The sequence below is a fragment of the Pempheris klunzingeri genome, chromosome 6 (assembly GCF_042242105.1).
Source record: "Pempheris klunzingeri isolate RE-2024b chromosome 6, fPemKlu1.hap1, whole genome shotgun sequence".
Taxonomy (NCBI): Eukaryota; Metazoa; Chordata; class Actinopteri; order Acropomatiformes; family Pempheridae; genus Pempheris; species Pempheris klunzingeri.
The window spans coordinates 20,730,628-20,860,373 of NC_092017.1; the positions used below are offsets into that span (position 1 = coordinate 20,730,628).

The 129,746-nt window shown below is 41.2% G+C and overlaps 7 protein-coding genes across 12 annotated transcripts in view; 1 reads left to right on the forward strand and 6 right to left on the reverse strand.

The window, feature by feature from the left end:
- The window catches only part of LOC139202810 (nuclear receptor subfamily 2 group F member 6-like), a 10,945-nt gene extending 1,264 nt beyond the window's left edge, over nucleotides 1-9,681 (forward strand). Inside the window, exons 1-5 of the mRNA XM_070832394.1 lie at nucleotides 1-266; nucleotides 1,366-1,460; nucleotides 5,362-5,696; nucleotides 6,500-6,746; nucleotides 7,223-9,681. The exon at nucleotides 1-266 is cut by the window's left edge and continues 1,264 nt beyond it. Coding sequence (XP_070688495.1) covers nucleotides 1-266; nucleotides 1,366-1,460; nucleotides 5,362-5,696; nucleotides 6,500-6,746; nucleotides 7,223-7,497 — 1,218 coding nt within the window. The 3' untranslated portion in view covers nucleotides 7,498-9,681. The remainder of the gene's footprint in view (nucleotides 267-1,365; nucleotides 1,461-5,361; nucleotides 5,697-6,499; nucleotides 6,747-7,222) is intronic.
- A 1,148-nt stretch (nucleotides 9,682-10,829) lies between these two features.
- Nucleotides 10,830-30,798, reverse strand: LOC139202811 (occludin). Its single transcript, XM_070832395.1, has 9 exons — nucleotides 30,790-30,798; nucleotides 25,644-26,232; nucleotides 24,476-24,667; nucleotides 23,692-23,859; nucleotides 17,211-17,374; nucleotides 14,646-14,864; nucleotides 13,053-13,224; nucleotides 12,550-12,591; nucleotides 10,830-12,318 (listed from the first exon to the last, which is right to left on the reverse strand). The coding sequence occupies exons 2-9, from the start codon at nucleotides 26,211-26,213 to the stop codon at nucleotides 12,217-12,219; spliced, it is 1,629 nt and encodes a 542-aa protein (XP_070688496.1). The 5' UTR covers nucleotides 26,214-26,232; nucleotides 30,790-30,798; the 3' UTR covers nucleotides 10,830-12,216.
- Nucleotides 30,799-33,201: 2,403 nt separating this feature from the next.
- Nucleotides 33,202-40,136, reverse strand: mfsd12b (major facilitator superfamily domain containing 12b). Its single transcript, XM_070831599.1, has 9 exons — nucleotides 39,866-40,136; nucleotides 38,717-38,927; nucleotides 37,052-37,184; nucleotides 36,785-36,970; nucleotides 36,081-36,173; nucleotides 35,844-35,936; nucleotides 35,573-35,746; nucleotides 34,216-34,310; nucleotides 33,202-33,337 (listed from the first exon to the last, which is right to left on the reverse strand). The coding sequence occupies exons 1-9, from the start codon at nucleotides 40,134-40,136 to the stop codon at nucleotides 33,202-33,204; spliced, it is 1,392 nt and encodes a 463-aa protein (XP_070687700.1).
- A 1,557-nt stretch (nucleotides 40,137-41,693) lies between these two features.
- Nucleotides 41,694-78,776, reverse strand: csnk1g2b (casein kinase 1, gamma 2b). Of its 6 annotated transcripts, none has more exons than XM_070831595.1 (12): nucleotides 78,647-78,776; nucleotides 74,796-75,559; nucleotides 58,833-58,902; nucleotides 51,048-51,196; nucleotides 50,726-50,960; nucleotides 50,049-50,134; nucleotides 47,760-47,844; nucleotides 47,511-47,659; nucleotides 47,141-47,224; nucleotides 45,726-45,827; nucleotides 44,497-44,603; nucleotides 41,694-43,603 (listed from the first exon to the last, which is right to left on the reverse strand). In XM_070831595.1, the coding sequence occupies exons 2-12, from the start codon at nucleotides 75,021-75,023 to the stop codon at nucleotides 43,549-43,551; spliced, it is 1,350 nt and encodes a 449-aa protein (XP_070687696.1). In that variant the 5' UTR covers nucleotides 75,024-75,559; nucleotides 78,647-78,776; the 3' UTR covers nucleotides 41,694-43,548. The 6 variants fall into 6 exon arrangements, with proteins under 6 accessions (XP_070687696.1, XP_070687697.1, XP_070687694.1 ...); XM_070831596.1 differs by having other exon boundaries at nucleotides 47,511-47,656; nucleotides 74,796-75,603; XM_070831593.1 differs by having other exon boundaries at nucleotides 74,796-75,603.
- Nucleotides 78,777-80,570: 1,794 nt separating this feature from the next.
- dmbx2 (diencephalon/mesencephalon homeobox 2) lies at nucleotides 80,571-83,130 on the reverse strand. Its single transcript, XM_070832235.1, has 3 exons — nucleotides 82,965-83,130; nucleotides 81,353-81,528; nucleotides 80,571-81,062 (listed from the first exon to the last, which is right to left on the reverse strand). The coding sequence occupies exons 1-3, from the start codon at nucleotides 83,128-83,130 to the stop codon at nucleotides 80,571-80,573; spliced, it is 834 nt and encodes a 277-aa protein (XP_070688336.1).
- An 8,672-nt stretch (nucleotides 83,131-91,802) lies between these two features.
- rexo1 (REX1, RNA exonuclease 1 homolog) lies at nucleotides 91,803-106,516 on the reverse strand. The gene is made up of 16 exons (XM_070832481.1): nucleotides 106,212-106,516; nucleotides 103,227-105,097; nucleotides 102,993-103,094; nucleotides 100,555-100,765; nucleotides 100,285-100,433; nucleotides 100,006-100,143; nucleotides 99,761-99,884; nucleotides 99,456-99,581; nucleotides 98,427-98,567; nucleotides 98,196-98,309; nucleotides 97,693-97,766; nucleotides 96,928-97,038; nucleotides 96,656-96,771; nucleotides 96,399-96,537; nucleotides 95,145-95,265; nucleotides 91,803-92,976 (listed from the first exon to the last, which is right to left on the reverse strand). The coding sequence occupies exons 1-16, from the start codon at nucleotides 106,399-106,401 to the stop codon at nucleotides 92,888-92,890; spliced, it is 3,816 nt and encodes a 1,271-aa protein (XP_070688582.1). The 5' UTR covers nucleotides 106,402-106,516; the 3' UTR covers nucleotides 91,803-92,887.
- Nucleotides 106,517-110,609: 4,093 nt separating this feature from the next.
- mknk2b (MAPK interacting serine/threonine kinase 2b) lies at nucleotides 110,610-123,850 on the reverse strand. The gene is made up of 14 exons (XM_070831753.1): nucleotides 123,753-123,850; nucleotides 122,888-123,112; nucleotides 122,323-122,413; nucleotides 122,011-122,112; nucleotides 121,826-121,923; nucleotides 119,338-119,417; nucleotides 119,050-119,123; nucleotides 118,781-118,885; nucleotides 118,447-118,502; nucleotides 118,143-118,238; nucleotides 114,403-114,597; nucleotides 114,111-114,275; nucleotides 113,978-114,018; nucleotides 110,610-113,853 (listed from the first exon to the last, which is right to left on the reverse strand). Exons 2-14 carry the CDS (start codon nucleotides 122,936-122,938, stop codon nucleotides 113,580-113,582), a joined length of 1,428 nt encoding a protein of 475 aa, XP_070687854.1. The 5' UTR covers nucleotides 122,939-123,112; nucleotides 123,753-123,850; the 3' UTR covers nucleotides 110,610-113,579.
- Between the last annotated feature and the right edge of the window lie 5,896 nt (nucleotides 123,851-129,746).

Consider the following 129,746-nt stretch of genomic DNA (forward strand, 5'->3'; position numbering starts at 1 on the left):
GCCATGGTGAGCGGGGGATGGGGCAACCCGAACAGGGACACTAATGGACTGGGGGAGAAGGCTTACCTGAGGAGGGAGGAAGAGGAGGGCTCGCCTCAGGCTGGGAGCAGCGATGTGGACGTCGGGGACGAGGACAAGGCCTGCGTGGTGGACTGCGTGGTGTGCGGGGACAAGTCCAGTGGGAAGCACTACGGCGTGTTCACCTGCGAGGGCTGCAAGAGCTTCTTCAAGAGGAGCATCAGACGAAACCTCAACTACTCCTGCAGGTAAGGACTGCTGGGAGATTCAGACTGGTTTACATTCACATTTCTTCTCTTTTTGTTAAGACATCTTGTTGGACTCACACTAACTTTATGGTAATATTTTACTTTACATTTAATAATCAATATATGTCAGACTATAAGTGGTTGGAAGGTGATAGAAGCATTTATAAATGAATCTGTCAACAGTTATAACTCATCCTGTGGGTATAAATGCAGGATGGTGTATAACCAGATAATGAATGACAATATAGTTAAAAACAGTAATAATAAAAGAAGTGTTTTTACCGGAGAATTTATAACTGTTGACAAATACTTTACATTTATTTACATTACAAATGTCCTTATATCTGCGTTTAACAGCATTATAGTGTGTTATAAACCATCTGTTAAATATATGGAACTTATAACTGCTAAATGTGGGAAGGTTAAAGTGTTATCATCTTTCTTTAAAGCCATTATATTGTCATTCACATTCATGAAGGAGACTGCAGATTAGTCCATTTCTCGCTCCAGAATGATCTGTTCCAACCTTGGATAGGTCTCACAAACAGCCCTAGGAGAAAAAAAAAAAGAAATGAAAGCCCTGAAGGTCAGTCATGTGAGGATGGATTGCCTCAGAAGGTCAACATTCCCATTATTCTTCACCACAGGAACATAATGTTGCAACTCAATTCCCTGCTTTTACTAAGACTCCGCTCAGCTTCTGAATATGGTCATTTCTTCCACATAATAATGCACTAACTCTGAAAGGAAGGTGTCTTTTAAGTCAGTTTGTCATGTCTGGAGCTGAAAAGGCTTCTGTGTGAAACGCTGGCAGTGCTTGTCCTGCTGTAAAAGGCAACACAAGGGCGTGTAGGGCTGATGATTTACAAAGGTCACAGCCTTGATAGCTTTTCAGCCACGCCAGCTCACACAGTTCACTCATCATAGGAGTCAGTGGGAGGGAGAGAGAGAGAAAGGGGGGAGACAACAATGTAAAGACAAACTCCTCTTCATTATGGGAAACTCAGTGTTTACAGTTCTTTGAAGTATTTCTTGTTTACTGTCTAGAAATATCCGTGAACTTGACATATTGTTTTTTTGTGTTTTGTCTTTTGCGCAGATCAAATCGAGAATGCCAAATCGACCAGCATCACCGCAACCAGTGCCAATACTGTCGCCTGAAGAAATGTTTCCGCGTTGGAATGCGCAAAGAAGGTATCAAAGCTCTGTCATCCATGTGCACAGCAGGTCGATGGTGTTTACTTTAGGATTAGGAGACACATGAATGAGTTTTTCACTGCTAGAGGTGAAAAGTAGAAGACTGAACGGTGTTTTAATCTCTGAGGTTGTTGTTGGACTTTAAGGTTTCACAGAGGTGGAAGATCATTCATCTAAAGCTGCACTAACCTCTTTTTTTATACTAACAATGAATTAAATGTGTAATGTGAAGGGGTTGCTCATGGTGGCTATCCAACAGATTGATCACCTGACTCCGTGGTTCCTCTGAGCTCTGTGACCATTTTAGCATCTTTCAGCTCTGTTTCGGTTTTACGGCCCACAATTTTGTTTTAGTTCACTCTCATTTGTAATCTTTCCAGAAGCTCTGATAAAGCCACGACACACTGCTTGGCAAACACCACACATCTAGCTGGTGAACATAGTGGAGCATTTAGTAGTTAAAGAGCCAGATATTTCCCTCAGGAGCTGGTGGAGACCAAACTAGAGCTAAATAAGACAGTGAACATTGATTAGGGGACCAGAAATTTGACACTAAATTAATAGTAACGTTGCTGCCAACAAATTTGCAATATCTGCCTAACAGGTAGTAATATTGGATTTCAGTGTTAAGTTAATATAGAGACAGTTACAATGTACTCCTTTAAAGTGAAGAAGTATGATCAGCACATTGTATTTAAAGTCTCAAAAGTAAAAGTACTTATTTTTTAGAATGGCCCCTTCATGTATACTGTCATTTTTTTCAATGTTATAATTGGGCGAGGTGGAGCACATTACATTCATTTCTTATACTGTAAGATAGTTTTTATCATATTGTAAAATCATACACATCTTCAACGTAACTGTCGTCAAATAAAAGTAGTGGAGTGTGAAAAATTAATTTTTTTTTTTAAAAAAAGTACCCCGCATTTCCCCCTGAAATGAAGTGGAAGTATAAAGTAGCATAAAATGGAAGTCAAATAAAATACAATTACCTCAGAATTGTACTTAAGTACAGTAAATGTATCCAGTCACTTTCCGGCACTGACGTTTAAACTAATAACATCCTTTCGTTTACATACAGTTGCTGTGATTCATGTTCGACCTTCAGCAAAGCAAAACATTCACAAGCACAAATACTCAGAAACATACATACAAATACATAAATATCAGAAGCGGGTAATTCGCAGAGAAAAAGTCTCCTTCGACAGAAACAGACCCTGACATTTGCAGGTCCAAGCACAATATTTATACTGTCAACCAAAGCCTGTTTTCACCCTCGACTCCCTGCAGCTGCTGAGCTTCAGGATCGAGGAGGCAACTGGAGGCAACCCCATTTGATTGCATAACAGAACAAAAAAATAAATAAACACAACAGCAAGTTGGCAGGTTCATCTCCCGCTCCTTCAAAATCCACTAAAATGTCTGTGCCTCAATTGAAAACTATATATATCCATTTAATTACAGTTATGGGTTAGGGTTAATTTCTGTAAGGTTCATTAGTAGTAAGAGAGATTATTCCCATTTCCCCCAGCTTAATTATTTCTTTTACATTTCCTACCCTCATTATCACATTATAAACTATTTCAAATCCATTTGTAACTATATTCTAGTCGCCTATAACCTAACCGTCTGTGTATTTCAGTCTGTGTCAGTGGACACCGCGAGCTGTCCCATACATAACCTGCACTGAGGTGACAGAGTGCCAGAGGTTATATTGGGCCTGGTTATTAATGAACCATGCTGACTGTGGCCGTGACGCAGGTTGCACTGTTTCCACACTACCTGGAAAAGTCTCTTTTCACCTTTGACCCAGTCAGGGGAGCACACACTCACTGCCTAAGTGATATTTTGGCATTGGAGGTGTAACAATTTAAAACAGTTCATTAAAGTTCAGCGCAGGGAAGCAGTGTTAACCTCAGATAGAGCTCTCATTTCAGGACAGTGGTATTAGATTATAATCACTAGGGACTACAATAAAATAAAACAGTCAAGTATCACATCACTATCAGTATTTTATGGTTGTATTAAAAGGTTGGTGATAATAATTACAAGGAATTACAACTCTGTTAAAGGTTCACTCATGTATCTATTTAAACATCTACATTTTGGATAGAGCATGACACATACTGTGATTTGGACCGTTTTAGGATCTTTTAGCTCAATGTTTTGGATTGACGGGACACAACTACTCTCACAAGTCACGTTTGCAGAAGCATCAGGCAGCTGTTTTTGACCAAAAAAGCTCTGATAAACCCACTGCAGACTGCATGACAAACACTAAACAGCAGACAGGAAAGCAAGATGTGTCTCTCAGGAGATGGAGGAGGAAAAGAGACGACATCATACATTTATATTGTCACTGTCCCAAGAAAACGTTCCCACTTCTTAAGCTTCATAAATGATTTAAACCAAATGAATTATCTAAGCGGAACACAAGGTTTGCTTTTCGGAGACACACAGTTTTCACAGAACAGGACGAGATGTTCTTGAAGAGCTTGAATGATGATGAGGAAAAAAAAAATACTTTTTCATGTTACCGTAGAAATTTTATTTTATTTTCCACAACCTTCAAATCGCTATTCAGACTAAAAGCTAATATTCTTCTGGTTCAATGAGGGCTTGAATCAAAAGCTGAGAGAACCACAAAACACTCAAAGGAGAGAGGACTCTTGTTCCTCAGAGAGCACATAACCTCCACCAAGGCTGCACAATCTGCACTCTATATGAAACATTTCTTAAAAACGACAATACACCAGCACCCACACGATCCAGACGATTACTGAATAGCATTTATAACAATAATTTTAGTCCATTGAATGAAATAAATAATACAGGAGAAAAGTCTGGCAAGTACCATAAAATAAAAACAAACATATTTCCTATTTCACTTAATTGGCATTCTGCCCAACAGACTTTTCACACTTTTACTGGGGCTGGAAACTAAAAATATTTCTTGGTTCATTTAAAATGATCAGAAATTGGGGTGACACTGCCTCAGTCTACATCCGACCACTGCAGATACACTATCCTCAACCTGGATGAGTAATTAGTATAAATTAGTATAACATTATAGCATTAAATAAATAAATATAATATATTCATTATATAATGTTAATATATTCATAAAATATAATATAGTGGTGTTATTGCACCACTAGCAGGTTAAGAAATACTCAACCATCATTTATCAATTCTGTAGGTTTTAGTCCTTCATTAAATCCTTGAGCAAGAAAATGGTCTTTGGTGTTAAGTCTCTAATTCATTAATGCTAAGTAATAACTTTAAGTAATTTTTAATTTTCTGCAGCACGTCAAACATTTTTTAATGTCCAGCCTCCTCCAGACTGCTATTGGTCGGTTCAGTGACACTTAACAGCAATTAGTCTGTATGAGCGGTTGAATATGTTTCATCCAAAGGGACCCGCTACAGCTCAGGAACCACCTAGTCAAAGACAAACCTTTCTGATTTTAATCCCTGTTGGCCTGTTGACTGTACCAGTGAGCCACTCAGCACTTGGGTATTTTTATTTAAGCGGGGGCTGGGGGTATATAAAAACATGTAGCCTATATTTTGCGTTGATTGGACCCAACAGTGAAGCAGCTCAGCGGAGAAACTCCCAGTGGATTATGAATACATGCAGTGGCACCGCCAAGGCCTCATCTGGCCACTGCTATAAAAATGTCTCGGGGCTCCACTGGATACTCAAGCCATGTGTCATTCAAGCAGGTGCTGTGGTTCATGACAAATAACAAATCCTTTAACTGTAATCTGTGAAACCAAGTGCTCGACGATTTGTGCCACGGATTTGCAACGTGCCACAAATCGATCCACAAAAGGACGTCAAGAAACAGTCACTGCATTTGATTCACAATCTATTGCCTCTCTCGTTTCTCTGCAGCTGTCCAGCGAGGCCGAATCCCTCCATCTCACTCAGGTATCAGCCCCAACTCCCTGGCAGGTGGGGTTGGAGGTGCAGTGCCAGGTCACATCGGGGCGGACTACTTCAATGGGCAGCCGGTGTCAGAGCTCATCTCCCAGCTCCTTCGGGCCGAGCCGTACCCCAACAGCCGCTACGGGGCCCCATACAGCCAGGCACAGATGCAGGCATCTGCGAGCGGAGCCTCCGTTATGGGCATCGACAGCATTTGTGAGCTGGCTGCCCGGCTCCTCTTCAGCACCATTGAGTGGGCCAGAAACATCCCATATTTCCCAGAGCTGCCAGTCTCAGAGCAGGTCAGTCAAAACATACAGACAGTAGTCGGTGACTTCCTCTTTTGTTTTGTTTGATTCTCTTTTCCTTCCTTTCCAAATTCAGATGCTAATATTACAGGTTGAACAGCATTTCTCTTTTTAGTCTCAACCATAAACAAGACCTCTAATGTTTTACTCACTAATACTGACCTTCACAGATTAATGCAGCGTTTCCAAATCCTGGTCCTGGAGGCCACCTGTCCTGCATGTTTTAGATGTTTTCTTGCTCCAACACACCTGATTCAGATAAATGGGTTGTTACCAGGCTTCTGCAGAGCTTGATGAGAGAGTATTGATCATGTGAATCAGGTGTGTTAAAGCAGAAAATCACCTGAAACATGCAGAGCAGTGAGCAGTAGGAAACACTGCATTAGATGTTTTCCTGCCCCAACACATCTAATTCAAATGATCAGCTTGGTATTAAGCCTCTGATGGTGCCTGATAATGATCCAGAAATTTGAATGAGGCGTGTCAGGGCATGGAAACATCTAAAACATGGAGGGCGGTGGACCTCTGGGAAATACTGGATTAAACTATTTGCCCTGATGTGAGGTATCAAGAAAAGGATCTCCCAAGCAGTAGCAACCAACCACTGAATTTGCCTTCATCCGTTATCGCCCATGTCATTTTGTTTACATTTAGTTTAAAGGACACACAGACTATCTAATGTTACGATGTTATAAGTAACATTAATGCTTTTCCTTTTACTTCCTACTGCTGTGATAAAGCTCTGTAGGGACTCCCTACTCTGAGTGATCCTTTATTACTTTCTACTCACCCTACAGGTGGCGCTGCTGAGGCTGAGCTGGAGCGAGCTCTTCATCCTGAATGCGGCCCAGTCTGCTCTGCCCCTGCACATGGCTCCCCTGCTGGCAGCTGCCGGGTTCCACTCATCGCCCATGTCTGCTGAGCGTGTGGTGTCCTTCATGGACCAGGTCAGGGTTTTCCAGGACCAGGTGGACAAGCTGAACAGGCTGCAGGTGGACACAGCCGAATACAGCTGCCTCAAAGCCATTGCACTCTTTTCACCTGGTGGGTTTGACTTTTACAAGGTTGTCTGAGTGATGATTGCAGCTGTAACTGGATATCTTTGGTGTAAACTGATCCCATGTGTCTTAATAGAAAAGCAAAACAAAACTGTGTGTGTGAGATATTAGGCAGGTGTTTGTTAGGCCAGTGAGACAGTAAATCCCTTCCAGCTGCAGGGATCCTTTGATTCGGCTGAATGTGACCTCTGACCTTTTAGTAGGGGGACAATCAAAACAAGAGATTTTCCTTTAAAGGGATAGTTTGACATAAGTATCTTTAAGAATTAAATGACAGATGTCACAGCTGGCTTTGTACAAAGGACCGAGTAAAAAAAAAAGTTAAAAAAAATCCTCCTACCAGCACCTCTAAATCTCAATAATCAACACATTATATTTGGTTTGTTTAATTATGTAATAGTTTGTACAAAATCTAAAATGTAAGAAAGACTAGTGCTGATCTCGTATTTATTTGCTTTACAGATGCATGTGGTCTGACAGACCCAGCCCACGTGGAGTCCCTGCAGGAGAAGGCCCAGGTCGCCCTAACGGAGTATGAGAGGTTGCAGTACCCCAACCAGCCTCAGAGATTCGGCCGGTTACTGCTACGCCTCCCGGCTCTGCGCGCCGTGCCGGCCAACCTCATCTCCCAGCTCTTCTTCATGCGGCTGGTGGGGAAGACGCCCATCGAGACGCTGATCCGAGACATGCAGCTATCAGGGAGCTCCATCAGCTGGCCCTACGTGCCGGGACAGTGAGCAGCGCTGACCCCAGAGTGAGACGGACGGAGATCAGATTGGGAGACCTCACAAAGATTACACACAAATACAAACTGAATGTTGTGAATACAAACCAGGACCTCAGGCGTTTAAGGTCCTGCTTGTGAGTGTAGAGGTCAGCTTTTCCCACATTAGCTCTGTAAAGTTTGGTGGACGAAACACCAAAGCTGCTTTCAGGGAAACAAAAAATGTGTAATTGTCCTTTATATACTGTTTATGTTTGCAGCACTTGTCAGATCTGCGTTTTCCTACGTCTGATCTCTCTCTGTCTCATTCTGGACAAAAAAACAGGGCTTTAATTAAAATGCAGACTCTAACATGAGGCCACGTGCCTGTACTACCTCCTCCCATATCACCCCTAATGTGACTCAGTTTGAATCCAGGCTCTGTGTGTTGTGTCAGTCAGAATGAAGCCATAGCAGTGGCAGCTTCAGAGCTTTATATCATCGCAACAGGGACATGTTGTGCAGATCATGCCAAAGTTGTGTCTTGTTTGATATGTGGGATCAAATATCAGACTTTGTTACCAAATGTATTTGTGAAGAGTATCACCTTGCACAGCATTAAAACAAAGAAGAGACATGGGCATTGTATTTCTGTACTATATGAAGTACTGTATATACAAGACATATTTTGTATGTTATGTACTTCAACAGTTCAACATTTTGGGTAAAGCGTTTGCTTGCTGTGAGTTAGATGAGAAGATCGACTCCACTTACATTTGTTTGTGTGGTAAATATGGAGCTGAGACCAGCAGCTGGTTAGCTTAGCTTAGCATAAAGACTGGAGACAGGGGGAAACAGCTAGCCTGGCCCTGTCCAAAGGTAATAAGAATCCGCCTGGCAACACCTCTAAAGCTCACTAACATGTTGTATCTTCTGTTTAATATGTACAAAAGCTGAAGTGTAAAAACAAGTTTTATAGGAGTCATGTGCTGACGCTTCCACCAGTGGCAACAGCTCTCAGCCAAATGACCCAAATTTAACAGCAGACGGTTGCTTTTACACATCAGCTTTTGTGTGGATCCAGCAAATGAGATCTAACTTGTTGATTAGTAGGTTTTGGAGGTGATAGTAGGTGGATTTAGCCACCTTGGGACAGCGTCAGGCTAGCTGTTTCTTCCTGCTTCCAGTCTTTATGCTAAGCTAATCAAACCAGCTGCCAAGCTTCATATTTACTGCACTCTCAGAGAGAAAATGAATAATTATACTTCCCAAAATGTTGAGCTATTCCTTAAATATAGTATAATATACAATAACGCTGCAGTGGTGATGGACAGGAAGTGGAGGTGAATGTACTCAAACACACCCTGGCTCCTCAGACAGTCACATACCTGTCGAACATTATTACCTCATGTTTTATACATCAAAGACAAAGATTGTATATTCATGTGTTAAAGATAAATATAAAGGGATCAAGGTATATTTATCACAGAAACCATGAACAGTGATATACCCATGTTGACTTGCCTGTACACCAGACTTTGGCCAAAAGATATTTGAAAATGTTTAGAAATGTAATGCATGATGTAAAGAGGACTCCCAAAGTTTTACTGGACGCTACACTGAGTCAAGCAACCTTCGTGTTCCTGGTTCATCTCTGCAAGCTGGAGACTGTTTCCTTTGCTCTCATGAAGCTAGAGGTAGCTCAAGTTGACTTATTTTTCACACGTTTGTGGCCCCTTTTAAAAGCGGTGCGTCAATTTTCAGATAATTAGTGTGCTTATGCAAGGTACTCCACTGTGTTGTAACTGTTGTAAAGGTTATGGTGTTTGTTGGTACTGAGATAAAAGGTACTAGGCAGTCACATTCATGAGTGTTAATGCCATAAACTGCAGCTCAGTGTGATAGATGTTTTTCTTGCCAAATTAACTGAAGACAGTGTGGAGATGAACGTGTTTTTGGTATGAATTTTTCCATTATCTGTTATTATATCATAAAAAAGGTAACAATGGCCATGATTTCAGATGCTGTCAAACAACTTCATCAACAGCTCATCATGCTGTCCTTGAATCACTTTTGTTATTTGTTGGAATATAAACTATAGTGATTTGACTGTGTAGCTTTACTTTTAAAAGAAGCATGTTTCTATGACCATGCCAAACCTACAAATACAGAAGTTGTTCATATGACTGACTGGTTATTTTTGCATAACCTGGAATAAATCGATGCACATTCCCTCTGTGAGTATCTGAGAGAGTGAGACACTGCACACATCTGTAGTAAAACAGAGACACTTTGACTCTCCAACTGGAGCTGAAGTGATGAATCAGTTCTATTAGTTAATTAAGAGACAATTCAACAGTAATTCTGGTCATCAAGTAATTGTTTCATTTGCAAAAAATGGCAAATGTTTGCAGGCTCCAGCTGAATATGTTTGAGTTTTAGACTATTGATCAGACAAAACACGATATGTGAAGACGTTACCTTAGTCTGTATAGACTAGTTAATTGCAAAATATAATAAAAAATAATCATTAGTTGCAGCTCTATTCCTGATATTGAATGTACATCGGCATTTAACATAAAGCTTTGCACATTACGTCAAAATTAATTTATCTCAAATTCTCTTTTCTCAATTCCAAATTGCCATAAAAACATGTTACATCACATTCACCATCTGACCGTCCGTAGCACCGGACTGTCATAATTTCTTTCACGTTTTTACTCAGTAATCAAATTCCTGTTTCCTAAATTCTCAAAGAAGACTCCTTTTTAGCACAGAGTAACAAAGACTAATACTAATACAGCAAAACAGACTGAATGGAGAACAAATACAGGATAAGTATTTTGCAATATTTAGTCAAATAATGAAAGCAGTGACACAGTTCCAGACTATATTATAATTATAATCAGGTTATGTGTGTAGCTTTGTGTGTTCACACACTGGTAGGTTTGCAAAATAAAAAATATCTCTTTTTTTCAGTTTTCTGTTAGTGCTGTCTCATAATGCAATGCTTAGAGGACACAGAGGCAACACACATAGCATAGATGGTGGTGAAACAGCTACCAAAAAATAGTTTCATTGGTAGTGGAAATCCGAAATTGGACTGTGCTTGAGGTTATGTATCATGTTCATGGTATAAAATGAACTGCAAGAACTGTACACGTTTAGTTAGTTTGGAACTGAGACTCTGAGCTCTAGTAAAAGGTTTTCAAAGTACTTCACCAGAAGAGGGCAGCAGCAGCTCACACTGTGATTGGGTCGGCAGTCTGTCTGCTCTCCCTGCTGGACACTCGCTGCAGATGCACAGAGCTGCAGGTATCTCCACGTCACAAGGCTCAGCAAAACATAGTGAAAAAAAAGAATTTTTAGAGAATTAGAAATGTTTATTACTTATTGCATTCAATACTTTTAGACATCAATGCCTCATGGAAGTACACAGTTACAAAAAATGGTCTTATAATAGCATCAAAGAAAATAAATTCATACAAAAATAAATGGCTCGCAAATGGTTTGTAAAATGACAACAACGTTCTTCATAAAAATACAAATGCACGACAAATCAAAAGTGTGTCTAAAGAATTTCATAAAGTACTCTAGATCGAAACACTTTAGGTGGATTAATACAAAAATTACCACACATGGAATCAGCAGAAGATCATTTTCATTGGCAACGAATCAAACAAAATGATGAGTAGCTTATAGACAGTGACAGAAACAGTGTTTTCCAGTTTGTTGAGGAGCGTGCGTGACAAGAAATGTTTTTACTTTATCTGCATAGCTGAAGCACACTTTGAATGACCACTGATTAAAAACAAGCCACTATGGCTCCTTAGTATGTACAAATAACAGATAATGCCATCACAAATGCTGAATCTCATAAACAGATACTGTAAATTTGTTCTGGATACATGATAGGATTCATTACAAGTATATACAATACAACAATGGCACACATATCTCATCGGCCGTTTCCTCCCCTTTTTGGTCTCACTGCATCTGTGACAATCAGTATCAAAATCTCAGTTTAGACAAAAAGCCGGTACATAAATAAAATGCACACATGGTGCCAACATAGAGCGGTTAACTTGACCAGTGCTGAACTTAGTTACAAACACTGACGCATGAGATGAGAAAAGCATACCTAAAGTTCATTTGTGACAAAGATAACGCCGTGCCAAAGGTTAAGAGAAACTGTAGATTTGTTTGCGAAGAAACCCAGCAACCCGTCTCAGCCATTACTACGTTCTCTACAATACTGTTCCACCTCTTATCTGTGGAGATAAAACAAAGAAAAGTTTCCAATCTTTCGAGCAAACAGAGCTGCGGGAATGGAGCGCTGTGTTTTCTCAGGTGACTGAAGGCCAGGTGACTTTCAAACAACCTCTCTCCAGCCACACCCTCTGGCCCTCACGAGCGGCTGACCACTGCGAACAACGACCTTTGAAAAAAAAGATGGCAGTGTCTGATGGGGAAGTGGCTGCAGCTGAGCTTCCATTTTCTTCCATAAAAAGTAGTTTTTTTTAAACATAACTGATGAGAGTGAAAGAAGGAAAACACAAGTCAAGATCATTGTTATTAACATACAGTATGTTCCCTATGTGAGCGTGTGTGTCCAGTGTGTGTTGGTTCTGTACAGGTAACTTTGGTCTCAGCGTGCCACAGAGTCTTGGTAGTGTTTGGGAGTGTGTCTTGGCCTGTGTCTGTGAGCGTGTGCTGCGTAGACCACAGAGCTGAGTGTCGGCTCTCAGCGGACTCATGAGTGGTTCTTGTCGTAGTCCTTCACCATGCGTTTGATGTGGAACAGTTTGTGTCTCAGCCTGCGGCACTGTTTCTTCTTAGACTTGTAGTCCGGAGTCTACAGAGCAGAGGGAGAAAAATGAGTCGTTTAATACATATACGTGCATAAAACAGTAGACTGTGAAAGTGTTGGCTCCTGTGCTTTAAAAAAAACATAATAAAAGCTATGACAAACCGTCAAGAGGCAGCTACAGAATCTTTATATGAATAAAATACTTACTGTAGTATTTGTGATTAAGTCTTAATGGTGTTTGATTTATAAACCGTATCATCAGACATGTCTCCTCACCTGCTTCAGATCCTTCAGCTGATTATATTCCTCTGCTACAGCCTGTGGAAACACAAGGGAAAAACATATGTTATGTTCCAGTGTCCTTCACATACAAACTGTCTTTTCCTGAATAATTCTGTTTCTGTGTCTTAATGTGTCCATCTGGGTCTTTGTATCTATTCACTGCCATAAAGAATTGTGTCGGGTAGCAGGAGACACATAGCTGGAACATTTTTTAAGTCAGATATGTTGGATATCAGGTCACGGCACACCTGAGAATCTGATTGTGCAAATGCTAAAAGATATGGGTGCGAGTTGAACTCTTATTTTAATGATTTCCATTCTTCCTATTGTGCCCCATGTCAGCAGAATCCCCTTAAACCTTTCTTCTGTATTCACGTGTCTTATCTAATCATCTCCATCCACTGTTTGAGTTAGAATAGACGGGGATGATCTTCCTTATTCCATTCCTGATTTTCTTCCCTTACTGGGATGTTTGTCCCGCGAAGCCTTTCTCTCACCTGGTATTTGGCAGAGGTGTCATCCAGCGTGTCCAGCTGCCGGCTGAGTTTATTCAAATGATCATTAATGTCGTCCATCTCCGTACACAGGCGCTTGTATTCCTTAAGGTCAGCATCAAACTCCCTCTTATAGTCTTGGCGCTCAGCATCAGATGTTATCTCTGGGTATGCACTGGAGGAGGAGGAGGGGGTGAAGAAGATCAGCGTCAGAGATTAAAGAAATACAGCACACTTAAATACATTTTTTGAGCTGTAAACTAAATGATATGACTGTGCTGTAAAGAAACACATCACTGCTGGTGTTGATATCCACATTTCTTACTAAATATATAACAATCTGCATTTCATGGGTTGAGTGTGGCTCAACACACCATCTACTGTTTTAAATCAGCTTGAACCTTGCAAGGCCAATGCTGAGATCGATTAGTTGGGACCTGCCTAAGTCATGAAGTTTATACGTTGTTAACGCGCAACTCTGTGGAACCACGCTTATTTCTAAATATACACAGGTCAGTTTATGCTGTTCTGAGAACATCCACTAACCAGCCCTCTAAATAACGTGCTTGTTAAGTCACTACTCCCTACACTACAGAGCCATCAGTCACAGAAGTTCACAGAAGTACAGAGACGGAGACATCTCTGGAGAGAAAGCTGAGCTCTCTCTCCAGCTTTGGGCATGACTGGAGCTGGAGCCAAAGGCTCGAATTGATTCAGCACAAGACTATGATGTCGCTTCAGGGGATTCTGGAGGGGGAAAGTCCCCTATTTCAAAAGAGTCCTCTGTGGCATAGGTGCCTAATGATATGTCGCTTTTTCTGCCCTCCCAGCTCTTTACATCTCTTTCCCATTTTCTAGCATTTGCAGTGGGTGCATTTCCCCTCGGGGATTAATAAAGTATACTGATTGATTGATTTCAGCTCAGACTTGGAGGTGATGTTACACTTAAATCTGTATGATTCCCTACATCACTTGAGAACACCATACCACCTTCACCTTCAGGCTATCAGGTTCACTCCTGAACCACAGGAACACAGTGCACAGGCCAATGAGGTACACTGTAAGTGCTGATTTCAGTAATGGTGTGTTTGGCTTCATGTCTCCCTCTGGTATATTTGTTAAAGTCTGGGCCAATCGAACCGCGGCCCAATATAACGACTTTCTCATAAACTACATTGACTCCCATGTTTTGTACCTTTGGCCCAATTCTCTCACTGTGCCTGAGTTAAACCCATGTGAAGTGGCATGCCTCAGAGGATTAACTACTCTCCTGGACAGACTGAGGCATGCACTGACTGACTGTAGAGCTCTTTCCCCACTTTGCTGTTTTAACATCTTTTTATTTACTATTCTATAACTGCATATTTCTGTCTGAAAGCCACCTCCTAGCTGCATTTTCCTGTAAATCACTGACTTACAGTTATGTTTTTCATATATAAGTATTAAGGTCTGGTCCTGAGGGAGCGACAGTATTTAACTGTAATCTACGTTCTACGTTCTTTGGAAATAATTTTCCCTTTTTCCATTTCCATCTTTAATCCAGAGTGTATGAGCTGCATAGAGATACAATAGTTGTTGCGGAAGCTTGATTCTCACCTCTCCCACTCTTCTCCATCAAGTTCATTGCCTGTCTCTCCTCCTGTCGTGTATTCTGTCTCATACTGAGACTCATCCAGCTCAGGGTTGCGTCTGCGTCTCTTGCCCCTGTTGGCAGAGGGTTTCCGTCCCCCGCCGGTCTCCTCTGAAGGGCTGGAGCTGGTACGTCCGCCATGGGAGAACACTTCTGACGGCCGGCTGGTGGTCCTCTCTGAGTACCTGCAGGGCAACAACAAAATCTTCAAAACGTCTGTCATGACTGGCTTCCACTGGAGCCACCAGAAAACTTATCAAAAATAAAACTTTGATGAGGTTAAATAGGTGACTGGGAGCGGAATGTGTGTTTATGTTTGGCGTTCTGTGTCTCCCACTGTTTCTACTTATATCAATCTAACAAATATGATGAAATTGTTTGTTGCACTTTTCATATTGGTGAAAGTACAGTAAAAATTGATTTATGTATTGTAAATGGCTGTATTATTAATGCACAAACCCTGCTAAAAGTTAAATTTCCCTGAGAGAGACCTGATTAGTCGTCATAAATAATGCTGTATTTGCATCTTTACTACAAAGCTTCACTGCCTTTTTTCATCCCTGGGTCTTGCTTTAATTCATCCTCAAAGGCCCAACAATAATATAAGCAGCCTGTATACAGTCTGAGAGGCAAAAGCTGGGGCAAAAAAAAACAAAACAATTTCCCATCCTATGTGGAAATTACAAAACTACATTATATGAAACAAATTAAGCAAAAGGCAAAATTACACAACCAACATCGTGGCCCAGATAACACCAAGAACTAAAGGTGAATGTGAGACTGTCTGTGACCAAAGAAAACAAATATCTACTGACGTGGCGCAGACAGATGCCATATGGAGGAAATTAAACACTTGGAACCACTAATGGTTATTATCTCACAGCCTCCGGTTTGACTCTGTGCCATGAGGAGGGCTCACAGTGACCAGTAGGCAGGTACAGCTCTTTAATAACAGGAAGGAGGAATCATGCTCCATTTTGTAGGTTTGTAGGGATTTGTAGAGGAATCCAAATCCAGCGGTGCAGATATTACAGATTCTTACAAAAAAGGCTGCATTAGGTCAACAACAAAGAGTACAGAGCAGGTCTTCAGGCAAACATTCTTCTGCTTATGAAAATGCCATCTATGTTTACTTTGTGACAGAGGAAATCAGCAAAATAATAATATTCTGTACTTTGAACGGAGCCAAAATCCTTGCAGTGGCTACAAAAAATTTGATTATTTTGTTCTTGTGTCTGCGAGCATCAACAGTTTAAGTCCAAACTAATCAGGTCATTCAGAGGATATTTTTGACACAAGCTCAGCCTGTTTTTTCAGACGTACTGAGATCAGAGTTTGTAAAGCTTTTTATTCAAGCCCTTTTCAAGTATTTTCAAGGTACCTAAACCAGAAATTTCCAGACTTTTGAGTCCTTTATCATCACTTCTAAATTGCTACTACAGCTGCCATTGTGTGCAGAATTTCTTTATACCACAGAAATCAGTGTTTGTCAATTTGCTTTAGTCTACCTGCTGTTTATATTAACTTTGATTTGTTTTGATCAGGATTATTTAATGCTTGTTAGGGATTACATGAGGAATTCTGTAGATGATACACCAGATTATGTTGAAAATGAAGCACTTTTAACAGAGTATGTTCAAATTCAAGCCATTTCCAAACTTTGGAAAGTTGACAGTTAAAATCAAGCATTTGGCAAACTTTCAAGAGAATGTATGAACCCTGTAAGATGTTAAAAAACTGTAATGGCTGATGCACACCGTAGTCCAGAGGGCATTAATGCAAACAAAAACAAGGTGCTTAAGAATTTCTTGCTATGAAGAAAAGCAAACACATTTGTTCACAAACATCCTGGCTTTTCCCTTCCTCAGAGATTTCAATGAACATGAGAAAAAAACAAGGGAAAGTTAATCCCACAAGGGCTCAAAGGTCACACACACTCAGCTCGGTTTGTGGGTAGGGCAATATGTTTTGACAGGCTTTAAAGCAGAGCAGTGATGAGACATTGCTTGTGTGAGTCACGTGTTTAGAAGTTCATTGTTTGCGTGGAGTCTTATAAAGAGTGTATAAACTCAAATGTTGTAGTTATCTTTTTAAAAGACATTACTATCTAAAAAATTTAAGTAATTCTGCTAATGGACACACCTGTCCGATCACAGCTGAAATATTTCTTAAAAATAAAAAAAAATTACATTTTATCTTATTCTGGTCAGTCATATCTTGTTATACGCCAAACATAAATTAAAAAAATAATGATATTTTATATTATATTATTTTGTATGATTTATGTGGGACATAAATAAATCCACCCAAATGTGATTTGGGGGAACTGGCCAAGTCTGTTCATCCAAAAACTTTGTTCACATTTTCAAAAGAGCTCTTATAGCCATTTTTGTTTCACTCAGAAATATGTCACATTGCAGCAGGTGAAGACGCTCTAAATTTCACTGTGGCTTTAAGAAACATTAAATCAGTCTTCATCTGATTTGCATGTACAATAGAAAAGGGGGCTGAGAATACACATGGTCACCTACTCGTTGTTGTCGTAGGTGTCCTCATTATAGGAGCTGCTGTCCACCTTGGCTGGGGGGTAGGAGATGACACTGTTCGCTGAGGCGTTGAGCAGCCCGCCTCCCTTCTCTGACACCAGCAGGGTGGGGGCATCTTGAACGCTGCGGCTTTCCTCCACATTGTTCACCTACGGCAGGCAGGAAGAAACAGGAGGAACAGACTCAGCAAACACAAACAAACAACTAAAGCATTCACAAAGACCAGATTTCACTGCAGGCTCATTCTCTCACTGACATCCTGTTATTTCCTGTTATTTAGTCATTAGAGTATTTTTCTCCTCTTCGGTCTTAGGAGAAGAGAAAAGCCATCTCTTCACCATAGGCAAAAATGTAGCAATTAGTGCCAAGTTTGTGAGAGCAGTCAGGCATGTCTTTAGATGGCACAGTCCTACTCCTCGGTGAAATGAGGCTTATCTGCTTGATTCACCGTGCTTGAAAAGGTCAAGAGAACAAAAACACAAGATGACTAAAGGCTAATTGCAAAATAAACCGAACACTAACCATGAAAAAACCTTTGAGAGCATTAATGGTCTCTTGTTTACAGCACTTGATCAAGTTTTCACATATTTGAAGTCTGTTTCTAATAGCCTTATAAATAAAAAAAAAGGTTAGCCATAAAGCTATAATCTATACACAGAAAATATCACAATAGTTCCAGCTTTGCTTTAACTTCTTTCTCTTGTCTTATGTCTTCATGAACACCTGGAACGGATGTGCTCCTCCTTTCTTTCTAAACTGAAGGAAACAGTGTCTGTCATGTAAATAAATCCTTCTTAATCTGTATTTCCAAGTCTTTCCTGTGAGGTCACACAGCCTGTGTGAGGGAATTCCTCACAATGAAGGCCTCACGGGTGGTCACCTCTTCCCGCTGGGTCCAGTAAATTTATCAATCATTGCATGCCTTAAACACGACCTCCACACAAAGCAGGGAGTCTGAACTTTAAACGGGTCTCAACTCAATGATTCATTGTAGAAGTAAGTAAACTGGTTTTAAACTAAGATTAAATTCTAAGCACGCAAATGTCTGGGTATATAAAATAGCACTGGCAAAGGCTGCAGTGATTTTAATTTTAAAAAACATATGTCTAGAAAAATAACATAACTGTGCAGAGCAGGAGTAACATGCAGAACTAGAAGGCATTAATATTTACTGTACTTGTATTTCAGCACCAGTCCTTGAGAATTGACTATTTCCTAACTATATAAAACCCATACAAAACATCTACCTTCCTGCTGTCTTGGGTGGTACATTACTAAGCAATCTCCTAAATTCCTCACAGAGCAGGAGCAGGGCCTAACATCAGCCTAGCCCCCAAAAAACAATAATCATGGTGGGTGGGGCGCCTGGGTGGGGGAGAGTTGCCCTGCTTGCAGCTGCAGGAGAATCCCGTTTGAAGACTGCACTTCATGTAAGAATTCAAACAATGCCCTCTCACTGTGCAGCACAGAGGCCGCTGGGCAGTGAGCAGCATATGTAAGCACAGTAAGAACGTCAGAGAGTCGTGGAGGAGATGAAGTAGTGGATGTGGATGAGGACAGAATGCACTAAAAGAAAGAAAAGTTGAGCAGAGGCAAGGAGAGCCATGATGTAAAAGGCATAAAAAATTTGGTGTTGTTGGAGTGAAAATGCAAAAGACTGCAAAGACAACTATAGTCTCTAAGTCAAGCTGTAGCTAGAGCAGTTTAACTGGTTAAGTTTACCTAGAAGTTGTCTCTGAATGATAGCTTTGAAAAAAGGAATCCAGGAAATATTTTTGGTTAATTCTATTTAGATAACCAATATATGCATGAATTGATATTGAAAAGAAAAAAATCTGTTTAAATCTATTGGACTATAGACAAATTGCAGTTAGATATTTTTCCCCAAATCTTTCATCCCCACTCTACACTGTTCCTCTGTGAAGAGAGAAGAGTCAGTAATGCAAAACATTTTAGTTAATTAACATTAAAGTAGTAAACTCAGACCAGAGATACCACTTGGGAGGAAAGAATTACAAAACCTTTGTTGTCCAGAGTCTAGAAACATTTTGTTTCTCATATAATATCACTCTAAATTGTTAAAAGCACAGACGGTATTATATAAAAATGTTAGGCTATTGCTTCAAACCACATTCACTCTATTTGGATGTTTAATCCACCTGCCTGGGACGCTTCACTCTACATGTGTGCAGCACTTCAGTGTTTCCAGCACACAGACAGCCCTGCAGAAACCGACTGTGATGACCTCATGCAGCAGACACAATGCAGCCCCCTCCCACCGGGCCACATGAATGAGGCCAGTGTGTGAGGTCATCACACAGAGTATACCAGGCCTCCCCGAGCTCAGCAACAGAGATGGGTCCAATCTAAAACCGGCCACAGGCTTAGACTGTCACTGGCCTGTGTTTAAAGGAGCCAAACAAACTCAATGACTCATTTTTGTGGCACAGATGCAGTGTGCAGGTAGTGCAGCAGTGAAGGAAATAAATAAAGGGAAGGAAATAAATAACCTGCAGCGTGGAGCATTGGAACTATGAGGAAAATGAGGACAGGGCGTCTACCACACTAAGAGCCCCTGTTACAAAGATAAAATATGTATGTCAGCCATAGTACAATAGTACAGTTTGGCACATGATGTAAGCATATCTCTTACTTCGTATCTCTTTTTACAGATATGTCAAGAATTGTGAAATTTGTACACGTCAGCACTGTACCTACAATCAGTCCAATGACATAAGTGAGCACGGCTCCGCTGTCAGACAGTGGTGCTAGTCATAGCAGAGGAAAATGAGGACGCCAGTCTACCACACTAAGAATCCCTGTTTATTGAGGCTGTTACAAAGATAAATTATGTATGTTAGCCATAGTACAGTCGGCCAATAAGACTATACATACTATAATGCCACACTGACCTGCTTTTGTAGGAATAATGTCTCAAGCAGTAAATAGGAGTCAAATATGTCCCACAACCTACATACAAGTTTTAATCTTGAAGACTGAATGCAGAAAGATCTGATTGTAATGACATTAAATCATCAAGACATCTTTAACTCTTTATAGCAATATCTACATCAAGTATATCTAGAATTGTGAAACGTATACACTCCATTACTGTACCTACAATCAGTCCGATGATGTCAGTGAGCATGGCTCCATTATCAGACACTGGTGCTAGTCATAAGATTCACTCTGGGCTTGTCTCGTCTGTTCGGCTCTGCTTGTACACCTCCGTGTACATGATGCCATGTTCTAGGCAATGACAACAACCCTCAAAAACAAACAGCTCTATATAATCCAGTTTAACACCATGTCTGTTTAGTGCTCCTTTTGGTACTGTCCAGTCAGCGCGAGAGATAAATTGTTACTCAGAGCACTTGCTGCAGTCTGACTAATTCAATCAAACCACAGAGCTAAGCTAGGATGTCTGAGTCCCTAAAGAGTACAGATACATATGCTTAGGCATGGCTAGGGGAGTGTTGTAAGACTTATCAATGGCACTTAGCATAGGAATTAGAGGAATGAGCGGGGGGTTACACGGACAAATCAACTAGCAGTATTTAGTTTGGCTTACTAATTGCTTTCTTGCATACTTCAAGGATTTCTGCTTTCTGATTTCTTTCACTTGCAAATGGCACATATGTAGTGTATGTCATGTGTGTATGTGTATTGGTTTGTGTTCTTGATGACACTCGCTTGCATAATGTTTGAAAAAACATTGGATATTGTGGAGCATGCTTTATTACTTTGTGTAGAGAAAAGAAATATTCTATACACCCAGGGTTCATTTAGTTTTAAGATAAAAAAAAAAGCTGGGAAAAAAGCTTACAAAAGAGTGCATAGACATGCTGGTGTTTTAAACCTTGTTTACCAGAACTATTCTGTTAGTGCTGTTTATAGCCACAAAGACTTTTGTCTTCTGTTAGATTATATGAAACAGGCATCATTTGAAAAGTTGCTGGTCAATGATCAACTGATATCTCAGGTAACGGTCCCACATGACTGCTGTGATGTTGACATTTAAAAACCCGAAGGCAGGCTCTCTAGAAACCACCTGCCTGCTTACTATCTTCTCAGGTGGTTAATGATTACTCAGAGTGAAACCAGGTAGTAGACCATGAGCAAACACTGACTGACTGCTATCAGCCCTGACCCTGAACAAAGTGACTCAGTCAAAGGAAACACTGTTAAGGTAGTGTGATTGTTTCCCTGCTGGATCTTAGAAACTGATAAAGATCCATATAAGACGCTCCTTTTGGACTTTCAACTCATTAAGACAACCAATGAAAACATATAAGAGACTTAAACTGCTGAACAACACTGCAAAGTACATCTGGTTCTGTTGTGCAGCTGTCAAAAATAGCATAAGCATACAAACCGGCCTCGAGAATGTGCAAGTCTCAGCTCGGCTATTTACTGCATCTGCATCACCGCAACCACCTAACCTATCTTTATAACTGATGACTACCTTAGCAGGATGACTACCTCACTGATGACCTGCCTGCTTACCTTGTTTGGAAACTAATTTGACACGTACAGGTTTCCTAAACATTTTCACTCACATACATTTCCAAAGTTCTCTGTAGACTTTTCGGACCACATTTGGGATCTGAGCGCAAATAGCTAGATGTTTATCATGTAATTAAATGGTTTTAAAATCCAGCTGTTGACATGTATGTTACTAGACGTTATATTTTTTGTACTAGATTGTCAAGCCAGTCCTTCCAAAATTTGCATTTACCCACAATTGTGGCCGTTCAGTCCAGTCCAGTCCAACGTTGGACCACTGTCAAACATCTGTGTCTTTTAGCAATATGAACTGAAAAGTAGCTGAAAAAAATTGGATAATCAATCAATTTTCACAGCGTCTGTGAAGCCTTGTTTATTCACTGTGTCCATGGAAACGACGATGACCGCAGGCATACAGGAGTGGCTTCCTTATAAACAAATAACAGTTTGTTTACTTTTCTTCATCACTTCATCATCACTGCATAATGCTCAATGATTTTCAGACAAGCCTACTATTTGTGTATTTGTGATGTTTTGTGTTGTATGTATGCAATTCATACAAGTAACTGCTGCATTTTCTACTAACTAACCATCAAGAAGGCCCAGCAGCGACTGTGTTTTCTGAGGAGACTGAGGAGTTGAGTCTGAGTTTGGCATGCCAGCCAAGATTCTGTCTAACTTCCTGAGTAGCTCCATCACTGTGTGGTACGGGAACTGCACAGCTCAGGAGAGGAAGGCTCTCCAGCGGGTGATCAAGACAGCACAGCACATCTCTGGTGCTGCCTTCCCCACGCTGCAGGACACTTACCGGACCAGGGTCCTCATTAATGACGGATCACACCCCCAACACAGCCTCTTCACACTGCTGCCATCAGGCAAGCTCTACAGAAGTGTGAAAGGACGACTCGCCTTACGAAGAGTTTCTTTCCACAAGCCATCAGGCTTGTGAATGAATCCCACATACACTCACACTGAAACGGACTAACTAACTGAACATGCACTTTAAAATCCATACTGTTATCTTTCTGTTTACATGTAAAATGCACTTTATGTTCTGGCTGTAAACACTTCCACCAAAGTTTACATCACGCACAGTGCACTTTACGACCACTGCTGCTGCTGGCTCAGGTGTTGTATAGTTATAGTTTATCATACTCTGCTTACTTATATTTATTTATTCATTTAGACCCTTTTATTTTAAATTTTAGAATGTTACCTAGATTGTATTTGCTCGGTGATAGGGGTACCTGCAGAGTAAGAATTTCATTGTACAGTGTAACTGTCTGGTTTTCTGTGCATATGACAACAAACATCTTGAATCTTGAATCTAACTAACGAACTACTACTAACTACCAACTAATTTGGTTCTGAGCGTCTGGATCCGGTACATTTATGGGGCATAGGGCTGTTTTGCAGACTGTGACGTGCAGGCATACAGGAGGCTCTGCGCAGGAGTGTGTGTTAAGTCACATGCAAAACCTCTTGCCTTAGTTTCGATGACAGCTGGCTCAGGCAAGCCCTCTCTCACACAGAGGTAAACATTTTGGCTGCACTAAGTGCCATGAAAATGCTTGAATGATCAATTTATTTTTAGATATTCTGATTTTAATACTTTAGAAAACAGAACAAAGGCAATAGTCTGGAAATACAAATATTTTTCCTTAATTATTGAGACCTGGAAATGACCATGATCAGATTCTATACTTTCCAAACTACCTGCTTCAGTGCAGAAAAAACACCGTAGTTGATCATTGCACCATGTCACCAAATCCGTTGGTGAACATTGTGCTCCATCAATTTTCCGTAGGCTGGATTTAAACTCTCTGTGACCCCGTTCTTTTGACTGCAAGCTGTGTCTGCACAAACTCAGGGTCAGTTAGGGTCAAATGTGATTTTTCTTTGTAAATCCCATGTAAGTCCAGTCTTATTAAGCTGTGACTACCATCCTGTTGTCTCTTACCCATTCCTCTACGTCTCTGCCCTCTGAGGCCTTCCCGCCAACAAGAGGCTCCTCCCAGTAGATGTTCGGTTTCCCGTAGCGCCAGATCTTCCCTCTTGTTTTGTGTGCAAAGAAAGCCGCAACACTAAACGCAATGACAACCAGGAATCCGCACACCATGGCAATTCCCTAGAAAAGCAAGGACAAGAGAATAAAAATTGCAAAGTTGTCAAGGAGATAAGCAGTAAGATAGAGCTGGTTTATCCTGGTACAAAAAGTACACAATTACACACTTGACATCATTAGGAGAAATGCATATCACAATTTGTGGCTCCATGTACCCAAGAATACAACAAATGCTTCATGATAACAGGCGCCATTACAAAACAGAACAAAACTGATAATGAGAGGCTACAATATGCTTTCCGAGTCCAGATTTATCTCACTTTTCCCACATAACAGCTTTATACACAACTGTTGATGTATGACACTAACGTAAAACCAAAGCGTTTAAATTACATTAATTATACCTAATTTTTTTGATCTGTGGTCCTTCGAATCTTGCAGTCTGAATTGAAAATATATTTTGTGGTCTTCATTTCTCATCCAGCTCAAAATACCTTTCACAGAAACTATTACAGTTACTCATCTAGCCCAATCAATTTATCATGTTATAAATATTCAAATGAGGCCATTGCTAGACTACTACATCTGCCTGAAATTATCCTACAGAGGGTCTTAACCCTAACCAAACACTGAGTCTGCCCTTGACATCTACTAAATATCAACAGGAAAAGCTACAAACCTCCTGTGGGTCCACAAAGCAGTAGTGGTAGAGATACTGGTTGTACATGGGGAAGCCTCCCACTCCCCCCATCTGTGAGTAGCTGGTCTGGTAGAGGTTCTGGCACATCATAAGCATGGGGTTGTACATCATGCTGGAGGAGCCCTGGGCCATGGGGTTCACCCCGACTATATACACAATGCTGATGATGCCCTGGAAAAAAAAACACACAGCATTAGCACACAGTCTTACTGATATTAATTATTGTTGTGCTACTCACTATTCGATTTCGATTCGATTCGATTCGAATTCTGACTAAGATAACACTGTCGGTTCATGTAGCCGGTCATGTAGCCTGTATCTACACTGAATTTGAAAAAAAAATACTCTACTTCAATCAGAAATGGACATTTCTGGAATTATTTAAGAGCAGGAGAATAGAAAGCCCTGATGTAAAAATAAAAACCAAAGGGTTGAGATTTAATAAGAGAAAGTCCAGCCAATGTATATAAATGTCATTTTCTTGAGCTCTTTCTCTTTCCATACTGAATATCTTTACACTCTAAGGCTCCAGCAGGCTGGAATAAAATTAACACACTTGATCCCAGAAAGACTAGTGTCCTTTCATATTTGGATCTACAATATCATTACACTGTGTACTAAACACACTTGGACAAACGTGTGTGGACATGTGTTTTTAGTGGCTCAGTGAATACAGCACTGGGATCTGAACAGAGTTCAACTGAGTCCTGTTTCAGATTATACTTCTGGTATTCAGGGTTTTTCAAAAACATGCACATATAAATGCCATACATAACAGAGCTAGGCGTTTTCAGTGTTAGTTAGGATGTGGGAAGTGTGAGATGTTTCAGCTGGAAAATGCTAATGTAATGCTGCCGGTGTAAAGTACAAACCAAATTTCTCACACATAATTTTAAAACACCTACAATGTGGAGCCATATATGTGTAAGCCGATCTATTATTACTTTTATTATTTTACTTATTTAGTGAGTCTTCAGGCTGAATTTAAAGACACTTAAGTACCACTGTGATTTCTATAAAATGCTGCTCTTTTGTTCCTCTACAGAGAAATTTTGTGCTTCCAATGAATTAATCTCTACAAATGACAGAGATGTGGGAGAGCATGAACACAAAGAAGCCATGAGATGAAAATGTGAATGAGTCTTACCTCCAGGACTGCCATGATGATGCTGCCTATTAGGATGGCCAGAAAGAACTTCCTACTGCGGACGGTGTTGGATTTAGAGAAGCTGCTGATGAAGAAGGCAAGCGCCCCTATGAAGTTAATGGCTGCCATGGCAATCATGGCAGTTTTGGCTGAGTAAGGTGAGATGTAAGAGCCGTAGCTGCTGCCGTAGCCTCCGTAACCTCCGTAACCTCCATAGCCACCGTATCCTGAACCGTAGCTGCCACCGCCGTATCCACTGCCGTAGCCCATTCCCATTCCCATTCCCATTCCCATTCCATACTGCATGTCCCACATGAGAGTGGAAGCTACGCAGGCAAATATCGCCACACACAACACGATCACCGTGGCCATCATGGCCTTGATGATCCCTGGAGGCGACAGCCATTTGTAGAAGTGCTGCGGCTTCTCCTCGATGTAGTAAGATCCCGGCGGAGGTGGGTATGCGTTGTAATCGCTCTGAGGGGCGTTGAAGCTGCCTGGAGGGCCGAAGCCCTTGTTGGATGGCGGGCTGTAGACAGGTGGACTCTCGTACTGCTGCTTGTCAAACATTGCTAAAAGATGTCCGAAACTGTGAAGAAAAACAAAAAAATAGAAAGCTGAGAGAGCAAAGCGCACTGCAGAAAGGTGGAAAGAGTCCGCCTCTGTTTTTCAGCAGTACTGATATGAGTAATGCTCGGTGGAGATATGGGAAAGTTAGGCGTGACTGTCTTTGGTAATGAGGCTTAGTAACAGAACAGTGTAAATGTTTTACCATTTCCAAGGGAGTGTGACTTATGAGGGCACAGGCTCGGCTTGTTTGTGCAATTTTCTCCTGACTATAGGTTGAGTAAATTAGGTTAGGTCTCATATCATATCATGTCACTAGATCAGAACAGCTTTCTCTTCGTTAACAGAAAATAGAAATATTAGAGGAATGACCTTAGCTTTGAGGTCTCTGAACCAGCAAAGTCAGAATGAGTGTGGAGATGTCGGTACCAGGACAGGGAGTGCAGCCAAACAATACTTTCCTTTTTGCCTCTTCACAGGCTGTAGGAGTCTCTCCAGCCCCCACAATGTCCAGCCTGACTTTGAACATTTTACATCCCGCCCTCCAGCTACTTTTGGTTTTTTGTTTTCTTTTCTTTCTGCTACAAATCTAACAGAGAGATATCCAAGGCCACTGTGTATATGAGTTGACAATGCCCATTCTTCTACATAGAGATCTACAGGGAGTGGGCTGCCTACATGTTACGGTGAAAGGCATTTACGTTTTCCTTATTTGTCAACTCAAATCTCAGCCTGAAATGAAAACAATGCTGAGAGCAGTGTGCTTGTAACAGATTGTAACATATCATGTGTTGCTAAAGTGCATGACAATATATTCATTAATTCATTAATCCGAGGGGTGCAAGATATTATGACTTTTTTTTAATCTATTAATCTATTCTCTTTTGATTACAACATAAAATGTAAAAATAAAATAAAATAGTGAAAAATTTCCCCCATGTTCCCAGAGTTTGTTTTACTTTACTTGTTTTGTCAGATCAACGCACAAAGATATGAAGCTTTCAATATACAAAACTGCAAATTCTCACTTTTGAGAGGCAGGAGAACATTTGGGAATTTTGCTTGTTGCAGGTACATTTTCTGTCTATTGACTTGTCGATTCATCTGAGAGCAAAGTAGTTGGTTATTTAATGACGCAACTGTCACAAAATTAATCAGCAACTATTTTGATTTGATTCATTTTTTAAATATCAAAAATGACAAATATTCTCTGGTTCCAGCTTGTCAAACATGAGGGATTTGATGCTTTCTTTAATAAACTGAATATCCTTTAGTTTTTAACTGTAAGTTAAGCAAACCAAGTAATTTGAATATGTCACCTCCAGCTCTGGGTTATTGTTATGAGCATTTTTTTATACTGTGTACTGACATTTTATAGACAAACTGATTAATAAGACGACAATTCATATATTTTTAGCTCTAATTAATTATCAAAGGTTTCATTAGTACATTTCTGTGTTTTGCAGTGGCACCACACCACTGACTGTACATATATCTCCTGCTCAGGCACCTTGGTGGGATTGTGAGGGCGGTAACAGCCAAGATGTTGTGTGTCTCTGACCATTCAGAGACTCAGACATACAGACAGACAGAAAGACAGAGAGACAGACAAACAGAGAGACAGACAGACAGACTGGCACTGCCCACAGCTCACAGTCCCGGGTAATAACTCTCCCCTCTTTATGGGACTCTGGCACACACAGCAGAAGAGGTCTCGCCTCAGAGCCTCCATCCCAGACACCTTCCCATTATTCCCTCCCTCATTCCTACATATCCTTCATCCCCCCTCACAATTCCCCTGTCCCCCAACTCTCTCTTGTCTCCCTCCCTCCATAACTTCTTGCCTTTGTTTGAGGAGCAGGAGGGGCAAAAGTCAAGGCTGCTCGTCACGGGAACAGTGTTGCCATGGAGTTGGGGTAAAAAAAAAAAAAAAGAAGAAGAAGAAAAAAAGAAAATTGGGGCACTGTCCAGGGAGGATCAAACAAGGGCTCCTCTGTGCTGCTCCTGAGTGAGCGATGCAGGAGAAAGAGACAGACAGGCGGGGGGGAGACAGGTGGATGGGTATGCTGCGTGCAGCAGTGTCAGGTGTCCTGTGTTGTTGATCAGCAGGCTGTCGGTAAGCCAGTGGGTCTTACTTTATACTCCGCTGCTGTGTTTCAATATATTATGATAACTGGCAGGAAATAATCTGCAGCTCAGGCCATTTCTGAGCAGTGAAATTACACTGAGAGGGACCAAACAACTGTGAGTTCTGCCTCCCAAGGCTTCACAAACCTGTTAAATAGTCCCTTTTCTGCTTCATAACAAATGGAAAAGTAGAACATTTTGTGCCCAAACTGGGTTTTGCCAGTGTACAGAGGAATCAAAGGCTTTAAAATCTTCAAAATCTAAATCTTAAACTCCTCTAAACCTGTAGAAGAGCAAAATTTGAGCTGAAAACTTTGTATTATTCCTTAAGTATTAAACAAACTAGAGCTGCAATAATTGAAATCATTTGTCAGGAACAAAATGCCAAACATTTCCAGCTTCTCAAATGTAAGAAAAAACTTAATGAGCTGCTTGTTCTTTTGGCAACATTTTCATAAACAGAATATCTTTTGGTTTTGGACTGAATAAGTAGGACAAAACAAGGCATTTTGGCAGAAACTTGGGCTATTACAATGAGCATTTTCCACGATTTTTTGACAGTTCATTGCACAAGAAGCTCAATTATGCATAATTATTAATGGAAAAAACTCTTAGCTGAGGTCTTGCCCACTGAAAACACAAAGACTTATTAGGGACATTTACTCATTAAGGGGAAGACTTTCACTTATTATGCGGCAAATTCCTTTAACACAGTATAGAGAACTTTTACTCAAAGCATTTGCAGTAGCAGCAGAAGCATGGCGGCAATCGTAGCGGTAGCAGAAGTAGTAATAGTAGTAGTAGTCGTAGTAATACAGTGGTATTTGACTAAAACTGGCTCGTAAATCTCATTATAAGGCTGAGCAGAAAGCGCAGCCTTTGGACCACAGTCACAGGTCAGGTCAGACACCCACCAGCCGCAGCCTGAGCTCCACTACAACACAGAGACTCTATCATCTGCTGCTGATAAAGGAATTCCAGTCATACAGTCACATGTCTCACATCTGTCAAAAACAATTAGGCCCCTGCCCCATGTAGGCTGGGACCCACTGGCACACACACAGGAGTCAGCCAAGACTTCCTGCCCAAAATCACCCCACTGAAAAATCTCCTGTACCATAAAAAAAAAACTCAGTAAAACAGGCTGATGTGCACTCAGTTTTAGGTGCACTGATCTAATGCTAATGCACATTAATACAGAAACTGTTCACAGAGATGGTGATTCAACCTAATTGTCATTTAGGGGACTGTGGTGTTGTTGATGTTATAATATTGTAATACTGTGTCCATGCCAGTTCAATCTGTACCAATGAGGGTAGACTAAATATCTAAAACCGAACACAAACATGCCCAACAGTGTTTTGTTTGTACTTTAAAGTTTTTTTGTTAATTTGAAGCATTTTATGCATAATTTGTTACGAGTGAACTGTGTTTTATACTCCAGTGGTGCTCACTTACCATATTTGCTGTAAGGATCCATATTGGATGGAGCTGCAAGTATTTTGATGATTAATAGTTTTGAGCCAATTTTCAGGAAAAAAAAAAAAGTGAATATTTTCTGGTTTCTTTACCTCCCTGTGACAGCAAACTTTTAGTATCTTTAGGTTGTGGACAAAACAAAACATTTGAGGACGTCACCTTGTACTTTAGGAAAAAGAAATCAAAATTTTTCACGACTTTCTGACATTTTATGGTAAAAAAAACAAAACAACAACTAAGCGATTAATCGAAATGATCGACAGATCTGTGCTGGACTACATTAGTTTTATCCGGGTGTACTGAACAAGCTGGCAGCTAAGAGTAGTTAATAAATCATTACCAAGAACTTTACAACACAAAACCTCACAAAATTAGTCATTTTCCTTCCCAAAAAAGTGATTAAAGTACATATATGAGTTATATTTGGGGCATTGTATGTGCTTTAAATACTTTAGTTTCGATCAGTAGTAAAGTAAACAAACCTTTAACATCATCATCATCAAAAAAAAAAAAAAAAAACCTGCTGTGATTTTGTCAGTGGGGTTAACTTTCTGTTTACGTTATTGATCACTGTTTGGCTAATGTTCATGCTTGCAGCCACAATTAGCTTAAATCAACGAGCATTAAGCTAAAGTCTCCGTTATGGAGGTAGGTTTTACTGATTTTGTCAGATTTCTGGTGTAAATCGTTTGAACCCGATTCTTTTTATAATCAAAAACAAACCGTAGTTATCAATCAGTAATGTTTTTAGCTAACTGACTGTTCTGTTATTGAGAAACACGATGAGGGGTCCCACCTGTTGTTACCGTTAGTGCAAATATACCGTTATTACTGAAGCCCTTTTACCTTAAACACCAACTTAACTTTGAACAACTTGTTGAAACACATAAAATAAAGTTCAGTCTGGTGTAAAAACTCTAAATGCTGCTCTGAAAATCACCTTAAATCACCTCCTTCCTTCGTGTTGTCTTACCTGCGGACCGATGAAGGGGAATGAAAAGTGACCACCGTCGGTCTTTCTTCTTTCCTCTGGAAGTTTGGAGCAGTGGAGGATGAAAAAGAAACTACTGAATCCGTAGGAAGATGAGAAGTTTGTGTGTCGGCGTGGAGGTGGAGGTCTTTTCTTGGAGGATAACTTTAAAAAGCTTCTGTTCCAGGCACAGACGGACACCGCGGCTCCTTCTCACTCCGCTGCCTCTGAACAAGTGCTTTGTCCCGCCTGTGCGCGGTGATGAGGCCCGCCGGCCGCACTACACCGCCGGGCTTCTGCCGCCAGGGGTCGGGCTTTCTGCGGGTCACAGCTTCCGCCGGACAATATAGTGCTTCAAAGTAGCTGCAAACATTTTAACGGGGAAAACTGGGGGGGGAGTGATTACAGTTTTACACACACACACACACAAACAAAACAAGCATTATTATTATTCCTGTTAAAATGATCTGTCAATATTAAGAAAAGAGATTTATTGAACACATTTTACATTATTTTTCTTATGCTATGTATTGTAAATATCTGTATGTTTAATAGATAGATAGATAGATAGATAGATAGATAGATAGATAGATAGATAGATAGATAGATAGATAGATAGATAGATAGATAGATAGATGTTATGAAGTTCATCTTTAGACATTTTTATTCAGTTTAACCCATTTTCTAACCATTAGTTCCTTTGAGATCAATGATTGCTAAGGGAGACCTGGACAAGAAAGCAGTGCAGATATTACAGGGAAAACAAGAATAAGGAACACAGAACAAGGAAATATAGAACTTAAAAGATGTGCACTAAACTGTAGAAATGACTAAAATACCTACAGACATAGACAACTAGTTTATAGCCTGACAGACGGAGACGGAGCAGATGAAAGCTTTCTTTTCTGATTTGGTCCGTGCACTTGTAACAGACGACAAAAACACATGTAAAGTCAGATTTGATGGTAATACTAGAAAATGTTTTTCCTAAGATAAAATATTTAACTTGGTTGCTTCTCAGTGTTGATCTCTCATTTACAATAAATCCATGGCCTTTTCTTTTGTCCTCACTGGTCCCTACTTTTTGTTTCTCGCTCTCCTTTTGTTACAGTTAGTATTTCATCTGTCTCACAAGGCTGTTTCAATGTATACATTTAGTTGCATTACCCCAAAAGGGTTTACGTCCTTCTTTATAAGAGAAAATAGCTGATGTACATTATGATTTTCTTGCTAGATGCACTGGGCTGGGATTTCCTTTTCTTGATTTGAAAAAAATGAGACTGCACAATAAAGAGTGAACCATTTAAACACAACAAGAAATTGGCAACAATAGAGAAGGTGACAAATCAAAGCTTGAGAGTAATATACAAACTTTTGTCCTGGCTGCAGAGAACTAATCATCAAAAGAAAACAGGACTTACAAATGATGGTTGGAACTATTGGAATTTATTTTATAAAACTGATTTTTAATGAATTCAAATCACAGACATGTGTAGCTGACTGATTTATGGGTTTGCATGCAAAAATGAAAACATACAATATCTGAACATTATTAAATTATTTTAAATTTCAGAAGGATGCAAGATCATGGAGGAATCATTACAATGAAATCTTTATGTAAATCTTTGCTGTCTCTCTATTTTCCCTGTAGTGTGTAATAGTGGTTATTCTTCTCCAACAGTACATATGATAATGGTCAGGCACTGTATTACAGTTCCCACACACACAAACACACCCACATGTTCAAGAGGAGTCAAGTTCACCCAGTTCAGTTCTTTGGATCGGCACCGCCATCGCTGCCAGGTCAATGAAAACATCCGGCTTCATTCACAGCAGAACGCTGAGGCAGAGGTCGGATCACATCATATTTCAAACATGCGTCTCGTGTTTATCTGCATGAGACGTCTGTCAAGACTGTGAGTCATTCAGGCCGCAGTCTAAGAAGTGCTGAGTCCAGGGCAACAAAATCAAGTCCAGTCGCACCTTACTTATCACTTATAGTATCACCTATATGAAATATTATATTTTGCATTTACAAGTTCTGCCTTTCAATTTATTCTGGTCACAAACTTTTCCTGTGATGAGGAGCTTTTAATATAATTCCCCCCCCTCAGGAAAGCAGTGTAGTTACTGATTCATACACTAGATGGTAGCATGGCTTTCTGCTCTGCATCATTTCTCTTGTCCAACAGCAAAGGCTGTCCTCTCCAAAACTCAAAATGACAAAGTGTGCTCCGTATCCAGCTGACACAGTGGGGTCTAATAGTGGATTTAAGCAGAAAAAAGCTACATTCAAAATATCCCTGTCACTAACATAACACTGAAGGCTTCTGAGTCTCTGACATGATGTTGTGTTGCTCTGCGTGTGTCCACTGGTACAGTGACTACCAATGAGTGTAGTGTGGATTATGACCCCTAACTTTTCCGTATCCTGATTGGCCAGATCAGCACAGTGACCAGGCAAAGTCCTGCAGCCACGGCCACGCCGCCGGTTACTGTCGCCATGACGTCACGATAAAACCAAACACAGGCCGGACAGCAGGCCTCTGAGCTGTTGGAGAGCACATAAAAGAAAAAGGGAATCGCTTTTGTTCAGCTGTGACAGAAAAGCAGCAAACTTGTGATCTTTGGGAGGTGAAAGGTCAAGTGTGTGCAGTAAAGTAAAATCCTCTCACACAGACATGAGTTAAAGTATCAGGCCCCAATCAGACATAACGCACTTTAGCAGCCCGGGGCAGCTTTTTGTAACGGTTTTCACTGAGTGTGAAGCTTTTTGCTGCCGCTTTCTTTCAGACCCCCCCTACCCTGTCCACCGCACTCAGCCCCAAGTTCACTGGTTCTTATCGGCAGGTATTCGGTTTGAACCTTGAACCTTTCAGTGTGGAGCATGTCCCCCCCGCGCTTGAGTTTTCTCCCACAGTCCAAAGACATGTAGGTTTGGTTAATTAGTCACTCTAAATCAGCCGTAGTTGTGTGTGTGAGTGTGAATGTGAATGGTTATCTGTCGCTATGTGTCGGCTCTGTGATTGGCTGATAACCAGTCCAGGGTGTACCCCGCCTCTAGCTCAATGTCAGCTGGGATTGACTCCAACTTAGCCACCATATATATATATATATATTTATATGTGTGTGTGTGTGTGTGTGTGTGTGTATATACAGATAGATAGATAGATAGATAGATAGATAGATAGATAGATAGATAGATAGATAGATAGATAGATAGATAGATAGATAGATAGATAGATAGATAGACAGACAGACAAGTAGATATTGCAGAAAAGATTGGGAACAGCTGCCAGGCAGTAAAAAGCTCAACCACAAAACCCTTTCTGTTTTCACTTCTCTGTCTGTGTTCATCTTTTCAGTTTTTACCAAACTTTCCTTTTAATGGAGTGTAAAGGGCAGCTAATGTGTCACACAGAGGCTCACCTGCATGGTCGGATGCTCTGGATGAGGACGACCCCCACGCCGTTAGCCACCTTGTCTGTGAGGCTCATAGAGCCATAAACAAAGGCTCCACTTTGCTGCCAAACACGACAGAGATCAAAGATTATTACAGTCACTGCAGAGGAGCACAAAGGAACACGATTTATCTGAAACGCCTGCACAATTCTTCACAGCGTTCTTTTCTGTAAGACACACAATAGACTCTCTGTGAGCGTTTATCCAGCATTTTCATTCATCTTTTTTCAGAGTGTGAGTGAAGATACAGACAGACACGAGTAGAGCTGTGACAGCAGTAAAAGGTGCTGTGATACTAACACACTCTTTAATTTCACAGCTGAGAGCTTTCCCAAAGCAACTTCTAATATCACAGTGATCCGGTGGCATGAGAACGACCTGACTGGTTTGATAAACTTGGTTTGACAACTTGCAGTATAACTTTAATCGTGGTGCAGATCCTCAGTTTGCTCTGCTGTGACCAGACAACTGATTCAGCACTTAAATGTTTGTTTCTGCTTTGTGATGAGGTTTCTCTTGACCCCATTTGTGCTGAAAATTAAACACAAATTTCAGCTTTGATTCTGTTGAGAAATAAGAAAATAAGGATACAACCAACATCTGCATTATTCCCTGCACTGTACTACTGCAAATGTGATTATTGGTATTTGTTCTCTGAAAAGTTTTTCAAAGAGGAGTTTTGGCAGATTAGGAAACTACTGTGTTATTTCTGTCAACCCAGCCATGGCACCCCGCTGTTGAGCACACTGATTATTTATTCCCATAATTAACTAATTTAAGGCACATCACTGGCATTAGTCTATATTGCTTAATGTCAACAAATCCCATGAAAAGACCAAAACCAAGAATATCTTACTACTATTATTATCTACTGAAGATGCAAATCTTCAGGTCACAAATATATAGTTTCACTTTTAAAAAACACTCACTAATTTCCTAAAATAGGTGGGAATTGTAGTTTTGAGCAAACATCACTCAAGCTGGAGTAAATTGTGCATTTGTTGGGGACTATTTTCAGACATGGTTTAGTACACACGTGTTGCTGTAGTGTGAGTTTTTACAGTAGCAGGAAAATGAATTGACTCAAAATGAACTACGGTACGGTGTGTGTGTTCATTGTAATGTAGGAACCTGGATGGTATTGGAGGAGGAATAACAGAGGAATAAGATATAGCAGGTGTTAGATACATACACAATACTTGTTTTTTCATGGGATTTGATGATATCAAGAAAAATATAGAATACAACACGCTTCATCCTTCTGATTCCTCCATGCAGCAGCTCTCCCACAAGGCTGTAAACTGTCAGCTCCCCTGCACCTTACCGTCTGCTCCCCGATGAGTGTGGCTGTCATGGACAGAGACATAACCAGGATTGTAGCTGACCCGGCTCCCAGCAGCACTCCTGCTCCATAGATGCTCTCAGCTCCCATTTTTTCGTCCACAAACACCCAGGTGGCAAAGGCGAGCACCAACAACAGGCCGACCAAATAGGTAATCTGACAAGGGACAAATGCATCTCATGTTAATCGAAGACGTGAATTCATAACACAGTGTTGACAGAGTTGATAAAAACGTGTGTATGCAGAGACTCACACTGATTCCTACGAGTTTGCTGACTGGTTTCATGGCCAGAGAGCAAACAAAGCCGCTGACATACATCACCAGAGGAATGATGGCAATGAAGCTCTGAGGAGAGAGGAAGGAAATAAGTATTGAAATTGCAACGCAGACGTTTCTCAAACACAGGCGACAAAATTAGTTCTCCAAGTCACTGTATGAACACACACACACACACACACACACACACACACACACTGAGTGAGGCCTCACCTTTGGTAACATGAGTGAGTTGGTGAGGTAAACTGAGATGTAGGTCTGAGACAGGTTGACCATTAATCTGGTGCACATGTACAGAAACGCCACCTGACAAAATCAAGCAAAGGACAAAAGATTTAAAGGACCATTTCAGCGTTTTTGCACATTCTCGCGAAATCTTCAAATAACACAGTGTGTTGATGTTTGCGACACACTTGTAGATTTTGAATACTTTTTTTTTTTGCAGCACTCCAGGCAGCCATTGGTTTCCATTTATTTCTGTGCAATATGAAAATCAATTACTATCAATCACTGAGTAAACTCCGAATTAACAAGGGTTCTGTCCAGTCACAAAAACAAAGTGTTGTCTCACCCTTCCTGTAATCTGAAATATTGTTTTTTTGTGAAATGTCATTACATTTTCACAAATGTTGTGTTTTGACCCTCAGGGCTACCATACATAATATAGTTTTGATGCCTCACATTGTTGAGCATAAGCTTCTGAAACACATCGTTAATAACCCAAACAGGTTGCTACCCTGTGGTTTTTCACACCATATGGAAATGAATGGAAGCAAATAGTTGCGGAACAGGAAACAGGAAAATTACATTAAAATTTGGTTTGCATGTAAAGTGTATGTGATTATATCCAGAGTTACAATGCTGCTCCCTGTGAAACAAAGGAGGAGAAACTTTCCCTGCACAGGTTTAGGAGTCACCTGGTAGAAAGAGGGCTCCTTCAACCAGTGATTCCACTGAAATACAAGATGAGGCAAAGCGTCCTGTGAGGGGGATCGTGTGATCAGCTGATCCTCTGTCCCTGAGCCTGGCGTGTGCTCTTTTGTGCCGACATGGAAAATCAGGGAGAATAAAGCTCCAGTGCCCAGCATAGCGAGGGCCAGAGTCTGTGGGCAGAGACAGAGATCAGGTCAAAATGGAAATTTTACAGGAGTGCACTAATCTCTCTCTGGCATCTCTCCTCTTACCCTGAACAGAGGGACGTCCGCCTGCCCCAGGCTGTCCGTGACGAAGGGGTCCACACTGTGCTCAGCCTGGAAGTGAAATAGCAGCCAAGCCGCAGCGTACACTGTGATATTAGCCACCACAGTGAAGGCATACCTGCACAAAGGGGGAATAAAAGTGAAACAATCAAACAGTAATTTGGCTGTGCTGGTTGTTGCAGCTTTAAAGAAAGGACACCATAACAGAGACACAGAGAGATCTCGTTTTAGCACCATTATTCACAAATAGATTTGAGCTGCTCTGTAAAACATGATGCCGTTACTTCTCTTTTCTGTTCACTAGGAAATTAGCTGCCATTTCTGTCTCATTGTTTCACTTCCACTGGCGTGATAATCACCCATGACATGAATCTGATGTTGCAACTAGCCGAGCACAGGCTGTGTTGTCCATCATCTATAATTGGACAGTGGAGGAGGAAGAAGGAATTAGAGGAAGTCGTGACAACTCAAGACAAGATGGGAATCAGGCTGGGGTTGGGTAGAGGAAAAAGGAGACGCTGGGAAGGAAGCTGGACGGATGAAGAGATGATAAACAATGGAAGAACTGACCTTCATGTTTTCAGATTCAGAAAAAGTCAAATGTTCCAGTCCGAAAGTTACAATCACATGTCATCACTTAGACCAAGGATGATTAACCACACCAGTTTATCTCTGACTATTTACTCCTGATACTGCAGCTCCTTAAAGCCTGATTCTCTATATATATACTATTAAAGCTGAATGTAAACTGAAACGTTCACTGCTGTCTCAAAAACTTCTCTCTAAGCTCACAGGAATTGCTTTCTAGATGATCGCAAGTTTAATCACATATATTCCACTGTAAGTAAACTGATCACAGATTACACAGGTCACACCACGTTTGATTGACATTGACATTTCTAACACTGTAGGATGCAAACAATTAAGCAAGGGATCTACATTAAAGGAACATTTCACTCTAAAATGGGTTTCTTTTAATCAAATTTGTCACCGCAGTTTTCAATTAAATTAAAGAAATCTCTGCTTGGAATAAACAGCTCGGAGACATCTTGTAATAAGGATTTAATCAGGAGATTAATCCCAACGCTGTGAAAAACTGCTCAGGACACTGACAGCACACAGACTGTGATTAGAGCTGAAACAATTAATCCATTAATCAATTAACCAATCAACAAAAAATTTAACTTTTGGATTACTTTGATGTTTATTATCTTATGTCATTTTTTAAACCTAAATGCTTGATCTTATTTGATTTTTACACCTCAATAATTTTGGTTTTTCGTACAAAACAAGCACGTTGATAATAAGTCCCCTTCAGCTTTAAGAAATTGTGATGAGATTTGTAACAGTTTTCTGACATTTTGTGCAGCAAATAACTAATAATGAAAATAATCAGCAGATTAATTGGATAGTTAGAGTATTAAATGTGACACAGTGACCATTAGGGTATAATATACTGAATAAATCACTATGAGCCCATCATCAGTCACTAATTTACACCAAAAATGTTCCCATGCTGATCATTACATCATGTTTTATTGCCTCCTTGTGTCTGTGGAGACCAACTTTACTGTTAAAGTCAGTGCAGCTAAAACGAAGGCGGTCCTCCCGTCCAGGACGTCCAGGACGTCCGTGATGTCGTCCCCTCACCTGAAAGCAGTGAGCTCCACCTTGTCGCTGTCACTGGACACGAGCTCTGGGATGAGGGACAGGTGAGAGATCTGAGTGGCTGCCCAGCCCAACTGGAAGATGATGATGAAGGGGGAGAAGTAGATAATCTGAGCCCATTGAGGAGTGTTGTCGTTACAGGCCAGGCAGGAGGTGAAAATGAAGGGGAAAGACACAAGAACACAAACAGTCCCTGGAAAGTAGAGGAAGGGATTCCTTTAATCTCTCTAGAATATCATCAAATGTTACAGCATATGTAATGTTTTCACCATTTTATACCATGTTCAGAAAAGCATAATAAGTAATGTCAATAATATTGTTAGAATATATATTTTCTTAATGTCCCTTTAATGTCAGTGGTCCAAAAAAAAGCAACTAAGCACTTTAACTGAAGTCGCTCCTTTTCTTAACTAAAGTTACTTACAACTTGCCTTAATTCTATTTGATGCAACTTTGCATTTCTACTCCAAGACTTTTATTTGAGTAGTAAAAATTAGCTCCACTTCAGTCAGCTTCATGAAAGCTGATTGAGTTTTATTGCATGAACAATAATAATTCAGTGATACATTAACACCGTTATGAATTAGAAGTAGTCCACTTTTACAAGTATAAGTACAGAAGTCAAAGTTTCTTGTGGTTAACACTATTAGTACTACTAGGACTACCAGGAGTCCATTTACTCAAGCGTTGTACTTGAGTACAATTATGAGGTACTTGTACTTCAGGCATGACTTTTCACTTTTACTCCACCTCCTTTTTGCTTTTTACTGCATATTTTTTGATGGTTACTTTTTACACAACAAACATATATTCTTGTACATGATGCAGCACTTTACCAGTAATCTACTCAGTAGTACACAAAGTAGGCCCAGTGCAAAACTACGTTAAAATGCTCTCATATGTGCTAGTTAGTCATAAATATTAAACATATATAAAACACTGTGAAATTGGCCATTCTACATAGTTTATTTTTGACAGATTAAGTATGCTGACTAAACTCTTTCTTCAGTAACATTTTGACTCCAGGACTTTTACTCGTAACAAAGTATTTTTACTTTTACTTAAGTATAAGGATCTCAGTGCTTCTTCCAACACTGATTATATGAGGAACATGCGCTCCGAGCTACTCACCCAGCAGATGCCAGGTTTTCCTCTTGCCGCAGATTCCCGCCGTCCTGTCTGATTCATATCCAACCAGAGGGGTGCACACTCCGTCCGCTATTTGACCAATCAGCAGCGCCACACCTGCGTAGGTGCTGTGGAGGCCGAGCACGGAGTGCAGGTAGACCAGCAGGTAGGTGAACCACATCGAGGCGCACAGGTCGTTTAGAAAATGTCCCGCAGCGTAACACAGCCGCCTGCAGACTGATAAAGACCGACCAGGAGGCACAAACTGCTCCATGACTGATTTGACTCCTGTGATAAAACTTCCTTTATTCACAATTAGAGATCTCTCGTTGTCATATTTACAAATACATGATGCAAATAGTTACACTAACAGACGTTGAGCAAAAACACAGTTCAACCTTGGTCTGAGCATCTCCAAAAAAAAAACTCCCCCGGCTATAAATCATATAATGAACGTAATGTTATGGGTTAGGTCAAGCTGGGTCCCCGAGCTGGTCAGCTGAACCGGTTTAGCTTCCGGCTGAGTAATTTAATGCGTCTACAGAAGCGTTTCTGAGCAATCAGCGACACTTGGGAATCACCGGTGACTTCACGCGTAAAAGCGCGCTGGTGCGCCCTGTGCCATCCTGGGAACATCTGGAGGATTGTTTCGTCTTTAAGTTAATAAACAGCTCTGCAGTGTACCCGCCTCCACTGAGGTCTGAACTGGATGAATAACCAGGCCGTGGTTACGAGTGCCTTTGAAAACTCGTGAGTTACAATATTGTTTCCAAATACAGTCAGTTCCTCTTTGTTCTTCACATGGCGAGTGATTCAAGCACGGAAGCCACGTTAGTCCTCTAAATCATAATTATACAAACAGTTTTCCTTCGCAACTTCAAATCTATTAGGTTCGCAGACACTTGAGAAGATCAAATACCAATTTCGTAAAGAGGCAAAATGTCAAATGTGTAAAATTTCGCATATTTTCTTCATTTTTTCCATTGCTGTTGTTTTCAGTTGACTTTAATTCAGACATTTAGCACCTTAACTGGTTTAAACCCATTAATTTTAATCCACTAGTATGGATTTAGACATCTGCAGCGTTGCCTTTTGTAAACACCAAGTGGAAAACAACCTGAACTTCCCTTTACCATTACATGACACATACATGTATGTAGCTGTGGTCATCATTCACATCACACAGTGGTGACATACCGGTCAGTCAGTCTCGTGTAATCTTAAATTAAAAATTAATGAATCATAACAGTGAGGCTCAAGTGGGTCTTTAAAGGGACAATCCGCTGATTTTACCCATCAGGAGTGTCGAGGTTCTGGGAGGGGGGGGGCAAAGTCTGGGCTGATTTACATACTGGACACGTGAGGGTTAAAATAAAGGGTATTTGGGAGGTAAAATGAAACCCAATGAGACGCCATCGAACTGCATTATGGGAAATGTAGGATCCTGTGTTTTTGGTTTTTCTGTCTCTTGCCAGTCCCCACAACTTTATGCTAACATTATATTAAAATCACTGGAGTTCATTGAGTAACTCAAGGCCACAGAAGTTGACCCAGAAACTTTAGGGGAGATTTAAAACATCCTTAACACAAGACACAGAGCCAGACATGCATCTTATTTTGGCCAGGAAACCAAAAAACACACATTAAAGAAATGATCAAAGAGATTACATGAAACTAGAGCTGCAACTGTTGAATAAAGTTCATCTGAAACTATTCTGATAATTGATCATTTGTCTTTTTTTTTCTTTTTTTTTTAGAAAAATTACCAAACATTTGATGGTTCTGGGTTTTCTAATATGAGAAATAAGAATTCACTCCTTTTTTTGGTAAAGTAAATGGAATATTTGGGGATTTTGGATTCTTAGTGGAACAAAATAAGACATTTGATAACATGGTCTAGGATAATCTAACAGCCACTTTTCACTGTTTTCTGATGTTCTACAGTAACAAGAATCCACAAATTGATCAATAATTAAAATAATCATTAGTTGCAGCCCTACATTAAACCAGTTGTTAGCAGCAGCATAAGCAGAACGTAAGAAGAAAAAAAAAAAAAGGTAAATTGTTTGTGGACTTAGGAAGATTTAGGAAGGTTTGTTCAGGCTCAGAAGCGGCAGCGCATTAATTTCAAAAACATGATGCACCTTATAAACAAATAAACCTCATTGAGCTGCATGTCTGTCTGTGACCTCCCGACAAAAATGAGACAATAGTTCAAACAGATTTGGGTTGTTGTCTGTTAGATCTCTTTGAGCTGGCACCACGCATGTACACACACACACAGACACACGCACACACACACACACACACACACTCCCGAGCTCTCCCCAAACCAAACAACACCACTGACATGTGTTGATTGTCACAGCAGGGGACGGAGGGGAGGGATGTATACTGTTTATAAGTGAGAGCATGGGATGTGCACACAGTCATTAAACACAAACACTTACAAAAACCTCCAGAGCTGCACACACAGATATACACACACACCCACACACACACACCCACACCCCCACACACAGAGACAGACAGACAGTTTAGTAATCCAGTGAGCATTTGGGACAGATTAGATAAAATGTCATTGCGGGACACTCACTTGAGCTTTAAACATTTTACTTAGAAAGGCACAAACTATGATTTCCTGGTAAATTATTTTGATGTAAGAAATAAAAATCGAAAGACATATCTTTTCTTTTTTTCTCTCATGTAAATCGACAACATTTTTCAGCCATAACTCAGATATAAGCATTGTGAAGGACTCTTCCTAGATCAGTCTTTATTAAGTTGTTTTCTTAATTGTTAATTTCAAACCTAAAGTTTTCCACTGTAATTGTTTTTTTTTCCAAAAGTGCAATAATAATAAGAGAGCTTAATATCGGTTTCTCTTAATCTTCCACAGTACCTGAGGCCAGTGACTGTGCTACAAAGTCCACATTGACAGACAAAAAAAAAGCCAGAGTGAGGAAAAGAATTGAACTCCAGAACACTACAACATAAAAATAAGTTTTCAATGAAGGGATTCGACTTTGAAAACTCAGGATGAGGATTCAATTACAAAAAAAGAAGAAAAAAATAACAACAAAAAAACATAAAAATCCTCCAAATTCTGTTTTATAGATGAAATGCTTCCTGTGTCTCTCAGATTTAACATCAGCATAGTTCACCTTTACCTTGATCCCAAAACACACACCAAAGGAAGAAAAGAAAAAAAAAATAAAACAATTTCCTATAGAGCAGATTTCTTTCACTCGAACCACTCGAATGGTTCCCCCTGATCAACAGCTGACTGTTTCAAACAGTATCTTTTCATATTCACGCCACGTATTCGAGTTTCATTGTTACAGCTTTTTTACTTTTTCTCAAGCCCCCCGCCCCCGTTGTAATGCAGGTACGTTTATTTTTCGTCGATAGAAGGAATCAAGAGTCTGTTGTGGAGTCAGTAGGACCGCAACATTCCTTTAGCTCGCCAGTAGCCGGGGGAGCGCTGAGAACGAGAAAGAGAGAGCGCGAGGGGGGAGGTACAGAGTGACAGGGGAAATACGGTGAGAGGAATAAAGAGGTGAGGGGGAAGCTGGAAAGAGATAAGGGACGGGGGGGGACGGGGGGGGGGGGGATGTCTGTGTAGTTGCTTCCATTTAAAACTTGACAGTGACCACAATGTTTCAAGTTCTCTCCGTTCTCTTCGTTCACTTGTGCCTCTGGAGGGCTTTCCTCTTTCTCCTTTTGAAGAAACAACAGCACCTGCAGGAAAAACAAAGAACACTTTTCAGGAAACAAGACATTTCAACACACACATGAGATATTGGTATGTCAGTGCGGTGCTGCTCATTAGTTATTGGTTAGTTATTGGTTTCAATAGCTGGTCCTCCAGTAACCAGGTTTCTAATCAGCCTTTTATAAGCACGAATGTTCATGACAAGGACCACAAAGGAGAGCTGACGGCGATGTGTTCTTATATTTAAAATGATTCCATCCAAAGTCAGAGTACACAAAGTAGCCACTCACAAAACCACTGAGTATCAAATTTTTTTTCTTCCTTCCATTTTTTGATGCCTGAATTGATCTTTTAGCCTACGTGGAGGTGGAAAGAAATTACCGCTTTTATTGTTATAGTCTATGAATTATGTGGCATCATAACTGCTTCAAGAAAAACAGCGCTAAAGTGAGAATACAGACGGACGGACGGTTCGTGATCCGTGGGAATACGACCTACGACTTCACATTTTAAATCTAAAATATGTGGCGAGTGTCTCTCTTTCCCCCTAGTGCCACTGTTAGCCACCGCTAAATAACAACGGTGAACTTCCATGTTGCTGCTCTGGAGCACTCAGCGGCAAAGAGAAACCTATTTCCTGAATTAGCATATAATAATGTGAGCACATCATGATGGATGATGATGGTGGGGATGATGATGGAGGTCAGCTTATGGGCTACTCATATAAAAAGTACTAAACTAACTTCATAGTGCATTATAGTGTGTTTTTATACAGTTGTGGTCTATTTTATAAATCAGATGCAATGAGCTATTGTAATAATAAGCTAAGCTAAACCTTTGGACTCAGTGAAACACTAGTAAACCCAAACTCTACTGCTAGCAGCGTTGACTTCTGTGCATCTGGACAGTTGTTTCGTACTTGGTTTCATCAGCCACTTCGACCTCGGTGGGAGCGGTGATGGGAGCGTTGGAGTGTCCCGCTGTGGGATCATCAGTGTTCAGCTCGCCATTCGTTGAGCTCATCACCTGCACGAGCACAAAAGGACAGCAGACTGCTCACACACACACACCCTTACACACTTGAAGCCACTGATTGCCGGGTGGAAATGAACATTCACATAAAAATATGTAACCATGATAAACCCTATTTATCTGCCCTCTCAGATGAGGCGAACGGTTCTGCTTGACACCTGGAATGCCCCTTAAAAGGACTAGTCCACATTTTTCCATGTCTATCTTAAACCAAAAGTAAGACACTTGAAATGGGTTTTACTTGGTGCCATCGGTTCTCCGATTCAGAGGCCCTTTTCTAAGGTCAAATAAAACTAAAACGAGGCTTCAACAGTTTGGGTTGGACACATAAATCGTCTATCTTTCAAAGCTACAGCATTTGTACCACATGCATTGTTATCCCTTGACTAAAGCTCAGCACAGACACATGGCCTGTAGAAACATAAAGCAGGAGCTTCACACTGAAAAGACCAACTTTAGAAGGTACATGTTTGATTTTACTACCTCAGATTGCTGAAGCCTCATATTAGCTTTAGATAAACTATGAAATACATCTTTGCACAAGTCATAGACTGTAAATCTTGACCCCAATCTCTTTCCATGGAAGCACATTGAAGCAGGGAGAATAACTGACAAAAAAATGTGAACCTATACTTTAAAAGCCGCGATACAATTAGCCAACACTAGGTGGCGCATTTGTGCCATATTTACTATGGAGGCCACTGACTTCTGATGATATACAATTGGCCTTTTGACATAATGAATAGATGGAAAATATAATACTCTCAAAGTTTTGATTCCTGCGCTGCTTTCAGCCTATCTATTAGAAATGCTTGTTTCATGAGGTTTGCATGACAGTTGCTGTCGGATGTCATGTTTGCATGGCCCTGTTCTGTGGGCAGCCCACAGCAGATGAGGCCAATGAAGCAGTGAGAGCAGAACAGAAGTGGCAAAGCACTGACACACAGGGATTCAAACAGTCAGATGCAGACACACAGTAAGTGAAGACAGAGCACCTGACAGGCAGGCAGAGTGGAGTCACTGTGAGAAAGGGGGGTGGGGGGTGGGATGCATACAAAACTATGTGGCCTCATGCTTTAGCCAACAGAGCAGCAGCAGTAGCAGCAGCAGCGGTACCTGAACAGAGCCCCCCAGCCGCTCAGCTGTGAGGTGCGACCCCAGAGTCTCCTTATTGGTCACTGGAGTGGGCTGAGACTCACTTCCTTTGGGCTCAGGTGACTTGACGCAAAGAGCAAAAAGGGTTGAGGCAGGTGGTCGTGAAGGGGTGAGAAAGAGGAAGGAGGGGGGTGGGGGGGTTGAGGCAATGTGGTGGGAGGGGGGTGAGGGTGAGGGAGGTGTGGAGGGAGGAGGGACAAGGAGGAGGGGGAGTGAATGAACAAAAAAAACAAAAAACAAAAAACAAAAAATTATAGAAGACATCTCCCAAGCAGAAGCAGGCTTGTTAAGACAAACTATGTTAATAGAGGAGTAGAGGGAAGCAAAAATTTATGCGAAGCACAGATCAACACACCAATAAAGTCATGCAGGAGTAAAAGAAAACAGCCTTGATCACCTCAGCTAGCACTGCATATTCAACACAACACAGTTACCTATTACCTACCTGCCTGATTACTTATCTTATTGAGTGTTTGGGTAACAGTATTATTAGAACTTCAACTAGAGTACGCGTAAACATCGTGCTTTCATGTATTTTTCTCTTCCCATTATCAAATATAACTTGTAACTAGAGACAGATAGCAGATGTTTTCTTGTGATACAGCTGACTGCTTTTACCGGCATGTCACAGGTTTTTACAGTCACAGGCAACATGCACGGTCCTGGAGGCGGTGCTCTGTGAGCTTCACAAAAGTGGCGAGTCGTTACCAGGCCAATCACGATAAATAGAGAGCAGTAAAAAGAGGGTAGAGTCCACTGTAATAAGTAAATCATAAAATCTAATGCGCTCCCTGTATAGCTTTACAGGAAGCAATCAGTCAGACTCACCATGAACAACATGATTTGTTTATCTGAAGGACTTCAGTCATTCTCTACTAAAAACTCCTGGTTTATTACAAGGCTCGGATAGCATGCCAATAAAAGAAATTAAAGAGAAAAAAAAAAAAAAAAATCAAGTCTAAACTTTGTCGCACACTAAGCATAGAGCTCGTCATTACTCGTCTGAACAATGCAAGTTGCATTTTCAACTCATGCATGCAATGACTGGAGCTTAGAGTGGCAAGGTGTGAGGAATAAATTGAAGCTGAAAACGGGGCTTTGTTTCACAGCTGGAGCAGGAGAGACTGCCTCATGTTTACTAATGAGTAAAAGTCTTATTGTCTGACAAAGACTTTGGGGAGACTGTAGACAGGAACGAAGGAGAAGTGGAACTGAAAGGCAGCCATTTTCTCCAGGAAGCTGATTACCGTTGAACACTACAAGAGAAGCCTGGCAGAGGAACCTGAATGACAGGGTCGGCTGGTTGGTCAGCCAGTTGGTCGATGGACTGGAGGGTGGGTGAGGTGTTTGTTGTGCTTTAGTGCACATGATCTCACCTGGTTTTTGGTCTGCTGTTGTGCTTTGTCTCTGCTGCTGGGCTGCAGGGGCGTGTCACTGGGGATAGGGCCTATCGGTGTGGGCTGTGGGAAACACGAGGAAACAAACACCGTGTCAAAATTAAGATAACTTAATGGAAATGACATGAAGATGAAAATGTGTTGAATTTAGAGAAAAGTACAAATGTTTAGCAGCCACAGTGTTAGAAATTTGACATAAAAGGGATCACAAAAAAGAATCGGCTATGATCTTGTGACAAATGATTACGGTGAAAGCAATAAAACAACTGCAGCCATGAGACTCGATGGGCCAATCAAAGGATCCAGGAGGGTTAGGAGGAGGGAGGATGAGAGAGCAAGAGGCACTCACAAGTGATTTGCCGACCCAGTCATATTCATAGTCAAAGACATAGCCGTTCCTGTCGAACAGATCAGTGAAAAGCTTCCTCAAGTAGTCATAATCAGGCTTCTCAAAGAAGTCCAGCCTCCTCACATAGCGCAGGTAGGTGGCCATCTCTTCTGTAGCAAAAGAGAGCGCATCATTAAATTGGGAATATGGTTGAATGAGGCAGAAATTAAACAACATGGTAAACGATTGAAGCTGGTTGGTTCTGCTGACCGGGGAAGCTTTCGCAAAGCACTTCAATGGGTGTCGCCCGTTTGGTGTCCCCAATTTTCTGATACCTCTCCTTCAAAGTGTCCGCCTAGAAGGGAGACAGGAAAAATACCTATCACACTGGCGAATATGGCGAATATGTAGCCAAGAGCAGGTTAAATGAACAGGCCTAACATTCAAATGTGTTACATATTGGACACTTAGATAAATGCAAATCCTGTGATTAGTCACTCTGAATCCTTGAGTCATTACACAGATATGTGCAGCACCGAGGGCTTGTGGAAATCAGCTTTGACTGCCATGCCATGCTCCCAGTCACCCCTGTTCAGTACATCTCTTGACCACTTTTGCTGCAAACTACGGAAACGATCTTTATGGCCGACTCTGTAAACAACAATACTTTTCATGACAATAACAATGCTGCTCATATGAGGGGATTGTGGGGTCAGTCCATGTCCATAATGTCACCTGACCGTTGTACATTGCCTTGATGAAAGTGTCTTTGGGGACACATGATTCCCATGAACAGATAACTCTCGTCTAATATGATATTATGGTGTACTTGGGCATCAGGGTGTCAATCTAAAGTCATTACAGACCTTTATATCAGTTCAGTGCATCAAAAATGAAAATAAAAAAAATCTGCTGTCAAATACTAATGGGGATTTATCACACCGGAAAAAGTAAATTAATCAATTGTCTAGTGAGGATGATTCTTCACCTACTGATTCAATTTTTTCAATTCAATTTATTTGTATAGCCCAATATCACAACAGAGTTGTCTCACAGTGCTTTACAAAGTTCACTGAAATAAGTGTAAGCGAACAAACAATCTAATAAAGAGTCCAGCAGTCGATGAGGCCAGTGGATCAGTCCAGTGGATCAGTCCGAGGCATCACCTGCCCTTTATGACCCTCCTTCTTCTGAGAATCTCTTTGCAGGGTTGTGTACTGTTATACTCCATACAGGTGTGAGCGCAGCTCTTTGTGAGCTCCATATCTGGTCATTATACTTCTTCATTGTATTTTGCTGCCAACTGTCATGTCGTGTGTTGGTGAGAACTTGTTTTGGCCTGAGCCACCCGACATCCCCCACACAGTCAAACATCCCTCACATTCATCTACCACGAGCTTCCTCCCACACAGCAAATGTTCAGATGAGGTGTCGTGTCTTCTAGTCTATTCTATGTACACCTTTGATATCGATGCCTGCAAAAAGCCCAGCAACTACGTACGGCCTCAAACCCCCTCCCCTGCACCTGCAGTCGTCTTTCTTAGTGCTTGGAGCTCTTTCTCAGTAAACTGTTAAAGTGCAAAGCAAGTGTGGAGGTGTTTTTGTTACAACACGCGTGCAAAAGCAAGGACTAACCCACATCTACAGGTGCAGCCTATATTATTGTAGTCACTGACTGCGCATATTTGATTGTGGTGAATCCTGTCAGGTTGTGTTGGCCCCAGTGCACACAGACATTGATGACAAACTACCAAGACAATATTAGCTTAATATTATTCTACTACCACCACTACTCTGTTAATGTAGTAGGGGTTTATTTAGGATGTCAGAGCAATTAATCAGTAAAAACAGACTGGAAAAAGTGAACACTGCTTCACGCTGCCTGTCATTCATATCAGAGCACCTCATCACTTTATATTATCATCACATGATATCAAATTTGTGTTCAGCAACAGCAAATTAAATCTAAATCAAAGAGGTTTCAGAGTCTGAGTGACACTGAGGGTGCTTATAGTGGCCAATCCACATAGAAAGCATTTTTGACATCCAGTCACTTGTCTCACAAAACATTTTTTCTTACATGAATCAATGCACACTGATTCCATGAGATGTGCAAGTGACTTTAAAAAAAAATTTTTTTTTACATGTTGTCCAGGTTAACTGGCCGCTGTTCACTCAGCGTCCTACAGGCAGCCGTCCAAACACTGGCAGCCGTTTATGTATGACAGAGTCAGTGTGCATTGGACGACAGAATGCTTACGCACCACTTACGCCTCGCTTCATATGTGGAGTCGCAGTTTGTGTTTCAGGTTCAACAAGTAATACAGATACATCAGTGGGGAGACCTTGAACTGTCACCAGTATGAGAGGATGGTGTCGTAAACACCACGCGCTCTGTCCCGAGGTCATTTGGATGATGGGTATGAAAGAGATACTCTACTAAAGAGTGCAGCGGGGAAAAAGTACATCTCTATGCTAAGCAGTGAGAGGATTACAGGAGTCTGATGTAAATCACTGTGTGCCAACATTTCAATCATGTCAAAGAATACGTTACAGTACCTTTAGGCCCTGCCAGGGGAGGCTCCCTCGGAGGAAGTACATGAACATGTGACCCAGTGCCTCCAAATCATCCCTTCTGCTTTGCTCTGGAAGAGACAGAATAAAGCAAGATTTAAGTTACCTGCGAGAAACGAATCAATAATTGTATAACCAGCCTGCAAGGTTAACAGGCAGCTGGGAAGTAGGAAATACTGCACGACTGCACAATTATCCAGCAATGATAATTAACCATGTACAGTATAAAATGCCATGATTAGGCAAAAGAGCCATGGGGGGACAACCCTGTGTCATGGAGAGCCATCTGCAGGTTTTCATTCCTAACAAACACTCCTCCCACTGATTAGCACTCAGTAGAGGAGAAGAAGTAATCAGTGAAATCAGCTCCTGAGGTGATACTTAAAATGTGCAGACTGTTGACTCTTCATGGCACATGGTTGGACACCCCTGCCTGAGAGGACAAACTGCAGAGTGAATTAAGAGGAGACGTTTAAAAATACCCAAGAAATGAAGCAACACATCAGTCTTAAAATCTTAATAATTTATGAAAGAAAGGTGAAGCTGTTTGTTTACAATGCAGGTAGGACATTAAACTGAAGGGAAATGTGAGCAAAGCTTGTCTATGCAAATTTAAAGGGATAATCAAACAGCAGCCCTGTTCTGTTTTGAGACTTTCTTACCCTTTCCCAAGTGTGTGTTAATGCTCATGTAGCGCGCCGTCCCAGTCAGACTCTTGTGCTCCCGGTAGGGGATGTGTTTTTTGGTCTCAGGGTCTATGTACTCTTTGGCCAGACCAAAGTCAATGATGTGGATGGTGTGCTGCCTCTTGCTTCCTGGCCGCCCAACCAGGAAGTTTTCTGGCTTCACATCTCTGTAGATCAGACTCTTGGTGTGGACGTACTCCATCCGTGTTATCTAGAAGCGCAGTAAATGGATAAAGATTAGCATTTCATATTTTAATCTCTAAATCTGGGCTTCTGGGCTGTATGCCTGCTGCCTTACCAGCTGTATGGCTATCATGAGGACGGTCTTGAGGGAGAAGGTGCGGTCACAGAGGTCAAACAGGTCCTCTAGACTGGGCCCGAGCAGCTCCAGCACCATGGCGTTGTATTTCCCGCAAGGACCAAAGTAGTACACCTGAGGGATTCCCTCTGTGAACAGACACACACACACAAATTAAGTTCCTTCACTTCGGTAAAATATTACCCTTTCGATAAGATGATCACAATGCTATTGTTGCTGTGTCTAACAGAATAACTTTTCTTCATAATAACTTTTTATTCTACTTGCCTGACAATGAGTTTAGCTTTTATTATATCCTGTGCGGACAGAATAGCAGCCTATTAACATTTCAGTACCAGAAACCAAATAGGCCTGACTTCCTCAACCTTAGGGTTACTCAAAATGCAGACAAGGGTGCAGAAATTTGACGCTGCATATGCATAGCTATTTGATATACATAGCATTTAAAAAAAACAAAACAAAAAAAAAAACTGAGCTGACTCAAGTTTACAACACTACAGTATTTGACTCTTGACATGGAAACATGAATAAACTGTTAAGGTCATTACTATTTTTGTGATGTAAAAATGTGGTTAGTGCACAGTTTCTCAACCTTTTGTTGCCCAAGCTAAAAATTCAAAATAGTGCCTCATAGCACAGTGCTGTCATCGTCACCCTGGTTGGTTGATATATCAAAAGAAACTCCTTTCTGATACAGCAGCAATGACAAGACACACTTGAGTTTGTTTCCCTGCACAGGTTTGTCACATGAGGCGTGGCTTACAGTTTCTTTCCCTCTGAAGTAGGATTAAAGGGAAAGGTGTCTAAAAGAAACACCAGTGACGGTGAGCCACACTGACGACAACTGTAAATAGCCTTCGCTAAAAGAAACCACCACACCCATTTTGTGGTAATGTGCATGGCCTCTTAAGAATGTGGATGGATCAACCCGGCCGAATGTACCGTCTTGTTTGACAGTGGGGAGAACTGGGGTGTGGTAAAACACCACAGTATCTCCTTCTGATGGAATAATATAACTAATGGTATAGTAGCTCTAATTTCGATAAAATACTTATACTTGAAAATCACCAGGGCAAATTCCAGTTTCTTAATAATTAGGTTCCACAGTTGATACTAAAAATCAAAAACCCAAGAAACAAGCAGTCTCACAGTGACCTAAAGCTGCTGTTTCCTAATGTCTGCTGGTCACTGGCTTCAACTGCTGAGACGCGTGACGAAACAGCATCATATTTCACAAACACTCTATAATGGCATGCAACAGCTCACTGGAAAAAAAAGAAAAAAAGGTAATGCTGCGTAGACACAAAATCCAGACTCAGACCAGATCAGACTTTATCTGGCATTTTTGTCAGCCCCCAGTCATTGAAATTTCAGAGACATTTTATAACGTTCGTAGACATTTTTGCCAGAGGACCCATTTAAGTCTAATATTGACAGAAAAGTTCTAGTCAAACATGATCAATATTACCAGTCTCCATGTTCACAGTCCTCTAGAGCTGCAATAATTAGTTTATTTTAATTATTTTGATAATTGATTAATCATTTTCTTTAAGTCATTTCTTTTTAGAATGAATGTCCAAATGTTCTGATTCCAGCTTCTTTAATGTGAATATTTTCTGGTTTCTTTACTCCTCTGTGACAGTGAATTGAGTATTTTTGGGTTGTGGACGAAACAAGACAAGCAGGACGTCCCCTTGGGCTTCGGGAAGCACTGATCGACATTTTCCACAATTTTCTGGACAAAAAAATTGATTGATTAATTGAGAAAATGATCTACAGCTAGATACTAAACATAATCATTAGTTGCAGCCCTACAGTCTTCGCTACCGAGCTAGTCCTTGTCGATTTGGTTTCTGTCACCAGACAACCATCGCTGTGGCCTTTGAAAGCTCACCATGAGACACCACATCAGGGCTGCAACAACAGCAGGCGCAGCAGCACTGATGTGTGTGAGCTGACAGAGAACCACAGTGACACAGACAGATAAAGAGAGTCATTGAGATTAAGATACGGATTAAAAATGGGAAGCACATTTGTACTGTACTTGTCTGTCATAAAAAAAAAAAATGTGTGCGAGAGATAAATGAGAGCTGAGAATGGGCACGGCACTGTGTGCTCACGTACTCTGTGTTAGCCCTGGGGCGGAGAGTTTACAGTCAGATTTACCTGTTCACCTTTTGCCATCAGTCCAACAGGGCAACAAGACACACTGTGCATGCACGGATGCAAACTGAAACCCATACTCTCGTGCACGCTTTACTTTGCACACACACACACACACACACACACACACACACACACACACACACACACACACACACACACACACACACACACACACACACACACACACACACACACACACACACACACACACACACACACACACACACACACACCTGTCTGCCCTTTAGTCTGTAGGATTTTCCTCATAATGATGCCCATGACAGATGAGGCAGTGACAAGAGATCACTGGGAGGCTGACTCATCAAAGCTTGGCCCAAATCTAGAGGGCATTCAAAGCACCGTCATCACAAGAGGGAAGCACGCAGTGTATTATAATCTTCTGCTGGTGAATGTGAGCGAAGACTGGTGCCGCTGTAAGCACCAATCTGGAGATGGCTGGTGGAAAAGACCCAGCGTACATTTTTGGGCCGAGGCTGTGTGAGATGTGTATTGACGCTAACTCGACCATAACAGCGAAACAAGCAGTGAAATTACAGCCCAGGGCAGGGAGTGTTCTCCGTGACAGGAAACAGTGAGCACTTCAAAAGCAACACAGTTTAAATCTTGATCAGACAACATTTTTGTTCTATTGGAAAGCTAATGGCCAAACAGCCCATTTCAGCAGTACGATTCTCTCAATAACACACAAAAATACACCAAACTGTGTTCAGCATTATGAGATATGCTCTGGCTTTCACTGCGAGCCAATGTGAGTGGTGCCCTGACCCCCGCTGTCTTGACAATTTGAGACAATCCGCCTATTGTATCTACAGGCAGGCCCTCTCAGGCGACACAGTGAGAGGGTAGGCTGCATCACAGCAGCTGAAGACAATGTTGCCCTACAATGAAATGTCAGAGTTAAGGGCCGAAGAGGAGAGGGCTCGAAAAGAGAGGAGACGGCCAGAGAAATGGAGAGGACAGGGGATGCATATTAAAGATTGAGATGATGGAGTGGAGTGCATTGAAAGAGGAGGAGGAGGAGGAGTGACTTCCATTAGGCCCAGTGCTCTGGAGATGTTCTCACAAGGCTGAAATGTGATCAGCACTGACTGAGCCTGGAGCTACAAATGCAACACAGCTTATAAGCGCAACAAATCCGCAAGACGCCACGGGGATGACCACTAGTGGGGCAAAAATAAAAATAGCCGTATTCATTTTTTATTCATTATTAATTCTACCAGATATTTGCAGCTTTTAACCTCTGTAGCTCCACAAGGGTTCAGTCAGGCAATGATTTTGGCCAGTTTTCGAAAAACTAAGGCAGTTGTGCCATTTTGCGGGTACGCTTTTCATTCACTGCGTGCAAACCTGTGTGCTAAATGACATTATTCATCAGATGGATTAGACCGTTTGTCTTTAAGATTAGTCATGAGAAAGTCGTTGTCAGTCTTCATTAAGCACTGCGATGGTTTACATAACACATTGCATCCTTTGCATTATGACTACTGGACAAATTGTACATACAGTGAGATTCAGCCCTACTACAATACTGCAGCCTTCACATTTTATCAAGTCACTATTACAGTGTATTACGTTGAAGCAATAACAACATGTCACAGTAAAATCAATCACTTATTAAGAAATTGTATTATCTTGCCATTATGTCGTGATTATTTACAGTTGTGAATCATGGCAACTTAATTAACTGAATATATTTTCATGAAATATTTCTTGATATCTTTCAGTTATTTGTTGCTATGGAGCATCTATCAATCTATTTTTTTTCTCCTGGGATGTTAAAATAATATTAATCAGTTGGACCTGGGATAATCCTAAAACACTACAAGATGTCTTCCCTGACCACAGAGGTAAAGTGGGTGAAAAAGAAGCCATACAGTCTCACGCTGACTACTACAAGACTTGCTTTACTATCACCAGCACATTTTAACTAGTGTATATTACAACTATTGGTACTGCCATCGCTGCCACGAAGCAACTGCAGTGCCTGGTCTATTGTCAGTAGCTGGGAGGCAGGACTCCCAGCAACTGGGATCTGTTCAGGACAGGAGAGAATTAAGAGTGTGCAGATAAGCTCCTCCTGGGCGTTAAGCACCGACTAGTCCGCGCTGTGACATATTTGAGGCTCTCGGGCTGTGCAGGACAATCACGGTCACAAGTGCCCATTTAGCCAAGTCGGCAACATAAGTAGATTTAATTTATCGCCTTGACTCCTCCCATGCTAGACAGTCAAGTGAGCCTTCCTGTCATATCACCATGGAGTATCGGCTGGGGACAGGACCTCTCTCTGCTCAGTTGAGTGGTAATATTTTAGCTTCTTTTTTTAGATGACATTTAAACTACTGAAAGTTTCTCCTTCCCTGGCTTAACCAGTGGACTATGTCCGGCCTTAATAAAGGATAAATAAATTGCAAATTAGCATTCAGCTGATTTTTTGACAATGTAAGAGCTTTATCTTGGTGACTTAATATTCTGACTCTGGTTCAGGGTATCATGTGACTGGTGGGAGGTAGTGGGAGGGAATTTAACATTCATCATTCATTGTGTCCTACACGCTCATTGCCTGCCAGTCACTCTTTGGCAACATTATGTGACACGTCACAGCACCTGTTGAATCTGAACAAACATTTTGATACTGTCAAAAAGCAGCATGATCCGTTTCATTTTGTAAAAACATCATCATTCTAGTCGAGGCCCTCTCCTGAATATATCATTCTGAATGTTCATATTATCATACAATGTGCCCACCTACTTTAGGATACCTACTGCCGGTATCTAGTTGTGTATAAGAGCTGGGAAACTTTTAACATGTTGCACATCCTTACTCAAAAAGAGTAAGGATGGAGGCAAGCTATGGTGTCAGTGGAAGAAGGGATGGCCATGATGTGCTTAATCAACAGAGGAAACAACCAAAAGCAGAGAGAGACAAGCCTGGACTAGAGGAATCCTCTGCTACAATCATAGGAAATTAAAAAGCAGATGACAATGACAGTTATTGTTGAGTTAATGTAAGTGTGGGTATGCATTGTGTAAAAATTACTCACAGATCAGAGAGAAAGATTGAAACGACAACAGCCATAAGGAAAAACAGGCCACACCCTGTTGGCAGTGCATGTTTAAGAGAGTTTCCCTGCAATCTGCAGGCTGCACACAGTCAATCAGGGAGGCAGAGGATACTGTGGTGAGGGAAGCAATCCAAGTAGACACACCATAATGGCCCGACTGCTTGTAAAGGGCCACCTATAAATAGTCATGGACTGCCGTAATGCCCCACCTCCTTATCAACAGCGGAGGGTTTTGCTCTGGCACAAGGAGCCAGGAAGCTGGCACGTGTCACTAAATTAGACCACGACACACACACACACACACACACACACACACTTGCCAGACGGGGGAGGATCGCTGAAACAGGGGGACTTAGACTGTCAAACATATACATACAAACACAACCACATAAATATAAGACATATGAGTTTTAAAATCTGTAGTGTTATACAGTTATCACCATACAGATCACTACTCTGACGCTGATGATACAGAAACCAACACACACACACACACACACACACACACACACACACACACACACACACACACACAGGAAACATAGAAAACTCAAGGGCCACAGATATGCCACTAGTGACAGGCAAAGCTCAAGAAGAAAGAGTAGCTGACAGTAGCTTCTCATGGCGGGTTAGCCCTGACTATTGGCTCTATATTGCCTTCCACGCGACACTGAGCAGCGGTCAGTTGGCCCTCCCCATGTCCCCTGACCCTCTGTGTCAAACACCTACACTCTTTGCTCCCTCAATCCTCTTTTGTATGTTTTAAACACGCTGGGAGGGAGGGCTCTAGAAGAAGTTAGTCACCCTTTAATAGACTAAGTAAGCGTACTTCAAGCTAAATCATGCAGTAAATGTCAATTGGGGCTTGGTACCTGCATTTATGCAATTATAAAAAGAACTTAGTCTAGGAGGAGGGACAGATAGGACAGGGAGGTGTGGCCGGTTGCAGTGCAAAAAGCGACAGCAGAGGGAGACGGCACAGATCTCTCATCTGTATCTTTTTGTTCTTGTCGGTTTGACTATGTAGTGGAGACATGTTTGCATATGGTTTTATTAATTAAAGACTGAGCATGAGTGTTGTGAGCCACCCAAATAAACATATGCATCTACACCAACTTACATAAACATGACAGGTGAGCCTTCCCAAAAACAGCCAGCAAGCCAGGGATTGCTGTGAAATTAATCAAGTGACGGTCCCTCCCAACCATCTGACTCTGCCTTCCCTCTCCCCCTCTGTAAGTAGCTGACCAGCCTGACCAGATCAAAGAAGTGCTGCCCTGGAGCAACAGCTATGCATCATAGCACATTAACATGTTGTCGGCAGGGCTGGAGGAGAGGAGGGACTCTGAGTACTGTGGAGGTAGGATTAGAAAAGAAGAGGAAGGCTTTCATAGGATCCATTGGCTCCCACAGATGTGGAAAGATAAACAAACGCACACTGTGAAATTTTGCCTCAAGCAGAATGCAAGCTGGTGGAGATGTGCTAATGTGTCTGTTTCACATATATTTGTACTTTACCTGAAAATCTGATACTTATATATATATATATATATATGAACAAATAAATTATCACACACAAGCTGGACACCAGTGGCATGGCATAAAAAACATTTACAAAAGGAATCCACTCAGCCTGGTAAAATCAACATATTTAGTCAACTCTGTATCAAAGCGACATTTTTAGGGATTACATTTTTGTCCTCCTCTAACTCTCTCTCACCCATTTGTTAACTTGTCATCATAAAAGGCGCATTTCCATGCAGGCATTATTCCTGATTACCAACTCCAGCACTCTCACAAGTGAACGTGTCACACTCAGGAGACCACAGTGCCACAGCCTGCCCCGTCTCCTGCAAACTCTGCATTGGATCTAACATCAGACAATATACCTAAATATAAGCCACATTAAAATTATTGTGATGATACGGATTGTGATTATATTGTCCACTGCCCTTGTAAATATTGCAAGCACCAAAGCAACCTGAAAACAATAATAATAATACATTTTATTTATAATGCACTTTACATTTGGAGGTACAAATCTCAAAGTGCACGGAAGTCTGATTATTTTGACCATTACTGTGAGCCATTATTTTAGTGGGAATGGTCATTTCTGACTTTCACTGAAAAAACAAACAAACTGGGGTCTGTACTAATATGCATGCTCCGCTATGTCTGGAGAATAAGATTTGTAGGTCGGGGAATCTCACTAGATGTTCTCACACAATGCTTCATTTATAAGGTTGGGGCACGTTTTTACTCTTATCAAAAAATTGCTATTCCACCTGCTGCAATTTGGATATTGCACTTGGCCATGTTGTGATTTTGATAATATTTTCATGAATTGTTCAGCTCCACTTTTCACATATTAATGGATATCACATTTATGGACCTTAGGGTGCACGTGATTGCCTGTGTGTTTTCTCTTCCTGCCCAGCACAGTCTAGTGTTAAAAGGCCCTTTCACATGTAATGTCCATGAGAGACTAATGACCTACAGATGACATGTCTCTTACCTGAATTTCCCAACTGTTTGTAAAATCTATACTCCAAATGGAGCTGTGGCGCCCGGGACTTTATGGGTTCCTGAAAGAGAGGAGAGAAAAAAGAAAGTGTAAAATATTACATGGCTCACAAATCAATTATCACATAATGTCAATATTGCTGATCTACTATGACATGTTGGTCGTTTGGCTCAGATAGCCCAGTGGGTAAATTATTCTCTATGGAGAAAATAGAACATTGTGTATTTGTGGAGGGGGAAAAAAAAACCTCATTGAAGTCATTTTGAAACATCAATACTTGCATGGCTTTCACACAACGGAGTAAAATTACGGACTCATTAGAGCAGCACAAAGGCACAAATGACTGTTAAGAGCTTTACCCCGAGGGAAGAAAATAGTTTGTGAGTGACAGCCTTGCATACACATCAACATGATTACCTCTGCCTGCAATTAACTTAAATACCTACAGTACAATGTTGTCCTTATTGTAATGGCTAAGAGAACTTAAATTAAGTCTCAGGTCAGACTTGTGGGATGTGAGAGGATAAAGAGCAGTTCCAGCTGGTGAACAGCAGGCTTTTGTGATGACATGGCTGATAATCAACCCACTAGGACATATTGTTCATTATATCCCTAGCTTCAGCTTTACAACCTAAAATGTAATCTGATTAACCCCACTCTCATGATGACAAGGGCATTATAGACAAACGTGAGGAGGACAGAACAAACACACATCCAACTTAATGCCTTTCCTTAAGCTTCAATAGCTGCACCACAGCCTGGGCTGAAGACCTTGTCCACTATAGCGGTCTGCACTCCCCATTCCACACACTGACAGCCAACACTGGCTTTACATGGGTCCAAAGATGTAAATGATCCTGTCCGAATCAATAAAAGCAGCTCTGATAGCATCCCCTAAGATTATGACACAGCCATGCATTAGATTTACCTTCATTGTAAGTAATTGAAATGGAAATGTTGTTTAGATTTCTAGTTATGAAAGACACATGAACAGTGAAGCTTGCTCTGTATGTATTAAATCTGCTACACCACATACAAATTTATGAAAATGCCTAAAAGTGTATTAGCCCAGAAACTTCTCAAGAGGTGCTCGAAGTGAGATTTAATCTTAAAAGTTGTTTCCCATGGGCGTCTAATTCCAAAGCGCTCCTACTTTAAATTATATAAACTGAAAGCTGAAAGCTGTTAAGCTCCCACATTCACTCCATTAGGCCTTTATCAAATCAGGAGCAATTTCTCTCCTGGTGCCCTGCTCGCACGTAGGAGTGAGCACACAGAGTATGAGCCGTGTTCAGAGTGAGGGACTTTCCATCCTTTTATGACGACCGTCCTCAGCCCTACGAGAGGTGTTCTATGGTTTCACATCAACGGGCGATCAAAAAATGGCTTATCAGAGGTGGTAAAAAATGTATATAAATAAAGAACTGACCAACATTTCCTTTACTATATGCCAAAACACCCCTCCATAATGCATATTCAAACAAAACAGACATTCCTCAATTTTGTCTCTACCTGCCTTCTGCAATACCTCATTATCTAAAATTGCTGAATAAAATAAAAAAAATCTGTTGTTTTTCATCTGGCCAGCTGACAGCATGATCCCCTCTGGATTCAGGCCAGAGATGTTTTGATGTTTTTGGGAGGGAAGGCAGTGAGTTTTCATCCACTACAACACATCCCTCTGTTTAGTGTAGGCGGGTCTGTGACAAATTAACCAAACACCTGACTGGCTAATGACCAGTGATAATGACCAGTTTTGTATGTTTGCATGTGCTGTTCTGCATTTGCAAGCAGGGAACATGCAAAGACCGGCAAGAAACCTGATTTTGTATTTATTATGTTTGTTAAATTCTTTTTAAAAAAAACGTAAACCCGCTGGGAAAAAAAAACACCTAACCTAATATTTTAGCTTCAGGGAGAATTTACAGTACTTGTGGCAGACAGTAGGCACAGAGTTAAGCTAATGAATCTTGAGTGTTTCTGTGGTTATCCCACCACACCTTTACTGTTATTACCAGTTTATTTGCTGTGATTTGATAATCTCCTGTTAATCTTCTATCTCAACACTGAACACACAGATTCAGTTCAATTATCATTATTAAGTTCAATTAACTTTACACATTTTCAGACCTTTTTGGTCAAATAGCCACTTTAAAAGTCTTTGATGAAAGTGGAACAATGAATCATTAAAGTGTGCAAAACACTGCAGGAAGTCTGTTATTTAACAGTTTAGTTTTGGTCTACAAGCAAAAAGAATAAATTGTAGCCATGCACAGATGATAAGGTTAGATAAAAAGGTGCAAAAGCTTGTAATATTTTGAGCAAAAACCTCAAACATGTAATAAAGATGACTGTTGCGACTACATGCATGTTTTTTTTTTTTTAATATACAATCGATGGGAGAACAGATAAAATTCTGTTCCCATATGATACCAACATGAAAAAAATTGAGATCTTAAGTTACTTCCACACACAGAACCTACAAAGAAACTACATACATGTTTTTCTATATCTGTGGAGAAAAAAAACATCTCAGCATCCTGCTCTAACATGATGCCAACAAGGAGGAGCGCCAGAGAAGTAAGAAGCCACTGTTGCATGCCAGGGGCTAGAAACTGAGGGTGGAAGAAAAGAGGCAGCACAGAGGAGTAGGAAGCCTGTAGGAGGAGGCCATGTGACTAGTCTCGGAGGCGGAGCGGGGAACTGCTGAAGCGTCATCCACCTCCCACATGAGCATGGACAACGAGCATGTCTCACACAAGTCAGGCCATGCCAGGGAGGAGAGGGAAAGAAAACATAAAATATATAAATAATGAGTCAAAACAGATGGCACCAAACCACAGGACCCTTTAAAACAGCTTACAATAGGAAACAGAGGCTTATGGCAGCTTTACGTACTTAAGAGCCATCTCTATTCCCAGCAGATGGGCTAAGCTATGGCAGTGTAAATGACCGGGGCCAAGCTGAAAATGTCTGATGTAACATCTCTGCATATGACGGGGATTTTTCTCAGCTCCTGCCCATATTAAATAATCTTTGATCTGCTCCATGTGCTGACATGCTGGCAGGGCTGCACCCACAGAGGTAATTCTCTGTAATAAGGCAATGGGTTGGGGCTGATATCTCTTAAGCACATATCATTATTATTGTTGTTATTACTATTATTATTATTATATAATACAGCTCCTCACTCTGAGTGTACATGTTGTTATATATTATTATTAGTAGTAGTGGTATTATTTGTATTATTATTATTATTATTATTATTATATAATACAGCTCCTCACTCTGAGTGTACATGTTGTTATATATTATTATCATCATTATTATTATGATCATAATTATTACTTTTGTGTTTGAAGTTTATTCTTATTCTTTTGGAGCTGTGTGTAACAAAAAGCAATTTCCCCCTGGGGATTATTAAAGGAATTCTGATTCTGATTCCCTTTGTTGCCCTGTACATTGATTTTGCTCTGAAACATTTGCAGGAAGCAAAATTAAAGCAAAAACTGATTTCTGATGACTTTCCAATCCACCTTTAACTCCGCCTTGTTTGCGATACTTAACTGGTGTGGAAGTTTCGGTTGCCCCGTGTGGTGTCATGCAGAGAGGAGCTTTTTGCCAAGCCTGCTGGCCTGTGTCCAGGGCAGCTGGCCCACAGGCCAGAAGAGAAGAGCACTTCCCTGTCTGACCTGCTGCTACAGTAACCTCTCCACCTCAGCTGTTCCACGTTGCTGCCGAGTGCGTTTCTATGCATCTGAAACCAAACTGTCCTTGTATGGTGGAGACCAGCAACATGTTTTGAATCTAGGGGAATTTGACTTCCAGCTTCACGACAAACTGCTTTTAAGACCACAAATATACAGTTCAACAAAAATGACAGCTGCTGTATACTGGCGGAGTGACCAATTTCTCTGGCACATTCGGTTCAGGGACTTAAATTAACCTTTATCAGGTAGTGCCATGACACTCACCACTGGGGCTGGAACAGATAATCTCATCTCATCTCATTTTCTATACTCCTTATCCGGCAGGGTCGTGGGGGAGACATTGGGCGAGAGGCGGAGTACACCCTGGACTGGTCGCCAGCCAATCGCAGGGCCACATACAGAGACAGACAACCATTCACACTCACACTCTCACCTACGGACAATTTAGAGTTACCAATTAACCTAATGTGCATGTCTTTGGATTGTGGGAGGAAGCCGGAGTACCCGGAGAGAACCCACGCTAGCATGGGGAGAACATGCAAACTGGGATTTGAACCCGGGACCTTCTTGCTGTGCTAACCACAGCACCACCATGCTGCCTGGAACAGATAATCAATACAGTAATATATCCTGATATTGGGACAAGTATCTGCCACCATTATTTTGATATATTCTGTTATAATTATGAGGACTAGGTGCACCATTACTGTGAATTCTGCAGCTGCTCTGAATTGTGGCTGTTCAGGCTTTTGCCTGTTTATGTCTGTTTGACATTAAAACGACATAACATATTGTATATACATTTTACTATTTGTATATCAAAAGGGCTCAAGCTCCCCTTCAGAGTTGTCTATAAAATCATGTTAAAATGAATTTTGGACAGCATTAGCACAGCAACTAATGATTATTTTCGATCATTTAATTGTTGACTTAATGGAATGTTGAAATTCCCAGGGCTCAAGGTGACACACTGGATTGCTCAGTATCTCCTAAGAACAGTCAAAAATATTCTGTTACATGTTGTATAAAATGGAGAAAAGCAGAACATCCTCTGATTTGAGGCGGCAGAACCAGTGACCTATTTTTCATTTTTGCTTGACAAATCCACAATCAATATTGTCATCAGTTACATTTCTTATCTAATCCATTGCTTCATTTCTAGGCAACATACGGAACACAACACTTCTGTGTAATTGTATCTTGTGTGCCTACATATTAATAATTTTAGCTGCATCGCTGATCTGTGTTTGTCCATCAGATTTGTGTTTACCATGAAGTCAGTACAGTTCTGTGGAAGTTTGCCTGCCAGTTACTTTTAAAAGGCATGACATGCAACTTATTTTAAAACAAATTGTTTGAACAGTAACTTTGAGCTAAAGGGTAATGTTATATCCATGATGACAATTTTGCCCGTGTTTATATGATTGAGGTATTTAACAGAGTTGTTTATTTGTTTGACTGAAAATCTGAGATAGGTCGACAGTAAGTGGTTGTGTACAGAACAAAAGAGACCTGGCCGTGTTGAAGACTTTCAAAATATAGCTACTCTTGCTAGTTACTCCAGTGTTGCAGAGCTTGCCTTTAATTTCAACTCAAATCAGCACCACATTTAGAAAACTAAACCTTCATGCTACCAGGCCTGTAGTTTCCATTACTGACTCGGTTCTCGGTCAAAATACAATGAGAACTGCGGCGACGATGGATGAGAGGGGCATATATAAACAGTGGTAACTGACTTAAACTAACTGCTGCTCACAGTTTACAGATTTGTTGACATTAACACTGCCAGCAAATGCTGCTCTAGCAGGATCAAATCCTGCAGCTCCCACAGCCTGTGGAGGGGTGTGAGATGAAATGTTACATGCCATTTCAAGGATTCCTCTTAGACTAAAAACACTTGAAGCTTGTACAAATATATGATTATATCATCAGGGATTAGGTGGTGGTTTCTGTATTTTAGACTGCGGTAGGCTCCATAGACTTGTGTGGATGGAGCAAGCCATCAGCACCACACAAAGTCCTCTTCCTGGGATTAACCAACTCTGCATATGATGTCATCCGGGCTAAATCTGATCTCTGCTACAACACAGCTGAGAAAGATCAGAACTGACCTCGCTGACCGGATGGAGTCATGACCACAAAATGAAGAGGGGAAAAAAGGAAACTAAAAATGATAGACGCAATCAGAATAACAGACATGCAACAACAGTGAGTCGCAGCCTAAACACTTTGTGCAAACCATGCACTCAAAACAAAAACATTAACAGCAAACAAATCATGTGATATTACTGACCAATGAGAACAACGCTGGGAAAAAGATTTCCCAGCCCCTTTTGCCTGTGACAGCACAACACCTACAATTTCATGTCTATTGTATTAATAAATAAATAATAAATCATAAATAATTACGGTAATTCTGCTGATCACTGTGATCGTAATTATTCATCTTTTAAAACAAGAACTCTTTTCACTCCTGTATTTGGGATGTTGACCATTTTCAACTATAGTCAAATAGAGATTCAACAAGCAGCCGAACATTTATCAAGCACTTCTACAATTATAAATTCTTTTTAGTAATTTTTTAAAGCAAAAAAGTAACATTTCACTAGTTCCAACTTCGCAAATGTCTCAATTTCGCATTTGCTAGTGTTCCTTCACCATCTATAGTAAACTGAATACTTTGGGATTCGGACTGTTGGTTGGAGACTAAGACTTAAAAATATGTCAACTTGGACTCTTTGATTGATACAGGAAAAAAGTTAAAGCATAATCAATAACACAAATAAGGGGCGTAATTCTGAATCATTTGACAAAACGAGATGAGCATGAAGTATGTTGCAAACTTCCAACACTGTCATCAGTATGATACCAACGTTAGCAGAGCTGAGCAGCGATCAGCAGGCGAACAAACTCTGCAGCATTTAACACCTTAAACCAATTCTGATGCGAAAAAATTCATTCGGAGCTCAGTCTGTTTCACCTCAAAAACCCCGTGCCTGTTCAGAATCTTGCACTAAGATGGCGTTCCCAGCATGCAGCAAAGAGGTTTCCGTCTTTCCACCACTGGACATATAACATTAATAATACAGTGGAGGGCGACCACTCATTTTGTTATTCACATACAGGCAGCAGACGGCTTTCAAATTAATAAACTAATGAATGCTGATAATGTTTTAAAATTAATGGGCTGCGGTTCATTTATATTAATTGCTAGTTGTGTTTCATAGTATATTTCAGTACATCAAGGACAGTGATGAATAGTTTGGTACACAATGTAATGAAGCAAGAGATTGAGAACCGCTTTGAATTGATACACCCAAGAATCAGAATCGAATTGTGTTATTCCAAAAGATTTACACCCCTAGAAATAATTGTTTGATAAAGCCTTTTAATCAAAAATCTGATAAACTGTTCCTTTTTTATATTTCCATTGGTAACTTACCAATAGTCTAAAATGATTGATTTCACACATTCAGGTGTGAAGTCTTACAAACACGTGATGCTATGTTGTCGTGGAACAATTTCCTGTACAGTTAAACAGACAGCTGGGATGATGTAACATTAACACATAAATAAACATCTGTGTTGTTTATCATCTGGAAAGCCTGGATGAATCTCAACTGGTGCGTATGTATGCGTGCTGTATGTGTGCTGTATGCGTGCGCTACGTCCAGGGGAACAGACCCAGCATTATGCACAAGGCCCAGAATAGATCCCGACCTTTGCCTGACTCCCAGTAAACCATTTCACAATATGCAACAGGCAATGTGACTGGTCTCATCTTAGACAGAGCAACTCAAATGTCAACACAGTGCATCTCTACTCAGCAGCCTTCAGTGGGTATTAACGATAATGCTAACTGTGAGGATAAAGCAAATGGAGAAGGCTGAAGTGTGTGTGGTGTGTGCGTCTCCTTATTAAAGCACTCTTTATGATCAGAGGTGTCTATGGTTGGGAGGTGGCGATAAGGAGTGAGTGGTGTCGGAGAGCAGCAGCTGGCCGGCGTCCAGCACTTCTCCTGTTTCAGCTCAGATTTAAAGCACCCAGATGGAGCCATCAGCTGCCTCCCAAAACCCAGTGTGATAATCCGGCACTGCTTGAAATCAGCCAGAATTAGACATCAAATCAAGATTGTTTTTTTTTTTTTTCTGGATGACCTGAGTGGGGGAGCTTCAGCCTAGATTCACATCATCTGCCAATTCAGAATTACTGACATGATTTAAACCAGATGATTAGTTTTAAACTGTGATGAGGTTTAATTGCTAGGGAGGGGCTGTGGGAGAGGCGTGGTGCAGATAAATGAATGGAAAAGTCGCTTCGGGACAATTAATTAGGTATCATGTTATCTCACTGACAATACATCTTAATTATTGTCAATACTAAAGATGGCTTCCACAACAGCTAAATTACAATGACTTGTATCATTATCAGCTGTCATGTACTACTCAAAATTGAGAAATTCTTCAGCAACAGAATTGGATATCGACTCAGGAAGCTGGAAAAGTCTCCATCAATGAAACACGTGAGCTTTTAATACTTCCTCTACCCTCCATCATTTGTTTCCATGACAACATTACCAAAAAAAATCCAAAGCAGCCAACCTAAATGTGCCAATGAAATTAGTGTAACTTCAAAACTTCTGTTAAACTTGGCCTGGCTCTTTAAAACATGCTGAACTCGGCTGCTAGAGACGGGGGAAGGCAAACACGGCACACAATGTTGCCAGTGAGCTCCACAGTCATGGGAAGTTTCACTCACATGAACCCAAGAGGCAAGTCTCCTTTGTCATTTATTAGAGGAGCGAGGCGTGGCTCAAGTACAATGTGTTATATTGTGTACGCCTTCATTTGTTTAACAGTACCCAATATGAATTTTATACTGGGTCCTGACATAGCCAGGAGTAATAACACAGTACAGTCACTAAATAGTCGGCCAGAGTTCTTTTTGTTTTTATCTCTATTCCAGTGTCATCACACTATAATACTGGGTTAGAAATTAAACAATGAAGTACTAATTTTCAGGATTAAGGGTGTTCACATTCAAACTTAAAGCACAATGGATCACTCACAGACCTCACTCATAGGCAGAAAGATGGTGATCCTAAACAGCTAGAGCAACAAAGTATTGTTTTTTGTTAAAAAAAAAAAAAAAGTGATCCTAGCTGGTTAAGTTTGTGACCAGACCAGGTTGGTGAAGATCAGACTGAAGGCAAAAAGGCCCTGAAACAAGCCAGAATTAAAGATGGCTTCAGTACAGGGAAGTGTTATCTCACAATCACAGACTTCACAGTCATTAACTGTATTTTCAACCAAATCTTAATTAGTCCAAAACATGTGGCTTCCCTAAAACTAGCGTACTCTGTAAGAGGGGCTACAGTTCATCTGATATGGGTGTAATACCGTCAAAAGAAAACTGAATTTCAGTACAGTTTTGGGACTTTTTCACAGAAATGTTAACACATCAAAGCAGGAAAAGCACAGGGGTAATTAATGCCATTCAAGAGGTCTTTCATTCGCTTTAAAAGTCAGTAAGCCATATCAGAGAGCCTGCATGCAAAATAATAGGGGCCTGGAGAGCCACCCTTATTAATATTATTAATTACATCTGTAGTCTCCCTTGTATGACATGTCGAAATGTAAAAACAGCCTGTTGTGCTATTTCAAATCTAATATGCTAAACTACAACACAGACCGTATTAGAGTCAACGCAACAAAACAAAAAAATGTGTTACTGTCCTATTTCTTATGATCTGCACTGCCTATCCTGTCAAACCTACGCCATGTAGCAACATATCCTTAAACCTTGCCATTTTGTGTTGTGAAGCGAACGCTCAAAAATAGACCTGAGGTCAATCTGGCTCCAGCTCTTTTCAAATTACCATAATCTGATTCTGGTTTGGTTATTTTGGCTCTACTTTACCACTTCAATTAGGATGCTATAAAGAAAGTTGAGTCACTGCAGTTCATTGTAAATTCATGGCAGTCAGCATAATCGCAATAAAGAAAATGTGAGAAACTGGTTAACTGACATATGATTTAGAAAACACAAGAGCACAACTTCAGTGTAAACCCTTCAAAACGTTTAAATGGTAAATATGATGGTGCTTTATCATTAACCAGGATGTACATTTATAAAAAGGTACAATTACACAGCACTCACTGCTCTACTGGCAGACACCATACACCATATTATAGCTTATAACCATTTGTGCAAAAAAACACTGACGCTGTTCTTTTTGTTTCTCTGAAGTCACTAACATTTAGACTCCACTGTGCGGGTTTGATGAGTGCTACTAAATCATTCTCAAAGCAACAAGTGTGTGTGTGTGTGTTGCGTGTTGCTGCAGGATACTGATTCATTAGAGGATTAGCTCGTTGACTGAAGGTAGGCTTTTACATGCTGTTGACATCCCAGGATTTATTCATTTAGCCTGCGTGCATGTTCTCTGGAGAGCCCAAGCAGAGTAGGGAAGAACTTAAATCGTCAAAATGTCACTGCGATTCTAGCCAAACATGCTGATAGAGCTTTTGTGCCTTCACAGTTCTTCGACAACTGCCACATGAAGAGCTGGTGTAAGCTGCTGAGCTCGGCTGCAACAGGAGCTGCTTATCATTGCTTCGGTGGGAGGCAGACAGGAGAGTTCAGTGCAACAACACCTCAGATTTCCCTCTAGTATCACGACTGACCAGCACCATGAGCGGCTTCACTCGTATAAACCACCTTATTCCGATGCCTCTGCATCAGTGACTCAGCCACAGAACACAAAAAGTCTGCTGGAGTCATTCCAACTTTCTCCATACACACGGTACAAATACATACAGCTGGAAGCAATACACAACCGGTTATGAAATACTTAAAGCATCACTTATCTGTTTTTTGGCCAGTTTGGAGTAGAACAATCTGAGCATCACAAACCTATTTCACATAACGGTGCCTCAAAACGTTGTTATGGCTGACATGTTAGCAAACATGTTGTTTACTAATCTACACATGCAGCAAACATGGAGCAATATTGTCATTCGTTGGTGTCGGGTATCTGGCAACCTGACGAACATACTGTAAGCTAACTTCCCGGTGCTGGACAGGTAGCATACAGTGGGTTTATCATAGGGGGCGATGCAACAAACATATCCTAGATATTCAAATATTATTCTATGTACAATATAGCAGATGACTATGTGGTCATATCTAGGTAGTCATTGTGTTACTAGAATGATCACACTGGTATGATCATACGCATCAAAAGGGTTAAATCAAATAGCTATGTTGTTTTAGGAAAAAAAAGTCAAAATATTGAGATATCTCTGGTATGCTGTGGCATAGCTATATAGATATTATTCATGATACCTGGCTTTTTCTTTGAAAATCAATGCCTGCTGCAGCTGGAAACAACAGTGAGAGAGTGGTGAGACTAGAAGTCTGGAAAAGCAAAATAAAAAGCTGAGAAACGCTAATATGCTGTGCAGAGCTGAGGAGAACTGCTGTGGGTTCGTCAATATGCGTTGGACCTCTAATATGTCATTTGATCTGCTTGTCATATAAAATTATTAATTAGTGCAGCTTTACAAAATTTTACCAAATGATGGCTATCTTTAATTATTCCCCAGTTATCATTCACACTTGACTACAAACCTAGCTATTTTAGTCTCAAATTTACATGATGCATTCAAAAAGGTAATTTCTCTAGATAACACACCATTTTACTCAGAATGGTGCTTCTTTATCCCTGTATCCATCTTTGCTGTGAAAAGTGTAAATGTTACAGGTATCAACAGAGCACATTTTTCTAGTTTACGACAGTCAAGTGCTTAAGGTTAATTCCGAGAGTTGGCCAAACCACAAAATTAATTAGCTTCAGCTGGTAAAGTCCGCTGCCGACACTTGTCAGGTCAGCCGGAGCAAACAAGGTCACCAGCTAAAAATAAGAAGCCTGGCCGACCATTGTATTTTTGGTGGCAAAAGCCAATTTAATTTTCAAGTCTGAAATCCATCTGTGCATTGTACAAGCACTGCCAACACACATAGGGTAAAGCACGGCTCTGTATGTACATGGCTGGCACACAATGCACAGTAGGTCTCTGTGTTTGTCTCCCTCGACGGTCACTCCAATATCAGGCCCTTCTCCTCCAGCTACGGGAGGCACCGTGCTGTACAATTAGTCCCAACACTATAACATTCACTTATTACTCTCCTCCCATGTTGGACAGATATTACAGTCACTTGTCACTGTCAAAAGTGTTGGTCACCATAAGGAGGCCACAATTTGCTTTATTGCTTATTACTGATGATACCATCTTCACAGGCAGCATGTCTCACAGGCAGCTATCTCTCATTAATGATCGACTACATGAAAAGTGGCTGTAACGAAATACAAGCTGTAAAGTTCTTAGGTCCAACTGTTTGCAGCGTGGTATGGGGGAGATGCCAGTGAAAACCAGATTTCTAAACCAGAAGAATGGTTTTAGATGGTGTTTGTGTGCATGTGTCCTGTACACAAGTCTAACACAATGATGGGGCTGATGACCTTGATAAGTAGGGCTTTGTATAAGTACTCTATACCTTTAAAAGATATCGACTAAACTATTTCAAAACCAAGTAGTATCGAAACTTCCCCAGTCAAACAATACCTGCAATTGATCTTTTTTGTTTCCAGATCAACAAAAAATACCATTTGTATGGCTTCGCTAGCAGCCAATCACCAAGAATGTTCTTCGATTTAATGTGACATGGTCCCTAGCCACAGCAGCTACAACCCATAAAGTCTGTGCTGTGCAGCAAAGTCCAGCTCCTGCATGCCAAACAGTGTGTGGTGCCATTTTGGTGGTGGTTCAGCATGCCAAGATGCCATCAAAATGGTCCAAAGTACAGATACACTACACACCTGTGGCATCTGATAAAAGTAAATGCATAAAATGTGGACGGATTATTTCAGGAAAAAAAAAAGAAACACAAGCGAATGAGAGTATTCCCATGTTTGTATCGAATTGAGTAGTACTACTATCACTTAAACAGTATTGGTATCGTATTAAACAGTATTGGTATTTTCCTAACAGCACCCAGCCCTATTGATAAGAAAGTATCCTGAAGATAGTGGCAGAGAGTAATAGAAAGAGACAATACACAACACCAAGATAGCAAGGGTGTTCAAGTAAAAGTAATATGACACTATGAAGTGCAAAATGTTCCAGGGAAAAAGAGGATTAGATGGTCATTTTCTTGTTGGACAGTTATGTCACCATGGCAGGGGAGATAGTGGCGTCTCTTTGCCCTTTAAATGAGTGCGGTGCGTGCCACTTTCTATGGTAAGCCTCGACAGAAAGCCGACATTAAATGCTGCTGTTTCTTTAAGACACTGGGATCTCCCCTTGGGAGTAAAGCCTGCAGTGTACTTACAGCAGCAGCTATATGGTCCTGCCTCCATCACACAGGCGTTTGTCAGTGTGAGAAAGCAGCCAGCTGAACTAAAGACTGAACCACTGTGTGTCGACAAGGCCTGCTAACAAAGACGACCTTTCAGCACTCAGCAGTTTCCCTCGTCTCTCTTGCTTTTTGCAGCAACATTCACAGCAGTTCCAGATCCACTGACAGAGGATCTTGTGCACTGGCCTGCCGTACATCTCTATCTCTGCCGTCACGTGGTGGAGCAGGGTGACACTGGCATTCACCTTTGTCCCAGGTGCAGCCAGGCACCACCCACATGCCCAGCTCGGCACACGGGTACACAAGACACTCATAAAGGCACATAACACTGAGTAATCAGTAGGCCGTGCCTTCCCTCCGAGGCTGGCATCTAATATTCAGTGCGTTACAACAGAAGGAGAGAGATTAAACTAGTTTTAACCAGCCAGATAAAAAAAATATGTTTTACTATCTAAACAAAGCTGTCTTATTGGTTTCCTGTTAGATCAACAGCACTCCATTCAACCAGTGACAAAGTAATAATTGACATCCTCAGGGTTTTACAGAGACCAATGGTTGATCAGTTAAGAAACCATATTGTCTCAGTGACAAGGCAACTAGGCTAGTGGAAGGACAATAGTCTAGATCACAGTCTGTATTAGAGCTGAAATGATTAGTGGCTCAATGGATTAGTCCGTTAACAGAAAATGATAACCATTATTATGATAATCCATAAATCATTTATCAAGCAAAAATACCAAAGATTGTTTGGCTCCAGCTTCTCAAATGTAAACAGCTGCATGGGGGAACTTGTAATGAGTATTTTTCACAATAGCTGACATTTATAGACTGAATGATTAGTCAATTAATACCAAACACTTTATAAATAAGTATCAACAAATAGCGTTTTCCTAGTCCTGTTCTTTGCCACCAATTATGTTACATTCTACCTACAAGTGAGCAGTTACCACTGCAGTGACTGACAGACAGAGGAGGAGACCCTACTCATGTCAAGCATGTGTTAGCAGGTGGTCGTAGATAACAGGCCTGTTATATGCGTTAGTCCATGAGGAAGAGCTCAGTGACAGCCTCTGACAAAACAGGAGGCTAACTGGACAGTCAGTGACATTCACTGGGTTACCCGGGGGAGCTGTGACATCAGGGACAGACAGAAACATGTGGACAGACAACTGTGCCAAGTCTGGGTTAACCCGAGAATTGACGAGGGAGAAGGCCTTTCCATGTCAGTGTACAGGCTAAAAACTACTTGAACAGTTTGCCTAGTTCATGTTGCAAATATAAGCCTAAAAGAGATCATTATTGTAAACATCAAAAGTAGCAATTAAGAGTCATCATTGTAGCTACGGAAATATAATTAACAACAAGAAAACATGAATCACCATGTGAAATTAGCCTTCAAAATGAATCCTAAATAAGTCCTCTCAATCAGGCCCTACTATTGGCTGGGCCTTGTCGAGCTTTGTTGACACCATTAGCACACTTCCTCCCCTCGCTATTATATATTCAGATAAACGCTGGGTCCAGTGGTCCACGAGAGCCAAGGAGCAGTGTCATGTCCCTAATGCCAGATCCAGATATAGCTGGACACCATGGGGATAAAAATACCCAAACAGATGGGAGGGTTCACAGGCAAAAGGGGAGAGGCAGCGAGCACAACTGAAGATTTCAGAGGAGAACTGCAATTACAGCTGTTTGCAAACCTCTGGCTTCTATGTGGTTAGCAAAGCCTTCAGTGGATGCCCGTTCAGAGATAATAACCTCACTGGGAGATACAAACGTAAGGATAATCACACACAGACCAATGCAGATGTGGTGGACATGATGCCTTGTTCCCATCAGCTTCATTATGACTATTTAACTGGAGTTTGAGCAAGGCCTCACTCACATTGAGGCATTGTCAGAGGAAATAAAATAAAAAAATATCTGCCAGTGATCAAAGCACTACAACTGGAAACACATTTATAGCAAAGACAAGATGTGAAGAGAACAGTCGAGGTGCAGAGGAAATGGTTGAGCAGACTCTGGTTGGCCTAGAATGTGACAAAACAAAGAGGCCTTGACATTTCATGTGGTTTTTCACAGCCTGTCTAAATGCTACTAAACCAGTGGCTGAAGAAAAAGAGTTCATGCTGACATAAAAGAAAAAGACACAGTAAATTATTGATTGCTCAAAGTTCCTGGTGTGAGCTTATTAGAGGGAGTGTTCCCACAAGAATTAACATCGACCCTACTGACCAAAGACAATGTAAGATAGGTAGGTAGGTAGGTAGGACGTTTTAGGAAGAATGTTTTAGATTGAGTTTGTACCTTCAAGCCATGAGTTTCACTGCAGGGGACAGAAAATACACCCTACTGCACTTGTTCAAAATCCCTTTAAAAAAGGAACATGCTATAGTTCCTTTTTTTGTATTGTTAAAAAAAGAAAATACATACAAATGAATTTATGGTTTAAGATATTATCCAGTCCAGTTGTCTCCATCTTCTTGACCTTTCTGATAAACAAAGGCAGAGCATGGTTGACTCATTAATGGGACATGGGGTCAAATGGTGGGAGGAAGGGGTGGGGGGCAGTTCCCATTAGCTTCCTGTGTCTGTCTCTCTTAGGTCAAAGGGTCAACTGCACTAGGAGAGTCTGCTGCATTCTAAAATACACTTAATACAACATAATTTGAACTCCAAAAAAGCAGCTCACATAATGTAATCAGGATTCCACATATAAGATTGATAAGAAATTGATATGGCCAGAACAATAGTGTGGTGCACAAGTGGTGTTGTGAGTTCTTTTTTAAACATACTACTTCACCAGCCCTGAGGACGCACTTACCAATTTGATGGCCACATATTCGTTAGTATAGAGATTTTTCCCCAACCGCAGCTCTCCAAAGTTCCCGCAGCCGATTTTTTTACCCACACGGAAGTTTGGGCCGACCATAAGAACTCCAGAATTGGTCCCCGAACTCCGGCCCCCATGTCCAGTCCTGCTGCCTGCTGTCTTAGACATCTTTTTCCCTTCCTCTGTCTCTCCCTTGCCCCCTCTCTTGTCAAAATCCATAAGCTTGTGATACCCTGGCCTCTCCACGGTTATTCTCCAGCCATGCAAACCATAGAAACTCCAATAACAACAGTAGAGGAGGCTTTAGGGAGGGGGACAAATCTCACAGGACAGAGGAAAGGTGGTGCTGTTAAAATGTGCAATGGTTCAGAAGACACTTAAATGAGCTGGATCTACAGCTGAGGTGCTTTGTGTGTCTATCAGGCAGCTCTTTTGCTGTGTGTTTCCCTTTTTTCTTCGTGCTCCTGGTTTAACAGAGGGGCTCCTTTCTTGTGTGTTTCCCCAGGTCCAGTCTCAGAGTAGCATGTTCCTGCCTGAGGACTAGGCAGGTTGTGCTAGGATGTGCCCACAGACACACATACAATACCAAGTCATAAAAGAGCACTCCGAAACCCAGCTATTGCATCCACAAGGCCACTTGGGAACATCTCCTGGAGTGCCTCATTCCTTCTGGTCAGCCTTCAGTGACACAGTGGACTATCTCCATGTTGCAGGGCCACAGCAGACGATGCAACCCGGAGTCAGTGGAACCGGCGCTGTAAAAGACAGGTAACAGATGGGTTTGATGCCGGCTGTTTATCTGCAAAAGTAAAGACAGACAGAAATCAGACAGTCTGTTTTCTGTACAGCCTGTAACAACAACAACACAGATCATCTGTCACAAATAAACTCAGTCATTAATTATTACCAGAAAATCTTTTGGGAGATTAAGTAATGGCTGTTTAAAGATTTAAAAACTGAAGAAAACACACGCTCACTTTGTTTACTAACTGCAGATGAGATACCCTCTCCAGTAGCTGAAATGTAATGTCAAACACAATATACACATGATCTATAAAACATTCAATACTAAGTAAACTATTGGAAAATTTAAATTATTAATCATTTGTTCTCTTAACACTTCATGGCCACAACGAAATTAAGATTTTCAAAAAAAAAAACAACTTAAAACCTCTTACTTGAAGATCAAATTATGTTTACTGTGGCTGTTTCTTACTACAGCTGAAATAAGATCCTGCTCCAAACCAACACAAGGCAAATTCAATAAAGCAATCAATATGAGCGGAAATATTTCACAGTGGACCTCAGACATGAGAAAAAAGATCTCTTTTCCAATTAAACCTATTTTTGAAAGCCCAAAATGCAGTGTCTTGACAGAGATTGATCACAAAGGTGTATTCTGATAAACAAGACTAATGTATCTAATGTTCTCGAACACTGTTGAGCTAATTTTTAGACTCAGTCCTAAACAGTTTTTACAGATGTGTAGATCCTCTGATACATAGATGATAAGAACAGTGAAAAATGATCCTAACACAGTGTGCAGCTTTTCGCAACCAATCACATGCAGACGTCTCCGTCCAGGGTAGCTCTTCTAACTCCCCTATGTCCATGATCTAAGATGTTGGTGGTGCTCAAGAGAGCAGGTAATGCAGGCACTAGCGATGGGCATCTACTCTTTCCTATGGAAAGGCACTTACACGGATCAATGACTGCTGTAATGCCTCATCTCATAACATTTGCATCATTGGGAAGCATATTATGGGAGGGATTTGGATACAGTCTAGTCTACAACTAGCTCAACTGACAAAGAACTAATACAGCTATCACTGGACTCAAATACAGTATTATCAGACAATAGTATGGGGACAATGAGTCAGACTAGTTTTCTCTGCAATATTCATTAAAATCATTCACACATCACATTTTTGTGATTGTAATCTGCTCTACAAAACATTTATTACACAGACAATTGCAGAGGTGACATTTTAGAGGAGGCAACGCTATGTTAAAATTACACTAGCTACTGATGCCTGAAACGATTTGAAGTGCATGTGTGAGTAAATAAATAATGACACAGCCCATAGAAAATCCACTGAAAAGCTTGTAGTATTCTTTCACTACTGCAGACAGTAAGCCTCAGAAAAAGACCAGGTAGTCAAACATTACACCATCATGTCTTCCTTGTAACATGATGCATGGCAATTCTTACTGTTGAGAAATGAGACTAGCCTACATGGTCACAAGGATTGAAGTATGATCAACTAAATATATTAAAGATATTGTCAAATGATCACAACTACAACAATCAAACTATGACAAGTACTTCATCTGTCAAGGTGACCCCAAAAAATACCAGTCCTGCCATTTCAAACAAATAAATATGTTAACATTTGAATACGGGATGGGTAGAGATGGAGATGACCCCGGAAAACAACAAAAATAATCACTTACTGACGCAGCTAACTGTTTGGCAATCTTGGCCCATATGTCTAGACTAGCTCATTTCAGGAAGTTGTGTATTGTTTTTCAAATCAGCTGTTTGTATGGTTACTAAGTTATTTAAAACATAACACTAGTGAGTGAATAGTCGTGTGTTCCAGGTTTTCGAGAATCACTTTCTAAAACAGACACAATAAAAACCTATAAATTATATCTCAAAACCAAACGAAATCTTGTGGCAGATTGAGGCTCTTAACGTTGCTCTCAATACAGTTAGCAAGTTATAACACGACGCAGCACGATTTCGAACATTATAATTGTGTCTAACTACCATCAGAGAACCTTGAATTGACAATAAACACTAATACCTTGACTGGATTGAAACGCTTCCCTTGCCGGGGTGCAAAATATCTGCTTTTTGGAGCTCATGTTAATGCTAGCTAACGGCTAACTAGCTACCGAATAGTGCTTGGCAGCTGTCATTTAGCTAACGTTAGTTTACAACGTCCCTGCTATCTCACATTGGTAGTACATAGTTTGTTTTATAATAATAGAAAATAAAGTGTAAGCAATATAAGCAAACCTCGTCGATAAGTGTCTCCAGAAAAGCTGAGGCTACCACCAGACTAGTTAGCTAGTTCGGCGGACAAGGCCAGATACTCTCAGGCTATCTTGGCGTTAGTTAGCAAGCTCAAGTTAGCTTGATATCGCTTAATCGTAGCCAATTTGTTTCAAGAGAGCCGCTTTCTTGCGCTACAAAAACACAGAAATAGCGGTAAATTCACGCAGAGAAAACGTTTAGATTCACTCGTGTTAAGCAGCTAGCAGTTACTGAGCTAACCTAGCTAGCACCTACCAAAAAACACCGTTCCTCTTGGCCCAACGCCTGATTAAAAAAAAACAGCTAACGATGTAATGTTGGCTAATCTGTTAACAACACAAGACAGCTAACTGTTAGTTAGCTAACTGGCGCAAACTGAACAAGTCGAAGCAGAGCAGAGCATAAAATATTCATTGATTCACATTTCCTATGCTACGTTAACCTGGTTGGTTAGCTAGTAAATGCTTAATAACTAAGAAATAACAAGCGACGTTGTAACTAGTTAATGCCATCGACTCGGAGTATAACGTTATGGTGATAATGGGGATCGTTGTTTCACCTGAGAGGATCGTTTTTGAGTTCAGTCTCCAGCTACAGCCATTAACCGGACCACTGCTGGGCAACTCCTTAATCCCAAACAGCCGACTGCACACTAACGGCAGCCGGGGATCTCTTACCGCTTAGCTCACTAGCTAGCCATTTAGCAAGCTAGCACACGAAACATTAGCAGGGACGTGAATGTGCGGCGAGACGGCGTCTTTAAAAAAAAAAACAACACTCACGAAGGAAAGCGTGTTACCTTTAAATCTTAGCTATCGAAACGCAGTTGAGGTCATGGCTCTTCCTTCGTGGGTCTCTTTCTCATTTAGTTTCTCTTTCTTTGCCCTCAAGTTGCTATGATTTCGCTGTGGTCTCTTTAAGCCTCCCTCGGCTACCGATACCCGGGCACAGCGTCACGGTGGCTCACAGCACTGCGCTACGCTGAAAAACTGACGTAACTCGTTTCTGGAAAACCGGAGAACGTCCGCAGGCGTGCGTAGCTCACGGAGCGGCTGCTCTAAACTCTTAATAGCAAACGATGGTGTGAAGACATTTAAACATCCACAGCCTGATAAACACATGTGCAACACAATCCTGCTCTTTAGTTTACTAATTTAGCACAAATTAAGGGATTTATTGTCGTGAAAATGATCGCGTTAAACATGACAGTTCATGGCACAGGTGTGTTCAAAATGAAATATTTTGAGTCAATATATAGTTCTGTCATTTTCACCTTAAACCAAAAGCTGACAGTTTTTCCCACTTTGTCATATTTTGACAGATTAAATTATATAAAACACAAGGTGTGAATACTGTAAATGACTCACAGCTGAAATCCTATATCACAGTAACAACAATGATGAAACCAAAAATAAGGAGCTGAGATAAATGACAGATAATTAACCTGCAACAATTTTGATAGTTGCTTAAGTTACATTTTAAGCAAAAATACCAATAAATCACTCATTACAGCTTTTAAAATGTGAACATTAGCTGGTTTTATGGTAGTAAACTGAATACCTTTTGGGTTTTTGACTGTTGGGAAGACAAAACATGTAAGTTGAATATGTTAACTTGGGCGCGAGGGAATTTTGATGGGTATTATTGCACTATTCACTATTGTTTGACCAATAAAACGAGTGACAGACCAATTGATAGTGAAAATAATCATTAGTTGCAACCATAACCTGATTCACATCCCAGGTATTAACACTGGAGATAAACTGTGACCGTACAGCATGTCTCTGATTCAGGAGCTGAAAATATCTCCCTGTTTTCTTCATAGACATGCTGCATGATTCATGTGCTTTTTATAAAAATCATTTTTTTTACTGCCACCTGTTTGTCTCCTTACATCTTAAGAATGGTATCCCCAAAACACCAAATTAATGCAAAATTTGACAACCTATATGATAGATATTTTCTATTATTAATGTATATATGCAATAATCAAGCTATCATCACACAATAGGATTGCAATACAACTGTCAATAGATGATAAAATCCCATAGTTTTCAATAGTTCTGGAAAGACTGCAAATGATATGTCTTATTCCCATTTTTTTTGCAGTGTTGTAAATGTGCTCCAAAATATATTTTATTGTGTGAAACCTGTCCTACTGGCAGCACAACTACATCTCACAAAAAAAACCTAAAGAAAAAAAACAGACAATTAATTTACAAATAATTTTATTTCACATTTTTGTGTTGCAGTGCCTAGTTACAATAAGGAACCTCTTTCATATGCTTTTATCATTATTACTGTGCAGCTACTTGGCAGCGTAGCCAGCTAAATAACGCTGAAGAAGACGACATCTCATAATGTCATATATCTCATAATGTGGTGTTTGCCTCCTTCAAGCAAACTCACAACACTTTCAAACTAAAACCAGCCTGTGGAGGTTAATTAAAGCAGATCCAAGTTAGACTCGGCCCACTAAAAATACCCTCTAAAAGTGTTTAACTGTACAGCTTCACGTCTCCTCAGACAGAGCGGCATTCAATAAGACTCACTACATAAAAATTCACATTCTGTGCACAGTCTGCTGTCAGGTTCACAGGAACATGGCAGTAAGTGCTTCTCCACCTTGTTACCCTGTATTTTCCCACACAGGGTTGTTTCAGGTGTACCACAGGAGTCCACAAGGAGCTCAGGTCTCGAGCTGTGGGTGTACAGGTCTACAGTTACAGCCCCAGGTGAGGGTGAGGCACAGCTTTACCAGAACAAGCAGTCTGAAGGGAGAGGCTACAGTTTTTAGTAACTGACGATGGAGGAACCCCGAGGCCGGAGCTGTGCTGCTGTATGATGGGCCAGAACACCGGGGGCAGGGCGAGCTCAGACGACAGCACTCCCACAACGGGCTGGTGAGGGGGGTAGCTGTAACGCTCCCCTTGGACGAAGGGGAAAAGCGGCGGAGAGTGAAGCCGGAGGTGGCACCAGGAAATGTCGGAGTCTGAAGAGGCGAGAGGTGGGCAAACATCCCCAGTTTTATCCACATGATGACGGGGAACGGTGCTGTCAGTGTGTGACGTGGTGACCTCCTGTTTGTCTTCCGTCCTGACCTCCTCCTGTCCCACCTTGCTGTGATGAGGTGCCTCCTCCAGGTTGTGGTCTCTGGAGAGCGGGGAGCACCTCTGACCTTTCCGAAACTTCGCCCTCCTGTTCTTGAACCACACCTGGATGAGAGAACACAAACAGCTAAGGTAAATGTATTTATATCACATAATTCATACACAAGGCAAGGGTGCTTTACAAACATTTAAACTTTAAGAAGAGCTGGAAACAAAGTAAATCCAAATTCACATGAATTAAAGTCACATGTCTGAGAATTTATAGTGATATCAAAAGGTGAATGCAGCAGGGTTTTATTCACGCTCTCCAGCTATGTGTTCCCAGCTATAAACATGCAGTGTTGGCTTCAGCAGGTCTCCAGTCAGGTGCTCCTGGGCGGATGTGGCGCTCTCACCTGAATGCGAGCCTCAGGCAGGTTGATGCAGACAGCCAGCCTCTCTCTCATGCCGACGTCTGGGTACTGCGTCTGCTGGAAGGCTTTCTCCAGAGCCTGCAGCTGCGACACTGTGAACGCCGTGCGGCTGCGGCGCTGCTTCTGCTGGTTGCCATACCGAGCCTCCAGAATGAGCTCTGGCAGGAGGGAGAGAAACCAAATGTTGTCACCAAAATATACTCAGCAGTGAGTCAGCAGCCTGTTCTCTCCAAGTTACTGCAATGAGGAGTGTGACAGGAAGGTAAACTCATCTTTTCTGTGCTATCAGGGACGCAGTAGAGCTTTGACCTACCTAGACTCAAGTTTTTACTGATTCTAGACTTTTATTTGCTGAAAACACGTTACCTATTTTCTGACGCTGACATAATTTATATATGCATTGTGTATTTTTAAATTCATAGTTGGCTTTGCATTTGTGGAAGTTGCATCAGATAGGGCTGCAGCTAAAGATTATTTTCACTGGTGATGATCTGATGATTATTTTCTCAATGAATTGATTAGTTGTTTGGTCAATGAAATGTCAGAAAATGGTAAAAAAAAAAATAAAAAATGAACATTAGTGTTTCCCAAAGCTTTACTGTCACAGAGGAGTAAAGAAACCAGAAAATATTCACATTTAAGAAGCTGGAATCAGAGAATTTTTAGATGGCGATTAATTTAATAGTTATCTTTGCAGCTCTAGTTTCAGATAGATGGTAGATGTGAACCATTAAATGTGATTAATGTGTAAGGAGCACTAAAATGGAGCATGGATGAGATAAAGCTCTTTTTAACTAATTTATACACTGCTGGGGAAGTAAACACACTAAAAAAGCACATCTGTATGTATAAAATCTTTATTTACAAAGTGACCAATGGTGGAATATGTACATTTTTTACTTGTTAATAGCAGCAATGGCACCATGTAAAAATACTCTGTAGCCATCATCAAGCCAAGTTTTTGCTTAATTAAAATTACAAAAGTATCATCAAAATATATTTCAAGTACAAAAAGCAAAAGTCATTATGCAGGATGGGCCACATCAGAACAATGAGTTGTATTCTGTTAAAGGACTATAATTATTAATGTGCTGTGTGGACGTCACGAACATGTTGCGACTGGTAAAGGTGGAGCTAATTTGAATGTTTTTGTAACTTGTGAGTGAGTCTTATATGTATGTACGTGTATTTGTTGATTTCAGTTTGGATTACTGGTCAGAATCTGCAAAGTAACTAAAAACTTATGTTATTAAATAAATGTAGTTAAGTAAAAATGACAATATTTGCCTCTGAAACGAAGTGTTGAAGTATAAAGTACCGCATACTAGAAATACTGAAGTAACGTATCTTGAAATTGTATGTAAGTAAAGTACTTTCCACCACTTTATATGACAAAAGGGTTTTCTGACACAAGAACCCACAAAACAAATCTGTGTTTGATCAGATATGTGCACAGCATCATAAGTCTGGATATACTTTTTAATCAATAAGCGGCTGGATAGTTCTGGCCATAATAAATGAGAGGAAATCCCTTTAAGCTTGTGATTAACCTGCTGTTTTTACCTGTGTGTGCAGGACCATGAGGAGCACCTACCTGCCAGTCTCTCAGCCACAGACAGGGTGTGCGCTGATGGGCTGGCTGCAGAGTAAACGTGGTACTGCTCCGCCATCTGCTGGTGCAGGTCGAACAGCATGGAGTTCACACCGCGGAGGGGATACACACCACTGCTGGACGTCCCGCAGAAATTCAAGGAGTTCATATTGAATCTAAGGCACGGAAAGACTTCTTTTACCAACTGAAGGGTGACTTTTTTATATATATATATATATATATATATCATGGACAGCAGTAGAAAACAAGTAGAAACTCCCACACTCTCCAACCCTGAGTCTCCAAAACTCTCTACACTTGTTAGAGGCATTTAAAAGTAGCATTTACTGCAGATTGAATGAATAAAAGTGTTAATTTGAAGCCAACACATACACACATATTAACAGAATATCATTTTAAAAACTCTTTTGGTTAAGTTCTTAGTCACTGTGCAGCTTCTGAGCTACATTAAGGTGCATTGATATGTGTGTGCATGAGTTGGTAAACAGTGTTATATCGAGTAACAAAAGGTTTTGCTTCAGTGATTTCGCCTTGGATCCAATTTCACCCCAATCTTGCCATAAAACAGCCTTTTGGACTCAAATGTGACTACTCACAAACCAGACTGCACTGATGTCCACAATACAATTAAAACACAAGAATTGTCCCCTCGTTCAGGCATTTGTTTCCCCCGATGAAAACATTTCAAAAACCCTGTGTGTGTGTGTGTGTGTGTGTGTGTGTGTGTGTGCTCCCTGGCTGTTTACCTGAGATCCAGGCGCGTGATATCCAGGTGCGCCGTTACGCACAGAAATGGGACTCCTTGTGTGGTTTGGAGGTGTAGTCCGGTACTTCCTAGTCCAGTTTGGGGCCTTGTATCCTCGCTCAGCAGCTCTTGCTCTTTGCCGTGGATCTAATTCTCCAAAACCATTCTCACCCACGACTATTTAAGAAGCATTTACCCAGGCTCCCCTCAGCCATTAGCCAATAGAAAGAAAGGTATTAGCCGGGATTAGGTGGGATGAGGGAAGAGAGGGGGGTTGCAAGGGGCTCAAGTTTTTGAAACTATTGAACTTGAGAGATTTATGCCAAGGATCCCCCTACAAGCGAGCGTTTCATTCCCCCCTCCCCAGTTAAAACAATTAAAACAATGTGGTGGGCTAATCTCCGAGGCAGGACAGATTAAAATAACAGCCTTTGATTGTGCTCTCCTTCTCAGCCCTCTTTCTCTCATACCGCTGGCTTTGACAGGAGAGAGAGAGAGAGAGAGAGAGAAGGGGGGGGGGGGGGGGGGGGGTCCTCTCTCTAAGGGTTTGTTTTGCTAACAGGCACCATATTTTGCCTATAAACTGTCACCATGTGAAGTTAATCTGAAAGCTGCTCAATGAGAACAATTTCTTAAGATCCAGCTGAGCTAAATTAGAAGTCTTCCCAGGAACAGGGAGGTGAATGGAGAAAAAAAAAAAAACATCATATCATCACCAAAATGATGTCCTCCTACATTTAATAAACCAGACTCCAGTGGTGGAGGGTAAGACCTTTACGACATTCATCTGAGAGCTAATTACTGCAAAGGTTCTGATTTCCCATAAACTATAATAAAATATGATGTATTGTCCCCCCCCCTATATAAAGTAGTTAACTGTGGCCTGTTAAAACATAAAACTGATTTATATTGACAGCTCATTTTTCCATGAAAACTACTTCATCACTTAGTGCTACAGCCATTCTGGAGCTTTTGATTTTATCACATGATCTTCCTCTCCGCTGATAGAGTTTGCTCAGTTGTCATAAAATTCTTTCTTTCTACAGACATTGTGACTTTAAAATGCTCCCAAACGTCAAAATCGGAACATCTACGATTCCACAACAGCCGGACAGCAAACTCCATCTGCGGAGGAAGATCACGGGATATGACTGAAAGCTGCGGAACAGCTATTAAATGGATCTGGTCTGAGACTGTTTTGTCAATTAACATACTGTTTACACATTAATGCATGAGTTCTAACGTGCAGATCATTTTGCATACTAAGTACCACATATACACGTTACTACACATTTTGCACCATTATTTAGTACAATTTGGGACATTTTACTTGTAATGGAGTGTTTTTATGTTTTGCTACTTTTACTGCAGTAAAGTAGCTGAATACTTCCTCCACCACTGAGATATTCAGTAAAATTATTTAACTTGTAGAGATCCAGGGCTAATTTGAAATGTGAAGTGAAAAGTAATTACATTTCCCACAGAAGTAACTATGTATTAAGCATTTACTCAAGCACTGTGCTTCAGTTCGGTTCATTATTGAGGTATTTGTACTTTACTTGAGTGGTTTTGTTTTCTGCTGCTTTATACTTGCACTCCTTAACATTTGAGAGGGAAACATTGGACTTTTTTGTTGTTAGTTATGAGTTTCTTTTTGCAGATTCATTAATAATAGAAAATCTAATAAATAAATTACGATGTATCATTACAGAATAAGTAAGATTTTATTGATCCTCTGGGGAAATTCACAAGCTTCCCAGCTGTATCAATGAAAATTAGCAATATAAAGCGTTAAAATTTGTTTGTTTGAATACTTAACTCTGATGAGTTGATCATACCACAAAAAATCCAAGAAAAACATTTTGTAATTATTAGTTTACTTGATATCTTCTTACGTTTATTTCCAATGTATTTCTATTTGCTCAATTTTCTGAATTTACAGCGTAAAAAGTGTAAAGTTCTTTAAAATAATGATTCGCAGTGAGTGCAACTTGTTGCTTGTCCTTTGTTGTCATCAAACGCTGCAGCAGCCTCAGTTTTAATCCCCGTTCTCACTACAAACATATTTTGACGCAGAATAAGAAGCTACAGGTACATTCCTCCACCCCAGTCGACTGCACATAAAGAGATCACTTATTATTTTATCAATATTCACAGATAAACATGTGAGATGTCTTGACTGATTGTGTACTTAAAGTGAGTTATACAAACAACCACGGTCCACTTCTTCCTCTCACACAATCAACTGCTCAGACTTCCAAAATATGTGAAAATGTTTGTGCTCTTTTTTCCCCTGGCTTTTTTCCTCCTCCTTTCGCTGTTCTTGGCTGTCAAGCTATATTAGTGTCCGATAGAAATAAGTCATTTAGAAGAGGCTCTGTCGGCCAGCCCCTCAGCCCCACTAAAAGCTCCAGGATTAGGTCCCAGAGGCCTTTGTCTCCGCAGCCCGCAGGATTAGGGGAGATTTACTGCGAGGAGAGAAAAAAAGTAGTTATTTCATGGCACTTTCATGATGAAACCTGGCCAAAGCTGTGTTGGCTGGGGGGATTAGAGGCACACAAAGAGTGTGGTTGTGTGTGACCCTCCCCGTCCCAGAGTCGCCCCCCCTCGGATCATTTCCCCTTCGGCGGGCCGGGCAGGGCTCGGCCGGGTTCACCTCCTACCCATCAGGGCGACCAGGGTTCAGTCTAAATGAGTGATGGCCTCTTCTTCAATTTGCTCCCCCATTCTCTGTCATCCAAATCTCAATCTGACTGCTTCGCCTTTAAATTCCCACAACAACCAGTGAGCTCTAAGCAACAGCAGCATCAGACTCCATTAGTCTTTAAGCTAATCAGCCGTTTTGTGACCTCCAAGTAAGAAACAGGCCTCGGCGCAGTCGGTCTAATCACCAGGATGGGAGTGTTTTGCATTAAAGACTTAGGTACAGAGGTAAATGAGAAGTTGCAGGATTTCAGCCCCTCCTGTAGTGTTTAAAACCGCTTAAAAGGAGTTATCCTGCTCTTAGAGGATCCACTTACACATGCATGGATTACAGTGAATAAAAGACAAAAGGCCAAGTCACATCACTGACAACAGTCTCACCAGCGAGCAGGTGAACACTCGCACAGGTTTAATAACTGTTGTCACATAGCAGAGGGAATTACAGGGACCTCACCGCTCTGCTGAAAGTACGAAAATGACGGCGTGAATAGTCTCCGTCAAAACATTCAGTCTTTATCCTGCTGGATGTCAAATAACATGAAGTTATTAAAGTTTGGCTCATTCGAGCCCTGTCACATATGTTTCTGTGCTGTTGCAAACATCAGCTGAATTTACCGCAGAACATCTGGACTTTTATTAAACAGGCAATGACAAAAAAGCATGGTATCACTTTCTAATGAGGCTCCCTTTAAGTTTAACTAATGCCTTTACTAACGGGTCATTTAGTGATCTGGTTATGAGACGTTAACAAGGACAACTTTCGGGTTGGCTGCTAACAATTTATCATCACTCACACCTGCAGACTTGATGGTTAAACCTCTTTGTTAATGACTTATTAACATTTTGTAAGTGCAGACTTAATGGCTCATTAGATCCCGAGAAGCTCATGTGCATTCGTTAAAGGATTACCAGCAGTTATTACTGCATTACTACCACAGAGAAAGGCTAAACAAAGCAGCAGCTAAGCAGCTACCTACAGGATTTTTCACAACTTGGCAACCCAAAAGTTATTCTTGTTTGACATGACAATATTATAGCCACTACCTGCACTTCACCACTATCACCACTCATTTGTGTTTTCTTACTACTGTGCGACAATTAACTTCTAATAATGTTTAATGTCGTCACTTTAGAAGCGAAGCTATTTGTACGTAAAAATCGTGAATCTTTTGTCGACTGATTAATCAGCTAATCATTTTAGCTCTAAATTGGATTTCTGCAACATTTTACTTCAGCACAGGAGACAACTTCAGAGAGAGGATACAACTAGTAAAATCCGTTTGTTGTACAAATCTGATCTAAATTCCACATCAGGATTTCAGCTGTGGGTCCTTTGGCAACATTTTGTATTTGCACCTGCAGAAAACAAACAGACCCGTTAAAATGTGACACGGTGGGAGCTGTCAGTTTGTGGTTTAGGGTGAGGATGTGGGTGAAAACACTGAGAAAATATTCTGCAAGTGAATTTAGCTTATCGTCACATAAATCAAAGAACAGCAGCAAATCCTCACGATTGAGAACCTGGAACTAGAAATTATTTGGCATAATTGCTTAAAAAAATCAGAATGATAATGCCACTTAATTTTCTGTCCATAGAATAATAAATTATCGACTTATAATCTCAGCTCTCGACATTTAAAGTATATTCATTGATGAAATATTTAGAAAACTATTTCCATCGGTGGAAACTGGGAGGCAGATGAAGTAAGTGAGGGCGGAGGGGCAGTTAACTTTCTTCTTTTCTTGTCATTGTCTTCTTTTTTTTTGTCACTAAGAGGTTTTTGTTAATGTCTCCTGTTTAACAGATGCTTCAGAAAGCAAACCCCCTTATGTCCAGGCTTTCTTTGATTGCTTATCAATAGTGGAAATGTGTATTGACAAGGAGCTGTCAGGAGGGGACCTTTGTAGTTGTCAGTTATCTCAAAGGAAGGCCCCCTCAGACACCAACTGGATCGATCGGCATGCGAAACACAATTGAGAGGCATTTTGGGGCCGCAGCGATAGTCCGGGAGCATGTGGGCCGAAGAGGGGAGAGCAGGCGGAGGAGCTAAAGACTTCTTCATCGGGGGAATCGATAGGGCCGGCTGGCCTTTGACCTGAGGGAGACGGGGAGAGCGGGCGGCGGGTCAGTCGGTCCTCTTAAGCCCCTCTGAGTGCCAGGATCATGCTGTGAGGCCTGACACTGGCTATGACACACTCAGGGCTTAGAGTACACACACACAAAAAAATCTCAAACATACACACAGACATGGATGGCTTCGGCTCAGAGAAATTAAAATGAGATCAGTTCGTGCCAGCTAGAAGCGTCTAAGTGCACAAAACAATCAATTTTTCTGGTTTTATTGATTTCAGATGAAGAGCTGCTAGTCTGAGAAATGCACTAATAATTCTTCACTTTATAAGACATGAAGACTTATTATCTTCCAATTATCTACTTATGATCTGGTGTGCAGCCCCTGGGAGCACGGCAATAAGCAGCTACACCAGCAGATCAATATTGAGGGACTGAGCAAAGATCAGGCTCTTAATTGGGCGAGAGTGCCATAGATAGAGGGGGGGCGGGCAGCTGGGGGTGTCCCGAGGGTCAAGGGCACCCACAGTGGGCCAGACTGGGGTGAAAGGGGTGAACTCAAGACCAACACAGAGAGAGAAAACAGACCCTGGTCTTTTTAAGCCGCCACCTTTTCAGCACCATCCTTTAAGGCCCAGTGACAACACAAACTGTGTCAACAAGGATTTTGGTCCACTTCCAAGTTTGAGTTTCAGCCAAACTGAAGCGGAATGAAGTTACAGAGGGGAAAGGAGACGAGCAATCGAGGGCAGGAAAGTGAGAAATTTGATATGGTGAAAATACAGGAATCAGGAGGAAGTGGTGCTGCCTGTGGAAGAGCGCCTGGCCTGTGCACACATTTAGTATATTAAATGTTGTCGCCTCTGGATTTAATGGCTTCCAGTCTACTTTTCCACTGTATGAGGAAGTTACACATGCAATATGTCTTTTAAGTTCTCTGCCTCAAGTGTTTGGATTCTTTAAATGTACTTTCAACCATCTTCTGCTTTCTGTTTAGCCTGACTGTTATGTGGAAGTCGCCTTCTGCATGAGTTTGATCTTTCCAGCAGAGCCAACGAGTTAATTAAAGATGAAACAGGCCAAGAGCTGTTTCCTAAATACCTTTAGAGCTGAAAAGATTTGTCTAATAATCAATTAGTGGATTGACAGACAGTTAATTGGCAACTGTTTTAATAGACGATCAATGGTTTTAGTAATTATTCAAGTAAAAATGCCAAACATCTGCAGGTTGCAGCTTCTTTAATTTGAGGATTTGCTGCTTTTCTTCGTCTTATGTGGTCATAAGATGAAGATCTTTGGGTTTGGAGCTGGTGGTCTAAAAAAATATCATGGAATAGTAAATAAATTAACTTTGGGTCCATGGTGATGCCTTTCAGTATATTATTTTGTCAGATTAAAAGTCCAAAAACCCCGATATATTCCATTTTTAATGATAGAAGACATAAAAAAACAGCAAATACTCACATTTGGAACCAGAACAGAAGCAGTAATATGATTTTTTTTTGACATTTTTACTTAATGAAATGATTTTAACGATTAATCAATCATCAGCATATTCCAGATTCATTTTCTGTTGATTGACTAATCAGTTAATCGGCTAATTGCCTCAGTCTGTTCAGGATGTGGGCAGTGAGGCGTTTCTTTGCTCCCACTCTCGCCGAGATAATGCAGCTCTCCATTTCTCAGCATGAGGTCAGTTTCAGAGCCGCGGCCCGCAGCTTCCCCCTCGTGACCCCCACTAGTCAAAGGTGATCACGGGGGAGAGAGAAAGAGAGGCACTGATCGAATTTGATAATGAAGACGACCCCTCTAAGCTGCTTTGCTCCACATGTTCAAAATCTCTGCAACACTCAATAAACACTAGGAAGCCCCCCTCCCTGTCACTGGAACATTGTGTAGGTATTGATCCTGGCTAACTGGCTCTTTTAATACCTGGGGTCTGCGGCCCGGCCTGGGGAAATGCATACTGACATGTGACGGGAGGAGCTTAACAGGCAAACACACCGATGAAAGGATGGGCCTCTCAGTTTAGCATTTCTCCCCCATTTTTTCCAATTTACACATCTGCTGAAGAAAGGAGAATTACTGCCGCTGCACCTGCTGTTAAGGGGACATATAGGCTGCAAGAGGCCCGGCACTGTACCGAGAAGAAGCTGTCACACTGTCAAAAACTATTTGTGCAGCAAAAAGTAGCAATAAAACTGTAAAAAGAGAAATGAAATGTGAAAATGAAAGAATAATCAGTGAAATGTATCAACAGTGAAGTAAATTCACCTTGTAGGCAAGAGGATTCATTTTGCTGCACCTCCGTCTCATGGTCTTTGGATTAAAGCCTTTTTTAATTTCATAAGGTTTGGAAAAATTAAACACACACTTCTGTCTGTAAAAAAAACTTCTGAGCAATGTGGACCCCCTTCTTCACTTTTCCCTGCAGCTCCAGGGAGATGTATGTGTACATGTGGTGCATTCTGATTTATTAGAGCTGTAAAGAAGTGCATCAAAATACATTTTTGTGTTTTATGTTTCTGTTTCCTCCCGTTTTGTTTTATAATTCTACTAAATAGCTTATTAAGTGATATAAATATTAACAACAGCATAAATCCAATGAACAAGGTGATTTAAAAAAAGTGTTTAGTCTTCGTCAGAGGGTTGATAAAAGTTTTTGACCTGAAATGAATGGATTTACTGCATTTCACAAGTCTACAGAAACATGATCAACATGTTTGTAGACTTCCCAGCATGCACTGTTTGAGAGTTTAATGTCTTTTTTGTAGTTTAAAGAGAACATACATGATAGAAACTTGCTGTATCTTTAATGGATGTTAAGATAAGTCATAATTGTTTCCATTCCTAATAGTAAAAATAGTCACTACAGTGAAGGTTAGTACTGAATTCAGCCCGTCACACTTTAATAATTAAGGTCACATTTTTCTGTGAACTCTGGTACAAAGTACACGTTAGAAATGAAGATCTGATTCCTCAAACTGTTTACTGAACTTGTTTTCTTAAATTCAGCGTACTTCACCCAGTTAGTTTTATATTCTCACAACTTTGAACTAATTATTCACCGAGTTCAGTTAACTCACATTTTGAAGATTAAAGATTTGAAGATTAAACAATCACTAACTATAGTGTTCAGATAAATGTGTAAAAAGTATATTTGCCACTGAAATTTAGCAGATTAGAAACATAGAGCAGCATAAAATGGAGACGCTAAAGTGAAGTAGAAACATCTCAAAGTAAACATGTACAGTACTTGAGTATTTCTGTGCAGGCAGGGATGTAAAAACAGAGGGACGTCTTCTTTTAACTAATACCTTTTAATAGAAAAAGATAAACAACCAAAAATGAACAAATACAAAAGGAAACTGCTTACAGCGTATTTACAGCACTCGAGTATTTTTTCAGTCATGTTCAACATAAAACAGAAGAGGTTAGCTGGTACTCACTAAATGATAACTGTAATTAATAACCCAGGCCTAATTCAGCGACACAGAACCTAATTTTGTCTTTACGGAGGAGTAACTTGTCATACCTGCTATCACAATGATTCCTGTTGGGTTTTTTTACCATGCAGTGCACATGACACAGTGGTGGATATATACGCATGATATACATACATATATGTATATCATCAGTGTTTTATCTGAACTATGAAATACAGTGAAATATTCCATTAGCTTAACCAAATACGGAGCAGCAGAGACTTGACGCTTCTGCTGAGGCTCTTTTAATATGATCAAGTATTGTAGGATTTGTCAGGTTCTGAGAGCCAACCAGCAAAATGAACCCGAGAAACGCAGCCTGAACAGAGCACTGGTGACTGGGGAACGAGGTGCAACGTGAAAAACACAAGTGCATTTACATAGCAATGGTCGACATGGACTAAGACGCCAATGCACTTAACTAAAAACAGGTAATGTGTTTCTCATTAGAAGTGAATGCTTTATAACACAGATGAGGTACTCAGACTTGGGCCCTATGCAACAAGAGCGTTCCTATAGTGCAATTTAGGCTGAAGACACAGCCTGGCATGAATATCATATTAAATGTCGGCGTTCAGCGGACAATGCCCTGGCATTTTAAGTAGTCAAATAAACAGAAGCACGTTTGAACTAACATTATTTAGAACTGAAATACCGATGAGCAAATGAAAACACTGTTAATGTGGGCTCCTATTGCTTTGAAGGGACAGTTGTTTTATTGAGTCCAGAAGGCAGCAACAACAGTAGACTCCTCTCACGCTTTTTCTGCTGAAAAACACCCGACTGCGCGGTCAGTAACTCTCTGAGAGCAGGCGAAGGCCTCCTGAACTTCTTCGTCTCCCCGTAACCGCCGCGAAGGCGGGAAGTCGAACTGTGGAAAGTGGAGCAGTGGGGTCGGAGGTCATCTTTTGACTTTCGTGTCCTCCTTGATTTTCCAAACCATCAGCTCCATGCAGGCGGCAGCGTCTTCGCTCGAGTCGTGACCCTCCACTGGAAACACATGAGCACAAAGAGGGAAGGTCAGGGCATCAGCAAGAGCATCGGTACGAAACCATGACTATCTGTACAAAACTTCATGGCGGTCCATCCAGTAGTTGCTGAGATATTTCAGTCTGGACTAAAATGGTGGACCGACCAACCAAAAAGGCGATGGAGCCAAAAACCGTGAGAGTCAGAGTTCCTGTGCCTTTCAACCATTATCAAGGTGCATTTTCAAGCTTTTCCAGCACCATACAGCTATGATAAACTAAATATACTCAAATCAATTAGGCTCTCTCTGACTTATTTCCTCACCTAAAGAGTAAACTATTCACTAAGATAGTGATGTATTACATTAATGACACCAATACCTTAAAATCTTGAAGACGCTACATAAAATGTAAGCATTTTCAAGGATTTCCAGCACCCGATCCAATCCTGGAGAGTGCTTCAATAATTTTCATTAGTCCTACAGATCTTAATATGTCAGGATCACAGATCATCAGCAGTGATAGAGACACAAGGCTTTCTAAAGCTTTGAGGCATTTCAACAACCTCTACGACAGGAGGATTTAACGCCCTCTGGTCGACACAGTGAGCATGAGCGACATCTGCTGGTGACATGGATGTAGTGTAGGTGAGGTACAGGACTGCATAACACTAAGCCAGCAGATTTAAAACACATTTAGATAAGATGAGGCCTTCTCTGGACATGATATGATGCACCAAAACTACATTTCTATTAGTGTGAATTTAAAGCAATTCATTATTTCACTTATTTTATTGGACACCTTTACACAGGATTTACTACATCACCATCATCGACCTGTGAGAATCCTACTGTCTTTTTGTTTTGTATTTCTACTGTTTGTACTGTTACGACTTCCTCATTATATGTTTTTTGCCTGTTGTACCCACAGCTGTTCAAACATGGGGGTTTCTCTCTTTCAGCTTCCCGTCCTGAGTTTACTTCAGGTTTTTTTTTTGGTTCAAAGCTTTTTTCTCTGACTTAGTAGAGCGTGACCTTGGTGAGGAACTGTACCTGCTGTGGGTCTACAGGGCCCATTAAAACACTGTATAAGATAGTGGGCTGTACTAATAAAACACTGTTTTAAAAAGACTGTGGTTTAATAGGCTGCGCTTCAATGAAATGAGCTCAACAAATGAAAATTAACTGATGCTGACTGATCAGTGAGTCAATTTTCAGTCGCTTGCTGTTTACGTGGAATTTGATATGAGTCGGTTACAAATGGAGATTATGGGATTATGCTCCAGGGCACAGACGCTGTTCCCACAGCTCGTCTCGTTACAAGAGGAAGCCGGTGAGGATGTATAAAGAGACCTGGACGCAGCGTTGGTGGTGGACAGTTGCTCTGTGGCTCACAAAACAAGCTTCCTAGTTTAAAATCGGATCTTCCGCATTGCAGGGCCCGCAGAGAAAGTGCACTAGAGACTCACTTCTGAGTGAAAAGAGACGTCTCTTTCACGATGGAAGTCTATGGCAAAAAATATCTTTTTGAGCCTAATGGCATCACGTGATGGACGTCATTGCTGTAATTCCACTGTTGTCCCGCTATGTTAAGATTGCTTCAGAGCCTGGTGCACTTCCTGGAGGCTTGTGTGGATCCCCACACCTAAGAAACTTCTTTTATTTTATACACTCTGTTCCACCAGGTCATATGTTCTATGTTTTTATTTGTTCGTGTTTTTGTTGTTTTTATCTTGACTGTGTATACGACTTTATCTTGTTCTGTAAAGAACTTTGTAACTGTTTTGAATACTGCTATACAAATTAAGTAAATCATTATTATTGTTACTAAATATTCTTAGGATACAGGGGACAGTGCCTGTGTTATGGGGATTATATGTAGATAAAATGGGGATGAAATGATTTTTCAGATTCAAGACTTTCATCCAGAAAAAAAAAAACAATACTCAATACACTTACTTGACTTAAATCCTAGATAATTACTGAAATTATGTCCACATACATCAGTTTAAAATGCCTCTGAGCTTCACCGTCAATATTCAGAATAACCTGTACGCATTAATAAAGTGCTATGACGACACGTATTAGATGTTTGCAGTATTATAATTGTTGGACTAATTAATTTCTTAACTCATCATTTCATCATCATCATGTCTATCTCAGCTCTTGTTATAAAAGTCTGTTTCCTCACCGTTGTCCTGGATGATGCGTTTGAGGTGGTCGGCCATCAGGTTCCTCAAGGCACGTTTATAGGGCAAGCCGAGGCGGTGAGGGAACACAATGGCCGTGTCTACGACTGAACTGTGGATTAGCTGGAGGCAAGAGAGACAGAGACAGAAAGAGGGGGACAGAGGGAGCATTTCACCAAAGGTTTTTCTTTTATCTCAGCTCAGGCTCAACAGTAGAAACTCAGCCTGAAATCAAGGCCAATGAACACAACAATTACCGCCTGATTGTAAGTGAACATCACGTTATTAGATTTCTGCATCGCTCTGCTTGACTCTGAGCTCTATGAGACAAACACCTGTGAAGACTTCCTCATATGTACAATACTGAGTTTCAGTTTTTGGTCATTAAACTCTGTCCAAAAAGGTTTTCTGAATGACTATTTGTGATAATAAGTTGCGATTCTCAAGCTTGTTTGGCTGATTTAATAAAGAACATTATTCGTCAACAGAATTTATCCTTTTCTACTTTATGCACAGTTTTACAGAACAGGTCAGTTTTCCTCCTTACTGAACAAATTGATACCACACTTGGCACCATCACTTGTTTATCAGAACTTTACTTAAAATGTTTTCTTTAAAATGTAAAGTCCTTGTCAGGTAATTCCATACAGCACTGTTATGTTTATAAATGAGGTAAGTTTGCAATATATGTTGTAGTTCTGTCATTTCAATAATCATTTGGGCATTTACGTTGCAGCTACACAAGCACTATGTAACCTTTGGTGAGCAGCACCAACAGCGACCTCTGCTGCCACGAACAGTAATTACAGGACGTTAGCACAATTAATTCTGCTGATATCTGAGCAACTGATCTAATGAGTACAAATATTTGAAGGAGAACACACTTTGACACGAGTCGCTGGTGTATCGCCGTAAAGCGTTATGCTCTTCTCGCAGCACATAGTTACATAGTGCAGAACAAGTGTTTGGGGAGTTGGATTGACAGAGGCGCCTAATACAAATCAGTGTACCATCAAAATGGTAAAATAGCTGTACAGTGTTGTTGTAAATATGCCACTTAAACAATTATATGTTTATCAAAGTGAAGAGAAAGTAAAGGTAAGGTGCAAACTGACTGATTTACAGGAAGCACATTTTACGGACAGTAACGAGCAGCAGAGATATTTGTGAGAAAAGCTACAATTGTATGAATCATTTTCAGGCCCCTCAAAAGTGTCAAATAAAAAGTATAGAAGATCAACGAAGAGCCACGGTACCTTCAGAGCGAGCAGGTCGCTCTCCAGACTGTGTCCTATGAGGATGGATTCAGCGCTGAACATACTGAGCAGCACGGCCTGAACGTCTCTCAGACTGATGGTGGTGTTCTCCAAGTCCTCCTCCGTCACACCTGAAAATCTGAAAGACACACGGTACACACTGCCTTCACCCTACTGCGACCTTTTCAAAGACGAATTTAATACAGGAGGGCGATTACTTTACCCGTTCTGTGTCGAGCTGCAGGGGACAAACTCACCGTGTGTTGTAATCAACCACTTTGCTTTCAGGCTTGACGAATGTATCGTAGATGACTTTCAGCTCGGAGTCAATGACGGTCACCCTCGTCAGCTCCAGGCCCTGCTTAGTGTAACACTGTTTCAGGGGAGAGACAAAACAAGTTCATGTGACTGTGAATACAAAATATGAGAAAAGTTGGGAGTCAGGAGAAGCACCAATGCGCACTACTATTATACTACTGTATAATCAGAGTAACAAATTATTCATTTCATGATTTTGTGACTGACTCACCATCTCACAGTCCAAAGCAAACACCCCTCCATTACCATCTGGTGGTAGAGCTTTACTGAACGTCGAGACGTAGCCATCGAATGACTCTTTTCGTCCATCCTGAACATGTTGCTGTGGGAATATGAAACATTTAAAGTCCGGGGACGTATCAGGACTGTTTAAAAAGTGCCGAAAATGACTTCAAAATCAATTAGAGAGGTGTTTTTTTATTGCAGTTATCCTGAAAGTTCTTGATCAAACGTTTGTAATGTTTCTCAGGATTATGACCAGTTTTCCTCAGTAGAGCAGACACAACTAATCATCTAAAGTTATACACAAACAACTGAATTCTGATATTGTAACACATGCTGTAAAACCCATCCCAGAGAAGGAGAAAGGCAGAAATGTTAATGATTATTGGTCTATTGTCAGACAATAAAAACACTAGTAAGTAAGCTGAGTAAAGCAAATACTCATCGTCTGACTGACGGATATGTAAGAGCTCATTACAGCCACAGAGATGAATCAATACCTCTGACAGGTTTAACCAGCATGAGCTTCACTAACCTGGTATCTACTAAAAGGCTATGGTACTGTTATTTATGGTACTTTTAAAGTTACATTGGTTTTAGCATCTTTCTCGGATTGGCATGTCTTACGTTACAGTGCATTCTTCAATTCTGTCTTTGAAAGTAGTTTTTCCTCCCTCTACATTAGCGCAGACATTTCAGTTATTAAAATACAAAGAAGAAAAACTAATAGCTGTTGGCCTGAAAAGGACGATACCTTGGAAACTTGGCAGCCTGGCGCGCCGACAGCTGCAGAACAGCAGCTGTAGTTGGTCTCCCAGCCTCCAGCGACTGCCACAGAAGACAGGAAAGGACGAGTCGTACCAGGACAGAGATAAAAAAAGAGTCATTAAGAGTTAGATTTGGCAGCGTGAATTACAAGAGAAAACTAGAATTACCGCCTTGGGGTTGTATGCCTTCACCAACCAGCCCTGTTGCAGATTACATCCAGACTCATGATACGTGTAATGAAGATTTTAATGAACTTTAACAAAAGATACTGAGTGCATTTTATGGCGAAACTGAAGTCATCACTATAGACATGCATGATTTCAGAGAATAGGTTATGACCATTTGTGAGTTCACAGTGACCATGACTCACTCTTGAGTTAATTTGTGCAAAAGTTGAAGAAATTCCCTCAAGGCGTTCCTGAGATACCGCGTTCAACCTGAATACATAATGCCTCACATCACAGCATATAAAAAGCCAAAGAAACGTACCTTTATGTCTACGTAATCGGCCCCAGTGAAAGCTACATTCCTCTTTCCGTACACAGTTGCCATTGGCGTTGATCCTATACTCTGCTCCACAACGACAGCATATCTTGGCGAAAGCTGGAAACACATTACAGAGCGTTCGCTAAAACCCAAATAATGTTGGACCATATATACCATTATTGATATACATATTCATACAGCAGGAGAGAGCTGTGGGGTCGTGTGGTCACTCACGGTCTGACTGGGCCTTTTTCTCCGGGAGGTTGTATATGACGGCTTTTCCGGTGGCCTCTGGGTTTATTCTTGGGTATCCGTGCTCCTGGAGCTGCTCGTCTGTCATCAGATAAGCATTCAGCTTCCTGTACAGTGTGGCTCCTGCAGCGAGACAGAGCAACGACTGAAACAACTGTTTCTATGTACAAACGTGATAAACCTGACTCTGGAAATGTGAAGGACAAGAAGAGGCCTAAGTTGAAACACGAGCTAGTTAATGTTGCCAGCATTGAATATTTGGCTTATGAGTTACAGACCGGTAACAGGGCTGCAACTAACAGATATTTTGTAGTATTGTATCACTTGGTGAATAAAACATTTCAAAAAATGTAAAAAAATTGGCCATCAATTTCCCAGAGGCTAAGATGGCATCTTCAAAGTCCATTTTTTGTCTGACCAACCGTCCATTAACAAAACATATTTAGTTTACCATCATCTAAGAGAAGAAACAGCTTTTTACTTTATTACTAAATACAAACTTTCAGCTGATCAACTAATAGACAAATTCTTTCAGCTCTAGAACTGAGTTAACAAAGTGAATAATATTAAAATGTGAATTCTGTTGGTGGTGTTGGTATTTTCACTAGATAAATAACTTGACAGACTTTCACCAATTCATTCCTGTAAACACACCACCTCTGACGCCTTGTCATGGGACAGGAGGTTTCCTGTAAACAGCACCTGGAGGTTGTCACATGGGTATTTGAACACCACATCACAGAGTAAACAAACATTCACAGGGTCCTTTTATTTCCTTCTCTTGGCTTTTTGATTTTATCGGAGGTATAATCGTTTTTGTGTTGTCAGAGCTGTGATCAGGTGACTGAAGAAAACAGGAATGACAAGAGAAACATGTATGAGAAATATGGTCATAACAATTGTGGCGAAGGGGAACTGAAAACACTGCAAACATGATACTTCTTGTTCTCTTGACTGCGGCCCTCTGTAGGAGTTAGCTGAGCAGAAAATCAAAGAAAAATCGGACTTTACCAGTGAGTCTCTCCTCCTGTTGTTTACCCATCCTGTTGAGAGTGAAACTGGTTGTAGCAGCAAGACGACCTCCCAGAACTTCCTCATGGGACTGAGCCCTCCTGTTGGCAATGACGCCTGGATCCTCTGCAGAAAAACACACAAAAGGTATCACTATTACCTCAACAACCTGTATTTGCCACATTGACTGCAATCCTTACTTTTGCGTCTATGTTTCTGGCCATTTATGTAAACAAAAGCATCATGCAGTGTTGACTAAGAGTGAATACTGCATGTTGTACCGCACAGGGACTGAGGGGACGTACTGGTGACAGGCGATGAACAGGAGCTGCTCCTGCTGCGGAGCTTTTTCAGAGTGTTGACAGCCACGTTGAGGTAGATGTTCTTACTGCTGCTGCGCTCATACACCAGCTTCTCCTCGTCAAGGGCCTGAAACAGTCAAACCTCCGTCACTGTCCATAGCACAATTTGTTCAGCTGAAGCACTTATTGAATCTCCTCTGCACCAAAGACAGCCTGTGGTGGTTGTGGTAACTTGTTGTTATTCATACCATCTGGAAGGCGATGTCCTCTGATGGGCAAAATTTGACACATTCATCTATGAAAGTGTTGAGGTAGCGCTGACGGATGTTGGTGGGAACTTTGGCCCCAAACTCAGTGGGGATGACTGGGCGCTTCATTGAAGTACTCTGAAAAAGTCAAAACAGAAAGAAAGCATTGACAGTACATTAAATACAGTAAATATCCAGTGATGTGCAGACACAAAAGCATTAAACAAATATTCCAAAAAACAATCAGTAGGACGACATTTTGTGGTTTTTTGTGGATACCTTCATAGAGGGTGTGTGTGCCACCCTCCTCTGCATGACAGTGGATGTGGTCTTGGACAAGATGCTAGCGGTAGTTTGAGCCCTGATGGTCTGATGGGTCTGGCTGGGGGATAACACTCGATTGGCAGCTGGTTTAACATCTGCAAGACCTAGTCAGACACAGACACACACATAGTACGTGACCTTTTACTTAGACATTCGAGATAGCTCCATTTCTAGCAATCAAAGAAGAGAAACAAAAGCTGTACAGAGTAATGGAGGCACTCATACTTGTTTTAGAGGATTTGATCTGTGGGTTGGGACGGTGTGCTATTCTCTTCTTCTCTCCTGAAAAGCTGGGGCTTGAGCTCTGTGAGCCAACTCTGACTGAAGCAGAGAGCTGGGCAGCTTGCTGCTGGGCCATCTGCATACGCTGGTAGCAGACCTCCTGGGCTGTCAATCTCTTGTATGGCCGCACTGCAGTCTTAGAAGGTGCATCAGACTGACAAAAACAGAAGCACATTTTAAAGTGGTGTTGTATGAGGTACTTATCCATAGTTGGTGTATTACATACAATAGATGGCAGTCAGCGTGCCCCCAGTTTGGAGGAGCAGCCAGGAGTCCCAGTACAGACGCTTAATAATATATTTAAAGATAAGATAAAACTTTTTATTGATCCCTCAGTGGGGAAGGTTTGCTGTTACTGCAGCTCAAGGGACAGACAACTGTGGGGCTGCAGAAAAATATAATTAAGCCACCGAAAAGAGGCTCACCTAAAGTAAAAATCAGTCTCAGATGAAGTGTGTGCTATATTTAGAATATTTTCACTGCTTTACAATGCCGTCATACTCTTTGCACACTTAAAAGCCACCAGACACCATTGACAAAAATAGTAATTTTTCCACTCAAAACTTGGGAGTGTGCAGTGTTAACGCTGGGTCAATCAATGAACTAACACACGGGTTCAGATCTGTACTAACCATTTAAAGCACCAAAGTCACATAATAACACAAGCAAACAAACCAATCAAGGCAGCAGTAGACCCGCAACTCCTGTGTTCTGCAAGTGAAAATTTGTGAATGGAATCCGGTGGCTTTGAAGCGAGCGATAAGAAACAGATAATGGCTGATGGACAGGGCTATCTGGCAGCAGTGTAAAGCAGTGGAAATATTCTAAATATAGTGTACAGTAACTGATGTTGATATTTTTAGGTGGACCTTTTTGTAGGTGGCTTAAAATCGTTTTCTGCTACCCCTGTCCACAGCACTACGCTGCTTAGTGTCTGTGTCATGACTCAATCTGGGGGCTTGCTGACTGCAATCTAGTGCAAATACTACAGAGACTATAGATAAGTACCTGACACAACCCCACGTCAAACAACTACCCCTTTAATACAGACAGTATGATGCTGAAATAACAATAATTAAGTCAAGGGATTCTCTGGATGCCAGCACTAGAAATGAAGTCAGTAACTGCAACATGGTTTTTTATGGAAACACTCAAAATGTGCCTGTTAAGCACCAAACTGTACATATGTAATGGTATATAGAGTATACGCTTCGGAAATACTTGGTAACTGGTAACGATAATGTGAATGCACAGAGGTAAATCAGCTGATGCAAACAGTCAGCTGTGCGAAGTTGCACACCTTACAGATGTCCTAACATTTATGTTTTACCTTATTGTTTATATAGATTTTTATTCCTACATTCAATTCATTTATTATTACTAAAACAAACCCATAACTTAAACTCTTCTGAACCTCAAACTTACTTGGCAAAAACAAACAAAGAAACCAAGAAAAAAAAAAAACAGAAAAAACAAAACAAATACAGCCTGGGCCTTGATGAGACTGTGTTATCAAAAGCCTCCTTAAAAGGAGATGACTCTCAGCTGACTGCTCAGAAAACACAGACAGCTGACTGCTTACAGTCAAACCAAACGGTGCACTGAAAAGCTATAAAATATGCGAGTGGAAATCCCCGACACCACCCCCGCTGTGCAAACATTTTCATAATGTTTTTTAGCGTTTACTTCCTTGTTAGTTCTGATGTGACCAGGGAGGCTTCGTAAAGCGCCACCTCCACTACCTGTTATGAAGAGTGTGTTGGTGTTTGTGATGGCTACGCTTACCGAAAAGGCTCGGGGGAATCTCCATCTCATGACACTTCTCTGATTCCCCATGATATACTGTTATTGTACCACTGTGTGTTGATTTCGTGCATCACCCTAGTGATAATGTTGACTGTCATAGCAACAGAATTTATACTTTAAACAATTACTGTTTTGTAAATAAACATGATTTGACTAAAACTGATGTTCTGAACTGCTGGGATAAGAAAGGGATAATGTACAGCGAGCCAGACCCCAACAGGGTGACGCAGGGCCCCGAAGAGAAGTGGACGGGTCTCGAATCATCCTGAGGGAGTTTGGTTCATTTTGGAACAATGACTGCTGCTCACTACACATTATCCCGCTTGTTACGCGGCTATAGAAATCAACAATTTGACAAAAAAATACTAACGTAAGAATGATTTTGATTTAAATTAAAATATTGCTTCTGTTGTCCATGGCAACGGTCTGTTATGCAGAAATAACAAACCGTAGAGTGCCATAATTGACCAATCAGAAACGAGTATTCAACAAAGCCGTGCACAAGTAGGGATGTTGTGTCCTCTGACAGCTATGTGTGATGTAGAAGGAGGATGAAGTCAAGGTGGCAAACTTACATTTCCTTTGGCAACAAAATGAGAGACTCTCTTCTTTTGACCGGGAAAGAGAGTAGTTAAAGTGCTCTCTGTGCTTTTCTCCTCCTCTGAATCCTTAGAAAGCTGCGAGGGCACAACACAGGAAGTTAATTCAATCCCACCATCTGGCATTCGCAAAATATGACTAATAAAAATAAGTGCGTGGTACATGAAAAGGACAAGTGCAACAGTATGGCGCGAAAGAAACACTGATACCTGTTTAGCTTGCCTTCCCTTGTCTTCCCTCTTCACATCCTTGGATTCATTGAAGATCCGCAAACACTCCTCCATGGGATCGGAGTCAAAGTCCAGATCGTCCTGGAAACTAGAGAGGTCGATTCCAATGCCGTCGATCTCGTCCTTACCTGCCCCGCTGCCGTCACCCTCATCGTCAGAGGAAGACGGGGTCAGCTCTGATGCTTTCCTCTTGTTCAGATGTCCCCGCTTTAAAGCATTGGCAGATTTTCTCACCAGCACTTCTTCAAGATCCTCCTCATCATCATCGTCCACCTCGATCGGTTCGGCCTCCTCTGGGCTCTCATCTCCGAACAGATCGGCGTGGCTGAGGCTCAGACTCCGCCGTTTCTCTTCAAGTCTTTTCCCGTTTGATGACCTCATGTTTTGCTTCGCCTTCTCTTTACTGTTTGCAGGACTCCCTTTACTGTTACTACTACTGCTCACACTGCTAGAATTACTTTTACTGATCTTCTTTACGTCCTTTTCTCTTTTACTGCTGTCAAGTTTACCATTTTTATGTTGGCGGTCTTTATATTTGCTGAGTTCCTTTTCCTTGTCTGATAACTTGGGTTTCTTGCTTTCCCTTGCATCATTTTCCGTATCTCTATCTCGTTTGCTTGAGTCCGTTTTTACTTTTTCCACAGCTTTGATCTTACCATCACTTCTCTTTTCATTTCTGCCTTCCCTCTGAAGTTTATCAGATGTCTTAACCTTAACCGTGTTTTTCCTATCATTTGATTTTCCATGACTCTTGTTCTCCTTCTTTGCAGAGTCCTGATTTGAGGTCTTTATTAACCCTTTGTCTTTACTGCTGCTACTGCTGCTACTCTTACTACCAGTTGTCTTGTTGAACTTTTCAAGTTTATGCACTCGCTCTGATTTGCCACTTTTCTCATGACTAGTTCGACTAGCCACCTTCTTTTTTTCTAGGCTGTCCTTTTGTTTAATATTTTCCTGGCTGTCCGAGTCCCCTGCCAAGTCCTCTTTATTCCTCTGTGTGAGTGCATTCAGAACACTTTCAGATCTTTCTTTTCTCTCCTTCCCCACGGCATCCCAAAGTGACCCACTATTGCCTTTTCTCTGCTGGAGGTTGCTAAGTGAGGTGGGTCGATACTCTGTTCCAGAGCTCTCCCCATCAGACTCAGAGAAAGTGTACTTTTTGGAGTCTACACTCTGCTGCAGGGGCTTTTTCGCAGCCACAACATACTCCTCATCCGACATGTCTGATCCTGGTAGTTTTCGAGTCTTGCTCCCCTCCGTCTTAACAGCTTTTGCACCTTTGTCACGCTTGCTTTTCACTGCGATTCCTGCCGAGAAGTTGGACAGTGGGTCATACTCCATATCTGTAGATGGTTTTGAATTGTCCACAGTGTATTTACACTTAGAGGAGGATGTGCTGTTGGAGTACTTTGGACTGGGGGGAGGAGAGGGGAGTTGGTGTGTGTGTGTCCGAGATGTAGGCTTCCTCAGTGAAGTAGGAACATATTCCATGGAGTTATTACTGTTCCCCTGGTTGTCTGAATCCAAGGTATACTTGCTGCAGCCTGGGGAGGGATTATAATCCCTTGCAGTCATCTGATAACTCCCAGGGTCGTATGCCAAGTGTGATGGCGGCGTTCTACTTTTAACAGCATCAGGCGAAGACACTCCTGTACTCTCGCTGGGATCATACGGTTCATCCCCAATCCGAGAGAGCTTCCTCTTCTCCCTCTCCACCTCGCTGCGGACCTCCTCGATGGCCTTGTTGACCAGCTCCAGCGCACCACTGAGGTCTCCGGAGGCAGCCGGCTGTCCATTCTGCTGCTCCTGTGGCCTCACAACTTCTGGGTTGAAGGGATCATAACCTTGTTCTGCGTAAACGCAAGACAAATAATTGTAATAAAACTGACAATTCGAATAATAAAAGACCCACTTACAAGCCTGTCTAGAGCTTTCAATCAAAATACTGAGCTTATTATGCAGATCGGACATGATGCGACCGATTACAACAGTTCCTTTGTCACTGAAATTATAAGAGTCAGTGTTTCTGCTTCAAATTACATTCATTCTGAGAATGAAGGCCACGCACTCAATTTCAGTGCCACAGCAATCCTTGGAGCACACTACTGCATTGTCTTGATTACCATGACGGCCACATGCAGTAAGGCAGAGCGTTACACCCATTTTAAATTTGGGGAAATGAGAGAATTGATATCAGCAAATTCCTCCTTGAGTTTAAGCATTAGAATCGGTACCAGGACAGAAAAAGATGTCAGCGCGTCGCTACTTTCCACCACATCTCCTCCCCATGAGATGTGTTATCCAGTGAGAGTTAAGCACATCACATAAAACATCCCAAAACCTACATGACAACATCTGCAGCTTTAAAAAGCTCAGATGGTCTTTAGTGGATTTTTAACAGGATTCATATAAGACGTTAACTCGTGAAAGTTGGTGACAACTCCAGTGGGACAAGTGGTGGATTATTCTTCAAGGGGAATAAGCTCAGCAGACCAAAACAAAGGTCAGTCACACCCCCCTAAAATACTGTCTTTGTAGCTTAAAACACACAGCTGACACGCATTGGTTTGCTGCTACAGGTGCAAAAACGTATAAAAGTATATATCAAGATTCCTGCAGGACACTTGATTCTTAATTCCATGACCTCAGGTGAATTTCTTAATCACAGTTTCCTTGCCACCTCACTATATTTGTGACAATTACTACTACAGTGTCTAGAAGCCTGTGTCTGATATTTTGACGCTTCAGCTTCCCTGTGCGGGCTCATGAACATTTACACCGACCATGGCTGGAGGCTGAACCGGGAAGATGCATCAGTGCTTGTTCGTTACGGAGCAGCTACCGTTATCAGAAATTCACTTTACTCCGTTACTGGTTTCGGTTGCCCGTTTTCCAACACCATGGTGCGCACACGTCCTAGAGGGTTTAAGAGACTTTTGGATAAAATAAGAGGATATTCGGCACCTTTCTGTGCGGACTGCAGGTCTCTTTGCTTTTTAGCGTCCGCCGGTGCTCCGTAGGACGGCCGTCTCTGCTGGCTGTGCCTGAAGTGACAGTACGGTCTGTTGCACCCATTTCTGCTGCCTTTGCCCTCGCTGTATTCCGTGTAAAACGGACAGTCAATCCCTCGAAAGAAGCCGGTGGATCTTAGCATTATCCCCAAATGTTCCTCTCATGCCCGCACGAACACGCCCGGCCGTTTGTCTGCGTGGTATTTTTTTTCCCTGCAATAGCTTAAAAGGAGCGACAGAACAATAACAACGTCTCTACGGCGCCATGTTGGATTGGTCAGGAGGACGGAAATCTCGCGAGAATTGAGACGTGTCGCACTGCTTGACGTCACTCAGGGATAGTGAACAATTAACGTTTTATTAAACAAAGTTAAAATAAAATGAAACAAGCGCTTTTAACACTTTCTAGCTAGCTAAAAAAATAAATAAATAAATAAAAAATTGCTCGTGAAGTGTTTCTCTGTCAGTGAGTCAAGGGTTCTCTCTCTCAACTTTATTCATTAGTCCCTTTAATGGCCTCCTGTGAACTGTTAATTAGAAGAAACCATGATGTTATTATCCCTGTTAGAAACACCTGTGTGAGCTCCTCATAGCTGCAACTGTGTTTAACAACATGATTTGGTAAAAATTTATGACACGAGTGTTTAGACATTTTATTTCACAGGAATCCAGTGAGGGTTGACCGGTGGCCTGGAGAGGAAAACAAGAGCAGGTCATACATTTTTTAGTACTAATATCACCATGATCAGTCTGGTTTTGCTTCAGCTATAACAAAGAAGAAGATGTAAATGTTGTACCCAAACGTTGCACTACTTTGAATAAAATGGACAATTTATTGTGAAATCATGTTTGCCTGAGCACATGCTAAAATTAACAAGTTACATTTATTACTATTTTAACTTGAATTAAGCATTTATATTAACTGATGATAAATCTATAAATAAAATGTTAAAATTCTTTATTCAGCAAGAGAAAAAGAAACCCATAAATACAATCAGGCAGGTGTTGCTATTGTTTTGTCCACCCCATTTAGGCCACATGACAAAACACCCCTGTATAATGCAATACGATTCAACAGCACCACAAATCACAGCCTCAAATGAACACAGTTGAATCTACAACCCTAAAACTTTTAACAAAAACATTCTAACTTTCATGAAGGAGGATTTTTTACAGGCCATTTGAAATTATTTGTTCCTCCTAATGAAAATCACAGAATCCACTAGTTTAAAAAATGTACATATATGCATTTAAACTTCCTAAAATGCTCCATGATACCTACCTCCAGCTGGACCCTCAAACCTCAGAGACCAGCTGCTCAGGCTTTTTGTGGACTCCACACACACACACACACGTGATCCAATCAGATCCAGCCTTCCTCCATTTTGTCATCATCATCACCATCCTGCTTCTCAGGTGTGCTGGGCAGGTAATCAGTGACATAACAAGTGGCTCTCGCAGCAGGTGAACTTTGAGAAGTAAGATCCATGCGCTCCTTCAGCCTCAGAGGTGTTTTATTTTTCAGTCAGGGCATCAGTCACATAGATATGTGGTTTTTACATCACACAGTTTAGTTTTACATCAATAAGTACTAAAGAGTTTGGCAAATGTTACTCATTTAAATGCATTAGTTAAATAAACACAATAAACAATACACTCGTACATCAGAAGCTTATAAAAAGATAGAAATGTATGTTTTATTTGGTTTATTTTGTTATCCTTAATGTAGACTTTTATTTTACTTTTTATCTGTTTTATCGTAACATACCTTGTGACATTCAGGTTTTATGAAGCTGAATGTTGCTGATGCTTGATGATGATTTTTGCACGTTTGTTATTTTTACTTTTTCCACAATGTAAAATCGAAAAAAACATTTTTTTTTTTACACTTTGGATATATGTGTGGATACATATTCTGAATATTTGTATCCACAGCTTGGACCTGACCATTACACTAAAATGTGTCCACCTGATATCAGTTTAACAGGTAAGAAGCAGCCTACTGTAAGAATGTATTTTGCATGTATTTTAAGAGAATTTAGGAAGTACAGAGAGTATTTAAAAGCGTGAATAGGTCCTCGTTTAACTGAATGTTTTATAGTTGGAGGTTTCGGGCTCAAATGTAGAAGCAGTTTACAAGTTTTGGAGCGAGTAGAAGAAAACACTGGAAGTCAGTTAATTAAAACACAAGGTCTGTTTAATTAAAAAATCTTGCACTTTTGACAAGGAAATGTTAAAACTGATGAATGCTGGCTCGCTGTCATCGTTTACCGGGACAGCTGAGACGTCGTTAGTGCCATCTCTAATACCTCTGCTCTGCCGACGGCATCATGTCTAAAATGAAGTTTATATTTTATATTGAACCTCGAATACTTTGCTTAGTTTGTCTGTTTTCCCCAGCCATGCCTGTTGTGGCACTGATCCTCTGAAAATAAGAGATGAAATGGAAAACCAGGTACCAGCATTGTTGCTTCACACTTTTCAAGTCATTTTACGTTTTCAGATGCAGACCAGAGGTTAAGGCATTTAAAGTATACAATCATGTATCCAGGAAAGTTAACAGGTGGACATAAAACCTTCCCCAGCCCCAGTCTGAGCTCCTCCGTCTCAGACTGATCCTGAAATTATCTGGTCGAATTGAACTTGGATGTGTGAGATTCAACTAAAACAGAGAAAAAATTAAGAAAACAGAAATATTTATAATATTTTTTCAAACTTTCCTTTAAACTGTTCTGACTGTGTTGTATTTATTTATTAACATTTCCTGATACTATGATCATATTGGTGCTCCCGTTTGTTTGGACATAAGATATTTAGGATACATTAAACTTTCCAAACCAACTTACAAATTCCTTTATTCAGAAAAGAAAAGCAAACAATCAGACCATAAAAACAACGCAGTGCTGCGACAGAAGAGATCCACGGTACGTTTTTTTTCAGCCCTCTTCACATCACAAACGTGAATCTCATGACTTGAATCTCATGACCTGTGGCTCACACAGAGGGGATGTTTTTCCCCCTTTTATGTAATGTTTGATGCAACCAAATAATCTACAAATAAGAGGAACGCTTTATTTTACTTATCAAGGGCATCATTTTTAATGCATCTCTTAAAATAGTGTGTCACGGCTAGATACACAGAGGATGGTCTGTCAGCGTGACTCTGGGAGAGTCTCCACCAGGGGGAGACAGTCTCTGATCTATCACACTTCATCTAAAGATTGTGCAGAAAACTCTGCTGTTGCATCATTTAATTTCCTCCTGCCTCATGACGTCTGCTATGCTGAAAGTTATGCAATACATAGATTTTCTTTTTAGATTGATTCACTTTTTGATTTGTCGATTCTTTCGTACGTAGTCCAGCAAATTCAAATTTAAGTAGAAGATTGGAGAAATCTTAATGACTGTGATGGATAAATACACTGATATGTTGGTTGTAAAGTGATTAGTGGATCGATAGACATATCAACAACAGTTATGATGGCAGTGATTCAAAGTTTTAAAAAAAAGTTTCATATCATTTTAAACTGAATATTTTGGACTGTTGCTGAGACAAAATACGACATCTGAAGGTGACAACTTGTGATGCTACTTGTCTTTAAACATTTCATAACAAACAATAAATTGATTAATCAAAATGTAATGACACATCATAACCAATAGTGAAAATAATCTACAGTTGTAGGCCCAGTAGATGGGTCTAAGTTACTGCTGACTGTTCTCCTAAAGGGATTTTATTATCATTATTGTTGATTTATTCATATATTACTTATGCTTTTTACTTCTTTGTCCTCATTCTCAGCCCATGTTTGTGTACTGAGGTATTACAGTAGTATTTCTTCAGACATGATTTTCTGTCTTCACAGCCGTTTTCAACCATGTGGTGACAAATCCTGACTTGTAGCCGTGTTGAAATGACCCGTCGGCATTTGGTGAATTCAGCAGAAGTCATTTTGCATTTCCAGGGAGATCATGAGGCGGCACACGGGGAGCTGCAGCTCTTGCAGCAGGTTGCATCAGTCTCGTCAGATGGCTGCGAGGAGCGCCCCCCCACAGCCGCTCTCAGCATGACTAATGCAAGGTGAAACCTCACCGAGTGTGAGTGTGAGGAGACGTCTGAGCTCATATTTACTAACAGCCAAGGACATATGCGACATAGCCAGCTCAGGTATCAGGGAGGGTGACTGATAAAGGGATTTACAGCACTGAATCAGATGAAACGGCCTCAACCTCGGCCAAGAGATAAGGTGGCCGGTTAATATGAAACTAGTGATACAGGAGAGAGTGGGGAGAGAACAGACTTCACTTTAGGCTTTAAGCCAAACACAGACATCAGTCAGGCAGACCAGTGTGTAGTTCAAAGCATTTTATTGCATTTTTTTTTTTTAGAAAAACAATACAAAATTCTGTAGCAACTGTCATAAATGTTGCCTCGAGTGAACTGCAATCATTCACATGGTACAGTAAAGTGCTTATTTTAAATCAAAGTATTTTTTTGTACTTAAAAGGATGAATTTATTTCAGATTTCTTCCCATGAACACAATGGGCTTGGGGTGATTCAGACAGTGTTAAAATCAGGCGTCAACTCTCAAAGGACAAAGATTGAGGACTGTTATCAACGGAGACAGAATAACCCCACACCATGTACATGAAATGAACTGTTTAGAAAACATTTGATCAAATGTTGCTGGATTGTAAATGCTTTTGCCTGCGGGCTACATTCAAATCGTTGGGGAGGTCAACGATGGACTGTCCATTTGAATGACTGGATTTTTAACACTTCCTTATTTCAGAATGACTTACAATATAAAAATTGCGAGGTTTAAGGATAGAATTTTGTCCCCTCTTCCCCCAATAAAAGGCAGTCTAAAAAGCTACTGCCGGCTGACAAAAGTAGAAATGGTCATGACCAAGAAAACTCGTATTATTCCATTGAGGATATTACAGAGAATGGCCAAAGTCTGTGCGTTTGAGTATCCAACCCTATCGAAAAAGTAGGGACTAACTTGTCTGATGCTCAAAAAGGGAGAAAAAGGCAGAATACTGAACTGTATTGGTATTGTCGAAATCCCAAGATTGCCTTGATCATCAGCTTAATGCTTTGAGATTACCGATAGCAAAGTAGGTTCCCAAATGGAGAAGAAACAGCTGCATATGCAAATTCAAGTAAGTCTTAGTATAAGACATAAAACCTCGTAACTATGCATCTGTAGAAAGGTATTTTAAAAATATTACAGTGTCCCATTATCGTCATAATGGTCCTTTTGACACCAAGGGAGCCATTTCCAGAGTACCGTCACTGCAGTGCTGGCAACAGGACATATGGACAATCAGAAGTCCCCACTTCTCACTGCTAGGTGATGGATCACGTGTTCAATGTCGTGACTTGAACCCTCTTTGGTGAAATGGCTACAGTGTTGTGAGACCTCATCACCAGTCCATTACCTGTTATTTTCAGGATGAGCTTAATGTACTTAATTTGAACAAAACAAAAAAGAAAAAAAAAATTGCCAACTTTTACACAAAAAAAAAAATTAAAAAAAGAAAAAAAAAAAAAAACTCGCCTGCACTGGGCATGAGCGCTCCAGATCAACTAAACAAACTCTTTCCATCTCACCTCATACACCACATACTCTGAACTTTTAAAAACACAAAACATAAAAAAACTGAAAGGAAAACATCCGGTGTTTCACCTGAACTTAACAGCACCTGCATGGCAATCACCATTATAGAAAATAAAAAGCTTATTAACAGCCATTAAAAAAAGAAAAAAAAAAAAAGAAAAAAAGATCAGTGTGGCACATTGACATGGAGTTTTCAAACATGAAAAATAAGGTAAACTTAATACAGCTATAAGTCCGTGGAAGAGTTTTTTTTGTTTTTCTTTTGGTGGAATGTTTTTCCTTTTTTTTAATGTTATTTTTTTGAAAGATTTCATCTGCCTCTTTTTTTTTTTTTAACATAATATGTGATGCTGTTATTTTGAAAGGGGCGTCTCATCAAAAAACAAGACAATGGCGAACCTTTAAAAAAGAAAAAAGGTCCAAATGTTTCAATCAACAAATGACACTCAGGGTCACATCGGCCAAAATGTGCTTTTCAAACCCCTGATAGGAGTTCTAACCTTTACTGCCAAAATATTCAAGGTCAAATCTAATGCATAAATTGATTAGTAGAAAAAAAAAAAAAAAAATACAAGTTCTGGTTGTAGCAAAGGGACATGTCATGAATTCTTTACAATGAAAGGAACACTGACCCAGTTTCACTTACCTAGCCATTTAACAGTTACCTTGTACCTACATACCAGATGCTCTTCAGAGCTAGCTCAGAAGTGACGTTTGGGGTGGCCCTGCATCAAAACCCAAGTACAATAGCTCTCAATACTATTAGACTTGCCTGATGGCCTCATAAAACACTGAAAGGTGTAGCCACTGATAATTTGGCATATATGTTCATATAATAAACTGTATGAACCGGTGCAACAGTAAATCATGGCTGACTGGGTACACAAACATTCTTTGCTCTACGAGCATTAAGTGCATGGCCACCAAGCTAGATGAGTGCGCATTTTATCTCGGACATTTACAGAAGAGGCTCAGTGTTGAGGATTTTTTTCTTAAAATGGAGACCAAAAAAAAAAGAGAAAAAAAAAAAAAAAAAAAAAAAATTCTTTGACGTCCCCAGCCACATCATGGACCGCACCAGGCACGGACAGCATTGGCTTACAGCCCTTCCAACCCTTTATACTGAATCCCTTCAGACAGGAACAGCCTTCATCTTGGCATATTGCATAAGCTTGTAAGTATCTGCAGACGGGCCACTCATGCATATACATACAGGCAAAGAGAACATTCCAGATAACTTAATTCACAGTGGATCCAGTTGTAACGTGGGAGCAGCACAACAGGTTGTCCTTTGGTGTCTGAGCTTAGTTTCGAAGACAAGAGTTCTGATTTCTGAGTTTCATGGAAGAAAAAAAGAAATAAAACAAACAAAGAACATAACTTAGAAAATACTTCTCTCCCAAATCATTAACTGGCCCTCCTCCCAAACCCTGACATGCACGTGTGCGTGCGTTTGCCATGTGTAGGCCTTGGGCTGATGTGCTTCAGAAGTGCTGCAGAAGGGCAGAAGGCATTTAGAGAAAGGGCTGCTAGCAGCACCTCCCTTTACAGCGAGGCAAGAAAGCCTGAATGGCAGAGGAACCAAGGCCAGCTAGAGTCAGGGAGAGGGGCCAGGAGTGGAGAGGGAGAGTCTCAGGGCAGTCTCAGATCTAGACTTGAAACTTAACGGAAGGTCGGAGGTCAGGGTTGAAAAAGTTCAGGCACAGTCTCCCACAATAACAAGAGGGGCCAAGAGCTGACGGAGCTCTGCAGCAGAGACGGGCCCTCCCTTGGGCTGGCTGTTTCGCTGCCTGCGCTTGGCCAGCTTGGAGATGGAAGGAGGAGAGAGACGCATAGAGGAGCCAGTAGCGGTAACAACAAACGGGACTTCCTGCTGCTGCTGGTCCTCAATGCCATCCTGCTCTGCCAGCTGCCGGTTCACAGCCATGGCCTTGTCAGCAAAGAATGTCAGATCCCTGGCATTGCTGGTTCTGATGGACAAAATCAGAGACAAAAACAGTCATTCAGAGCTAATTAAATACAAGTTACAGATACTTTAAGCTGATGAGCCCAAAGAAACAAACAGTCTTCAGTAGCTGTAACTAAAGTTCTCACCTTTGAGGCAAGATGGATGTTGGCAAAGTGTCAGATGCACCCTGAATAAAACAAAAACACAATTAAAAAAATGTCACTAACAAAGAATGGCTGTCCAAGACATGCAGAAGAAGCTTGATGTTTTTAGACTTACCCCCTGCACCCAAGGGTGCTGCAGCACCTGGCTGGCACTCAGGCGGTTTTTGGCATCCCGAACCAGAAGTTTGGATATTAAGTCTTTGGCACTTGAGGAGATGTGAGCCCAGTCTTTCTCTGGAAACTCGTATTTTCCTTCCTGGATACTTTCAAACAAAGTGTTCTAGAAACGGACATAAAAACATTTACCATTAGTCACTTTGACCTGGATGAGAAGATGCACTGATTAGGTTTTACTCATATCCTGTACAAGTTTATGGGAAAGCTGTAGGGGTGTGTCAAATTCCTACCTGGCAGGTGTGGCAGGGTTCCCCTAATTCCCAACCACAGTCTCCGCCACAGCGGCCTACGAAGGGTGGGTAGCCGCTCAGCATGATGTACAGGATGACTCCCAGACTCCACAGGTCACAGCGCTTGTCATAAATTGTGGCCTCCTCACTGAAGGCCTCAACCACCTCAGGTGCCATGTACTCTGCTGAGCCACACTGTGGTGCAAAGAGAAAAGACAAACACACAAGGGATGAGAAAAAGCAGAAAGTCGTGACTACAGCAAAAAAAAAAAAAAAAAAAAACGTTTAAAGAAAGAAACAAGCCTCTCTTGGCTGCAGCCTACATTCCTTAGCTCAGCTGATACCTCGTGCTTAGAAGTGTTAAAGCCAGGGGCCCACGCTTGGCTGGGAGGGCAGCCTATGCGACGGTCACATGCTCATCTGCTCATTTGAAATGGGCTATGCATTTTTTCTCCAAGTGTTGAGGACACCTACGTAGGAACGCTGTGTACAGTTACATATCAAGGGCAGAAGAACCAAGAGCGGTGCTATACTGAAGCAGGTCAGTGTGGGTGGGCAGCTGCAGTGAGTCACTGCTTTGACCATCCAGCTGTACACAAGCCAGGCAGAATGGGCCGAGGGCAACGACAGGCCCAGCTCTGACGGCACCTTGTTATGTAGCTAAGAAAAAAAATTAGGCCAAACACTGAGCAGGGAAAAGAGGATTGGTTGTCCTGCAGAGCCAGAGACTGGGCTGTGCCCTCGCCAGTTGCATAACGTGGAAACACAAACAGCAAATGCTGTTTTAATACTTCATGAAGAGAAAAGAGGAGCAGGTCGCCAGTTCAGCAGGGCATGTAGATACTTGTGATACGACATTTAATTGCTGCCTCATTCTATAAAATTTTACAGTCATAAATTAAAGAAGTTTCATGGGTTTAGATTCTTGGGATTTATAGAGGATGTCCTAAATATACACAAGTACTGGTCTAAATTCTGGGAACCTGCTATGAGAATACCTGTTCATCTCATCCTTTTAGAACTGTAGCCCACAGCCAAACACATTTTTATGTTTTTGTCCTCAGAGGCCTGCATCCTGGTAAACCCCCTGGCCTATATCCTTCCTTCCATCTGTGGGCAAGCATGTTTACACTGAGCAGGCATCTATTGTGTCCCCGTACCATATCCCAGCTGTCCCAGCTCCTCCTCCACCCTTATGTAATGAAATGTGCTGCACAGGAATCTCGTCTCAGACAAAGCTGCTTCTGTGGGAGAGAAAACCCCAACCCCCACGTTTCTACCAACATCATCATGTCTGGGGTGACTGCCTCCACAGACAAGCCCCCAGGATTCAGGCCAAATGCAGCTGCCACAGAAATAAAACCATGCAGGCACAAAGGATATTTCTGCCTACCAAGGTGCCCTGAAACTGAAAGGCGAAGTGATAGACGTGCTATCAAAAAGGCTAATCTTATTTCAAAACCACCCAGATGTAAACTGCCAATCAAAGTAAGATAGCCAGACCAGGGCTGCCAGTGATAAGAGCTGAAGTGGGGCAATAAAATAACTAATCACACATTCTCACATTTGTTCTTCCTGTGCTTCCTGTTGCAAACACAGTCTCATTTACAGTCACATCCTGAAAGCTGCACATAGCTGCTAATCAGCTGCTGTTATCGCAGGCTTTGTTGGTATTGGAACCTGGGGCTTTCCTGAAACCATGTGACTAGTCAGACCATACTGACACCACTGATGACACACACCTCTGCTGTTTGTAAACTGAGGGATTATGTGAAGAGGCTTACAGTAAGTAGACCTGTTCTGTCATCATGTTGCCGCACCTGCATCTGGGACAAGAGCGAACAGAGGCACTTCTTTGATTTGTTTGGGGCTTTTTTTGTTTTTCAACAGTCTAAACTGCTCGTGTCTTCATGTTGCAGTTCTTCCCAGGCGCCAACTGCTGCATATGAACATTGACATTTGGACAGTCAGATTTATTTCATGCCAAGTAGACAGGCAGACACGTGCAGATTTTAGTACACTAAAATTAGCATTTTCCTAGAAAGCCCCCCCTCTTCTTCCCCATGTTCCAGTTGTTCAAGTTTGTACTGGAGAGCACACAGACACGATCACAGTTAACTTATTTTCAAATAGCCTCAATCTTGATTGAATATGTTCACGTGGGATCAGGAATGAAGCCAATAAATGCAAAAGCACATTATATTGTGCAAGAGCAACTATAGGAATGTGGACAAAGTGGGGGCAGGGTGAGAGTGCCAACAGCGAGATGAAAATCAGATAACATTGTCCCTGTGATCAAGGCAAAGAAAACAAGCCAGAGCGCATGAGCAGACTGAGTATTTGTCCCTCCCAGTTACCCTCCCCCTCCCACCGGTCTAGCCAATCACATCTCAGTTGCTAGGTATATGGGCACAGACTAAAATTTCTAGAACAAGCCTTATGCACGGCCTTTGTATAAAGAACATAAAGAAAGCGCAGACCAGCACAAGCCTGGTTGGGGCCACTGGGCGGAGACTAAGCAGAAAGAGGGTGGATGTTTTTCTCTCGTACCACAGAGAGAAAAGGGAAATGAGCAAGAACTGGTGTGTTTTTGTTTTAATGCAACTTCTTCATACAACAGGACCTAGCCTTGAGGAAAAAAAAAAAAAGTCACAATGTGTTCCCTGCAGCCTTGTTATGCTCCAAGGCCATCACGTTGTGTCTTCTTCTCAGACATCAACTTTTCTTCCACTGAAATCTTTGCATTTTATAAGTCTTGTGATTGTGTACAACAGTCTCCAGCACAACAAAACTTATTGATGAAATGATACTGAAGCAGCTCATATCAAACAATAAAAACAAGACCAGACAAATTAATAGGTTCATGTCACTGCGCCAAACACATTTTATCATTATGGCCCAACATCCAAGTCTGCACAGGCTAAATACGAGGGGCCTCTTGGCCATAAAACTATCAGACCTTCAAATAGTCCAAGGATGGGCTCCCTATCCATTAGTTCTACTAAAAGAAGATAAAGTTACCAGTGTAGAAAACCCCCGACCCACCCCTACATTCCTGCAGGCTGAACCACCATCCTTCACCTGCTCTGATCCATCTGTCCGACCCCTCAGACAACCAACGGACAGAATATGTGTTGACACAAGTAGAAAGCTTGCTAGTCCAAATTTACCAGTCCTCTATGGGGTTTGCAAGGGTCCCGTTTATCTGGACACTGTTCAGAGGATTTGCTTTGTGTTGTGACGACAGCAGGAGAGTTAAACAAGCATAACCCCCAAACTGATGGGCCTCAATATTTGTGACTGATAAGCAACAGGACGTTAAACTGAGGGATATCTATCCAAGTGCTGCTGATACGTCAGCATGATTAAACAAGGTACAAGCTACCAATTGGGGACGTTTGTGACAGAACCTACGTCACTTCAAAAACATTGCCCCACAACCATAACCTCAGAAAGACAACATTTTCCATCTCCCAATCAGCGAGCTGTCTGGCTGCCAACACCACCTTAGATTGCCAGATAGGCAGCCTGCCAGTAGAACATGATTAAGACATTGTTTTACAGCCTGCTCATCCACAACAAGACAACAACCACCACTGTGCGGTTCTTTCTTGCTCTCAATAGCTATACTCAAACAATGTTAACATGCATTTCCCTTCAGTAAAGCTGTCTCACTCCCACTTATGAAAAGTGATAAATAGTGGTGGCAGTAAACAAGCACAATGTGAGGTTGTACTTACAGGGGTGAGGAGCTCAGGGGTGGAGATGGGTGAGCTGTCGCTGTTCAGCTTGATCCCACTGCCCAAGTCAAAATCACAGATCTTGACTGGGGAAATCTGACAGGGAAACAAATTCAGAATCATTAAAATCCACCTACTTTTATTTGATGTTTAGAATTTGCGTGGACCATCTACTTGTGGAACCAGAGATTTCCACTATCACTTATCATTAGCAAGGTTCATAGGCCATTTTAGAGGAACTTTATCACCACATTAGTTGCCCTTTGAACTAAATTGGGCTCAAACATGTTTGCATTGAACTCACCTTGTCGGCACTCTTACAGAGAATATTTTCGGGTTTCAGGTCTCTGTGTGCCATTCCTTGAATAAAAAAATGAAAGCAATCAGTCACTCTTTTGTACGTCAGAGCTTACATTATATCAAATAAAAACAACAAGCAAGTCATTTTATCTTGTAAAACAGCGTCTTGTGTCTTGCTTAAATTGGACAAGAAACAGTAGTGCAACTGTTAAATGTCGCATCAATTCTTAACTACTATACTAAAACTCATTTCATGGTACACATGTACCCTTGGGGTTGTTGTGCCTTTTTGGTGATCATGAGGTCTAATCAATTACTTTTTCTATTAGTAGTCTTACCCTTGTTATGCAGGAAATCTAGAGCGCTGGCGATGTCCTGCACGACAACACTGGCTTCCTGCTCACTGAAGTGCCGTCTCTTGTGAATGTGTGCCAAGATTGACCCTAATAGGGGAGAAAAGAGAGAAAAAAGTAGTACATCAGCTTTATTCACAAGCTGAAAGTAGAGTGAACACCTTCTCACACAGACATAAACAACTGCATGTGCATTACAGGAATGTTTAAAAATAAACAGGGGGAGCTGATTCAGGGAGCTATAATTCACCAACCTCCTCTAAGCTTTTCAAACACCAGGTAGAATTTGTCTTCCTCTTCAAAGAACTCCACCAACTCTAGGATGTTGCTTTAGAAAAGATAAAAAGCACTGTGAGCCATTGGCAACCAAGTCAGTACACACCGAGTTAAAATTCAATGCGATTTCAGCACCATGAGTAAGAGGACTAAGGGGCTTCAACAGAAGAAGATTCAGAACAAATTGGCTCAGACAGTCTGCAGTGCTGTCTCTATACCATCGTCAGGTGGCATTACTTTAGTTGGTCATGACAGAAGGACATTACCTGTGGCCCTGGCATTGATAGAGCATCTCAACCTCACGGAAGACACGACTGCGGCTGTGACCTGGTCTCTTCTCGATGATCTGGAACAGAACGTTATGGTTCAGTCATATGTAAAAATAGCGCACTAAGTAAATTAGTCCGACTTCCATGTTTTCCTCTGCAGAAGGACAAATCTGAAAGTGTTCAGATGGCTGAAGAAAAGCAGCCAGTGTTTTAATATTTAGGTGAACGCCGTGCCCTACACTGCACCACAAAGCCACAGCCATGAGCACAGATTATATATTCCATATACAAAGCCCTAAAACTGGTTTCTGCCCAGATCAACATATTTCCCACATCTCTACCTTTATACTACCCTGTGACACATTTGTAAAGATAGTTTAACCTACTTTCAGTGCAGCCTGCCAGAGCAGAGACAGACCCGAATGATAATCAAGTCACTGCACCTCTATATTTAGCTTTCATGTGTGCCCCATATTTAAATCGTAAGTGCTCTTAAGGAGTCATAGGCGTTCCTTTGAAAGCTTCCCATGAGCTAATCCCAAACTGTTTACGATAACAACAAAAAAATGCTCTCTAAATATAACTTTGTGCTGCCTGGAACTAAACCACTGAGGGGCCACCAGCTGCATGATGCAGTGCCAAGAGACAGAAAGATAGACTGCTGACACCAATGCAAAAGGCCTGAATTTTCCAGCCCTGGTTGGTTATTGTCTGCTTGGGAGGCTGTGCATGTTTCTCTTCCTGGTAGCTGGATTACAGCTGCTATTGAAGCCCAGTGGGGCCAGAGTTGCAGTGTGTGTCTAGGATTAATGAACAGACAAGGGGCCTGTGAGCAGTCCAAAGCCTCTGCACTGTTCCAGTCTGAGTCAGCAGCACAAACAGCCCCCAATCAGCTCACTTTCTCCTGATCACTACACAAACCTCCCACCCTGATAATGATGTGTTTAGATAAAAGAAGAAGCTGCAAAACAGAGCTGACAGATGCATTATCACCATAAGTGGGGCGACTGTTATGAGGGGAACTAGATTTATGGGTGTTTATCCAAATCACAGATCAGAATCACAACAGTCTGCTGCAAAAAACAAGACTCCGCTAAGTCGCACTGCAGGTTCAATCATCAACTCGGGGCTGTAAAATAATACCTTTAAGGAGGAGGATTTGTTAGGGAACCAGAGCTTCAGATAGGCATGCACGGCGCAGCCCTCTGCTCGCCCTTGTTGCTCTGAGGCTTTTGTTGCAATTGCAACACAAGGAGCCCACACGACTCACCCATGTTGGGGGAGGGGAGAGACGGGACATCTGGCAGGAGCAGTCTGAGCCCCCTGCGACTCCTAAATGACCTCCAATAACTGCCGACCCTCATACCTCCTCCCCCAGAACGGCAAAGTCCCGAGGGATCTGACATACCAACCCAGGGTAAACAATATCAACTGATCACGGTCACATGCTTCGGGTCCTGTGAAATATTAATAAGTATGATATGGACACTTGCTCTATGGGGAACCAGCATTTAGCTTTAAACCACTAGCCGTTTGAAACTAACTGTATTAAACTGGGAAATGGAATTAATTAGAAGTTAAAAAATAGCTTAGTGTTTACGTCAAGAGTCCCAATGGGATTAGTGAGTTAGGGGTCAAGACCATGTGAAAAGCAAAGCCCTAGTTCTACTTTTCAACACTTCAGTAAAAATGTGTATTACACAATGTTTTGTTCTTTAAAATGAGGAAATAAGCATCAAATATTTTTTAAAGAGCCAAAAAAGGAAGTCCCCAGGAGTCCACACCCCATCTGGAGAGGAAAAAGGATGATAAAAAATAAAAAGTACAACTGTGCTGAACGACAAGGAGAACAAAGCAGTGTAAACAGACTGGGTCATAACTCTCACCCAGGGCCCCTCCTTCCTCTATGTGGGTTTTGTTTTGGCACAGTTACCAGTACACAATGTTCTCCCTATGAGCGTCCTCTGTAGGCAATAGGAGTAAAGAAAATGGGTGGGTCCATCCCTCCCAGCTCTCTGATAGGCTAGCAAAGTATAAAAACAGTGCGGGGATGGGTGTGCTAACAGCTAGTGTTGCACACTCAGGAAAAAAAGAAAAAAAAAAAAAGGAGAGTGCAGCAGTAGCACAACACGAGAGCCTACAGACATCCGCTATAGAGAGCTGAACTAAGGGGAGAGGGGAAAAAAAGTATCCTGCCTCAGGATCAGAACTTTCCTCAACAAGATTTCTCAAGAATGACCAGTGAAAGGAAGACAACATGGACAAAGTGGCACACATCCCATAGCCTAGCTTTCGACCAATTAATTCTCTTTAACAGTGTGCGATAATACAGCACTCTGTGTACAAAAGGCATTTCATGGCCCCACACACACACAGCAGAACAGTGTCATGTGGCAACAACAACATTCATGAACTCATGAAAGAGACGGCCATCGAAAATATTACAATCATCTCTTGAGTATGTGAGAATGTCTGCTGTGCTTACCTTGACAGCATACTCTTTGTTGGTGATGAGGTTGATGCACGTTTGCACTCTTGCGTAAGCACCCTCTCCTAGTACCTCTTCCTGCAGCCTGTAGACATCTGTGGCAGAGTTGGAGAAGTTAGAAAAATACTTTATCAAAAAAAAAAAAAAAAAAAAGAATCTCACTAGTTGCAACAGCTTCTTACCCTCGAATCGTCCAGAGAAACTGTCAGTTGCCCGGCAACGCTTTTTCTTCTTGTTTCTCTTCTTGGCATCGGGGATGTCAATAGGCTGGCTGGAAGGCATGTCTGTCAAAACAGGAGTGCCTACATTATTGTTTGGTTAGAAAATAGCCCAAACAAACTCACAGAAAGCATTGTAAGGTTAAACAAAATTCAAGGGCAATCACAATTTTTTTTGTTGAGAGCGAACAGCAGATTTTTGCCAAATTGGAGAAATATTTCATCGACAAAGCTTGCAGATAAAGCTACAGTATCTTGTAAAGTTAAAATACTCACCGTGTCTTGAGGAGGAATCAAAATTAAATGACGAATCAATAAGATGGGATCCATTTTTTGTGAAGTCATCAGATTCAAATGGATTTTGGCCCTGGGGAGTGATGATAAAAAAAAATGTTTGTTAAGGTATCTTATCAATGAACTGTTGAGCCTAACGCATCAATTGTTGGTCATAACTGATAAGAGCTCTTTGTTATCTCCCAAACAGCGACCATTAGACTCAGATTAGTTGAACAGCTGATGGGTGGCATCAATGAATATATGATGCACAACCAAAAAGAAATACATAGCCATGCAGCAGCCCACCCAAACAATGTAAATATAAATACTGTCAAATATGTTCTTTGACATCTACTGGAGTCATAACCTCGTTAGCTTAACATACATGTGACACCAGGCCACACAGCGTATTTGTCAGCCATAATCAGCAACAGATGTGTTTATATATAGCAAGGTGAGGTCCTCTCAAACATGCTGACAAATGTGCTCTGATTATAGAGGCTTCCCATTCCCAAAAGGCGTGAAGGTAGCTCTGCATTTCCCCATGAATAAATCTCAAGCTCACCTTGAAAGAGCGATGGAATCCGGTGACTTCGGTGATCTTATTTTGAACCATTTTTGCTTCGGTTTTTGGGTGATGTTTTATGGTGGACGTGCGGCGGCGGCAGTGGTTTTTGTTCTGGGATATCAATTTGCACTTCTCCGAAACAGAAAGACGTTTCAGAGAGAGTCGCAAGTGATCACACTGCGCTAGCTGGTCAGCTTTGCTGCGGCGCTTGAAACGGGAGCCCTGTGGACAATACGAGACACACCGCAGTGTTACAAACCAACTTCCCCCGAGCAAAACGCACGCACACCAGCTAGCTTAATATCAGTACTGGTTAAAATACGAACAGTTTAGCAATGTTAAGGAGAAATATTAACCAACCATGCCAAAATGTGGTGGATTAACGTAAGCTAACTTTAACATTCGTCACATGTTCGTGGGGTAATGCAAACAGAGTGCAACAACAGCTAGCTAACCACAGCGTCACCCACGGTTAGCTCAAGAGCTCCGCTAGTCAACAAGGCAGGTTAAGAGGCTGATACACAGAGAAACTCAGCACAATACTACATTTTGGGTAAGATAACCAAATATATCGGAAAGCCACTGTCCACCAGTAAAAGGCAGCGGTCGCTACAGCAGCCACAGGGAGGCTAACGCCAAGCGAAGCTAGCGACAACACACTCCGACTTAACCGTTAAAAACCGTTTGTTTGGCGTTTTAACAGACAGTAAATGTTAGCGACTGTTTGTACTGCAGCGTTATGGTGATGCTGAGAGAAAAAATAAACTGGTGAATTCGCCCTTTTCTGCAAACGCCTTTAATAAAAATCTTTTAAAAAAGCACCATCTGACTACGACTCACAGCTTCAAGTCGTTTAACTCACCCCGTTGTTAATTTTACAGCTCCAGTGTTAGCGTCGGTGTCTGACCCACTGCTTCCAAAGCCGCAGAGGACGGTCAAGGGGGGGAAAACGCCTGATAGGAAATGCGTGGAAGGTGGCTACCAAGCGGCCGAGTGGGTGTTTTTATAACCTCCCCGCTGACTCCTCCTCGTCTCCTCCCTCCTCGGCGCACTGGACGCATCACGTGTTTTCTAGAAAGGCATATGGCGGCTGCGTCCCGTTTCGTCTCGCCGCAGTAACCAACTCATGGCAGGGAGCACAAATAGCTGCTCGACGTAGCGCAGAAGACATCGAGTAAGAAATAAAGCGGTGGGGTAGGTTATGTGAAATTGTTTAATATCGGTTTAGGTGACATGAACACATTTCGAGAAAAGAACAATATGGTAGTGCACACGAAATGGTACGCAGCCCGTGGTCTGTGGCTGTGTTTTGTGTGAGAGGCCCCACGCTTGTGTGGAGGAGCGACGCGGCGAGTACGTGCTCATCGGCACAATCTGCACCCACGGCTGTTTTGGTTTGGTGCGGGGATCTGAATGGAGGTGCAGAGAGGTGGGACACGCGCAACATGTAGACGGACCAGATCCACCAGTTTGTGAAACCATGATCACCATTTCTTGCTGCTGCCACCGGATGTCAGGGCCACATTATCAGCAGAGGCTGGTGCGTAATAAGGATACTTAGCCACCTTTGTTCCATGTTAAATATAAACAATGAGCGCACGCAGACATGCACCACCCCTCTTCCTGCACCTGTGTGTCTCAGAAATGCACATATCTACATTTATAATGCCTTTAAACCTAATTCCCACACCCAGTGATGAATGGCTATGGCCAGATGGGTGTTCAAAGGAACCCCCTCCCTACCCTCCCTCTTCTGTCTGAGTCACTGCACGCAGATACTCAGACTGGGACCAGTGGCATGTCTTCAGCTGCTGTGGCATGTCAGCACCATACACAAACACAGATAAACATACACACACTCACATGCAGCCAAGAGGAAGCTTCAGAGGTTGTTGGGTTTCACAAAATAGGTCAATACAAGTAAAAGTATCCATAATGCAGGCAGAATCGCCCCTGTTACTATAAATGTTACTGTTACTATAAATGTTAATACTGGATTGTTATTTACGATTACTGTTGTATGCATCATTTTCATCAGGGCAGGCCAAAATAAAGCTACATTTGACTATCTGATATACTGTGGGGTAGTTTAATGTATAACAAAACATCATGTTAGTAATAAAATAATCTTTTTTTGTATGTAAAACTTTGATATTCAAAGTAAGCTGTCAAGTGTGATTACAAAGAAGAATATTTCCCTCTGAAACGTAATGGAACTGTTAAGTAGTAGACAATGCAAGAACCTCAAAACTGTACTTCAGTAAATGACTTAAATGCAAGTACAAAATAATCTCCCTGATAATAACTCTAAACTAACTAACTAAACTAAATAACTTTTAAAAGTGACTATTTGGACAGCTGCAATATATTTCTGGATTTAAATAACTTACATGGGAAACATGTAATTATTTGGATTATAGGGACAGTAATTGACAGGGAAGGTGAGCACTATGGCCGGTTGCTGCGCCCACCTCGTGCGATGTGTGATGAGGCAAACACGGGCGACACGTTTCTGAGCCTGGTGAGGCGGCTGTTCAGACAAGGGTGGAGACGCTGTCTCACGGTTGTGATAATGAAGGAAATCCAAGAACCCTGATCATGTAGAAATGTGCGCTCTCCAGACCCATCTGCTAATTGTGAGATGCCAAAGCAATATTGCCTCAGACATGACAAGCTCATACAGTATTTTCAGACATTAACTGGCAACTGTATTTTGACAAGAGGCACAGCAGAGGGACGGCGTTCCCCTTTGTTATCTCATATTAACGTTCCTTTTCCTCTGCATCTGTTTAAATATATTTCATATATTCTTTTAAATGAATCCCCCTTAATTAAGTACAATAATAATATCATCTGCACATCTTGCATTACATGCCAAGAAGTACAAATACCTTACTGTGCCATGTGCTTTGTTGTCAAACTGTATGTCATCTGGTATTTATCACTGTATTTATATAATCCGTAGTCTTTAGACGTGCACTGTATAGCATTAATATATTGTTTATCAAGGGTGTTCAAGTTAAAGCCATGTATGGTTTGTTTTCAGGACGCAACTGTCTTGTGACTGGAGGCTTTCCGCCTCTCCTCCTTTCACCTTCTGCCCCTCAAACATAAGCCCAGTGGTAGCAAACATTACGCAAGCTGTTGGCTGACTATCCCTAGCCAGGAGCACATGGTGCCGTCGAAGGTTTAGTTAGGAAAACAAGATCACACGTTGAAGTGCAAGGGGTGGGTCTGTGTTACTACAGGTCAAAAGGAAGAAGGTTAGGCCGTCATAAATAACTCAAGGTGGCAAACGGCCCCATTTCTGAAGTGAATGATACTCAACTCAAACATGCTCAGAGGGGGGTTATCTTTATAGGCAGAGGCTACTCCAGTTGGAAATGTGATATAAGTTTTGTCTCTGTTGTTGTTGTTGTTGTTGTTGTTGTTGTTGTTTGTGATGACACTGAAATTCAGAGGGTAATTTTAATACATAGCTACACTGTCCTGATGCTGTATGGATATAAAGCTGTAGATTTAAGTATCTGTTCAGTGAGTTGTGTTGGTGCCATGTGTCTCATTTCTGCATCTATATTTCCATTGTGTTGAATAAATACCATCCTCATACAGTTTGACAAGCTGCACTGACATTGAAATTCAACACATTTTTTCAAAACTGCCCTGAAAAATGTTTCAAATTGCAAACCTCAATAACCCAGCACACAACTCCAGTGGAGGCCCCACATTTTCCAGAGATATATAATATGTCAGGCTGTACATTTACATCTCACGCTGGCTTAACCCTAAAAAAATATGGAGTCTTGGGTTTGAGTATCACTTTAAACATATAATGGCTTTAATGTAGAGCTGCAGCAAGACAATACAGAATGTATATATGCCTATCAGCAAGTCAATCATATCTACAATCTTAAAGATACTTAAAAAGGGGGAAAACGTTATGTTGAAGGTGTTAATAAACTCTAGAAAACACAAGGCTACACTTCAGATGCTTTATTAATGGCTAGAAGGAGTAATTTTGAAAGGACCATGAGTACGACTATGCGCTTTATGCATCTGTGCATGTGCTAATGTGTTCACATGTCTGGCACTACCAAATAAAACTGTCAAAGGCCAGGAAGATATGTTTGCTAGAAGCAGCCATCCACCTTACACGGTTACAATAAGTTGCATACGTTTCTCACGTAGCGCAGTCACAGTGCCCCAGGGTGCAGGTTGTACCTTTTCTAAGAAACCTTCACAGAACAAACTTCCTAGAAGGACGTGGCCTCCAGTTAGGGAAAGACTCCAACAGAACTTCTGGAAAAAATAAATGTGCTTTAGATTTTACAGTAGAAAGACGGCCTGCTGGATTTCTGAAGTGAGTCCAATATTCGGCAGCCCTTTGACACAGAAAATATAACCAAAGATTTTGCAACAGCTTTTGTTTTGTTCCAGCTATGTTCCAGTTGTGTTCTTTTGCTAGTTTTTACACTTTGCTCTTGTTACATTACCATGCAAAATAAAGCATTTAGAAATTCATTGTTTTTAAATTCTTCGACAACAATTGCAATCTGTTACTAGTTGGCACGTAGCTGAGACGTTTAGTCATTTCCATGGATGATTTCAGGCCGGGCTGTAAGTGTTTGTGTCACTATTTACTTCCTGAATAACTAGCTGTAACAAGTTTTAGTGCTGACATGTAATGTCATTAGTCATCATGAAGCAGGTACTGTAAGACGTGCTGGAACGAGCATGGTTTGCACTTTGTAATAATCAGCCTTTGTTGTGCTATTTGCAACCTTCAGGCAAAAGTGCATCACGGAGAAGAACATTTGCATGTTATTAATAGAAGGGGAACCTTCTGTTTACAGTAGATGTGGAAATATTGTGATTTTTTTATGCTGATTTCAAAATAGCTGATGTAAAAATGTTAAAATGTGGAGTGAGATAGCCTAAAATGTGATTTGATTTTACTTTTAATGGGTCATTATGACAGTATGGGTTGTTTTCATTGATGTCAATATAGCATCAACAACGGAGAAGCTGCGATAAGCAGATGTTGTGCATTTCTGCTTGAAAACATTACTTTGGCGATGGATCAGTCATTGGTTGGACCAGCTTAGATTACCTTCCTCCCCATCCGTCCTTTAAATAACCCACAGTTTTACTAGAACTGTTATAGGCCGTCTACAGCTGTGGGCTCTTAAAATCATGATCCCTGCAGCACTGCATGAGGCAACTGACTCACAAGCCACAAAACCGTTAAGGGTGTGTGCTCATTCCGACATTTGCTGAGTCACATTATCTCCCAAACCCTTTCTCTCTATGTGCAAATGATCACAGTGTACTATCAAAACAACAGGCAGACTCTGCTGTGTAAACCCTGACAGAGTTGGACAAGCTTCAGTCTGATTGGCTGCAGCCTGACATTCTTCCCCCTGTTCTTGGTCTCTTTCCAGTTCTTTTCCTCCATGTCTTGCAACTGCAGAGCCCTTCGGGGCTGCCTGGTACATTCCACAGGAGAAAACACAGCAGAGGGAGGGCAGAGCAAGAGGCGGATACAGTTCATCCAACACATAGCAGATGTGACGCACGCTGCCAGAGTACAGTGGAGTGTTCGGAGGAAGTGACTCCGCCGAGAGGAGGGACAATCCTGTAAGAGGATCAGGTGGCAGCAGGCAATGATATCATGTCACTGGTTGATGTTACTGGGTCAGATAGTTACATCATGTTGGTTTATTATAATTTATATTAACAAGTCAAAATATTCTGATGTTCCAGCTTGGATGAGGGAAGAAACCTGGAAACAGTGTATTTCAGATGCTGATAGACACAAAGCTGCATAAATATCCAGTTCAGTGAAGGAGAATCACTACATTTACACGTTAGTAGTTTTTCTGTTTTATGCTACTTCATTCTCTACTTCACCACATTTCAGAGGGAATCCTGGACTTTATAATGCACTACATTTAATCTAACAGCCTCTTAAATATGATATGTCAGATAAACATAGCAATATGTTAAGAGTTAGCTTTACTTCAACTGGTTACAACATAAAAAGGGATGCTAACATTGTAATGTGTCAGCTGGGCTGAGTGACATTTAAAATCAGTCTGAAAATCATAAGTATTTCAAATGATGATACATCATGATATAAAAATTGTATGAAAATTACAAATTAGATAATCAAATGAATGTTTAATGTAAAACTCACCACACATGAATCAAAGACTCAAATAACTAAAATTCGCTCCGAATCATTCGCTCAACTCAGGGACACTAAAATGTTTGTATTCTCATGATACCACTCTGAACCACTTTTAATACTTTGAGTACATTTTGTTGATAATACTTGTGTATTTTTACTTGAGTAAATTTAGAAATTCACACATACCATTTCTCTCGCTATTATTTGTGTCTCGATACTTCTTACACGACTGCAGGTAGTGACACGTCGCTGGTCTTCCTGCAGGGCTAATTTAGGAAAATGTCTTTTTACAAAATGTACTTAACATTTTATGATGGTCACAGGTTGTAGGTTCTTACAATTTCTCTTGTAATTGTGTTTACATAAGCGTGTTTTTTATGTGCAAGATTGCTGCTCATTATTTATATAATCCAAACCACTATGACCAGTAACAGCCTCTAAATCTGGCCATCAATGTTATACTGTAGCCTTTTCATGACCGTCTCTGACCCAATCAGGCAACACTGGGCTCATTCAAAACAAAAACTCCCTCTGTGTTCATCACAGTACAGTCTGGCCTGTTTCTTACATAACCAGCTTAGTTGAATCATTGACCCGAATAAGATCTAGAAAGGGTCCACTTCCCCTCTTTATGGCTGTAACTGGGACATTGGGCAGATTGCATAA

What these genes read in the sequence shown, in the direction of transcription:
- LOC139202811 (XM_070832395.1), bottom strand. Translation starts at nt 26,213, where the DNA reads ATGTTTGACAAGCAGCAGTACGAGAGTCCACCTGTCTACAGCCCGCCA. An exon ending in ACACCTCTGCCAAATACCAG is followed by an intron (nt 12,592 to 13,052) that starts GTGAGAGAAAGG and finishes GTGTTTCCACAG; the next exon opens with GCTGTAGCAGAGGAATATAA. An exon ending in AGCTGAAGGATCTGAAGCAG is followed by an intron (nt 12,319 to 12,549) that starts GTGAGGAGACAT and finishes TCTGCTCTGTAG; the next exon opens with ACTCCGGACTACAAGTCTAA.
- mknk2b (XM_070831753.1), bottom strand. Translation starts at nt 122,938, where the DNA reads ATGGTTCAAAATAAGATCACCGAAGTCACCGGATTCCATCGCTCTTTC. An exon ending in ACAAAGAGTATGCTGTCAAG is followed by an intron (nt 119,418 to 121,825) that starts GTAAGCACAGCA and finishes GTTCTGTTCCAG; the next exon opens with ATCATCGAGAAGAGACCAGG. An exon ending in ACATCCATCTTGCCTCAAAG is followed by an intron (nt 113,854 to 113,977) that starts GTGAGAACTTTA and finishes TTTGTCCATCAG; the next exon opens with AACCAGCAATGCCAGGGATC.
- rexo1 (XM_070832481.1), bottom strand. Translation starts at nt 106,401, where the DNA reads ATGCTAAGATCCACCGGCTTCTTTCGAGGGATTGACTGTCCGTTTTAC. An exon ending in CCTGCAGTCCGCACAGAAAG is followed by an intron (nt 105,098 to 106,211) that starts GTGCCGAATATC and finishes GCGTTTACGCAG; the next exon opens with AACAAGGTTATGATCCCTTC. An exon ending in CACACACACCCTCTATGAAG is followed by an intron (nt 100,144 to 100,284) that starts GTATCCACAAAA and finishes TGACTTTTTCAG; the next exon opens with AGTACTTCAATGAAGCGCCC.
- mfsd12b (XM_070831599.1), bottom strand. Translation starts at nt 40,136, where the DNA reads ATGGAGCAGTTTGTGCCTCCTGGTCGGTCTTTATCAGTCTGCAGGCGG. An exon ending in ACTCACTCATGTTACCAAAG is followed by an intron (nt 35,937 to 36,080) that starts GTGAGGCCTCAC and finishes CTCTCTCCTCAG; the next exon opens with AGCTTCATTGCCATCATTCC. An exon ending in CACTCATCGGGGAGCAGACG is followed by an intron (nt 34,311 to 35,572) that starts GTAAGGTGCAGG and finishes CGTGTTTGGCAG; the next exon opens with CAAAGTGGAGCCTTTGTTTA.
- dmbx2 (XM_070832235.1), bottom strand. Translation starts at nt 83,130, where the DNA reads ATGAACTCCTTGAATTTCTGCGGGACGTCCAGCAGTGGTGTGTATCCC. An exon ending in TGTGGCTGAGAGACTGGCAG is followed by an intron (nt 81,529 to 82,964) that starts GTAGGTGCTCCT and finishes CCCTCCTGCCAG; the next exon opens with AGCTCATTCTGGAGGCTCGG. An exon ending in TGCCTGAGGCTCGCATTCAG is followed by an intron (nt 81,063 to 81,352) that starts GTGAGAGCGCCA and finishes TCTCTCATCCAG; the next exon opens with GTGTGGTTCAAGAACAGGAG.
- csnk1g2b (XM_070831595.1), bottom strand. Translation starts at nt 75,023, where the DNA reads ATGGATTTTGACAAGAGAGGGGGCAAGGGAGAGACAGAGGAAGGGAAA. An exon ending in TAACACACACTTGGGAAAGG is followed by an intron (nt 50,135 to 50,725) that starts GTAAGAAAGTCT and finishes TGTCTCTTCCAG; the next exon opens with AGCAAAGCAGAAGGGATGAT. An exon ending in ACTGGGTCGGCAAATCACTT is followed by an intron (nt 47,225 to 47,510) that starts GTGAGTGCCTCT and finishes TGTTTCCCACAG; the next exon opens with CCCACACCGATAGGCCCTAT.